Source organism: Argopecten irradians, chromosome 3 (assembly GCF_041381155.1).
Source record: "Argopecten irradians isolate NY chromosome 3, Ai_NY, whole genome shotgun sequence".
Lineage (NCBI taxonomy): Eukaryota > Metazoa > Mollusca > Bivalvia > Pectinida > Pectinidae > Argopecten > Argopecten irradians.
Genome location: NC_091136.1, coordinates 6,873,080 through 6,982,625, shown reverse-complemented (window position 1 = coordinate 6,982,625; position 109,546 = coordinate 6,873,080). Strand labels below are relative to the sequence as shown.

General features: G+C 34.4%; 5 protein-coding genes and 1 pseudogene across 10 annotated transcripts; 2 read left to right on the top strand and 4 right to left on the bottom strand.

Moving 5' to 3' along the window:
* Window positions 1-9,825: 9,825 nt before the first annotated feature.
* On the bottom strand, window positions 9,826-21,951 carry LOC138317431 (carcinoembryonic antigen-related cell adhesion molecule 1-like). Of its 4 annotated transcripts, none has more exons than XM_069259094.1 (13): window positions 21,789-21,951; window positions 19,872-20,135; window positions 18,927-19,193; window positions 17,297-17,545; window positions 16,406-16,513; window positions 15,797-15,818; window positions 13,915-13,964; window positions 12,516-12,540; window positions 12,251-12,318; window positions 11,807-11,840; window positions 11,068-11,133; window positions 10,803-10,868; window positions 9,826-10,603 (listed from the first exon to the last, which is right to left on the bottom strand). In XM_069259094.1, exons 1-13 carry the CDS (start codon window positions 21,835-21,837, stop codon window positions 10,534-10,536), a joined length of 1,338 nt encoding a protein of 445 aa, XP_069115195.1. In that variant the 5' UTR covers window positions 21,838-21,951; the 3' UTR covers window positions 9,826-10,533. The 4 variants fall into 4 exon arrangements, with proteins under 4 accessions (XP_069115195.1, XP_069115198.1, XP_069115196.1 ...); XM_069259097.1 differs by lacking the exon at window positions 21,789-21,951 and adding an exon at window positions 21,497-21,739; XM_069259095.1 differs by lacking the exon at window positions 10,803-10,868.
* Window positions 21,952-25,750: 3,799 nt separating this feature from the next.
* Window positions 25,751-29,669, bottom strand: LOC138319887 (transmembrane protein 79-like; annotated as a pseudogene).
* Window positions 29,670-36,927: 7,258 nt separating this feature from the next.
* On the bottom strand, window positions 36,928-69,498 carry LOC138317430 (cell adhesion molecule 3-like). 2 transcript variants are annotated; one of them, XM_069259093.1, is made up of 9 exons: window positions 69,324-69,498; window positions 50,163-50,564; window positions 49,500-49,847; window positions 48,927-49,190; window positions 45,106-45,156; window positions 43,101-43,226; window positions 42,835-42,856; window positions 41,864-41,942; window positions 36,928-41,455 (listed from the first exon to the last, which is right to left on the bottom strand). In XM_069259093.1, the coding sequence occupies exons 1-9, from the start codon at window positions 69,403-69,405 to the stop codon at window positions 41,315-41,317; spliced, it is 1,515 nt and encodes a 504-aa protein (XP_069115194.1). In that variant the 5' UTR covers window positions 69,406-69,498; the 3' UTR covers window positions 36,928-41,314. The 2 variants fall into 2 exon arrangements, with proteins under 2 accessions (XP_069115194.1, XP_069115193.1); XM_069259092.1 differs by having other exon boundaries at window positions 45,106-45,207; window positions 69,324-69,497.
* Window positions 69,499-76,575: 7,077 nt separating this feature from the next.
* Window positions 76,576-83,213, top strand: LOC138317428 (thyrotroph embryonic factor-like). The gene is made up of 5 exons (XM_069259090.1): window positions 76,576-77,034; window positions 78,492-78,860; window positions 79,234-79,359; window positions 79,578-79,657; window positions 80,243-83,213. The coding sequence occupies exons 1-5, from the start codon at window positions 76,947-76,949 to the stop codon at window positions 80,477-80,479; spliced, it is 900 nt and encodes a 299-aa protein (XP_069115191.1). The 5' UTR covers window positions 76,576-76,946; the 3' UTR covers window positions 80,480-83,213.
* A 1,085-nt stretch (window positions 83,214-84,298) lies between these two features.
* Window positions 84,299-94,915, bottom strand: LOC138317427 (intraflagellar transport protein 57 homolog). Of its 2 annotated transcripts, XM_069259087.1 has the most exons (12): window positions 94,786-94,915; window positions 93,453-93,640; window positions 92,943-93,051; window positions 92,553-92,606; window positions 91,295-91,413; window positions 90,653-90,746; window positions 89,966-89,980; window positions 88,346-88,429; window positions 88,016-88,138; window positions 87,350-87,616; window positions 86,706-86,772; window positions 84,299-85,876 (listed from the first exon to the last, which is right to left on the bottom strand). In XM_069259087.1, exons 2-12 carry the CDS (start codon window positions 93,608-93,610, stop codon window positions 85,689-85,691), a joined length of 1,278 nt encoding a protein of 425 aa, XP_069115188.1. In that variant the 5' UTR covers window positions 93,611-93,640; window positions 94,786-94,915; the 3' UTR covers window positions 84,299-85,688. The 2 variants fall into 2 exon arrangements, with proteins under 2 accessions (XP_069115188.1, XP_069115190.1); XM_069259089.1 differs by lacking the exon at window positions 89,966-89,980.
* A 13-nt stretch (window positions 94,916-94,928) lies between these two features.
* LOC138317429 (tetratricopeptide repeat protein 12-like) lies at window positions 94,929-108,366 on the top strand. Its single transcript, XM_069259091.1, has 17 exons — window positions 94,929-95,226; window positions 98,459-98,623; window positions 99,146-99,235; window positions 99,653-99,801; window positions 100,042-100,152; window positions 100,567-100,699; window positions 101,491-101,679; window positions 101,831-101,900; window positions 102,395-102,489; window positions 102,994-103,174; window positions 103,558-103,650; window positions 103,974-104,037; window positions 105,005-105,139; window positions 105,360-105,641; window positions 105,850-105,949; window positions 106,712-106,934; window positions 107,269-108,366. Exons 1-17 carry the CDS (start codon window positions 95,163-95,165, stop codon window positions 107,336-107,338), a joined length of 2,214 nt encoding a protein of 737 aa, XP_069115192.1. The 5' UTR covers window positions 94,929-95,162; the 3' UTR covers window positions 107,339-108,366.
* The last annotated feature ends 1,180 nt before the right edge of the window (window positions 108,367-109,546 follow it).

Genomic DNA, 109,546 nt, shown 5'->3' with positions numbered 1-109,546 from the left:
CATGAAGCAAAATGCGTAAGTAATTATATTTGAACATAGGGTTAAAAACTATTTCCCGCACCTTTGCCGGTTTGAGAGTAAAACTATGATTTATCAAACATACATAGTTAAACATTTTTATGAAGAATTTAAGTAATTTATGATTATATGTCCTTGCTTTTATTATGACCCATCATGATTTCCTTTTTAATCAGATATTTTGCCGTTCAAAAATATCTCTTGGGCAGACGATCTGCCCAACACTGAAATTCTTTACTCCAACGTCAAGGTTCATTCATTTTATGTGTTCGAAAAATATTCATCTACGTCCGTGGTTTCTAACTATACCAAAGTAAAGATTTATTAGATAATAGGTCAATGTTTAATATTATATATCCCTAGTGCAATGCGCGGCATGAACTATCCATTGATGAGTACCATAAAAACCAGTACGTGGGGGGACATTGTGTAATCTATTCAAAGAAACATTACAGTTCCGAATACATACCGTTGCTACATACCGCTATTCGTTATTCGTACTAAGTCCATGTGGTACATACCGTACTATACTTATATTACAATTATTTTTTCAAGATTTCATTTTTTTTTGAATCACGAAAAATACCAGTTACGTAATTTAAAAGCCAAAAAGGTCACAGTACAGATACGCAATACCCATTTGGAAACCAGCTTTACTTGTTAGCTTGCCCTGTCCATATATATACATAAATATTTACATCCCTCGATACACTTATATAAAGGCACAACGAATTTTTGTTACGGTCTTAATGGCCAGATTCAACCTTTGGGCTAAAAATCCTCCCGCGGGACGCGGTTTTAGCTCCAAACTCGGGATATATCTGCATCTATTTTTTTGTAGTAAAAACGTAGTAAAAAAAGTCACGTGCTTATACCTCATTCATGCCATTGGCCGGAATATACAATTGTATTATGGGTAACTAGTGATCACGTGATTGTGTGTTTACTTCCAAATATGGTGATAGTTTGCTTGCCATTTCTTCGGAGAAATTGATTTATTTGAAAATATTTAGACTCCAAAATGTTATTAATATTGCATGCATATCATTTTGACTTGCACATATGTATTATTTTACTATAAATAATGATCTGAAATGAGTTATAAAACTGTCATTTTCACGTTTTGTAAATAAATGATATAATACGAATTGACCAATTCAATAGGTCTAACCGTCTAATCTAGGATCAGCGAAGATCGGCTACTCCCGGCTAAATTCGTAGAATTCTAAATTTATATTTATATATATTATTACCTGCTTTAGGTTTCAGAACATATACATGTACGTATAACACAGAGAAAATAAGATCTTCTTCAAAAGGCCTAATTATGTATAAATACCAGGTCAGAGAAATCACTCTATTTGGAAGTAAACACACACTCATGTGACCACTAGTTACCCACTAATACAATTCCATATTTATTTCGGCCAATGGCATGAATGAGGTATAATCACGTGACTTGTTTTACTACGTTTGACTACAAAGAACGCGTGTTTTGTGCCATTATTGGGAAAATCCCCCGCGGATCGTGGTTTCATTTCCACCATTTGAAACAGAAGGCTTAGAGTAGACACTTAGCGGATCGTGGTTTCATTTCCACCATTTGAAACAGAAGGCTTAGAGTAGACTTTGATTGTGAAACATTGATAAATTGAAGATTACATGTTGTGCCATGGCAGATGTCAAAGTTCATGTATATATACTCGACAATTACTTGAAACATCATCTAATAAATTTGTGTTGAAATTATAATTGATGTTGACCAGGAAATGTACCAGTCTAAATTTTGGTTGAATAATGCATGGAAAGTGAATTATTCAAACACTCTGGATATCGAATTTTTAATCATTAATTTCTTTTGAACTCGGGACTTTTTGGGTGTGTAATTAGGGGAAAGTTGATAACTTTTTATAATATATGTACCCTAATTTTCTTTTGTTGATTTACGGACCCTGAAAGATACGGATTATGCGGCTTTAACTTTTCCACTTTGTGGAAAATCCTTCAAATCGGATTTATCTCCCTTGATTAAAATGACAAACCATGTACCTTTGCTATGTTATAAAGGTTTTTTTAATTGTTTTTTTTTTAATTCAATAATGAATGCAGATCAAATATATTAACCAAATATGTGTATTAATTTAATTTGAAACATGTTTGTTTTGCTGAAAATTTGCAAAAAAAAAATAATATCAATACAAAATATTCATGATTGTAATTTGATTGTTGTTGTTTTTGTAGTTGCTGTAAAATGAGAAAAACCGTGTTGTGGAGAAGAAGTTTGTTAAAATTTGAATTTTTTTACAAATGGATGAGAGTTGAGAATGTCTAACAGTCACCTGAATTCCGATATGCACAGTTATGAATAATGTTTTGCTTTTAAACAAACAAATAAATATGTCTCCTATATAAACTATGGTAAAGACCCTATCCCCTGGGGAAAATTCCGAGACCCCAGGGCCATGAAATTCACAATATTGGTAGAGGGCCTTGAGACCTGCCATGTAAGCACATAAGCCCGTGTTTCTTAGTATACATGTATGTGTACATATGTATTAGATTCCCAAAAAGCTAAATATAAGTTGGCTATGCGGAAGCTTATAACTATTTGTTTGGAAATAATATGGAAAATAAACTATGATATGATAGTATTGCTAACAATTTCAAATGGTGGAAATGAAACCACGATCCGCGGAGGATTTTCCCCATAATTGTACAAAACACGCGTTCTTTGTAGTAAAACGTAGTAAAACAAGTCACGTGATTATACCTCATTCATGCCATTGGCCGAAATAAATATGGAATTGTATTAGTGGATAACTAGTGATCACATGAGTGTGTGTTTACTTCCAAATAGAGTGATTTCTCTGACCTGGTATTTATACATACTTTGGCCTTATTTTCTCTGTGTTATATGTATATGTTCTGAGCCCTAAAGCAGGTAATAATATATATAAATATAAATTTAGAATTCTACGAATTTAGCCGGGAGTAGCCGATCTTCGCTGATTTTAGATTAGACGGTTAGACCTATTGAATTGGTCAATTCGTATTATATCATTTATTTACAAAACGTGAAAATGGCAGTTTTACAACTCATTTCAGTTCATTATTTATAGTAAAACAGTGCATATGTGCAAGTCAAATGATAAGCATGCAATATTAATAATATTTTGGAGTCTAATTATTTTCAAATAAATCAATTTCTCCGAAGAAATGGCAAGCAAACTATCACCATATTTGGAAGTAAACACAAAATCACGTGATCACTAGTTACCCATAATACAATTGTATATTCCGGCCAATGGCATGAATGAGGTATAAGCACGTGACTTTTTTTTTACTACGTTTGACTACAAAGAACGCATGTTTTTACTACGAAAAATAGATGCAGTAGTATAGCGAGTTGGGAGTTTAAAACCGCGTCCCTGGAGGATTTTTAGCCCAAAGTTTGAATCTGACCATTAAAACCGTAACAAAAATTCGTTGTGCCTTTATATAAGTGTATCGAGGCAGAGATTTACATCTCTGATCGAGGGATGTAAATATTTATGTAGGCCAAGCTAACAAGTAAAGCTGGTTTCCCAACGTGTATTGTGTACCTGTACTGTGACCTTTATGGCTTTTAAATTACGTAACTGGTTTTTTTCGGGATTCACAAGAAAATACAACATAAAAAAATCTTTTTTTTTATTTTATTTTTTTATTTTTATTTTCATTCATTCTTTTAATATATAGTATAGTACGGTATGTACTACATGGATTTGGTACGAATGCCAATCAACAAAACACACACACAGCTTTGAAACGAATTTTCAACCCACGGTTATATATATTAATAATTCGTTGTACACTTCCTTAGCTCGGGCTAACAGCTACGTACACGCAGGCTACAGTTTCATGGCCGGGATGTGCAGGATCACATTTTTTTTTTGAAATCAAATGAATAAAAACTTGAATTAACAAAATCAACGTCGATCTCTGCTGTATGGCTTTTGCTGCATATACACAGTGCTCTATGAAAGGGTGGCCTTTGATTTCCACTTTCAAGACCAGATGTCGACATCTTTTAGTTTAGATGTCGACATCAATAACTGACAAGTCGGTGTCACACCCGAGCATAAACACATTAATCGCCGAGTTACCGACTGTCTACATAAATATCTTGGATTCATTATGTTGGCATGTACATGTGGTAAGTCGACATATTCTTCTGTTTATGTCGACATATTCCGATATGATTTCGACTTAATGCCTTAACGATGTCGACATTATTAAGTCGTAAGTCGGCAAATCGATGGCAGAAATATGCCACCATAAAATTGCAATATTTTCTAATTTTCGGATTAACGGGCCTTCGAACTATTAGGCCTTAGCGGTTCAAGTGACCTTAAAATTAACAGATGACGATTACTGCGTACTAATCAGACGGCGTGACCAGACCATTATTACACGATTATCATATAATAAACAAATTATTGAAATTCATAGTTCAGAGAAAAATACTTTGACAACTCTCGGTAAAGAAATTGCTATCAAATTTCTTCATCTAGGTACAAACACATGCACACAATTATTTTCATTAGCAATCCAATATGGCGAGTGTTATCCATTGTTTGCGCATGTGTACAGGAAGGTGACAAGTCGACAACTCGACAACACGACAAGTCGACAACACGACAAGGCGACAACACGACAAGTCGACAACTCGACAACACGACAAGTCGACATTTTACCGCGACAACACGAGATTCTGTACGCGCTAATTAGCGTGTTTGAAATGTCGACTTGTCGTGTTGTCTGACTTGTCGTGTTGTCGACTTGTCGCGGTTCGAAAACTCGACTAGTCGACATTTTAACTGTTAAATCTCGGGTTGTCGCAGTTTGAGACCGCGACAACTCGACAAGGCGACAACACGACAAGGCGACAACACAACAACACGAGATGGCCTAATCAGCCACCATATATACATACATGGACATAGTTCTACTACATGTGTTCTCGTTAATGAATGTATGGCCATGTAAAGATCGATATTTAAAACACTGTTTACAGGTAACGGATATTTCCAGATTTAGAAAAATCGAGTTATTATAATGTTGTGACTCACAACTGGATAAATATTGCGTTTGCAGTAATGATATCACATTCTAGTTTAGTACGAATATACGTACCCGGCCTACTAAGCTTATACCTTTCGGCAGGGTACGAATTGGTCCCTATGTGTCGTAGTGGAGCATCACTCGGGCACAGTTTTCTATACTTTTTTTTGTAGGTTTCCAATTATTTCATGCGTATACATGCATTTACATATTATTTTTGTCCAAAACAAGCATAACTAACATATCTACCGTACCGCTCACAAGACGTGAAATTCACAATTTGTGGACTTGCCGTATAAATTCGTTTCAGAAGGGCCTTCATGTGTATTATGTAAAAAAAATAATGCCTCGATGAGAATTCTATATTTAATGTGGTTCAGTTTTATTTCCTAGTAGGTAAGCGATATCAAACAAGTACGATAAAATGCAAAGAAACGTTTTATAACGGTTTGCATAATCATTTCTTTGCTCCATTAGCAGTAATAGGCACCAATTGTAGCTCTAAAGACGACATCATTTTCTGTCAAAAAGTCTTTTGAGCTACAATATTGCAGCTAATTCTAGTTATATTTGTTGTATATTTGGTTATTCATATACTACGTTTCGAGATTTATACACATGTACATATTACTCTTTTCTTGCCATTTACATTTTATTTTGTAATTCACATTCTATCTTTCAATATTCATATTGTATATTCGTCATTAATAAGATAGAATTTGTTATCGTCGTTCACATAGTGTCATTATCATATAATTGCACCTTAAACTTTACCCTGTTTTAGATTAGATCATGCGGTAAGAATAATGAACGATAGAATATAAAAACAATGATGCAATGTAAACGACTATGATACAATATGAATAGCAAATCTTTCAAAAAGAATGATATTTTGTTAATAACAAAAAGCAATGGGGACAACCTACGTCACCGGAAGTGATATCGGGCACACCAAAACGATGAAAAAACGCCCGCTTCAAGATGAAAATCGACTGAAATTATGACATAAAAGCAATGCATCTTCTTAACCTATCGTTCGTCAAAGACAGCGTATTGTTAGAGATTCTATGAAGCTATTAAATATCGTCAAACTAGCTCAGATTATGCAAACACCTCGACACAATATTTTTCGACAGCAGGGATATCGGTCACATTTTATTCAATAAAACGTTAAAAGTTGTAAATAAATAAATTTTGCTGTCACAAAACCGTCCCGTTTACTCATATGTAATATATGACTGTTAAAAGAAAATATTTCATTCATTATATTTGCTAGTGGAGAATCATATACGGTGCTTAATTAGAAATTATGAAAGTGATATCGGTCACACTTAGAACTTTAGGGGTTACGGTCACATCCAAACTTACTATTCATTATTCATTATTTTGTAATCTTATCTGTCCCAAAAATGAGCATTAATAAATACAATCCTATGTTAAAAATGATTATCAAAATATCTATATCGAACAAGATATTTGATAATTGTATGTCTAAATGGTAACGAACTTCAGGTTGTCGACTACCGCGTTTTCCCATTGATGCATTATGCACAACAAGAGTAAAGATAGAGATACATGTAGTACTTAAACAATTCCAGAAAGGTCCATTAAGTATTGAGCTCACATGTGGAATTTGAACCATAGCAACAAGTCCATCTATTAGAATCAAGAAAGAGGACTTTCTAAACATGAAATTTAAAAAAAAAAAACCTTAATACTCTCTGGCAAATACATGTAGCGGTATCGAAATAAATCGATTTCGAATTGATTCCGAAATATGTTATAAATAGCGCTAGCTGGTTCCACCTATGAAACCCCTCCAATACTTTCAGAGAATAACAGAAATAAAAGACGGACGGATGACGAGCAATGGGGGGAAGGCTATTTTTATAGCTCGCCAACTATTTGCTGATGGTGGGTTAAAAAGATCAATTCATTTAAAGTATTTTGGCGGGGTATCCATTGGAGTTGCATGAATGCGTAAACAACGACTACATGTACAATGCTGTAATATGCAGTTTTCGTAACTTTGGATGTGACCGTTACCCCTGAAGTTCTAAGTGTGACCGATATCACTTTCATAATTTCTAATTAAGCACCGTCTATGTTTCTCCACTAGCAAATATAATGAATGGAATATTTTCTTTTAACAGTCATATATTACATATGAGTAAACGGGACGGTTTTGTGACAGCAAAATTTATTTATTTACATCTTTTAACGTTTTATTGGATAAAATGTGACCGATATCCCTGCTGTCGAAAAATATTGTGTCGAGGTGTTTGCATTATCTGAGCTAGTTTGGCGATATCTTATAGCGTCATAGAATCTCTAACAATACACTGTCTTTGACGCACGATGGGTTTAGACGATGTTTTGCTTTTATGTCATAATTTCAGCCGATTTTCATCTTGAAGCGGGCGTTTTTTCATTGTTTTTGTGTGCCCGATATCACTTCCGGTGACGTAGGTTGTCCCCATTGAAAAAGAATACAGTATAATAATTCAATTTTGCTTGTTACGAGCATTTTCATTGGCTTGAAAATTTACTTAATCAGCCCATAAAGGACAAAATGGCGTCGCCGTTTGTAACGTTGCTTCTGATTGGCTGAGATGACGGCGTAATGATTTCATAGACAAAGGAGTCCCAAAATGAATTTTGAATATTGAAGAGATTATCTTTTGTAAATTGAATTATAAGGATTAATTTAAATAGATTTTTTATGTTATGGAGATATAACACAAAAATCCGAGTGTACTCTCATCATAAACCGTTTATTTAGAGTACACTCAGGTTTTTGTGTTATATCTCTGTAACATAAAAATCTATTCAAGGTAAACCTTAATTAAAATCACACATACATATTATTCAAAACGGCGTTATTCAGGGTGGTGTCATACGACCATCTTTTTTTCTAGTTATTGGATACCAAATTATGTTATTGGCATTTTAAACAAATATACCACCTTGGAGGAGTCGAAAATGGTGGCATCGCAAATGAAGCCCGGGAAGTCAATTTTCTTTTTGATGACAACAAATTGAAAAACCCTTCCGTCAAAATGTAGGTCACGGCGACGTAAGTTTGTAAAACGCCAAGAGTAGGTATGCGTTTTTCTCCATCAATAGGCGATATATGACTAATATATATATGGATATTTTGATTGGTTTTCTGCTTTTATACATTCATATTGTTTTTAAAAAATCTTCTAGTAGATGTTGTCCAGATTGTGATCATTCAATTATTGAATATATCTTCATAGGGTATTTGCACAGCTTTGAGCAGCACTAGTGCCAATGAACGATATGCAATTAATCAGCTCATCTTGGAATTGGTGGACAGTTTCGTTCAAATACAGAAATGGATACCACAAGAATACCACATGAAAAAATATGTGAAGGACGGCGGTATATGAGAACAAGTTCAGTAATCATTCAGGATAAAGAACTTGTGCCACATCACTTTATCCATCAGGTAAATCAATAACTATTGTTTATGACAATTGTGCAAACTTAATAAATACGTATGCGACCCAATAAGCGCCCCATCCCTATATGCGCCCCATCCCTATAAGCGCCCCTTCCCTTTTTAGGCTTCAATTTCACTTACCTAGAAGTATGTTAATCACATTGGAGTACGGGTGAGGGATAAAGAAGGCGAAGACAAGAAGACGGAGACAAAGACCACACCAATGATGATTGCCTAAGACGGGACGCGCTTAGTATCAGTTTAATCTGCTTAAAACACACAGACCATTATTGTCACACTCCGCAAAATGCATTAAATCTGTGAAACAAGTGGTAAAAGGTCACTTGAACGTGACCCCTTACGGGGTGTTGCCAGATCCTCAATCAAACGGAGTGCTTGTAAGGATCCTTATTTTGATAAGATTGGAATCAGTTAAATACCTACCGAGTGAATTTCTACACGATGGGATTTTCGAAGACGCGTTCAATACTAACGAGACTTCATGTGGCGAAATTGAAATTGTGTTCTCGTTTCCTTGGGAAGAACAACTGTTCTTGCGTTAAATCTCATGAAAAAAGTTTGACCTGCCTACTTTATCACGCCTGCGTTTGAAATTCGTTTCGGTTCTAATAGTACCTGCTGCCCCCATTGCACGATCACAAAAGAGGTCATGAGGTCATTATCGCCCTCCTAGGTTGCCAAAACCTCGTACAACTCCCATTATCTCGATCTTTTTGAAGATGTACTATACCGATGCCTGTTGTACAACGACGACATAACTAAGTTATTTGATCAGAGCTTACTCCATTATCAATGGTTTTACGAATGTCTGATAGTGACCAACTCTTTTATTTCATACAAGTTTCCAAAATCTGTTTCAATATTTCAAATAAGAGACGATCAATTTTGAATAAGTAAAATATATTTTTATTCACTCTCTGTGTGTAAAATATTTTGTGTGTAAAATATTTTTTTTCGTAACATCTGTATATTGCTAATTCCATAAAGTATATTTTATAATGTTAATAAATAAGACACAATACATATCAGTTAATGTAACAAAATAGATTCCTTTTGCTTAATACATTAAAGCAGATAAGTAATGATTTTTCATATACATTTATCGATCTCTTATTTGGATAAAATGTAGGTCTATATTGAATGACTCTTATTGAAATTATGTGATCAATGTGCATGGTTTATAAGGAAGAAATGGCGAAAGTACTAAAGAAAGGTCGTTGATTCTTATTTTTTATATTTTCAACTCTACATGGACACGTGCTTTTTCCTGACCTAAGTGTATAGACATGTATATACAATTTTAATGTGCCCCATCACAAAGCATAGGAATGTTGCCAGTTCAATGCTTCATCAATGCATCTTTGATGGAATCAGACAAATTGACCCCCTGTATTGGCCCCGTACCTCAGGCCCCGGTATCAGCCTCACCATTTGTAAAACTTTGAATCTTCATCCCATAAGAATGCTACTAATACAAGAGGAGTGCTATCCATAATTTGAAATAAAGTGAAAATAAAAATCCAGATCTGTAGGTCACCTGATATGAAGTCAGGGGTCTCAGATTTTCCTCTGGTGAGGGGTCATATTTACCAAAGTTATAGGGAAAACACGTTTTTGGGCATTATTTGCTCAATTTCCAAAGGGAATGTGTCAAACTTGGTTAGAAGCATTAGCCATAGAACTGTAGCATCTTAACATAGCCAAGAAGGTCATGACTGACCCTCAGGGGCCTAAGGAGCGGGCCAAAAGATGACAAAATGACTGAAATTTCAAATTTTAACGTAGACTTATTTTCCACATTCAAATAGAAGTCTGAATGTTCAGAGAAGTTTCTTAAAAAATTTAAGTGGACACCAGCTGTTGTAAGAACGTTCATATGCACTGAATAATCGAAAACCCGGACCCTAAAATCTATTTTCTAAGAACTACACAGATCCTTCAGCATGGAGCGCGTCGTATGTCGGCCCCGACCTCCCCTGCAATCTTTCGTATTGTCTGTAACAAGAAAAATGTGTTGATACGGAATGGAGATAAAAATGATAGATAAATGACACTATTTCATTTGCATCTAAGACAACGAAGAAACACACTAAGCGAATATGAAGATTTGAATGGAAGGATCCATTTAATCCTCGATTAAAACAAATGGATAATTAAAATTTTAAAGCAAAGAATATATTTTCAGATGTACTACCCAGGTCCGTCAGCATGGAGCACTTCGTATGTCGGCCCCGATCTCCCCTTCAGGCTTTCGTATTGTCTGTAACAAGAAAAATGTGTTGATACGGAATGAAGATAAAAATGATAGATAAATGACACTATTTCATTTGCATCTAAGACAACGAAGAAACACACTAAGCGAATATGAAGATTTGAATGGAAGGATCCATTTAATCCTCGATTAAAACAAATGGATAATTAAAATTTTAAAGCAAAGAATATATTTTCAGATGTACTACCCAGGTCCGTCAGCATGGAGCACTTCGTATGTCGGCCCCGATCTCCCCTGCAGGCTTTCGTATTGTCTGTAACAAAAAGTTGTTTTAACACGTAATGAAGGTAACTATAAAACTACTTGAGATAAAACGATAGATAAATATCAATATTTCATTCCATTTGCATCTAGGACAACAGGAAAGAAACGGACTAAAAAATGATAATGACAATTTCAAAGGGAAGAACATATTTTCAGTCCTCAATTCGACCCTGATGGATAATGAGTTGGCTAACTTTCCGTCTGTTAATAGATATTTCAGAACAGTCTGATTGGGATATGTTGGATTGTCTTTGTTATTTGGGACTGGTATGTACGTTTATTCTCCTTGGAAACCAGATCAATGCTATTGATAGTGCTATTTCACTGATACATACTGCTAAAAGACAACGAATAACACACCCACTAGCTGCAATGGCGTAGCTCTGAACGACGGACGGAAGATTTCTGACAGATGGTCACCAGGTCACATTGAGATAAAAACGACAAAACCAGTGAATGTTTCTCTAATGATTAACAATAACCATCTACTGACTTGCGCGTTCTTTACTTGGAAGTTAGGTTTAAGATTAACTTTACAGATTTTTGCATACTAATGAAATGTTTTCCCATAATGCATCTCTAATGTTTTTACCAATCTGAAACCTGTTCTTTTTGGGACTATTAATGACTTCCAAATGTGTGAGCAGCCAAATGTTACGTACCCTTCTGCTGCCAAAATGCTGTTTTGGAGGTTTCCTGAAACGGTGAGCAAAATACGTTTTTCAATATACAGGTGCACGTGATGCATAAAGTAGCAAATAAATGTAACGCTGGTACTGTAAACCGAATTTCTTTCGCGGCTACTAATTCGCGCGATTTCCATTTTCAAAACAAGTTCCCGAAGCTTTTAACATTCGCGTATTTAAATGAATTCCATATCAATTGATACAGATGCGGACATCAACTTTCGCAAATTTACTTGGATCGCAAAATTAAATCGCATGCGACTGTTGATTGATATGCAGTATTGATTGATTGATGGGGCCTAACATCATTGTTCCATTTATAACCGAGACTAGGACATTCACAATGTTAAGGGCAGGCTCAGTACATTTTTTTATCTCAAATGGCAATGAAGAAAATTGCATCGGCCCAATTTAACTTACCGTTTGGATTCCCGATTAAATCGTACTCGGACGGTCCGAATACGGCATACGTGTCTAGCTGGTCATAGCTGGAAAATGTATGGTGTGAAACAAAGTCAGTGATATATATAATATGCAAGTAGTTCAGGAATATATTTCGTTTATAATAATGAACACTCGATGTTTCGGTTTTGTGTTTCAATTTTTATTGTGGCGCGTCTCATCAACAGATTACTTATAGTCTATCATATTAGTTTGATCTGAATAAACTGTTAAGGATACATACTCTCTGATTTCCTCAGGCCTTGAGACTGAAGAGTAAAACAAAAGTCAAATAAAAATGAAAATAGAAAGAAAGTCTCGGAGAAACCTAGACTAATGAACCACGCAAGCATTCAATCTGTATAATAAACAGATCCGTAATATCACTCTATTTGATAAAGGATCTAAAACATTCCTCGTTCTGGTGACCTTTAAACTATCTGTACTGTAGTTCAAATGCATGTTCTTCATCTAGCTGAATCAACTGAAAACGATATGTCGTCCCAGTATAAATATACATGTTACTTTTTGTGTTCATTGAGGAGAGATGACTTCACACACGAAAATAATTCACAGCTCTTTCAAACTATATCGTTCCCTAAAATTCACTTCCAAGATTCGAGTTTACATTGACCATATTCAAATGGTCACTAGAACGCGATCCCCAATGGGATGCTGTCAGATCAAACAAAGTAAAAAAAAAGGTCAACTGTATTTTAATCGAATTGTATATCATTATACAGCAAAATTATTTTTGTGTTTTCACAAGACGTCAATCTAACCAAAACATATATCATATACATGTATATTCAAAGTAATGATACTGGACGGAACTTAAGTGTACAATAGGAATCATGCTAAATTATGACGTGAAAGCCTAGCAACAAGAAACAATTGACTGTTTAAACATTTTCTGATCTGAAATAAAGCTTGCATTGTAAACTGTTGGTGCCATTAATCTTGAAGATAAAAAGTACAACCTATACCCATCATATGCTTTCGATACTTTTTAAAGTGTCCATCCAAAGATAAAATCAAAATAGCTGACAATTACCAATAAGTGTGTAAAATGCTTGAATAACCCATCAATACATAAGATCAGGTATGTTCAATAAATAAGAGGCTCACGGGCCTTAACGGTCATCTGAGATCAGATACAAAAGATTTTCAGTGATATGATTCCGAATCAATGTGATTCTTTAATCTATGGCAAATGTTTGATTCCATCCCATATGTGAATTTAGAGGGATTTGTTTTTTATTTTAGCTAATTTGCCCTTTTTTAAACCCCAGGGACATGAAATTCAATTTTTAAAAGGAAGAACTTTCAATCTATGAAATCTATTTTATTCTATCAAATCTGCGAGATGAGATTTTTTTTTAGAAAATTTAGTCAATTTTTATAGGATTTATGCCGTAGAAGGTTTGTGAAAAAAATCATTGAATTGCTTCAGCAGGTTTGGAGAAGAAGTCGAAAATGTATTTTTTTTTCGAACACACAACGGACGACAGACGACGACGGACAAAAGGCTATTAGAATAGGTCAGTTGAGACTTGGTATTAGGTGACCTAAAATGGCAAAATATATAGAATATATAGGTAAACATAATCTAGATTTCGAGTAAGAATAACTCATAAACTTACCTTCCGTGGTTATGGGATGATCCACACTTGCGTCTGGTAGTTTTTTATGACTGAAAAACCAAAACAATGACCATCCATCTGTTTCCTGTATATCCATAGAAGGATTCGCTTGGTAGAAAGTTCTTATTTATTGTTGTTTGATTTATGTTAACGCCTACTGGAACCCTAGCAGTAACCATGATTCGGAAAATAATCGTTTGCAACTCACGAAACACATTATTTCCACATAATGCTAGGTTTACACTATGTTCCCGGCGGCCACGGCAGCCCCGTTTCGGGCCACCGTGGACAAAACGCGGTGACCGCGAGACAACTTGAGACAACGCAGAAGGACGTGATAGACAAACGTGAGCGGTCGTGATTACCGTGGATGCCGTGCCAGATTTTTAAACTGTCAAAAATTTGCCACGGCAGTCACGGTACAGATGGTAAACGCCACAGGACGTCATAAAACAGGATTGACGTAACAAAACGTAACAATGCGTGCGAGGCCGTAACAAAACTTCCAGACGGTCCGTGGTGGAACGGGCAGCAAGCACGTTTCCCGGAATCTAACGGTGATTTCAAGTTTTGTGACGTTCTGTTGCGTTTTTTTCCACGTTTTTATCACGGTTGATGCAGATTGGGCTGCACGTTTTGTGCCGTTTTGTCAAGGTTTTGACGGCAAGCTAAGGTGGATGATAACCGTTTCGATACGTTCTGTGAAGGCACATCACGGCTTGTAGCGATTGAAAGCCCGACGTGATACGGCGTGTTACGTCTTATTACGGTCTTACGTTGCAACCAATATCTGATGAAGTATCATTGCCTGGCCTGGTACATATTTGCTACTTCATGGACTATTTGTATTATTAAACAGAAATAGTCATTATCAAACACATTAAAACCATCAAATTATACAAAAGCTATTATTGCAAAAGACAGATTAAGTGATTAACAATTACAGAAAACAATGGCGTAAAAACACTTGGCTATAATATTTATATATATTCATACCAAATATAATTTGTAATTAAAATGTGTTTGAAATGACATTTTCGGCAAAAAATGTTGTTTCATTTGCTTAAAAAAAATCCCGGTATCAGACTTTCATTCCTAGTAAGCCTTGGCGGACCGTGAAAAACGTATCGGAGCTTGATCAAAACGTGTAAAACGTAGCAGACCTCATCAGATCGTAACAGGCCTAGTGAGAACGTAGTGGTATCCTTGATAGACCGTGCTAAAGCCGTAGTGTACCTTTAATCTCCCGGAACAGCACTTTCCCGTATATCCACGGTCCATGACGTAATCCGTAAAAGACCGTGGCAAAACTTCACAAGACCTAGCTCAACTTGAATACAGAGACAAAAATAGCCAAAAATTCCACGGCGCACCACGTTTCGGGCAAACGGGGCTACCGTGATCGCCGGGAACATAGTGTAAACCTAGCATAAACAAAACAACAAAATCATGAAATATCAGTAAACAGCTCCAGACGTTCGGAAATCTGGACGCACAGCAGACAATCACGACTCCTAGTTGGGTCCCAGTATCATTATGACTTATGGTTATTAAAACTACATTTAACTAGTATACTTGTGTAATAAGAGATGGGCAAATTTTTCACAACCATTTATTTAAAACTCGCCACCTAGACATTAAAGTGATATTAAAGTGTGAAAACCATCAAACTGTTGCAACATTTTTTGTTGATGTCCCAGTACACGTCATATCAGATTTGAATGTCACTTAAATGACACTGTTAAACCATATTCTTATATTGTCATACAATTGGGTATAAACCTTGTCCTAATGGGATAAATTGAAAAGTAATCTTTCATACCACCGCCTTTCTATTCTACATTAAAACAAACGCATAAACATGCATGATTAAATTACTTACAACCACGGCAGTCTTTTGTAACCTGAAACATAGTATGTTAGTTATATTATCAATACGTGTACATTTCTATACGCAACTATCTACTATACGTATAAATGTCGAAGTACGCAATAATACCTTTCTTTAAAACATTACTTATTCTAATTTATCACAACCAATAACTTATTGAAAAAGGAATTTAATAGAATCAGGAAAGTGTTCATTTACAATCATTTCGAAATCTTATGAAAGTCATTGGTTTGTATTTTGACAAGCTATTTTTTCCTCATTAATCTATTGAAACCCATAAGACCTGTTGAAAATACAGCTGTGAAAATAATTCAAAGGCATAGACAAAACTGTATGATCCCTTATAGATATTAGTTATAATACAATGGTTTTGCATTTTTCTTGTCTGTATGCTCGATATATGTTTAGATGAAATCATCTACATAACTCACTTTACAAAAACTAATCACCTATGCATTGTAGTATTGTATTGTACTTCTCAAAATACAGGTAAGTTTTGGTGGTAAACAACATTATTCGTTGGCATGAAATTAACAGCACATATAGCTTTAAGAAGAATCATTTGAACTATCAAATAAGTAAATATTTATCTATACATACGGGTTATGAATATTCCAAGTCCAATGGTCACAACAAACAGGAAAATTGATATGCATATGAGAACTGCACCGGTTATGTAGATTCCATCATTTGGAACTGGTGCCGTTTCTGTACATCAGAGAAGTGGGCGTTTTCATATTTAAAGGCGAAACCACAACAAGTAATAAACCAGGTAAGCTTTGAATATGCATCAAAATTCATATAACTATGCAGCGTTTACAACAGTTTATGTTACATAATTTGATATTATGTTGCGTGCTAAGTGGAAATTTTCTGAATTACTGAGTGATCACTTTGTGCCCTGCAGGTAGAGCGTTAGAATTGTGCCTACTGCTCCCTTGGATGTAGGACGTTAAAATGATACCTGCTGCCCCTATTGCATGATAGTAGAAAGCGACTAAATTTAGAATACGTATCTTTAAAGAGACAAACATGAATATACCGCAGTATCCAAAAATATAAATACATTCTCGTAAACACACTTCATACAAGTGGACCGTCCTTAATTGGCCCTGTCAGTTAATAGGACGTAAGGACAATAATCAACTAACCAATGTATGTTTGTTTGATTAATTAACGTCCTATTAACAGCCATGGTCACACAAGGAGAGCCTCCCATGTATGTAATGTGAGTTTTGGAAAACTGCGGTATATTCGCGTTGTGTCTCGCATAATGGAATTGTTGTCCTTTTACTAGTGCTACATCACTGTATAAATAATGATATAGCTCTCAACAGAAGGCGAAACATTTTCAAATCAACGGAAGGACAACGCTAAAGCTAAAAGCAACAACCGATCACAATTAAGGAAACCAACCGGCAGCGATAATTCCAAATGTGGATGGTAAACTAGAATGTATTAGTGAATATTAAAGATAACTAATAAGCTTACCAAAAGTAACACCGATAGACCTGTTTCCATGGACGAATCTTCTCCCGCTAATGACAGTGGCTATGCACACGTATGTTCCCGATGCCTTGCTGATGTCCAGCTCTGGTGAAGTGCTGACTTGTACACCGTCTAATAGCCATATATAGTCTGGATCATCGTCTGCAGAACAGGTCAAGGTCGCCTTGTTGTTCATGAGACGGATATTCACCATTGGATCAATGGGTATTCTTGGCCTTTCTTGTATTTGATCTTTTGAAAAAAAAAAGTACATTCAATGAGTATCCGAACGTCTTCCAAATCATACACGTTATTTGTTGTTACGCGAATCGACTATTACAAAACACATATACAGCAGAATCCCCTTTACAGGTCACAACCGTTTCAAAACTGCATTATATATTTTCAAAGACCATGGCCAATGAAACTATAATATCAAAATGCCAACTCATGCTAATAGTTGTTACAAAGCTTTACTAATTTCTTAGACAACTAGACAAATTAAATAAATATTATAAATGTGTATATTGACTCCTAAAAGGAGTAGATATGATAAGACTAGTATTTGGCCTTAATTTTGCAGGCCGAAAAATATTAACTCTGATTCTAACGCTAGAAATTCATCATCTTTAGGTTAGAAAAGGCTTGAAATGGATTTGGTCGCCACCTTGGATATGCGTAAATACACGATACACAACGTGTGAAAATCCCTTTCTGCTCCACGAAGGCGGCTACATTCATTTTTAGAGAAAACCACTCAAAAAGTATGATTTTTCAAGGATTTTTGTGAAAAATGGCGGGAAACTGCATGTTGATGACGTCCTAAGGAACATAATTGGCACATGCGGGATATTTACGGGATGTAATGTGTTAGCAAATGTATTCAACTGTTATATGGCAAAATATGTTGTTCTTTACTGGAGAATTAATTTCGGGCCATATTCGAGTCTTAACATACCTTCTCCTTTTTTGTAAATGCTACGACACTTATAAATAGTAAATATATCAAGTGTACTTGGTTCCACCATACCTATGGGTTGAAAATAATATTTTGAAATTATAGTCATTGATAACCCAACGTCTTGAATCCATGGGGTCAATTGGAACCAATCTGGCTACAATGGTATAAATGCTATTTCAGACTGATAAATCCTACCACGGTCGTCTGATTTTCTGAGGAAATTGAACAAATATTTCTCAAAAATATGTTTCCCTATATAAACAATGTAGGCTTGCCTCGAAATACTATAAGTCAATAAGACATCGCAAAACATTGACCATATGGGTGACCGTGGCTGTTAATGGGACGTTAATATAATAATAATGTTAACATTTTTTAATAAAACGTAAACTTGACCCTATCCGCTTGGGAGGATAAGGAATTTCAGGGCCATTCAAAATTTGTGTATTACATCATATAAATAAGTTAAGAGGAACTTTTTTTTTTTTTGAAGTTTTAGTTAATGTTAGCTCTTATGGCCCCCGAGTGATGAACCATATAGTTAGAAAATTTGATTGGCCATTCTCATGTGACGCAAAACCAAGTCTAGCACTTTTCAATCACGTTTCTTATAACATTTTCCAATGAATATGATAACACTAAAGGTTATTATAACACTAATAATTACGTTACCTATTATCGTGATGTTAACTGATCGTGACTGTCTATTGATGTTACCGTTAAAGGTATTCATAACCTCACAAATATAAGTTCCAGATTGTTCAGAGTCAACATCTGGCAGCTGGAGTTCAGGGCCTTGGCTGAATAATACGCCATTCCACATCCATTCGTACGTCACTGGAGGGTAACCTTCAGCAGCACAGGTTAAGGTCACAGTGCTGCCAACATAGTGAACAGTCTGGGCTGGCATTATCGCAATTGTTGGTGCTTGAGCTTTTACTGAAAAATCGAATGATTTAATGTTTAGTGTTTTTGTTCAACTTGCAATCAAAAGACATGAGTCTTGAAAATAATGTTAACTAGGTTTGCTTTCGTGAAAATAGATAAACTTAAAATTTTGAAACTGCGCTTCCCACAGAATACTCAATATTCACAATGCATTTCTTTGTGGTTTTATTATTTATTAACTTCACAGCAGTTAATGTGAATAGTTGGGCAAAGAAAACTAGTCTAAATGCGTCCATTGGCCTTCCAAAAGTCCAGTTCTGCTTACGTTGTCCAGGTTTGATAATTGGAATTATGAAAAAGCCCCGTGTAAATTTAGCACATTTCAAAATTTAAATCTTTAAAAGCGAGGCGGCTGCTTGGATATAGCCAGCCGGGAGGACATTTTAGGATTTCTATAATATAAATTAACTTCTTCACTTGCAGAGCGATTTTGACAGGATATCTTTTATGTTTTTTTTTTTATTTATTAAGATATTACACTGGATATATCAACAACATTTTACCGACTTTAGCCTTACTTTGCCTTACTATTCATTTTAAATGTTAAAATAAAACAATCTGAATTGGATACAGATCGATTTATATTGGTCTCGCTCCGTGTCATAGATAGGGTAAGAATACAAAATTGAATACAACATACGCTTTGTGTTAGGGAGACCAATCACTTACGGTTAACAACAAGTAAGAGAGGAATAACTGACTCTCCGTCAATATTCCTGGCGTTACAGCTGTATACTCCAGTCTGTGATCTGTCCACTGTTCCCAGTGATAAGACAGAGGATTCTGTCAAAATCGTTTTGTCGGGTTTGGTCCAAACAAAGGAGCACGTGGGTTCACATTCGGCTGTGCAGTTGATATTTTGTAACATTTCACCCTCTTCCCTCAAGACTATTCTTTCCGGAGGAGATAAGCGAAGTGATGTACCAGGACCCACTGAATGGTAATAGTAAACATAGTATAAACCATAAATATCTGTAATATCCTGTGCTTAATTTCTGATAAAAGTCGTTCAGATGGAAATAGCCAAACTGGCCCCGTTTGTCCCGCCTCTGAAACCGCTTTGGGTCAGCCCAACCGTTTGTAAAATTTTGAATCCGCACTCACCGTAGGGATGCTCCTACTACAATATGAGTGCTTCCAAATGCTTCGATTTAAAGAAGACGTCGTTTATAAAGAAATAACCAAATTGGCCTCTTTGGCTGCCCTTCAGACCCCCTGGGGATCGACACACCCATTTGTACAATGTTGAATCCCCACCACATAGGGATACTTCCACTCCATATATGAGTGTGGACCTATGTTTGATTTTCGAAGTTTGTAAGTCGATTGTTGACGAACGGACGCCAATGTGTGACATAAGCTAAAAGTCATTTCAATGATGATTTATTCAATAATGATAATAAATAATTTGGAATCGTAATAGCAAACGCTAATTCAGCATATATGTACTGTTACATTGATTTGTAATGAATTATATTTACATTTTCACTAATATCAGATTCCGCAAAAGATTCCACTTGATAAATGATAAACTAATTTACATATGCATATTGGTCCTTACGAAGACCCCGCATCTCATGCTGGGCTTCCATGATAATTTCCTGTCCGGTTCTCTGTTCATTTGTTCTTCCTCATTTGGTATCCAGTCATTTATTCGGAAAAAAACCCAGCGGGCCTATTGTTCATTTCAGATTAAATGCATATATATTTATCAAAATGGTCACCATGGACAGTGAAGTGGTCACGACTTTAAGAACCACTTAAAAACGCCTCATCCCTCCCAAGATGAAACATCCGGTGACAACGACATAAGTGTAATGTATATATCAAATAATGAATGTTTAGTCCGGTAATTAAATACGCAAAGTTTAGTTTACTCGGCAGAGTGCTGGACTATAACTTTAATAATTACTTGTAGAATACGAAACATGGTTTTAGACAGCAGTTGAAATACCGGAAGGCGATGTTCACAAAGCATTGACAATAATGAGTAAATGACACGAGTTTTGATATTGGTTTTTATAATACAGATTGATTTACTGTGCGTTATATGCTGTTGTCGACTTAGTACCGGGACGTATGAATCTCACAGGCTTGGTTGACATACTATATAAAAAGAATGAATACTATCAGTAAAACCAACTTACTACCGATAATTAGATACTTGTAAAATTGAAACTAGAAATTATCACGATCAATTTGCTATATATATCGCTTATATTCTTAGCTTTATGGCGAATAAAAACATCAATATAATCGTCATAGTTGCTTCTAAATTATATCCTCTACCTTACCATAAAAGTCGTAGTTTCTGTTCCTGCTTAGCGCTCAGCATAAAGTGAGCGAGACTGGTGTGACTGAGCGTTTTGTGTTTTTCGGTATCCTCGGCGGCATGTTTCAGTAACACAGCTATACAAAAAGGACGATGGTTCCAGCATTGCAAGGAGACACAACACAAATATATACCATAGCCTCCAAAAACATATTGACTTCATTCATCGGAACACATTGTACACACAAAATGACCCTGGCTGGTAATAGGACGTTAGACGAACGTTAGACCTATTAACCAAGCCGAGCACTTACCTGAATGAGCATCTACTACCAAACTAGCTAAAATCCACAAAATCAGCATATCTCTAGTTATACGAGTTTTTGTCAAACTTTAGCTGAAATGTTTAATGTTCATATAACATAAGGATAGTGATGTATCAAATATATCCTGCTACAGTCATAGTCTAGCACGAGAGGAAACAGGAAGATGACTTTAGGGGAAAGGAGGTAACACTTGGTTGGTTGATTATGTTCTATTTACATCTGTAACATCATCCAATGGTTGGTTGCGCGGCGTTTCATACACCGTATAGTGAAACTAAAGTGTGATCGAACTTACTTACTTTAGTTTCATGTTGTGCACATGTGCACAGAAACAAAAAAATTGTAATGCGCATGTCTTATCGACCAGAACTCAACCACCGATTTCCTTTAGTCGTTCAACGTTAACTAAACTTCTTTTGCGCATGCGTCATTTTTTGAAAACATGGCAGTGATTGGTTGTGGCTTACACGCATGTTTAATCTCAATAAATAGAACAGCATGGCCATAGTCATTAGTCAGTGATCGAACTCGCTCATGGTGTGTAGTGTGTGATTGATAATAGTAAAACAAATCTCCCTTTAATAATTGTACCTGCAGTCCTTATTGAATAATTCGTAAAAGGCGACTAAATTTGAGATTGATGATTATATTAATTTTTGTTTTAATTCCTAACTCACTTTGTATAATATGACCAGTGACATAATTCAGTAGAACAACACTATAAAAACGGCAATAGTTCTTCTATTAGACATCGATGTTGCTAGAACTGGTTCAATTAGCTTAATTTTCCAGGAGATCACTGTACCTTGGTGTTTAGCAATAAACTCTCTCCGAATGATCGGTAATATTGTGGCTTTAACGAACATTTTGCATATATTTTGCCAATTGACTGCATCGTGGTGGTTCCCTATAGAACGATGTACGGATGGAAGGAAAATACGGACTACTGATCATAAACGACTAATTATTTCATAATTACTCACAAACAAATTGCCGTTTGATAGCAACGTGTGCACTGCGTTTCGAACCGGATGTTTGTTAAAAGGGTATTCCCCTTTTCGTCACGTGGTCATGTCGTTAATTGAAACACAATTAGAATTTTCCGGATTCTTTTTCGCTGTCATAGAGTGTAGTGCGCAGAAATTTTTTAACCTGATTCTTTGGTCAGTTTTCTTTGGTGACAGGTAATCTCTTCATTTAAATTTATATTTCATAACATTTATAGCCTCGAAAATATGTCTTTATCATATGTTTATCATAATTTTCACTGAAATAACAATATCTTCAACGTATCAATGAGATTAAAAAGTGTCCGTATTTATCTGCCCAAGTATTTCGTGTTGGAAGGTAAATACGGACTTTTATAATTTGAGAAAACATGCATTGTATGTTATTTGATGTTCTGAGTGTTATATTTTCTTTCTAAAAAACAAAAAACTCAATGGCTATATCATATACCATATTTAAATTTCTTAATGATATAATCCATAATTTTTATAATTGCTGAGTAATTAATAATACAAAGCAATTTTCTCTTGCAAGATGCCTTAAAAGTACGATTGTAAGGACAATTATGAAGATAAGGAAAAAGCTGTCCAAGATGGAACCCTTTCCGTGCGGGCGGCTGCCGAAAAATTCGGTGTAGAAAGGTCTACATTGGGGGATAGGGTGTCGGGGAAAACATTCATGCCAAAGGTGGTCGCAACAGTGTCCTCCCTATCGACATCGAAGAAAAGATTTTTCAACACTATAAAACAAAAAGTGCTGAAAAGGGCTTTGGAGTTTCCCGTCGTCAGCTTCATAAAAAATGTGAATTTTATGTAAAAGGGCAAAATCACGGGTTTTAAGAACGCCAAGTCCGTCAAAGCATGTGTGGGACAGTTTGCGTCTAAGACATCCGAAGCTTAACCTAAGGAAGCCAGAACGGCTAGGAAGCGTCAGGGCCCTGGTGCTTAACCCCACAGTGGTTCAGAACTACTTCGGAGATCTTGTAAAGTTTGTAAGAGATCTTAATTTGGAAATTTTCCAAAACGTATCTGGAACTGCGATGAAACTGATGGTGATCGTAAAAGTTGCGCGAAAGGGATTAAAAATGTCGTTGGCAGAGCGGGCAATGATCGATCCAACATACCATCATGACACGTGTCAACGCCTCCGGAGAGAGAATGCCGCCCATGCTCATAGTACAGAGAAAGACAACCAAGTCTCTCTACAGCTTCAATTGTGCCGAGGCTCCGCCAAACACTGTTTGGACATACCAAGAACGTGTTTGGATGAACGATGAAGTCGCAGAACATTGGTTTGAAAATGTGCTCCTGAAAGGCCATAGTTACTTCTTCTTGACGGCCATGGTTCCCACGAGTCTATTGCCCTTCAAGAGCTGGCGCAGAGAGAAAACATTGCAATATTATCATATTCGCCACACACGACCCACTTTGTGCAGACGCTAGATAGAGCAGTCTTCAGACCATTTAATAAGCAACACAATCGCATTTGCTCAGAGTTTCTTAGCTCTGCAGCTTGCAACATTGTGACCAATGGACATTCCCTGGCTGATTTCGTCAGGCATGGGATCTTGGCGTAACCAAGGAAACATTGAAAGTGGCTTCAGAGGTTGTGGGATTTACCCATTGAACCATGAAGCCGTCCCTGTATCTGCGTACCTTCCGTCTGACCCTTTGGAAAAGCCGTTCCCTGACAGAAGTGCTTCCTCCAATGACAACGACAGCTCTGATAATGAATCTGTGTGGTCATAATTTTTGTTTGATTAAATTAGTAAAGTCTTATTAACGACAAAGGTCATGTAAGGACGGCCTTACACGGGCTTACATGTATGCGGTTTGTTGCTTTATGACCACGATTGGCCCTGCAGGTAGGGCATTATAATTGTACCTGCTGCGCCTATGGCATGTGATCGTAAAAGGCGACTAAATTTAGGATATTACCTCACTTTCTTCTTCGTAATGTCTCCCTTGATACCACCTCACATTTGGCCTTTGGTTCAGCGTTTACTCCAATGAGGAAATCTTTAGGTTCTGTCCCCTGACCGATACAACATAGTCCATAAAAGTTGTAGTTTCTGTTCCTGCTTATCGCTCAGCATAAAGGAAGTGGGACGACTGGTGCGCCCGTTGTAAGTATAATGTTACCGAGTGGGATGTGTTGTTTGGTGTCTTCGGCGGCATGCTTCAGTGATATATAGCACTATAGTATACAATAAGCACAACACGAATATACCGCATTCTCCCAAAACACGCACCACGCATTTAATACCTGCAGAACACAACATATAAGGCAGGTCGTCCTTACATAACCCTGGCTGTTAATATGACGTGAATTTAAACAACAAGTTTATCTGTTGCTTTCGACGCTATGCCTCACAAAAAAGCATTATCAAAAGGGCGAGAGATCCACCATTGGAGACACAACACGAATCTACCACAGCCTCTCAGACATTCAAACACTTTGAACAGATGGGAGACCGTCCTTGAATGACCTTCGCTGTTCATAAGACGTTATTCCTAATAAAGCAAACCACAGAGAGCAGTATATCTCGCCTCTGGTAGCTTTTGATAAAGACCTTAGAGCTTAATGTGATGACATTGTTGCTAAATCCCCAACATTACGAATGTTCTCCTAAAATGATTGCCGAGATACATAATTATTAAACTATTTGATCCTATATTAAGGTAGACTTCAATGCCAGTTTTAAAGAAAAGTTACAAGCATTTTCTTTCATTGACATATTTGTCAATCTCATCACCACATTCATAAAGCGATATTAATCCATAAATCCATGTTCGTTGTTGCCCCTACACCATCGCCAAAGCTGACGCCATGGTGATTATATACTTAACAAACACCATATGACCTTCTCTCCTCGACAGAAGAGGTAAAATCAGAATAATAAAGGAAATAAGGGATTAGATATTTAAAGGCACACAAACAAGTAAATTTCATATTTGAAAATTTATTTGACATCGATTGCGAAACAAGTTATATATAACATTATCTACCGGATGTAAGCCCACGTGGCCGGGCAGGTGACCCCAACACCTTTTCACATCCGTACCACTTTTGGTTTTATTTCATCAAGGATATTTCTTAATTTATCTACATCATTAATTTTATAATTCCCTGCATCCAAACATATCGTGTCCTGCAATAATTGGTGTGCTTGTTGGTTGAAGCATAATCCCACTTAATATCTATTACCAAAGTAATAAAATATGTAATGAAGCTATGTCCAAACTTAAATAAAGCAATGGAGAGTACAATAACAATGTAGTCGCCAAAACATACTATGCTTTAATTCTATTGATTATTCAAGTTTCGTTTAAACCAAATGCGGGACCTGAATTACAGAAGCAAAATGCACAGTATAACAATGACATAATACTTGGAAAGAACGTCATAAAGAATCCAAATGCTCTTTTTATCGGCGATTTTACGTAGCCATACCAAAACGTCACTCTACCAAGGACAAAAAGCAAAACATGTATAGGGATGATTGTCATTGAATCCGGTGAAAGAAACGATGCGAGCAGAATTGAAGATGAAACGTGTAAAACCAGTTGTTCCAAAGTGTTCTGTATATAACGTTTGTGGACGTCGATTAGATGTTCTCCTCTGCCTTCTATAGGGTCAATCGCGCTGGTGAGAAACCGCTTGTGGGCAACCATCACTACACCTGTAATTGAAATCAACAGAAATTACATGAAATCACAATTAGTACGAGAAGACACAACACGAATATACCGCAGTCTCCCAAAACACACACCTTGCACTAAATACACGCAACACAACGCATATATGGGAGGCCGTCCTAACATGACCATGGCTGTTAATAGGACGTTAATTAATCAAACAAACAAACAAACAATTGGTGTGTAACTGAGGAGATAATAAATAGTGAAATTTTGGTTTGGTCCCACGGTACCAACAATATCAATACCGAGCATATAAAAATATCCACTGTTGTTTTGTATCTCGCATGTAAATATATGTACAGTTAAACCTTGTCTAAACCGGATTTGAATTGGTCCGTCGTCGTCCGTCGTCCGTCGTCCGTCGTATGTCCGTAAAACAATTTACATTTTCGACTTCTTCTCCAAAAACTGCTGAGACCAATTTTAACGAAATTTTGGCAGAAACCTTCTTAGGCATAAGGCCAATCAAAATTGTGAATTATAGGGTCCCCACCCCCCAGGGGGCTTGTGGGAGGGGCCAAAAAGGGTAAAATTGAGTAAAAATTTCAAAAATCTTCTTCTCTACTCACAGATGTGGTAGAATCAAATACTCTTCATAGATAGAAAGGTCTTAAGGTCCTTTACAAAAATTGTGAATTATATGACCTGGGGTCTCTAGTTTCCGCCTGGGGAGGGGGTTAAGTTTACTATTTAAGTTTATATTGGGAAAACACATTTTTGCGCATTATTTGGTCATTTGTAATAGGAAATGAGTCAAATGTTGTCAGAATTATCAGTATGAGATGGCCATTTAATACTATTAACAAATTTTCTATGACTGACCCCCAGGGGCCTTAGGGGCGGGGTCAAAAGAGGTCAAATAGGCTAAAACTTCAAAAATCTTCTTCTGAAGTTCTGGAAATGGTAGAATCAAATACTTTTCATAAATAGAAAGGTCTTAAGGTCCTTTACAAAAATTGTGAATTATATGACCCTGGGGTCTCACGTTTCCCCCTGGGGAGGGGGTCAAGTTTACTATAGTTTATATAGGAAAAACACATTTATGAGCATGTTTTGCTCAATTTTCATTGGAAATGAGTCAAACTTGGTTAGAATTATTAGCCTGAGATAGCATTTTAATATCATATCCATATTGGTCCAGGCCGACCCCCTGGGGGCAGTGGGGCGGGGCCAAAAAAGGTCAAATAGGCTAAAACTTCAAAAATATTCTTTTAAAATTCTGGAAATGGTATAAACAAATACACTTTATAGATGAAAAGGTCTTAAAGTTTTTTATAAAAATTGTAAATTATATGACCCTGGGGTCTCCTGTTTCCCCTTGGGGAGGGGGTCAAGTTTACTATAGTTTATATAGGAAAAACACATTTATGAGTATGTTTTGTTCAATTTTCATTGGAAACGAGTCAAACTTGGTTAGAATTATTAGCCTGAGATAGCATTTAAATATCATATCCACATTGGTCCTGGCCGACCCCCTGGGGGCAGAGGGGCGGGGCTAAAAAAGGGTCAAATAGGCTAAAACTTCAAATATCTTCTAAAATTCTGGATATAGTAGAATCAAATAATTATAGATGGAAAGGTCTAAGGTCTCACTTTACCCCCTGGGGAGGGGTCAAGTTTACTTTAGTTTATATAGGAAAAACATATTTGTGAACATTATTTGCCCAATTTTCGTAGGAAATGAGTCATACTTGATTAGAATTATTAGCCTAAGTAATAGCATTTTAACAACCATATCCGTCCTCGATGACCCCCTGGGGGACCAGAGGGGCAGGACCAAACAGGGTCAAAATGATTAAAATTTTTAAAAAATACCTCTAAATTCACAGGTTTGATGGAAGCAAATACTCTTCATTGTCTAAAAAGTCAAATTTATAATCACTGACCAACTTCAAGGCCCAGCATATAGTGTTTATATGTCTTTAATTTGTTTCATTATTTGTTTAATTATATATTCTAACTCAGGTGACCGTTAAGGCCCATGGGCCTCTTGTTTTATTTTTTACTGCCTTCCGGATTCTTTAGATACAAATCTTTTGCAGAGTCTGTTCCATCATTTGTGTCTGAGGTTATATTGTCCTATGATGAATGCAAATTTAATACATTTATTTTTCATTTTTAAGAAAAATGGCCACTAACGGTGGTGTATCGCCTAATAACCTTCATAAGAATAATAAGGAAGAACATCAGAATATGTCACTATAAACGAGTTTCACATCGTAAACTGTTTATATAACGTAATTAAGCAAAATTTTAAAATCAAACTTACGTTGATTTTCTAAAGTTTATGTCATATAACCTTGATTTTACTATATAAATCATGAAAGTATCGCCATAAATATTTTGTGCAGTTACTTATCAACACAATTATTGACGAAAAGGCTAAATATACATGTACAATATAATTACTTTTTAACTAATTATAGAATGTTGAATGACTTTCTATGAAATAAAATACTGTACATGTATATTTTCAATTTTAAATATATCTTTCTTGTATATACAATGTATTCATATCGCCTCTCCCTAAAATAAAACTTCATCGTTATATACTAGTAACTAGCATGTAACGAAATATTTTATTGTTATTTATGTACAGGTAGTTTATTTGTATCATGTACATGTGTATGCGCTTCTTCACGACATTCCTCATTTGCCGAGTGTAATATGGTTTGCTTGTTTTACCTGTAATTACTATACTAAAATATATCTAGCAATGTTGAAAAGTCAAGCGTACATCTCAATTTTAGACAAGTTTTAACGTGTATCTCAAGAAGACCAATGGTTAAAAGTACTGTCATAGTTTTAGCTGCTTACCTGCACATAGAGAAATAACGGGGCCAAACCTGCCAGCGTAAACAGTATATAATCCTCATTGACACCGTCTCAAAGTCGCGGCGTGGGTGCTGGAAGTATGCTAAACCCCAATATGCATGATGATATACAGCATATAGCAGCAACTATGATGTTGTTGCGTACGTACTTTCGATCGTCAGGATAGGACTTCATTGCCAACTCCTTTATAAGTTGATGACAATGTGTATAATATGTTAACTGACATGTAAACAATTGCTTAAGCTACGCCACATAATCTCAGTATATATTGTCTTCAAGTCGCTCGGTTCGGGGCAAGTAAAACACCCTTGTCAAATATACACCTGTAAGGTAGTGTTCATGGCCCATTGACCTCGACCAAACGCTTCACAGGTATGTGAGTGAAGATATGTATTATGGGATTATCTTTGAACGCTCTGGGCCCGCACGCGATAATTGGTCAAACTGCCTTGTAGCATTTATGTCCCAGGTGTTATTATCCAGTAAAAAGCTTTTGAGTTAAATAATCTTCCGAACCAATGAATCAAGACTGATGGTCAAGTGGCTGCAGATAATGTGTGGAATGGGGAGGAAGCGCTAAAATATGGATGTTTTCTTCTTCCGCCAACTTCACTATACCCAAAAGACTCCTGGGACCAATGTCCGTCTAAAAGGAGAAGTCGGGCGTCACCATAGTTTATGAGAAAAAACTTCCATCTACCAGGTTATCAATCAACCTCCTTTCTCGAAACCATTGATCAGATATCATTGTTCATCCATGCTTTTTTCCTGAACACTACAAATGGCCCCCTCCGGTGTATCACTGGTGTTCTTACGCAAATATAAATTTGGAGGTGTTACCTATGATTAATACCACGGGAGGCATGCGGTCTCCGCTTGCATTGACCCAGGCCATTATGGTCATGTTTGACCGGTTGTTACTAGTACACGCCCAACGACATTATGTCATAGCGCGACTCTTTCGCTGGTATCACCTGTACTAGTGTATTTTTCAGTTGTTTCCCTGTTTCGTCCGCATTCCAGATTGCATTCACCCGATCACATTATACTGAACGGTCGAACCAGTCGTCCCACTCCCTGTATGCTGAGCGCTAAGCAGGTGCAGAAACTACCGCTTTTATAGACTTTGGTGTGTCTCGGCCAGGGGACAGGACCCACAGCCGCTCAACTCAAGGCCAAAAGTGAGGCCAGGATAAACGATAAAAGGTGGAAGATAGTCACCATCTGTGTTAAAGCACGCCATGACTGTGATTTGTTGTTTGTAACAATCTGATGGACATGTTCTGAGCAAGTTTGTGCAAGGACTTTCCCTGACTTCACGCATAGAGGAACCCTCCATTTGTCTGTGATAAACTTCTTCCTATATTTGTGACCATAGCCTCCCAATTCTCCACTTCATTCTGCAAGAACCTAAAACGTTTATCATACCACGATTCTAACATTTGCATGCATATGTTAGCTCTCATGGCCAAGAGCGCTTATGGCGTACGTTCCGAGATGGTAGGATGCAGTTCAGCCCTGCAGGTATGGCGTTATAAGTCTATCTGCTGCCCCTTATTGAATGATTTTAAAAGGCGACTAAATTTGGGATATTATATTTTCTTTCTTCCTCAAATACTTTATTCTGCCTAACGTCTCCCTTGATATCACCTCACTTTTGGTCTTTGGTTGAGCGCTCGCCCCTGTGAGGAAGGCTCTGGGTTCTGTCTCCAGGTCGAGACACACCAAAGTCTATAAAAGTGGTAGTTTCTGCTCCTGCTTAGCGCTCAGCATACAGGGAGTGGGACGACTGGTTCGCCCGTTGTCAATATAATGTGACCGGTTGGAGTGTGTTGCTTCGACTGCATGCTTCAGTGATATAGCACTAGAAAATGGGCAACAGCTCCACTATACAAGAAGACACAACATGAATATACCGCAGTCTCCCAAAAACACGCACCTCGCTTAACATATACACAGTACACCGCATACATGGGAGGCCGTCCTGACATGACCATAGCTGTTAATAGGACATTAATTAATCAAACAAACAAACAAAAAAATATATATCAATGAGATCTCGGATGAGTTCGATAATGGTCAATATCTGTCAATATTTGCAAGAGTTACGGGACTTCAAAATTGTCAAAACACATTAATCCATGGTTTCCGCTCGATGCTCCACCGTTAGGAAATTGTAATTAGGGCCCCCGCATCGAGATGCGGGTGCCCTATAGTAATCAGGTTGTCCGTCTGTCCGTCCGTCCGTCTGTCCGGTTTTTTTTTCTTTTGCACATTAATGATGGAAGGGAGTGGAGTATTTTCCCCATATTTTACATGATGATTCCCCATCCATCCTAGATCTGCTTGGTAATTTTTCAGGCTGAAATTAAATTAAAAAATCGGCCATCTTGGATTTTAACATTTAAAAAAATCACAATGTTGTTGCTCTTAACTGATAAACATTTTGTTATAACATTATGATGCAAAGTTGTTCAGAATTAAACAAGGAGTTGACTGTCCAAAGGTAAGGTCATGGGCCAAGGTTACTAAGTCAAAGGTCAAGGTCAAATTTATTTGAGTTAATTGCTCTTAATGTAATGTTAGCTTGGAATCAGGATTCAAGTTAAATACTTGGAAGACTTTTTCCAAAGAATTATAATAATGTACCATCATCGGTTTCCCAATTAATGTTGACATTAATTATTTATTAGCAACATATAGCTAACACGGAAGAATTCGTTGTCAAAATACTACTTTTCCACTTAAGCACGTCAGACACATAGCGGGGCCTTTCTGACGTGTCAGTGTTCTAGTTACAGGAGCAAACGAATTAGTGTTTTTCTTCAGTTACAAAAGTGACTTTACACTATTATCACCATTGAAAAGTTTGAGCTTCTAAATTTACGTCAAGAAAAAATATCAAAAATAATTAATTGCATCTCGAAAATTTCCGTGGCACTGTGTCCTATATGGAATGAAGTACCGATTGCGGGCCCTGCAGGTAGGGCGTTAGAATTGTACCTGCTGCCCTATTGCATGATCGTAAAAGGCGACTAAATTTAGGACCTTATCTTTTCTCTTCTTCCTAACTGACTTTATCTTTCCTTATGCCTCCCTTGGCACCGCCTCACTTTTGGCCTTGAGTTGAGCGTTCGCCCCTGTGAGGAAGGCTCTGGGTTCTGTCCCCTGGCCGAGACACACCAAAGTCTATAAAAGTGGTAGTTTCTACTCCTGCTTAGCGCTCAGCATAACGGGAGTGGGAACGATCTGGTTCACCCGTTGGCATATTAAACCGGGTGTGAGGTTGTTGCTTGGTTCTTCGCGGCTATGCTTCTGTGTTATAGCAATATATAAAAGGGGCATTGATATACAAAAGGACACATACATAACTATACCCACAGTCTCCCAAGGACACGCACCTCGCCACAACATAAAACACACACATACATGGGAGGCCGTCCTTATGTCCATGAGCTTTGTTCGTTTATTAATCTAACACAAAAACAAACATGATGCCCCAAAAACAAGAATTGATTTTATATGTATATATATCCTTGATTCGACCTTGATTAAACAACTTTCATTGTTCAAAATGGACGGGTATCGTTGATTTTGTCGGACGGCTGCATCTTTAAATATTAAATTGTCCGATTCAACCAAAGGACCTCTTTCACGAACAATGAATTTTGCCCACGAACCAATTTAACTAAAACCAGATGTCATTTGTAGCACTACTTGCGACAACCTTTAAACTAGCTTTAAAAACCAAAAATTCCAAGGGGCCTGTATTACGGCAAAAATAAAAAAAAAATTCAAAGGTGTAAGACAGGGGTCACTTTTTCATCCAAGCCTCCACCAAAATATTATTGATTTTTGCCGAAGGTTTTTTTTCAATATAGTATAAATTACTTCAAATTATGACCACAAGCGTTACAGCGTATAGTTATATATTACAAAAATATATATGTAGCACCAGTTTAAAGATGAAAATTGTCCCAAATTTTAGCTTTAAATTCATCAGTGATGATATTTCGTCTAAGCTATACACCCACCTCCGGTTAAGGTGCACCAAAATGTTTTGTAGGTTTTTTGCCTATAATATTTGCTTAAAGTACTAACAATTTCAAGAAATTTAATTACAAGTACATTTGTAGTTTAAACATCATATGACAGGAACCCTACAATCTCAAAATTTTCACCGTTCGACACATACAGTGTATTTGATATTTTAAATATCTTATTAATTGTCTTGATTTTTCAAAAAGAAAATGTACATATTAGGAATGTAAACATGATATTATACTTAGAAAACATCCCATCATATGCATTTTCATTGTAATCTCATCTTAATCGGGAAGGTGTCCTGATGATATCAGGCTCATCAAGATGGAAACTGTATTTACCTATCATAATTAGAGTACAGAATCAACGAATTTGCGACTGTATGACTGTGGAGAGGTTTGGGATTTGGTTGATGCATGAAATTCATGATGCCCAGGTAATACAAAATTAGGTAACATGAACACACATTCCAGTTGTTCTTTTTCCAGCCGGGCAGAGGCAGTTATTTGATGAATGAATCTGACCCCATATGATGTATTCGGCGCGCTGGTATACCCAGATCACATAATTGCAATCATTTGACTGATGTTCAACAATGTAGCCTGGGGACAGTTTGATTTGGTAAATACCGCAAGCCAAGGTTAAGATATAGATAAAACAAGTTCTTTCGCTTTCTAAAGAAGATGGTATTCAAAATACATGGTTGCATTACATAAGTGTCAAGTTTGAGGTCTCCAGCTCATGTTAGGGTCATCTGCGATCTGCTTTGCAAGGGTTATTTTCTTTTTGCAAAAGAGGGATATTATTTTTCTCAATTTAAGTGATATATTAAGCGGATTTTACTAAAAGGACATTTCTTTCTCAATGTCTGATGTGACATATGAAATAGACTTGCAATTTGTTTGAAAGCATCTAGCTAAAATGAATGCATATAAAAGCGATTTCCAGGCCAGTTAAAAAAATCGGTGCCCCCAGAACTTTCATTGAATTCAGGGGATTTGAAATTTCGACCTCTCTATGGACAGTTTTGGATTTATTTATACCATGGATGCAATTTCATTCAACAAGTAAACGGGATTTACATGAAATTCTGAAATATTGTTCAAACAATATCAAAATAAACATGGTTTCAGAATGTGGAAATTGTAGTTAATGTTGTAGATAAGTGTTAAATGGTGATTCATAATAAGGAGGAAAACTCTATCTGGGATATACATGTATACAGAAATTCTGTGGATGTGTTTAATACCGCATCAATAGAGGATTAAATTCTCTTCATATTCATTGTGTGGGATTTTTAGCCCATCATCAGATGGTGGGCTATTCAAATCGCCCTGCGTCCCTGGTCTGTCGTCCGCCGTCCGTTCGTAAACAATGCTTGTTATCACTATTTCTTAAAAACTGCTGCTGGGATTTTGTTCAAACTTCACATGGAGGGTCCCCTTGGTCCAAATTTGTGCCATACAGATTTTGTGGCTGATCGGAAAAACAAGATGGCCGCCAGGCAGCCATCTTTGATTTTGGCAGTTGAAGTTTGTTATCGATATTTCTTGAGAACTACTGGAGGGATTTTGTTCAAACATCACATGGAGGTTACCCTTGGTCCCTAGTTGTGCCATACAGATTTTGGGACGGCTGGTTCGCCCGTTGTCAGTACAATGTGACCGGGTGGGGTATGTTGCTTGGTGCCTTTGGCGGCATGCTTCAGTGATATAGCACTATAAAAAGGGCAACAGTTCCACTATAACAAGAAGACACAACACGAACATACCGCAGTCTCCCAGTACACTCACCTCGCACAACATACACGCAGCACACCGCATACATGGGAGGCCGTCCTTACATGACCATAGCTGTTAATAGGACGTTAATAAATCAAACAAACAAACAAACAAACTGATCGGAAAAACAAGATGGCCGCCAGGCAGCCATCTTTGATTTTGGCAGTTGAAGTTTGTTATCGATATTTCTTGAGAACTACTGAAGGAGTTTTGTTCAAACTTCACATGGAGGGAAACCTTGGTCCCTAGTTGTGCCATACAGATTTTGAGGCTGATCGGAAAAACAAGATGGCCGCCAGGCGGCCATCTTGGATTTTGATATTTAAGGTTTGATATCCCTATTTCTCAAAAAGTGCTGAAGGGATCTTTCTCAAATTTCATATGTAGGTTCCCCTATGGCCCTTGTTGTGCATATTGCATTTTTGTACCAATTGGTGAACAAGATGGCCGCCAGGCCGCCATCTTGGATTTTGATAGTTAAAGATTGTTATCGCTATTTCTCAGATAGTACTGAAGGGATCTGTTCTCAAATTTAATATGTAGGTTCCCCTAGGGACCTAGTTGTGCATATTGCATTTTGGGACTGATCGGTCAACAACATGGCCGCCAGGCAGCCATCTTGGATATGGTTATTCAAAGTTTGTTATCGCTATTTCTCAGAAAGTACTGAAGGGATCTGTCTCAAAATTCATATGTAGGTTCCCCTAGGGCCCTAGTTGTGCATATTGTGATTTGGGACCGATCGGTCAACAAGATTGCTGCCAGGCAGCCATCTTGGATTTTGATATTCAAAGTTTGTTATCGCTATTTCTCAGAAAGTACTTGATGGATCTTTCTCAAATTTAACATGTAGGTTCCCCTAGGGCCCTAGTTGTGCAAATTGTGATTTGGGACCGATTGATCAACAAGATGGCAGCCAAGGAGTCATCTTGGATTTTGATAGTTGAAGTTTTTTACCGCTATATCTTAAAAGGTACTGAAGCAATCTGTCTCAAATTTTACATGTAGTATGTTTGAAAAAGTTTAAAAGGTAGAGAAAATATCCATCTTTCCTTTGTCAGATATAGATCATTCTTTGGTGGGCGCCAATATCCCTGTGGGATCTCTTGTTTTTCTTAATTTGGATTTTAAAATAATGGAATATTCCGGCAGGTTGTGTTTAACATTATTATGGGATTATGCCTGGAGACATGTACTCACCCGTATTATGTAACTCTCCCAAATGCTACCTTTTATTAGAGTCACAAATAAGACAGTAAAAGGTAACATATAATAATAGGACAGTTATATATATAGGAAATGGTCCAATAATCCGCGAGTTAAAATACGGAAACAACAATAGATGACATCACAACTATGTTTTAATAACCGGATAGATTTGGATTATATTGGTGTTCACAGGACAAATATGAAAATAATTGTATCAAGCCTGATCAACAACAGTAAAAATTGTTTATTAGTTCAGACAAAGTAAAACTATTTCCCTATCACCTCGGGCACGGTTTACATGAGCGGCACACACATTGGGAAAAAAAATTTGGTTGATACGACATGAAACAATTGTCAACTGTTTTGTTTAATTTGCAAAAGTGTTCTTTGTAATGAAAATAATGCTGAAATATCATTGTGTATGCCATTTGACACATTGTTGCATTATTTCCTCGGATGTTTCTATCAATGGTTTGCATGGAGATCTATCTGGAATCACTTTGTCATGTAAACAACAAGTCAACAGTAGTAATAAAGAAGACAACACAATTTGTAATCTTGAATATATGTACAAATTTATTATGTTCTAATGGAATTCATCATATTTGTACATAGTTGGATCCTGTTAACAATGATATATGCAATATATTATATGTACAACTGTAAAAACTATCTTTTCGTATACAAAAATAACCAGTTAATAAAATGTCCTTATGAATAATCAGCTGCAGATTATAGTCGATTTGCAACTAAGTATCATCGTTAATACATAATAAACCATGTGTGAAGTTTTAATAAAATGTATGTCAAACATGACAGACTTAGCAATTCTTTGATTCCTGATTCAAGACGAATTTTTTTTATTAAAAGATGGTGTTATTTTTTGTGAATAAATTATTTTGCCAGGTTGACAATGATAAAATTTCAATTCTTTGACAACAACTATCAATACAGAAGATTTTTATGTTTATATTTTGTTCGATGGTGACATTTAAGTTAAAATGCTAGAAAGGAAACGATCAAATTAGGCACACCTAATTGGAACATATTTATTATTGCCATTTTGTCATGTATCCATAAGACCGAATTTGAAGTATTTCCTAAAGATTAAAATACTGTGATAAATACTATCTACTGTTAGCTGTATACACTAAATAACACTTCGGTAAACATATATAACATATGACTTATCACAATGTCCTATTAAATATTGTCTAGTGGAAATAATCTCCATTCCGAAAGGGAGATAATTATATAAATGTGGGTGATTAGGGAGCGTACAAATCATACCTCCCTAATTATCTACCTTGTGTCTTATGAAATATGCACCAGTGTCTCAATCAATTCTCAGAAAAAAAATATTTCTATTTCATGATTTGCTTGATAATTTCAATATATATGCATGGAATTATACTTTTGATTATATTTATCGAGTAACTTGACCAACCACATGAAGGGTGCTGAAGTTTACTTCCTGAGTAATCGCCATCATATCTTCTGATAATAATGGTTTCAAAAATGTTGAAAGAATTACTTTTTCTTTTCATTATTTGCACTGATAAAATTTCGTTAAATGTAAGTAATTCACATGTTATCTAATGTCATATATGTTAACATTGAATTAATTTCAAGAATCAAACAATATTCATACGAACATGTGAATGAATTTAAGTAGGAAGATTTATAACCATGCAAACAGGAAACAAAAGATGATCTTACTATAAACAAATAAGTAAAAGCTTGTTTGAGGGTATGATCATTTAAATGATAATTAGGCCAATTGATATGATATGTTAATTTGTAATAACTTCAGTATAACTGGTCCCACTCTACAATAACTTAATGAACAAAAAAAAAAATTCTCTCAAAATATTCGACAAGGTTTAATCAGATTCTTCACAAAATATGTTTTTATTGGTCCCACATGAACAAAAGCGTGAATCGACTCCCAGGAAAAATATCAAAAACCTGAAATGTAACAATTAAGAGTGATCTCGTGTACAAGGACTTTTATTAATTTGTCACAAAAGAACAATGTTGATATACTTATCACCGGAAATTAAGATTATTAAACTGTTTTCAGTATTTATTCATCAACCTGTCAATAAAAACTATATCTGATTATGTAATTGATAGAAAGTTAAAAAATTTGTAACTTCCTTCACGGACCAGATGTCATATTGCAGACAACATTTGTAGCACTCAGTGACACAACATAACAGATGTACCTATCCACAAATAAACCCATTAATTCTTGCAGAATCATTTATTATAAATAAATATAAATTCAAACCATGTTTTGTGATACCTTCCTGTATAGTACACATGTACAAGAATAGCCTTGTGTTGAGTTTTTACTCCTAAGCTGGGGGAATTTTGTGGATAAAAACAGTATTTAATAATGAACACCTATTTCCAAATAAGTTTAATGTAATGACAATTGATAACATCATGATTAGAAAAATATATTAACTCTTAGAATAACTCATTTCCTTCATTACAAAAGTTCTTGATAATATACATTTATCTATCTCACATACATAAACACAATGGAGGGAAATGATGCTTAAAGCAATATGTGTGACAAAACATGCGTTAGATAAGACAAGCACACCGAATAACAACTAATTAAGGAATTTTTACTTGTAATAGTAGAATGTCACTAGGAATGAGAGGGAGCACATGGAGCGTGAAATCCATTGTATTGATGCAGCACTGGTTTCGTCGAAAGAAATAACAGTTACACCATAATTACACATTATTTAAATCAACTATACCAACACTGCACAGAATTCAATTACTGGTAGGTAATACTTAGGATTTATGTACATTAACAAAAAAATCTAACAAATTCCCATAGCTATATTTTGTTGTTACCTGTATTGAATGTTGTTACCTGTGTATTTACCTGTATTACCTAAGCACCACATAGCACATTCACTGTGTGTCCCTAACTTGACCCTTCCCAAATGGCTAGTTACCATGCATTACTGATGAGTAACTATCCTTGATAACAACCCTTCTCTTAGAGACTGCATGCTCTGAGGGCATATTACAAACTTGGTTTTTACCCAATTAACATAAATTTTCATTACCAATTATTTCAACTTTCTCCTAAATAAATAATTAAAATCTGAAAAAATAAAGCATGCATTTAATACCATTTTTATCAATCTTGAATTTTTCATCAAAACAGCTGGAACTATTTTGAATACAAAAGTTCTTCCTCGGAGAAAACACACAAACATCCCTTCCTCACAAAAACTCAAAAACATTAAAAAATATATAGACTGATTTATAAACAAACCATTTTGATTATCAAAATGAATCACATGAAACATATATATAAATCCACTGATCCCAGTAACCTTGGACTTAAGACCCCTGTAATAACTAGCTGTAAATGATGTTAAATGTAAAAGGAAACACATCAATTTCCAAATATCTGACTCCGGAATTGATAAGCGAAATGTAACATATAATTAATAGTACTCAGTTTCCTAATGTGTGACTCAAGAATTAATAATCAATATGTAGTGATTTATAAATAGTACTTTTGAGTCTGTTTGTTGATATGTCATGTGATCAATCAATGTAATCAGTTTCACAATTGCGCAGATATAGTGCATCATGTTCAATATTGAATGTGAAATAATGAATTGATCAAAAGTTTTACGTAGAAAACGAGTTTGAACGAAATTTTGAAAATGACGAAATAGTGAAAGGGTTCAAAATTTCAGTTTAACACTACACCCCTGAAGACACATTTATGCTCTTCTCAATCAAAGACTAGACCAGTCCATTATGATATTCAGGAATAAATGTGTTAAAAACATGTGACCAAACTTAATTTTTGTGTCCTGACAGGTATAACAATTACCATATTCGACACAATTAGTGCCCATGTCCCTATAAACGCCCCTCCCGCTTTTTGTGGCCTCGATTTCAATTGCCAACCCATAAATAAAGACCAAAACTACACAAAACTGTCTAAATTTGCAATAATTATGTCTTATTAGCACCTTTTCAATTTTTTAAAGGCCCTGGGCGCTTATTGGGTCAAATACGGTATACATTAAGAAATTTCATTAAAGAAGATAATTAATAACTGGAATGATGATTTTAAAATATCTGTAAAAATATATCTTCATGTATATATGGAAATGGTACTGAACATGAACCAATGAGATGACATACACATACCATGGTTGTCAATTTAGAAATTCAAACTGATATTCAATAACTGAATTACAGCAATTTATACTTATTTTGCGCAATATCTATGTCATCATTTTCAGAAATTACAGCACTTGAATCTTATATGTCATTTCTAAGTGATGACAATGTCGTTCACTGGTCAAGAAGCTCACATGATTATATCCTACAAACTTTAGGCACCAATACATTTGCTGCAGAGAATATTGGTGATAAATGAATGATATGGATATGTCACATATATTTTTACTGATGACTGCGAAGTTGAAGATGATCAGATGAAATGGAAGCTGTCTAATACAGGTGGGCATACAAATGATTCCTCGCTAGCAATGGAGATCCTTACATTTTAAGGTTTGTTTATGGTTACCTTTACAAGGCAGGGTCTTTTTGAATACGGAAAAAGTATTGAAATCTTCACAGGCATTTCAAACGTCCTTTTTTAAAAAGTCATTTCAATATTATTTTCCATTCATTTGAAACCATTATATCCCACACAGGGATGGCAAACCACCATTACCTAAGGTCATGACTTCTTGTATTTGTAGTTACCTGAACAACAACCTATTTTAATTACTCGCAGTTGCCCTAACAACGCACTTTGACATAGTCATGACCTTTTGTAGTTGCCATAGTAACAAAGTTGTGACATCACAGATTAGCACTAGAGCACTCCCGGGATGTCCTTGGCACAAATGTCCTTGTCTCCCTAGGTCAAAGGTCACACACTGGGCATTGTGACCTCGGAGTATGTCGTTGGTCCGAGGTCGGTGTCCAGAATCTGTATGGGTTTCCGACTTCTTGGCCGGTCATCAAATGTTAAGTCTGCATATTGTAGATCTCCCTTACCTCTGTTATCAAACTGTCAACAGAAACAACCATGCCAGTTAACTAAAATGTTTAATTCATAGGACAGGACTATAGTTTTCTATTTAATGAGAACTTGGGTACTGATCAGGCCCCAATTTCTCCAAGCAAAATTAACAACTTAAGTCAAAAATTAAGTTATTTCTATTATATAATCTCTGTTGATAATTTAACTTAAGTTCATTTTTTACTCAAGTTTGTTTCAAGAAATCGCGGCCTAACCTCTTAACATTAAACTATTTACGGAATAAATTATCAAGAATTACAAAAACATGGATGAGGTAAATTATTCAGTATGCAAATCACAGAATCACAGTGGTAGTATTAATAGTTAACCCCAATAATCTGACTTCAAACTTTCTGACAATTTTATAAAGATACTACCATATCCTTTAGTACTTACATTATTATAACCAATATTCCGCTTTTCATCATTACGAATCACATCTGGGGGCTTGTTAACAAAACTCAGATCGGAGTTGCTGTTGAAACAAAACAAAACATGGATATTAAAGATGCTCCACCAATGACAAATGGTATATTTTCACTATCGAAAACAGGAGCAGACCATTTAGTATTTTTCTTCAGTTACAAAAGTTACTTACTTTACACCATAACCACCATTGAAAAGTTTGAGCTTCTAATTTTACTTCAAGTTAAAAATATGAAAAATAATTAATTGCCTCCCGAAAAAATTCCGAAGCACTATACCCTATATGGAATGAAGTAATGATTGCGCATGCAAAAAGGAGAAATGATTTTTTTTATGTTATTCTTTGTGTTAATTAGACACATAAATACACGATTAAACACCAATTATTGTTCAAATGATAAATATCAGTCATGCTTTGTCGGCGGTGGAGCCTCTTTAAGTATTTACAGATTATCAGAGCAACTTATAGTGCTAAGGCTATGATAAACACTGACTGTAATATTTTTTTACAATTCCATACTAAATATTTATGCACCTATGTAGTGCAAATCATGAACAAATATTCAAGAAATCAGGAATCTATTAAATGAGTTATCTCCCTTCCCCCAAGTTAATGGCTAACATGTACAAGTCTTATCACAAGCAATCTCCCCGTGAAAATAATACAATTAATCTTCCAAAGTTAAAAATATATCATTCAGATTAACAAAAGACTTTGAAAGAAATGACAACTGTCCTTGCCACCTTTGCCAGGTTTCAGAGATGCTTGCCATGTGTTGTACTATCATGGTGATAAGATGGTGGACTGGCGGATATTGGTCCCCATGTTATACATATTTTCGTGGAATAATATTTTAAAACATTTTCTTTATATATAAAAATATTATCTCATCACCACTTATTATGTAGAATTCTCTAAATATGACCTAAAATGTACTTACTTTCTTGGTTTCTCTGGAGGTTCTGAAACAAACAAAAAATGTTTTAAATACTGGGTATATTTAGATCTCCCCCACCCCAACAACAAGAGATTTTATCCAACATATTAGAGCTAAAACTTAATAGTAACAAATTATGCAAGATACGTAATACAGATACTATATATACAAGTACCTAGTAGGTAAATAATTTATTGAAGTTGGTCGTTTGGATTGAAAAGTATGTATGACAGAATACATCAGTCTCAGTTGAATTTCATTGTTCTTACCTTCAATACTCTTGTTGGCATTCCTACGTTTTAGACAAATAAACACGATGACAGCAACCACGACAATGACGACAACAACGACGACTACGATGACGATGATGATGGTTGTGCTCATTCCGTCTGAAGCTGAAGTGGTAAAAACAACCAGTATAATATCTGTCACAGAATGTCAATAAAACAATACCATAAGGCTATAGATATCAGGTGTTTTTAGTTATTCAAGATTAAAGTCACTCTATCCCAAAGAATTGATCATATATCCTTCATTTTAATTGTCTGAAGAATTCACACTAATGATATTATTCTATAAACTAGGTTTAGTTTTAACCTAAGTTAATTATGTCATGGCACAAATTTCATTCTTACCTTCTTATCACTTAATATCAAGAATAAAACATTAGTTCTGTCCAATATGAATTAATATTATTATTGTTTAATAATATTAACGTTGCATTTAGACCTACAGCCTATCAGACAACTATCAAGTTACTATATACAAAGTATCTATAGAAAGTATTTGATAATAAAATGGCATCATTTTTCAGTTTGATTAGTTTAGCCAGGGTCATTTAAGGATGTGCCAGGTTTAAATGGTAGAGGAAAACAGGAGTACCTGGAGAAAAACCACCGCCAGTGGTCAGTATACCTGGCAACTGCCCCACATAGGTTTCAAACTCACAACCCAAAGGTTGAGGGTGTGTTGTGGTACTATGTCGGAACATCTTAACCACTCGGCCACCACATACCCAAATCACTGATAAATCAACGAGTTTCCCCACCAACAGTAATGCGTTTCTGTTTACTTTGTTTCCATAAACTTACCGTAAATTTAAAGTTAAAACAATTTTTTACATAGATGTTACAATAAACAATGGTGTTAAATGGCTATATGTTGTGATTTAATTTTTTAAGTTGACTTAATTTGTAAATTAGCATTCTTTCTTAATTACACTTTTACTAAACACTTGTGGCTTATTTGAAAATTTGTCACAACTATCCAATAGAGAAACAATGCTTTGTTCACAGCCCTCTTTCCTTATCATACAATCAATGACACCTGCCTGATATCTATAATTAATAACCCTGCGCTATGAACAAATCTATCCCGGCTATTGCTGACATCTTTAAAAATTGAATTCTCCATTAAAACCATGTAATTATGCAAGAGTGAATCAATTTCATGAAAAATAAAGTAAAAATCATATTGATATTTCATCAGAGTTGGACCATTTAAATAATCTCTTTTGAATATCAAACTCTCCACACGGGCTGCTGTGGGAGTATGAACAATCATTGCTTCACCTTTCCTTATTAGCTATGCACACACTAATAATTTACCAGTCCAATCAGCCATATTCTGGTTTTCCTCAACAAAAGGTGCTGATCTCTTGGGGCAAAAATTAATTGCAGTAAACTTGATGATGAAAAGAGCAAAGTGTGTATTGTAATTAGAAACAACATAAAGACAGAAGAGAGTTTTATCAATTTTAACATAACATCTTTGACAATAATTATATTTCTGTAATAGTATCAATGATTTTTGCTTTCTTATAACTACTCTGTTCTTTGTCAATAGTGTCCAATGTAGAGATAGCTGCCAGAGGGCGATTTGTTTATGTTAGCCCCTGGGGCGACTTGGTTTCCCCACCCCATAACACTGTAATAAGAGTCACTTTCCGACGTCTTTGCCCTGGGACAACTTGGTACCCCTGCCCCCTAACATTGTTACCGTACTTACTGATGTTCAGGTTCTAGGGTGACTTGGTACTCTCCCCCAAACCTGTCTCCCTAACATTGAAATAAGAGTTACTGACGTCCTGGTCCTGGGGTGACTTTGGTAACCCCTCCCCCTAACATTGTAATAAGAGTTACTTACTGACGTCCTGGTCCTGGGGTGACTTGGTCCCCCGCCCCCTAACATTGTAATAAGAGTTACTAACTGTCGCCCTCTCCCTGGGTTGACTTGGTACCCCCGCCCCCTAACATTGTAATAAGAGTTACTTACTGTCGTCCTGGTCCTGGGGTGACTTGGTTCCGTCTCCTCCTGGCGATGTCCCTGTAGTACGAGCAGGAGTTGTAGTAGGGGTAGTAGTAGGTGGTGGTGTTTCTGTAGAGAAGGGAGGTAATAGATGTTCGAGAATCATGCAGAAAACTCACCTTGCTCAGCCATGTTAAATCACAACTAGTTCTCAGGTCAAGTCAACAAATATACTGTTTCCTAATTTCCATAATTATGATTCTCCGGAATGAAACACAATTTATTTTGATTTTAATATTTTTGCTTGGAATTCAATCACAAATCAATATATTTTTTTCGTTTTTTTTTCCAGTCAATATGTGGTGTGTAATGTCATTCTGTCTGAATTCTATCATTACTGAATTTTTTTCAATAATTACTAATATTGGAGTAATACAATTAGTTTTCAGCGGAGAACTTTGACAGAAGAAACTAGTCGGAAAACAGTACCTTTGTATCAGTTCTTGACCTTGTGTATGCAATGTGGAATCTCTTGAGTCTTTTAAATGTGGATAAATTATTGATTACCCCCCCCAAAAAAAAAATTAAAAAAAATGCTATGCTCTTATAATCAATGTCAGACCAAGAATTTATTGTAATGATACACTTTTGTTTTGTAGGTGATATTATATGCCAAAAAAAACGAACAAATTTTCAGCAGAATCCTGGAATTGTTTTCCTTATTTCAACAGCCATCTAAAGATTGGGATTCAAGAGATTCCATTTCTCACTGAAAGTCGTCATACCAAGTTCACCCTTTCTATCATTAAACAATTTCAGAGTTTTACATTTTACCAATCAATGTCTTGGTGGTGAATCTTTATCATTATTCTGATTTTGAAGTTAAAAAAAAAATCTTTCAAGAAAAAATTGCTTTTTGTTTATCAAAAGGCCCATGACAGACAACTTACTGTAATTCCAAAAATCAACTCTTTCATGAAAGTGTTATCCCCAATACTATACCAAACTTGATATGACACTCATCAGTTATTCATACATTCATCTGTTTACTAGCCCAGATTACAGAACATTTTTGAAGCATGCAAATCATTAATTGTACATTCCAGCTAGGTGCAAGCCTTTGCCAACTGCATTTGCAACCATGACACACGAAAAAATTTCAAATGTTCCCAAGTTAAAATTCATACAACGGTCATATATAAACCAGTTACAACTGTTATCACATTATAACCCTAATGCTATCAACACATAACTTAAATTCATATTAAAACAAATCTAGTTAACCTGAAGAACCAGCATGTATACATGTAATAATGGGACTAATTCATGTACCACTTGATGCCTAAACGGATAACGATTGTGCGGGACTGTTGTTTCTGTTGGCGATGAAATGCTGTCAAAAGATGACATCCCGCGCTAACGTTACTTCAGCGGAAAGACTGCAAACAGTTTTATTCCATCTCCACTGGAGATACTAGTCCAGTATCAGGTAACATATCAGGTATCAGGCATCCTCGATACTCCAGGGCTTCCGATCACTTACGATCTCTACACCCCTGGACTATCAGGTGGTACATAAATAAGTTCCATTCAGCAACTGGTATCTGTTTTTTAAAACAGATTTGATTTAAATCAATATAATCAACCTTGTCTATAAAGACCACCGATTAGAGACCCCCAACAATGGTCTTTAGAGCTAAGTGGTCTTGATACACAGGTCTTTGAAAATGACCATTTGGGGCCCTGAGAAGGCGGTCTTATTCAGGTGCTCGCTAAGGCTGGTTTGATTCTATCATTATTTTCTAAGTTAAGTTGCATGACAAAAAAGAAAAGAAAAGTTAGAACCATTACCTAGACATGTTTAATGAAAATCAAAAGCCAGTACCAAGATAAGAAACGTTAGCAAAATAAACAAAAATAAACCAAATGTTGTGTTGGGGTTTTATTAATTACCATCATAACTTTTACTTTGTGATTTTAGTGGGATTTAGGATGGTAAGTCTGATCAAAATGATGTTATACAATTACATTAAACTTACTCTAATTGACAAGAAAATGTATTTGAATTTAAGAAGTTAACTAGGAGGAAATTTCTTCAGAACAATACAAAGTGAAAACAAGATTTCTACTGCACCCCTAAAATTTAATGTTAAATTGTTTACATATGCGGGGTAATTAGGTTTTATTAATTAAGGCATATTGGAGGAGTAAAATGGCAACACATTGATGAAAAGAATCAACTGCTAAAACTAAAACCAAAGCAACCAAGCTAAACTAACAGATGATAAATATAGTAGAATGGGATATAATTTGATGTATTTATGTCTTTGGACAATTAAAATCCTGAAGAGGTATTGTCTAGGAGAGCTATGGTGTAGAGATTATCGTTAGTTGATGAAATGGAAACCAAATTGTAAACACCCTCACATATTCTGAGTTGGTGTTTATTATAAATGGCTTTAAAAACTAAGTCATACTTTACTCGATTATATTTAAAGCCTGAGATTTTACTCCCCGTTCTGTTTTTACCATAGCTGTACGTGTCAATATTCTTTAATTGATCTAATCACATTCATTTCTACGTCAGATCTATTTTATAGTCATGCAAAGTTGCATAAATACCTAACCGAAGTACAAAATGTTCAATCATACTATATAAGTTTCCTTTGACCTTATATAATGCCAAAATATACATATCTATATGTACATATTAGCAATTACTTACAGCGCTTTATTTCATCTAATCAAAACAGCGACAACGAAATATGAATACAGGAGATCATTTACCAATGGATTTGAAATTAAGAACTTGTGACTAATATTGTTTTACTTTATAAAGAATTTTCATGAATTAAAGCGCCATGAGTGTATGCAAACTTTCCAATGTAAAAATATATGAATATGACTATATTGTTTACATATTTTTTTCTGTCATATATTTCATACCTGTATATATATATAAGTATATTTGAGTATATGTTTACAATGTATAATCACCTAGATTGACTGTTTATAGATGTATTATATATTCATTATGTATGTAGTTTTTTTGTCTTGTGATTACACTGTTATGTTTTATCCCATTTAATAAAAGATATATATAAAGATATTAGCCAAGGGAGTCAATACCAAACTAATGCAAAGTGCAAGCAAGAAAAAAGGAAATGAAACTAGGATCATCAAAAGTACAAATCAATGGAAACAGATCACTGAGTTTTTTTGTTTTTGTTTAAACTTATTTTTTCCCTTAAATTTTTTCCCACAAGACTCTTGTTGATCAAAGTGGAATGATTGATTATTTCCAGGAAATCACATTTCATTAATGAGGTCTGTTTCCGGTGATTTTAATAAGTGTTAATGGAAGAAAAGACAAAAGAAGGGAGATAACTAAGAGTGGACAATGGGAAAGGAGAGAGCTGATGGGGTAGTGTGTTGGTGGGTGTATACAAAATCAGAAATCATAATAACAAAAATAATACAACAACGTAATTAGAATAGAAATGAAAATGAAAACATAGGCATAGCAAATACTATGTTACAACTTAGCCATAAGGAAATGACCCAACTTTACCATCATATTATTCAGCAATATGGATGCAAGTCCCTTTGAATTGAAAGCATTCATTTTCTTTTTCAAACATTTTTACATTTATTTGAATTATTTGAAAACCCACCAAAGTCTGAATAAATGACATTTAAATTGAGTCAAAAAGTAAAGGTTATGGAAAGACAAGATAACAACACCAAAACAGACTAGCTGATGATGGGAAATAAAAAACTTATTCCTCCTTAATTGTATTTTTAGATTTACGTTCTTTTGTCTCCCTATCACTACCCAGTACACTAACCTATAGTAATGCTGAGCATCTGGGACAGATTGTAGGTATTCCCGGTAAAATTGTTTTTCGCCTCACAGCTGTAGTCTCCTGATTGGTCAATCTGAATGTTGGTCAACGGTAATTGTGCCGCTGTGCCAACCTGTGTTCCGTTTAGTTTCCAGATATAGGTCGGTGCTGGATTGCCCTCTGCTGCACAGGTCAATAATAAATTCTCTCCTTCATAATAAATATCCTTCATAGGATTTCTTGTAATGGTAGGTTGTCTCACCTCGTCTATTGAAGGGAAAAAAAGGTCCAACCGTAAGTAAGTATTAAAGAAATTAAATAAACTTTCACTGTTAGATTCTAAAATATATCAAAATTCAGTTCTTGTTTGCCATATACTGGCTATTTTTTTTTTTTTTTTTTATATTTTCACCTATACACCAATTGAATTAAACTTAAAATGATTTCAGATGAAATAATATGTTATTTTACACCATGGTTTCCTTTTATCTATTGAAACTTCCAAAAGAAAGTATTTCAACTTAAATAATAAGGGTTTTTTAATGCTTTTTTTTTTCAGAATCTGTCACTGCTTACAATAAACTTTGATAGGATCCGTCTGTTTATAGTACATGTTGTTGGACGGGTCACTGATCGTGTTCTGTTGTAGCGTACATCTTAGGATGACCCCGTCGTCGTCCTTGGTCATCGCGATATTGATGGTACTACTTCCTGTGTAGGTACAGTCGGTACTCGGGGAGGTCTGTGTGGTAGAGGATACGGTACTACCCACAGAATCTGAAACCCCCCTGTACTTGGTCCACAGGAAGGTTCCGGCCGGTAGACCCACGTTACTAGTACAGGTGAACTGGACTGTCTGTCCCTCCACAATATTGGTGGCTGGGACTACTTCCACTTCCCCAAATGTTGTAACGTTTGGCATAGCTTTTATTAGAAAAAAAAAACCCAGTTTCTTTGATTAAAATCAACTTCTTTGATAAATTTTAAGGTTTGAGGTTTAATTTATAAAAGAAAGATTATTGGAATTTCACCAATCTATTTAAAAAAAAAGAAATAGTGAAAATTTAAAAGAACTATTTATTCATGAAATTTTGTGATTATAGCTCTAGAAAATTTCAACTGCACTCTTTTATAAAAGTATTCATTCTAATTGGCAATATTGATAAACTGCACCATATACAGGTTTAGATTTCTGACGAAGGTAAATCAATTTTTTTTTTTAATGTACATCATACATACCTGTAATGGTCAGAGTCGTTTCACTGGATGGATTGGCTTGGATATTGTTACTTAATCCAAGTACACTACATTGGTATTTTCTCTCATCTTCACAAACCACACTGGTAAACTTCAACCTTGCTGTAAGTGAGGACTCTGTAGGGTTTGTCAAAGTCACTCGTCCAAACACAGTAGGATTGGTTAGATTGGCTAATGAGGCTGGGCTCTGAGTTGGTCCAGGTGGATAAAACAAAGCTAATTGTTCAAAGATTCCAGAATCTTTTGCTGTCTCCCTGTCCCATCCTATGGTAAATACTGTATCAGTTGATGCTAGACTATAAGTACACACAAGTTCTAATTCATTATTCCCCACAAGTCCAACTGGGTCCACTGTTGTTGTCACCGAGATATCTGCCTGCAAATCTGCAAAAAAAAACCAGGAGACAAATTGTTATTAAATCTATTATTTACCGTTCAATTTCACAGTGTTTATTTGTAACTACACCAAAATCAACCAACAATTTTTTGATAGTTGGTGGTTATTTCAATGATACATTTAACTGTATTCAGAGCAGGCATTGTACAAATTTGAAAATAAATGTTTCAAATTCTGGATGTAAGCTCATCAATCTATGATGGTTAATTTATCATAATGATTTGATTTGGTTGAAACATACTGTTTTCAAATGAAAACAAAATAAATCAATTTCCCTGGGTTCTTTATGTAGCCAAAATATCACCTTGTTTTATGGATCAAACACATGTTGGGTTTTTCTTTGTTATTATCTTATGTTTTTTTTCAGTTAGCTTTTAATTTTCAGAGGTGGGAGTATATATCAAAGACGGAGAGATCTCTTATTGTCATCTTGATTAAATCATAACGACGGAGAGATCTCTTATTGTCATCTTGGTTAAATCATAACGACGGAGAGATCTCTTATTGTCATCTTGGTTAAATCATAACGACGGAGAGATCTCTTATTGTCATCTTGGTTAAATCATAACGACGGAGAGATCTCTTATTGTCATCTTGGTTAAATCATAACGACGGAGAGATCTCTTATTGTCATCTTGGTTAAATCATAACGACGGAGAGATCTCTTATTGTCATCTTGGTTAAATCATAACGACGGAGAGATCTCTTATTGTCATCTTGGTTAAATCATAAAGATATCAAAACACAGGACTTTTTCTCACTGCTTTGGGAATGGGGCCTGTGGCTTTGAATTTGATAAAATGTGCGACAAAACCAGGATTTTGTAAAAAATTATGAAATATGAAATAAAGCATAACAAATAATATTTTATATTTCCAATGTGGTTGAAATGTTCTTTTCTGAAGCTAATTCACAAATATTTAAAGTCTTAACCAACTAAGTTCATGCAATATTTTTGGATAGTTTTCAAGAAATTTTGATTTTGGGAAATTTAAGGCTTGAATTGGGGAAAATTTAGAGGTTTTGCCATGGGGAATGGGGCCGATTTTCGGCCCAAAATCATGTTGAAGAAGCCTTGAAACAAGTTTTCATTTTCCATTTAATCATATGCATGATTTTTTTTTTTACATTTACAATGTATAGATATATCATATATGTAATATGAGTTGTCTGTAGCTAAATCATCAAAGATTTTAACAAAATGTATTCCGTTTTTTGTTTTTTTTGTATTTCCCCCATTTTCTGTATTTTCTCCAATTAACGTCCCTACAGACTATTTCTGTCCTATTATAAGCCTATAGCCAGAATCCTGCTGTGTCCTTGGTAGTCATCAGATATGACATCCATTGTCCTCAGTGTCATTTTGACTTTGACAACAAAGGGAGGCAACCCACCAAGGTGGAAGGGTAGTGAAATAGGACGTTTAGTATCTGATAATATCACTCATCACCCATTTCACAACTCTTTCAATATTACTCTTCATAATCTCAAAAATTGTTTAGCTACATTTAGTTGTTAGAGTCCACCATAAAAGTTCAGTTAAATAAAACTCAAAAAGCACATGTAAATAGAAGTTATATGTTTTAAGTTTTAAATTTTGTATATGGCAGGATAGAATAACAAACTGTTTGATCTATAATTTCAAAAGTAATGCTTAAGCATATATGTTTATGGCATTAAAACGAATATAATTACAATTTATATAACTGTAAGCAGAAACGTTTTTCGCTTTTTTGAATTTCCGCTTTTATTATTAATAATGAGTGGTTGTTATAAAGTTTAGTTTCATTAAATATTCAATCAATGATGGAAAGGTTTCATGGGCATTTGTATCTTTATCATAAAAAGATTATGATTCAATGGTAATTCATACAAATACAAGCCTATTTAATCAGAAGTATAGACTATAACTTTCCGCATTTTCTTACATCAATTCTGAGTGTGTTTATGTTTATACAAACTAAACTTTTTTTTAATAATGACAGCCAAAAGTAAAAACAAAATTATAAATTTCTACTTGCTATACCAACACACTTCTTTATACTATCATAAAACTGTATCTGCAAAGTCAAAGATTATTGGAGCAAATATAATCTGTCCATTAGTTTCATTCCCGAGGCCAAGTCATAATACCTGATAATGGAATGCTACATATGTGTAGTATGTATAGCAGGTATGTACTCCAACATTTGACCAATACACTTAACCCCAGGTCTACAGAACTATAAAGTATCGGTATGTTACTAAGTCATGCAGATCACAGCAGTCGCATGGTTAGCTTATATCTTTATACTCATATGAAATCTTGGGGTTCAGGACAAGAGCTGTATAATATTTAGCTTAGGTTATACATGTATTATAAAGCAAAACTTTTTTCACCTTGATGTCAATTAATGAATATAATTCACAAAGAAGGAATATCATGATGATAAAAAAATCTTCATTTTTTTTCACCCAAAAGACAAAATAAGAATTTACATGCATTAAACAAGAGCTTAAGATTACAAATTTAAGAGATAAATAACATTGATTATATGGCTGATTTCTACAGGTTGCTATCTAAATTACAGAAATAAATTCATTCAATCGTATTATTTTGATTGTCGACCTTTTACTCAAAACATTATTTGGTGAAGTTATTTATAAATATATGACTGTATTTGTACGTTCAGTAAAACACTGAGTGATACACATGACATACACACCTACAGTACTATATACATTCCACATATTTGTGGTTTATTATACCTTAGTCTACCCACACAGGTTACAATAAGTTAATTGGTTATAATGCTCTTTGTGTTATTATTGTGACAATTTCTTACAATTTGTCTCAGTACAATTGTTAAAGAACATTTCAGAATTACATGTATTGTTTGTTAAACTAAAAGTTGTCATTTTTTCTCCTAATGATAATAGAAGATCATAAATGCTTTGTGATTGTCTGTAACCCCATATTTCATGTCTATTTGGTTGGTAATATAATTGGTAGATATTGTTTTGTTTTGTTTTTACAAAAAAAAATGTTATATGTGAGGCACACCCTGATATAAATACACAACCACAGAGACATACACAGAACATATATATACATGTATATATATGCATCTATGGATGGATCGCTTGTCCTGAGGGACTGTGAAGATGTGTCTAACTATGTGGTCAAAATATAATCTTGATGATCTGATCGTTACCATGTGGGATAAAAAAAATAATCGCCAGCACTTTTACATTTCCCCCTGTGACCCTAAATAAGGGTTTTTCTCCATTGCATATGAGGTTCCAGGAACTGATGTAAAACCAAAGACACATCAGAGTACATATTGAAAGTACAGGGTACCTGCTTTAATATTGTTTCATTTTATTCTCTCACCATTCATTGTTTTGAAATATACATCAACTAGCAACAATTACGTATCAATAACATTTATAACATACAACTACCATTATGACGAAAACTTGAAAACGCAAAGAGTACGAGAGTAGGTACTAGCACACCTTGTTATCATGAACTCTTGTAAAATATTTACATGCATTTCATTTTCTTCTTCCTCCATTAATATATTTCACTTGCAATAAAATGCTAAACATGTAAGAATGCCTGTCATAAAAATTCACTTAGGAATTCAAGCAAAAATTTTAATCATTCTGTGAAAACAAACCCCTAACAATACACCAATAATACGATTTTAACACCTGTGTGATCATCCACCACGACGATAAACGAGACCATTATCCTATTACACCTGGGGCCTACACCTGAAAAACTCCAGCGACAATTATCACAGATTTCTGACAAGCTAATGATAGGCATCAGAGCAAGAGCATAAAACCATGGGAGCTTTAACCAGCCCGAAGAAACGAATTGGTAGTTTGTGTTAACGTTTATACTGAAATCATTGGCTTATCACTATAGCCTGCAACACAGTGTGATGCAATTTTTGAAAATTTTGATATTCAATGTACTAAGAATTTGATCTTAAAAAGCTTATATTCTGTAATAAAAGCCCTAAATTCAAAGCATTGAAACATTAAATATTAACTTAATTGCGATTGAAACCAAGATTCTTGAGGATAAAAAAAAATGATAACTATGTTGCATTCCTTTTATTTGTGTCCAATAAGTAGATCAATCCCATCTGTTTATGACAAATAAATAAATATGACCCTCTGAAATTATTCTAATCTAAAATCACAACATAAAGCTAACAAGACTTTTACATAGCCACATCAATTGCAGCCATTTTAACACATATAGAAGAGAAAAATAAATACCCATACAATTACCAACATAACAAGAAAATATTACATTTTGCACATTCATTTTTATATTTGTTTTATTCTGACAAGAAATAATGCCAGAATCATGAGCCCAAAACATGGTACAATTAAACCTATTATCGGCATCAAAAGATCAATTGGCGCCCCCATGAGGAAGGTTAGAATAACATTAGGACAAATCCCTATATAGCGTGTAATTGTAAATGATTGGGTATAGGAATGTGCTACATTACCCCAAGTACAAACTAGGTCTATATACCCAAGACGGTAATACCCGGCATTCCAACACAGAGTTTAAATCAGGATAAATACAAACCAACATGGGCACTCTTCCGGAACCCTGAAAGCTTTTTGTGTATAGTTTTCAAAGATGATCCACATCAAAAGATAGTAGGACTTTTAAAAGTCTCGCTAGATACTGAGAAATGTGGTTCAACTTCAACTCCAGGGTAAAGATTGATGACTCAAAACTCCCCTATTTGATACTGAATGGGCCTTTATTTCAAAGATTAGGATCTGCCATTGTAAGTTTGGAGGGGTGATAGGGATGATATATAGGATATGATGCAGTGAGAATGACCACAAATGTCTGACCTTTAATGACATTCCCTGGCCAGGTGAGGTTATTACTCACTCTTCCCAAAGAAAACTGCATGTGTGGAAGCATACTAAACACAGATTAAAATGTGATTCTATTTGTAAAACATAATTTCCCGATTCCTGACCCAGAGACCTGAGTTTTACATTCAGACAACAAGGATAGCTGTAACCAGATATGTTCTCTCAACAAAACCTCTGATAAAACAGTACACTATTCAATGGTTTGTCTTCCCTGTAACACAAAACGATTTTCTGATAATGGGTGACGCCTTAACTGAACTTTTCATCATTTATCTTCCTTGGTTTTTTTTCTGAAACCTGATCTTTAGAAGTAACAAACAACACTGAGGGTGGTTTGTTTTCTAAGAACTTGACAGTAAACTAATGTCTGTTAACTGGTTTACTGTTGGATCAGCTGATTACCAGGTATACCAGACAGAACATTTCTTTCTGCCTTGTCATAACTGGAGAGTAATATCAACTATACTTCCAGTTTACTAGTAATCGTCTGGAGTCGAGAATGCAATGGCACACTGGTCATATTTACTTGGACCAAGGACAACCAAATGCATATATGTGTACCTTACTATTGCACAATACCACAATCATGTTTACTTTTCTTACTTTACCTGTGTATTTTGATATATCTAAAGTAAATCGACAACCATGTATAAAACCTGTGTCAGGTTGGCTGCAATCCAGGATTATAAAAATACATTTTTTGATATCAAACAAGTAAACAGTCTGGTCCTTGTACATTTATCAGTGGAAGGGAATTAAGTTACAAGAATTGCCACATCAACCATACAAAGAAGCAGAAAAATATTGAAGGTTCGCTCAGGAGAAAGAGTTAATGTAAATAATATAAATATAGGTCACCTGTCTCTGATATTGTCAATTATTCTAGGATCTACACTAAGATGGCAGTCTTTTGCAGGCAGACTTAACAGTAATATTTTTATATGTGTATATATATAGATCTAAAATGTGGATCTTAAGTCTCCTTTCACAAGAGTCCATTCATCTAACTTGACAGTTTAAAGCCTGTGTCTGCATGCAGACGTTTTACACACATAATATTATTGACAAGAAAATCTGCTTCCATTGTATAGGCTTTCAAGGTGTCTAATACCGTCCCAGTCCCAACATATAGCTTCTAGATGGTGTGGATTAATTGCAGGAATCAATGACAAGAAGTTGCTGGTCCCACTGGCAACCATTACCCGACTTGGTATGATCGCAAAAGATCGTTATGGTGCCTCAAACACATTTACCACCACCACCCCCACCACCCCCTTTACTATATCATAGCTTCAAAAGCAGCAAAATAGAGAGTATTAAGATATATTTCCATTGAGATAGCTGTTATACATATATTATGCAGTATTTTTTGTTATTGAATTTCAAATTCTCTCAGGAAATAAGAAGCTTGTATGGTTCAGGTGTTCTCCGATGGTATCTCTGAGGTACAATCTCGTAATGAATAATTCAAACGCCTAATTCAAAGCCCGACAAATCACACTTTCACATGTAGATATGCAGAAACAAATTAGTTTTTGTTTTTCAATACAGAGGCAAGCTTGTTCCTCCATGTTAACATGCACAAGCCTAACTTCCTTGTTCTATGTGGTGCAGACATTTTGTGTATTGCAATCATTTTATCATTTTACTCTAGCCCCTACTCCTACTTCTGATCGTGTGATTAATGTAAAAAGCCTCGGTAGTTAGATTACCATATGTCACTAAGAACCTTCCAGGTACATTCTTCTGTTTTATAATGAAATCATTTTGACATACATAATAAATGTAATTTACTATTTAGCTATAATAACCATAGTAATTTAAGTATATATAATGCAATGTGTTACTGAGATTGTTAAACTGATTTAGAACAAATGTTACTTCAGAGCAAACTCTTTGATGCAGATTTTGAAATATAAGGCACTACATTTCAGATATTTTGTCCGTGTTAAATCTAATAGCAGTATAATTATAAATCTACATTCTACAATAATCATCTACTACTTGTATATGAAGACTATAACCACTAGCATGGTGTGTTACAGTAATTGTAACATCATAAAGCTTTAATAATACATTAAACCCATAGTACTTCAAGGAGAGCTGCAATCATGCACAAAATAGCTGACAAACTACGCGCCTGCTTTGATGCAGGCAGATAATTACTTCTCCTTTGTATTGACAGCTATAGACTTGATATCTTGACTAAAGAATTTAAAAAAGTTCTTTACAAAACATCAGTTTTTAGAATGGAGGAAGATTATCCTCAGGTGATAATTTTTAATACTACCAAAATTTTAAAAATATTTTCAGGTAACTTTAATATGATATATCTTTGTCTTATACTGTTAATCTAACCTGACACTGGTTACAGGTAAACCAGTGATTAACATCCACTATACACATTCCATAATATACATATTTCATAATCCAACACCTATAGTATATTAATTTTATACACATAATCAAGAATAAATTCCACACATATTATTTAACTTTGTTGCAGACCATTGGTTTTATCAAAGCTTAAATTCCTGATATATGGCTTCTTGGCTTTTGAACAAAACTGCATTGCAATATGACCTTACTGGTAAGACGGTTGATCCCCAGAACAATGAGATATTATATCCATTTTAATTCTGAATACTTAAAGACTGTTTAAGTCAATTTATACATGTTTGTACGTCAATCAGCCAGGTATACCTGCAATATTCCATGTTAAACATGCTTGTTTTACATAATATTTGAGTGTTAAGATAAGATAAGGATATGGGTTCTTAAATTGATACTTTAAAACTATTTACTTATTTTTAATTTCCATTGCCTGTTAACTACAAAATCTCCATTTATATATATTTTCTTAAAAAAAAAAAAAAAAAGATCCTTTTCTACAAATTAGGATGGACCTTCTATAAGAAAGTTCATCCGACAATGCCTACAATCTAGAGGTCAAACTTTCATAATGTATCATCAGGGGGAGGTAATTCAGATGTCAGGTTTTCCTAAACACCATTAACGCCATAATGTAAACAACTACATCTCCTGTCCTCTACACACACTGATAACATGGCCTCTTAATGGTGTGGGGACATTAATTATTCTGCATGACTAATGAAGGACTGTCAGTCACAACAATAACAAAGACCAAAGTATCATGCATTGTCAATCATAATAAAATTATATCAAAATTTAGTTTAGAAAATCGTATATCCCATGGTTCTAACTTGATGTTTATACCAAAGATGTCCTTCATACCTGATGTTTTTAGTGACACCTGTGAATTTCCCTTGTGGCACCCCTGCCATTCTAACCTTGCATCCAAATCCCCCAGACAACATAATTGATTCTATTTTCCCTGTCGCTGTAGACAACAATGAGTTATTTGAGGTAATGATTTCCCCCTGTGGAGCCCCAGATAACGAGAGTGTCAAGTTTTAATTTACTGTCTGGGGTGTATTGGAGGGTTGAGAACAGGACCAGTAAACAATGGATGTGTGGACTGAGATTTAACAGGTGCCCTCAGTCCTGGGATAACAACCACTAGTCATCTACAACTAAGCCAGCTTCAACTCTTTTCTATATAATTATGATATGCTTTTGTTGTACCTCTTTGGTGTTACCTTATAAAGGTGTACAAGTTATTTTGACAACTATAAATGACACTTATATAGACACTCTAAACACATCAATAAAACATGTAGTCTCCTATATATCTATATTTATACACGTTGATCATGTGGACAAAATAACTCATTTAATAACATGATTTTTTCTCTATCTCTCTATATATATAGGTAGAAGCCTCTGAGGATCCAGCTGCATGTGCCTGCTAGGACAATTATAATATAAAAGTTTAGCTTCTCTACAGAATGGACTCAGACATTCAATAATAAAATTATCCACGGCTAGAGTAAATGCTAACTCAACTGGAAATTCCCCTCAATTTCTAAAACTCACATTCACTTTGAAACCAAGACAGACCAGCTAGCTCTCTATAATCTATGTATTGTGTATCCTGTATAAGTTAACCCAAGGACAAAAAATTGTCCCTCCACCAAGGGCAAACCCAAAAGGACACTGCCACATACTACAACCAATATCTTTCTCAAGACTTATCAATTGATGCATAACAGTCAGCTAGAAATACTTCTAATGGAAACAATTATATTTCTAAGTTGAGGGAAATTATTAATTATTAAAAGGAAAATGATAAAAAATACATTAAGTCCCTTATCAATGTGATTTGATCAACCTTTTCCATTTCATAAATGTATTTAATGCAAAAACTTTCACAAATTCACTGATATTGAATGATAATATCCATGGGAAAAATTTACTATTAATATAAATGCCAGTACTGGTATTTGATATAGGAATGTCCTTTCAGTTCTGCTTCATTTCAAAATTAATTTTTCAATTACATATATCACAGTGAACTGCTATCGTGGTCATAACAATACAAAATCATATATTTTTCTTATAATTTTTTGTATAGGGGTCATTCAACTGGCACTAACCAGCTCCATTCTGTCTTTGCATATTTCTGAGTTATCTTCCCTTACAGGTAGGCATTGAATAATGTCATCTGTTTGCGAGCACATCTTCACACTTTTCAGAGAAAACAATGTGAATTTCGCTCACAAAATGATGATGTCACAATTGCAATTTGAAACTTACCCACAAGGAAAGTAACTCTGTTATGCAAAGTAGACCATATATAATCACTCCATGTTGTCTACAAAAAGGTACCACATGGTATATGGTCACAGAATTGTGTGTATCTTTTTATTGTACATGTTCAACAGTAAGCTACATAGAAACTGTCGCATACATGAATGTCTTCAAATTAAACCTTTTTTTCTTGGGGTGTGGATTGGGAGATGGTGTGTGCAGGCAGGGGAGATAACTTTGAAAGTGAACATTTCAGCATTAAATTGTATACCTGTAAAACAGATATTTTCTATTATCTGTTAAATTTTTTTATGGATACAGACAACCACCTTAGGTCTTTTTTGACACACAAGATTATCTTTTAATCAGAAAGGCTTCAAGAAGTTTAACATGAGCTGTCTCGAGGACGACACCTATATAAAAACATCAACATTTCTTTTCAACCCAGCATAAAAATCAATTCCATTAACCCAGTTCAAAACTGCCGTGTCATACTGTAGAACATACCTACACAAAATGTGTTTTACTTGTAATGGAATATGTTGTGTCTGGTGTACACTACTACCTTCACAATCACTGACCTTCAGGTAAAGATTTCTAACTTTTGGTACCGCTATAGGAGGGATTTAATATAGACACTTATAGATTTAAATACCAGCTATATCACAACAGTCTTAAAGTTCTAGATTCGTATCACAACCCTCTCAGTTCTAAATTCAAAGAAAACTCCCATTTACTTTTTATTTGCGTCAAAGTGATTCACAGATACCAATCAGAATTTCATAAATATTTAGCAAGTTCATTAACAAGGTAATTAAATTAATAATCAAACTTGCACATGCAAATTAATTTCTTTATTTAAATACCATGACATAAAGAAATAATAGAAAAATTACTTTCAAGATATTTGCATATCCATGTACAGCTGATCATGAATAAGGTAATTTCAAATTCAGAAATATATTAAGATGTAAAAGAAAATTTATCCAAACAAAATATAGCCTATAGCCCAACAGGCAACAGTCATATATATAAGTCAACCATACAGCAGAGTTAGGGTTAAACTTGTAAATTTGTGAAATATCACCCTAGTTTTTTGACAAGAGAATTGATAAAGCTTCAGATCTAGACTTGTAGTAGTATTGTAAATTGTTTGTAGATGCCACGCTCTGATTGATGGCTAATGTACTTTTGTTTACAAGTGGTATTGTTGCCAGTTAGATATCTCTACCAGTATGTATATGTTATTGTGTCTCTACCACTATACATGTACATGTTAAAGTGAATCAACAATATATGTTTATAAAATATCAGCCTAAAATGTTAAATAATTCTGAACCATTCCATTCATGGAAATTCAGTTTAAAACAAATAACATTTCCATGAACTACATCCATATGTACATAATACATATCTGTATACAGTATTATATTTAAGAAAAATATGAAATAATACATTTCCTTTTGAGATGTAACTATTGTTTTGTCTCCCCTATATAGATGGACAGAGTAAGGAGGGTTTGTAATTATAACATTACCATAATAATTATATACTGGTAAATCTGAATAATCTACCATATTTAGTACCACATTACCATAAGTTATAATGAAAGGGTCATGATTTCAAATTTGTGTACTGCTATACGAGGCATTTCGACTTCATATTTACACAATGATAAATCAAGTTACCGAGCCAGACATGTGATATCACAAAACAGACAAAGTCTTGGACATCCGTTTACATGCAATCATGATCAAGAAACTTTTTTTAACTTGGGATCTGTTTGAAGACTTTTATAATAATATAGACAAAGGTATATACTGTTATATAGCTATAGGTGTTCGTGATGTAGAATAACTGAACAATTAACGCATCTCAAACATCAATACCGATCCCAATAACGGCCGAAATACACAAGACATTCACCTAATTTCTCTACATTTCCTATATAAATGTATACCATACTTCTAGCGTGACACATAAACCTCTGTACCTAGCTCGTGTACCTATAAAATCAGCTAATTAGGGTAATATGTCACAATCCATTCACTTAGAACACTAGATTGACATTCCACAAATAGGTTCCTGTGTGTATACCTATTTACTTATAGATGTAGGACAACAACAGCCAACCATTGTTGTTCAGTAGATAATGTAGTACTAAGTTTTGGCCATAGAAGATAATAATGCAGGATAGGACAATTCTAGTACAGCTTACCATATTCTCCGAGATACATCTCCGTCCATACAAATAATACAGGGTTGTGTACATATAATGATCTTATCAATACTGATATGTGTTTTTCTCCTTTTCCAAGAAACATCATATAAATGTGTCCAAGTTCATCTAAATAGTCTTAAAAATAAGGTAGACAATGAATTCCAAGATTTAATTTTATGAAAATTATACATGTAACTTATTTAAAGGTCAACAATATTGTAATTTGCATCATGAATACGGCTCTGAGGCCTTCAGAAAGGTTAGAATAATGTGATTTTCTTTTTTTTCTCTGGTTCCACAATATACATGACGAATCGGACATGATCTTTATCTTGTGGGACATGTATCTGCACAAATGCCTTGATATTATAGCTGTGTATATCAGAGCCACAGGGATCTAAGCTTTATCTTCATATGATGTCAGAGCCAGGAAAAAAAATATTACATCTATATGGACAAGTCCGTACATCAATTTGTAAATGACACATCCAAAAACAAATTAAATATTGGTAACTACATATCTAGTAACAACCATAAAAACAATGATTGGCAGGGATGTGTATTAAAAATGATGGATATGTGTATCAGGTGAGCAGGTATATACCTGTAGATTGAATTACAGGTGATTATTACCTGTCCATCTGTGACAGTGATGGAACAGGTATATATGTAGGTAATTTGTGGGAGGCAGATCTAGATCTGGAATAGGGGAGGGGGTTGCAAATATCTGGTACTGGCTCACCTGTACATACCTATATGTAGCTATATACAATGTATATATATAGTACCAGGTATAGTAATCTTCATGTAAGCAGGACCCTAGCTAGCAAACCTTTGAGAATTCAAGTATTAGTGTGAATATGGAGTGGACACCAATAAAACACTTCTTATTTAACAGGGTTTTCAATACAAGTTGAAGGAGGTCCAAACTGTATAGCGAAGTATTGTAGTGTATTGTAACTCCCTACAATAGTAAGCCAGCAGGAAACTGTTCACAGATCTCCGTGCAACCATGGCAGGGCCACATCCATAGATATATGGTACTTATACATACATGCGCAGATATAAATGGTAATAAACACACTTTCACATTTTTCCAGTGTGGAAAAGTTAAAATTCATGAAGAAATATATTTGGGATAATGTGACTGATATACTGTCATAAAGATACATTCGACTTGCATTGTAAATATGTTCTCATTTCAGTCTTATGCACACACACACACAAACACGCCTATACTTCTGAAATTCAATCCTAATCAATATACATTTAATATATTTAATTCAGAAATTGATGTGATCAGTGGAAATAATAAGAGAGATTTCGACATCATGGAACTGGGGACTCATCCTAAAAGATGTGTTTGTAACCATGGAAACACAATAATCAACAGGTGTAGTGTCCTGAGTCACTGGGTGGAGTCTGTGGTGTAGGAGTGTCTGTAAAATCAATGTCCGCCTGGTGACTGTGTGAACCTTTATCAATGATTGTATGTACAACAGATGATCAGCACGCAGGTTTTACTATTTACCTTTACAGGGCTATGACAGAAGAGAAAAAGAACCGGAAACATAATTCAGATCACACAGCTGGAAGCTGATATATTTCAATACCCATTTACACATTTAGCTGTTATTATAAACAATTTGTGTCCCATTAAAAATATGGTAGATATATACATATTTACAAAAAATATCATTATGGATACCGGTGTGCACATTGCCGAGTATATCCTGTTTGTAAAATATAAAATCGCATCCTTTTTTTTGAAAAGTATTTGGAATTTCCTTTCTTGACATTAGAAGGGTTTGTTTTTTGTTCAGAATTCTATAACATCAAGAAGGTCATTTATATGTTTTAATGGTGGAGGAAAAGCAGAAACAAGCAAGAAACACTCACTAATGTTCTTTTCAAGTTTTATCAACAATGCCTTAATTATCTATAAACTGCACATCAGATGTGTGCCTCTACTTTGTATGCTTTCAAACAAGCTACCATTCAGATCTAGACCATGAGATGCTGGGCCAATTCTTGGATGATAAATCAATTTCTTAGGCAAACTGCAGTCCCCAATCAACATTTTAACCCAGGTGTATTATTTTCTAGAGACAGCAAGCTTCAAAAGCACATACCTATAATAATACAGCCATGACAATCTATATTTCAAGGTCACATTGAATCAAGACTGTTTAAAGCAATTGGCCGCTACATAAATTAAAATATGACGGGTAATATCAAATATGACAATGGACATGTGTGTATCACGTTACAACTATAATCTCCGACATAATGGGGTATCTTGTGTTCTGTACACTGATTAAGAGCCCGCTAAATTAACCGCTGATATTGATAGTTGATATACCATTATCATGTTTTTATATCTGTATTGACATTTTATATGTGTACATTACCTAACAACATATAGGGTAAAGTCTCCATCCTGAACAATCCACCTATATATATATATAAATATTGATCCATTTCTCTTAATGGATATGTTTACATTTATGGAAGAGGATAAACTTTGTTATTGAAAAACTTTTCGAAAATCAATCTGGTTTAATATAGACAAATAGTATACAACATTATTTTATTTTGATCTGCAATACTCTAAGAATATCAAAATTCTTTACTTTTTATCAATTTTATGCTTTTAATATAAACAATTGTGTTAATTAGATATGCATATATATATACAATGATTTGATTTTAAAGAAATATCTGTTTTAAATAGATAGCATATCTTGACTGAGACTAAGTATCAAAATTAGTATTGAAGGTATATGAATGTGTAGCATCTTTGAACTTTGTTTTATCCCTATATTACTAACTCATTATATGTTGTAGTGATTTTAAAACAAACACAAATTCATATCAACTGTTCTACACATTTATATTAAAAGTTGGCATTTTTGAGATATCTTTAATTTTCATATATCCATAATGAGTAACTGATCATGAACATTGATCAGAGGTGAAATTATGGATAATGGTACCAACATCTTCAAATTTAGAATGAAATATAGAAGCAGTACATCTTCGATCTTTTCCAGGCACATGCTGTCACATGATAAGCTGTGTATCTATTGGGTTTAGCTGTGAATACCTGCGATACATATCCCCAGGGATACACAGCAACTGATTAATGATGATAAACTGGAAACACAAACATTCCCCTGTCGCATACCCACTGTACAGAGCATCACCAACTACCAGGTATCTGATGGAAAATCATGTCTTAGAGTACTAAAAGTAATGAAATTAAGCATTATTTCATTTTCATTTTAGTTGCATATAATAATTTGATATAATCATAGACATGGAAATGATACAGATGACTAAAAGCCATATAGTATATTATGCCAGTTATCAGGGAATTGCTACCTTCAAATAATGAAAAGTCTATTTAGCTGTACCTGTAGCTTTAAACTTGATATCACATGCATTGCGCACTGTATATATGTATACATGCTAGCTTTCACCAGAATATTGTTATTGAAACATGATATTATATTCTATCAATAAAAGTTAACCACAATTTCAAGGTGTGTACATTTGACCTACTTCAGCCAGGTATAGTAGATTATACCTTATATAGACATGTAAGTTGCCAGATGTTGGACAGGTAACTAATGGCCTAGTAGTATCCCTACAGGGGAGAGGCCTGGTACCTATGTCACAATATCATAACAATAGTGATATAATCGGTCTGACGTATATATACCCTCTAGCTCCTATATTTCATCAATATGAATACATGACACTGCTCTAACTTCAAAAGGTATCGCTCAGAATATATGTGATTATTATATTTCTATAACTAAAAACCAGGTGGGGGGGGGGGGGGGGGGCTTATTTGGGAATCAAAATTAACTCTTTCTGTATTAATTAATATGTCATTGTAAATATGCCTTTTTAATCTTTGAGATGCACTATTATGCATGATTCGCATGTAAAAGATTTGCTCATTAAGCAAAGTAATATATCAGAAAAATCTGAGGGGGTGTTTATATCACAAACTCCTTCTTGAAAAAAGGGGAAGGGTTCTTTTATATTATTGGGCACGGGACATTAATAATCAAACACAACTTGTCAACTGGGTACCATATGTCAGGAAACAATGAGGGTATATAATGGTAAATACGGTACTATGATTTTGAAATTTTTTGTGCTTGGAATGCCCCAGGTGACAGTCATGACTAAGTTTACAACACAGTTTGGACTGAGTAACAGCCAGGACATGGGTATCATTGAACTGGCTGGAGAAGTTTAATCACCTGTTTATGACCCCCCTATATTCTGGGTATATAAAACTTATTGATACTGGAAAGGCTAGCAGTGGGCTGAAAGTTAGCAACCTTAAATTACTTAGCAATTTAAAGATAAACTTGGAATTAATTGGTGTGGAATTTTCTAACAAAATAACTGCTAGAATATATATATATAACTACAGCCACATATCATGATACAAATAGTTTGCACATTTTTTCTAAGTGCAATTGTTTGGATAGATGGGAAAATGAAATGTGCTTGATGGTATTTATAAAAACTAACAAGAAACAATTTGGATTAATATGTAACGTACATGTATGTTGTTAGAATCTGTATAGAGGATTAAAGCAATTAATGAGATTTCTTTAATGAACAAAACTTTAATAAAAAAAAAAGTTTCTAGAATTATGTGGCCCTGCATGTGGATCATGGGTGAAAATCCCTAAATGTCCCCTCAATGATCCCTGTCTAATAAATTGTAAGTGGGAGGTAAAGAAGGAAGTGTGCATGGTGCCAGCGGTGGGATGATATATTTCACACATGCAAATGTGGTCACTTTATCGCTGTATGGACATAATGACCATTTGGAACAACTCTATCAATACAGAGAGTACCATTAAATGGAATTGAGGTTATATGCATGTCAACATAGTTCAAAGCTCAATAGTGGACCAGGTTCAGGCTTGTAATTTAATCAGCTGAAATATGCCTGAAATGCATACTATATCCATAAAATGTTCAAGTACCAATTGCAATAAGGACCAAATATTCAGTATAAGAATTTGTGAAATTGATCACTAGATATACTCTTATTAATGTACAGTTAAGTTTGTTTCTAAATAGAAACATTAATTCAATTAAATCATTTTAAAACGTCCTGATTGGTTTGTAGAATTTTTCACTTAATGCCTGTTTACACATTCATATGTGAACAAGTGATTCCTGTCAGAAATTTTACAACTTTCGTTAAGAAGAATTACAAAACAACTCAATGTCAACCAATATATCTATAATAAGATCTCAATGTCAAACTATGATTATAAGATTAAATAATGCTATATATCCAACCACAGCATTTTTTTTACTCATTTCTGATATACAACCAATTGCTAGACATCTTATTTCGAAGTCAATTCTAATAGAAGAATGCACAAAATACTTGTTATAACTGTAAACATTTATCCTTAAAGTTCTGAGTTTTAAAGTAGTGAAATTGTCGAGTGCTTGTTTTTGAGGGTCAGAGTTTTCCAGACTGACATATATACAATCTTTGTCACTTCAGGTTTAAATCTCTGACATTTTTCAGACAATGAAGTGTGTTGCTTCACATTGGACAACTTGCCAAGTCTTAAACATTTAAATCACCACCATAATATAGACATAAGATTTCTTTTCTATAGACCTCTATAATCGCTCTCATTTTGAACCTGTAATATTATGTTTCTGTGTATATATAATTAATTATACAAAAAAATAAATAATTTTTTTTTCTGGACAATATATTTTTTTACAAATTCAGTATTACATGTTATTTTTATGGAGTGGAGAAATATGTTTTGTTCTTTTTCTATTGAAATGCACTCAAATCATGCATTTTTGTATGGAAATTTGAGTGACCTATACGTACAATATATTAATATAATTTATCAATTTCAGATAAATACGAAGTTTGTTTGCCTACATACATCTTATACCTTAGTTATATACAACATTCCAAGGTAAGGACCTTACTTCCCCAGATGAACTCTCCTTACAGTCAGAACAATCATTTATCTTCACAGCTAGGGGAGATTACAAACCAGAGTAGGAGATAAGTAAACGTAGACTTTTCCAATACACATTTATATAAACTCCCTTAAAGTCAATGTGACTTTTATGGTGACAAATGGAATTCATGGAAATTAAAACAAAGTCAAAGAATGTTTTTATCTGCATCAAGACAACCTAGGAATTTTTACATAGATGAAACTTGAAAGCTTTATGCACAGGCGTCTGCTTCTGGTTTTGGAAAAATACACAAGGGGTGCTATTACATTATTTTCCAAACCAGACACAAACGCCTTTACCTGCTTATGTCACATGATCTGCATCATTTCAACATCTTCAACCAAAGGTGCTTGTATTTTTCAATGTGATGTTGTAGTAATATATGTGAGATATTAATTGGCTGAAAGGGTCATTTATATCCCAATGTCTGAGTTGGCATTTTGTACAAGGTACAATGTACATGTACTTATTTATAACTTTGTTGTACTGAATATCGAATGTTAATTATATATTATATACCAAATAGGTAACCCTGATCATTCAGCGATATTGCGAAACATGTTTTACAGACATATATAGCTTCAGACGTCGACATCCTACATTTATCTTTTTCAGTTCAGCAGTTCCATTCAGCCCGTTACAATCTATGGTGTAGTATCAAGCTAACAGGTGCCCGTTTCTCGGGAAGCGAGATATATATTTTACGGTTCGTATCAAGTTCTCACTTTTAGATAAAGTCCTTTTACAAACACCTAGTATAAGGTGACATTAACACGTTCTGGTTTAATCTCGAGAAAGAATAACATTTAGTGAAGTGAGGGTTTAGCCAAGCGAGACACTCCCAAACAGACGCTATTTTTATCGTGACAGTGACCGGTTGTATATATACACTTAATTATTAAGCGTCACTTACCTTTGACAAACGCCAATACTATGAGAGTCGAATAAAGAAAATATTTCAATAAATCCATGATTCTGGTCTGTTTAAGATCCATGTCGAAAGTCTTGTTTTAAAGTTCTGTACGGCTCAATTCAAATTCGACACATCCGCCATGGTTTGAGTCACTTCCCGAAATGCCCATAATGCAGTTCGGCTCAGGTAAAACTATCCACCTGAGATTGTCTGGGGCGCCTTTGGGAAATCTTTGTGCAATATCTCTCGCGATATTTTACAGGTAGAAGAACAAAAATCTTTAACGTTTTTCATTTGTTACAATTGTCATAAAAATATACCATTTTATAGTATACCAACGAGAAATAAATGATTTGGAAATTATGTAGACCAATGACGTATATGAGGCCTAATTCACATAATTGATAAAAATTGAAAAGGCAAGGCAAATCAATCAATTACCCCACTCTGGCCTCCGGAAGGTACGACCCAGGAAGCTATAATGAGTAACATTCAACAAAATTGAGTGATGACTGTCAACTTCACTATTTAAATAGTTAGATATAGCTTGTCATTCGTGTTTGTATACAGTATACACTGCTGAAATTGATACTTGGACTTAACCCTCGATCTTTCACTTTCTATCTTACGTTGGGTTTTTTTTTTATCTTTTGATCTCTGTTAGGTATCGATCATTACTTTGATATGTAAAGATATGTATATAAAATTTATAACAAACTGCTTGCTTACAACGGACTATATTTTTTTTAGATATTTTTTTTTTTTTAACTATTCAAAGATTTTCCCTAGTGTGCTAAATTTAAAAGTGTCTGCTTTTGGGCTCTCGGTTTCTCTATAACAATAAAATTGATAACGCAATGTGTTTTTTTTTTAATTTATTGGACGATTGGATGGAACACTTTTAGTAGTCAATCGCTAAATATCTAAACAGTTAAGTTGACAATAATAAAACGCCTTTCCCTGATAGTCGAGGATTACCCTTTCATAGAAACCCTTCGATCCTTGTACAATTTCCCTGGTATTCATAAACATTTTGCACAACCTACTAGATAGTCTTATATTGCACACATTTCTGTACAAATATGTACATTGTTTGAGTTATTAAAACAAAAAATCACCTGAATAATTAAAAAAAAAAAAAAAAAAAAAAAACAGTTTATGATTTTAATGATAGACCTCTCACGAGAACGTATGTTATACATGTATGTGGAACAGTGATATCAAAGGAAATTTTAGATTAAAAAATGATTTGTATTGAATAGACTTGAGGAAGTACGTCGTCATTCATGGGAATGGGCTCTGTTTCATCAACATTCAATTAGTTTTTAAAATCTCTACAAAAAACATTAATGAAGTAAAAGGGGTAGATATGATTTCATCTTCCATGGCGACCACAGGGATCTGAGAAAAGTAAATAGACCATTTTCGACGTTTTATGGGTGTAGTCAATTTATAGTACTTAATATAATATTATTTTTATAGTACTACAGAGAATAAGATTTTACCGGTATTTTTTTCTTTATCTAGAAGCCTAAAACGTCTAAAGGTCTAATTCATATAAACTGTGACTAATTTTTAGATGGTGATTTGAACTATCGTCTTTTCTCTACGTACTACTCATTGTACTCATCAACTGTACAGACCATACGTCTTACTATATCTATAAAAATATAGCTTCCAACGTGTTCTAGACAGTAGTGATGTCGTCATCTTCAGAAGCATAGTGGACAGGGTATGTGTATTTTCCACATTGCACAAGAAAGACAGAGTTATGGTTCTTTACTGCTAAGTACAGCATACAAAACAACGTCGGCACTCATGTGATTTTGTATATGTCATATCAGAGATTTAAATAGTAATTTAAATCTCTGGTCATATGGTATTGTTTCAAGAAAATAAGATAATAAATCTTAAATTCAATTATAGATTGATTCACTGTGGATTTATTTTTTCGGATGTCAAATGCTAATGATTTTTTTCTATATTCTATGAATTTGTTTTATTAAGTTATCCGTTTATCTATACATATAAATTAGATTAAAGGCGGAGTGTCTCGGCTATCTCTCCTAAAACAACAATCAACATTATTAATATATTGGTCCTTAAATTTTGGAAAACTGAATGGATTTCGTTTGGAGAATATCAGAATTGTATGATCATTGAGATAATGACGTTCTTCTTATTATCAAGCAGGATATTTTGTGTGTTCTTTAATGAATACTTGAATGTCTGATCAGAATTATGTACAACATAAGCGAATACAAGTTTCTGGTATGATATAGCAAATTATGTAGTTTGTTTCCAAATAATCTTTTTGTCGTAGTCACCAGCTTGTGATATTCAACCCATACGGATAGGTATTGAACTGAGATCGATTTTATTTCACAAACTTATAAAATGTGTGTTAATTTCTTCAGTACTTGATGGTTCAGGAGAATAAATTCGAAGATCGATGTCTAGATTAAAATTTGCAAAATTGGCCCAGAACATTGTGCCCAAAATCTCAAAGTACCGGTGCGTATGGCAAGGGAATTTGGCATTTATTGAAGGAGCAAGGTATTTCCCGTGCATTTTTCATCACAAATTTTAGTCTACAATCCGTAAAATGTAACTGTAATAGCTTCCTGTGATTGGGACACCTAAAGTATCGATGACAGTGCTCCTTTTCTGATAAGTATTTATCGACATTTCCCAGCAGATAAGAAGAAATTAACACAATGATATTTTCTGTCAATCTCTAAATGCATGTTCTTTTACAGAAGTTACTATTTCGGTATATCGGAAAGTATTCCTTGAAGTTGATTTTACCCCGCGGCCTACCTGGTGATTTACCACCTGGATCTGTCTATAGTTTAGTAAGGATGAAAGACGCCGCCACAATGGTCGAGGCATTAATTCATGTAGTATCACTTCCTTATATGGTGTTGTACGTCACAGTGGATCAATACCTGACGGGCTTTATAGATAAAGTTAAATATTTATACGGGTAATTACGGTGTGGAGAGATTCATATTGTAAAAACTTCCTGAATGGTCAGTATATCATCAAATATCACGATAAACTACACAATATGCTCATGGTGAACTAATACATACGTACCCGGCCTTCTTCGGTAAAGTCAAAGATTTATAAGTGAGAAATTCTTGGGTAAAGACAAGGACGTACATGAGAAGACGACACCATTTTTTGTCTTTACGTCCTTTGAACTACAATATAGCAGCTGAAAAATAAAAAATAAATCCCTGTCTTAATGTCATATATTGGTCGTTACAGACTTAATCCTTAGTTTTTATCACCACAGAATGTATTCTGATTACGCTAGACGTCACATTAGTATGTATGTAGAAAGATCTTACATGTAATAACTGTCTCCAAAGAATTAGATACTGTCACGACTGTCTATAGCAACCTTACTCAACTCATTTTAGATAGATAATTCATATCTGGGCCCAGTTTCACCAACATTCCATTAATCCTATTGAATGTCCTATCATGCACTTATATTCTATACAGGTTCATAAACCGAAGAAACATATATACATGTATATTAAAAAACACAAAAATAAAACAATTTTTGTATCGCCCTTCAGAGGATTTGAAATCATGTCATTTATATATATATATATTTTTTGGGTTTTGTATTGAGAGATATAATACGTGTATCATCATAATTTCCAAACAGTTTTAACAAACATTCCACAAAATGCATTATATTGTACAACGAATAGACATGAATTATACATGTAAAAAGAATTATACATTTTAACGTTAATCTGAAATACATATTGACACATTATATTGTTCTAAGTTTATCGGATAATCAGACACATACATATGCATTATTTAAGGCCCTTAGCGCGTTTCACTTTGCTAATCCCACGGAGCAATGTCCAATCTACCTGGACTACACACTGGACGTTAACTGACCGAACTGACCGGTAGTCAGGTATGGCCTTGATGGAGGCCGTGTTGATTACCAATGACAGGTCTGACCCCCCCGGGGCCACGATTTAAATCAATATTTCTCTAACTAGATAACATAGCAGCAGGTAGATACAGATATAGCCGCGGTGATTAAATGACCATTGGCTACTGGCTGTAGTTTAGACAGGATGGGCTGAAGCTCTTCTCATCTTAGGGTGTCTTGGGGAGAATGATTGACAGGATACACGTTTTACCTGAACAGGTGGGGGCAGTATACTGACATCACCTGTATATTTTTATGTTTATATTCCTATTTTAAAGATTTTATTTTTAACACTCAGACACCACACGTGTTACATGAGGAGGCATACAAATATAATTGACAGCATGGACAGATAAATTTGGTAATTAACAGTTATATATACATACATATGTGTATAATAACACCAGCCACACACATACATACGATGTATACGTTCAACTGTAATATTCTCATACATTTACGTGTGTACATGTATAACCTGCCACACACACACAATTCATACGATCAGAAACCTAATGTTCTCACACATGTAAATGAGCATGTAGTTATACAATTTAGTCACGCGCTCGAACACGCACCTTGTAAATCCACATTAACTTAATATTTCAATCAGAACAAACAGATAAACAGCTGCACAGCAATTAATTACAAAAGAGGGGACATTTTGGTTAGGAAAATAGATAGACCTGTTACGAAATATTTTTCCATACAAAATTATGTTTTAAATACAGAATATAATTGTCCACGAGATGAGTTAGCACAGTCGGAAAACCATCTTTGTATAAACTGATCAATCAGACGTTGTTTCAAAACATCTTTGTAGAAATTATCAGGCATCAGTATTTTATTATCGAATATAAAAGAAAATCCAGTTTCGTTAAAAATACTTTGTAAACATTTAATCCATTTAAAAGAAAAATTAGCATCATATTGCAATGGTAAGACCAATTGTAATAAAATGTTACATAGTTTGTTATCATTACATAGCAATCTATTACAAAAACCTACTAATCTTAACTTAACATTTATTTCTAACGGCACATGACCTAGCTCACCATAAATCATAAAATTTGGAGTAGTAGACCTCACTTTCAGGATTCTTTTGCAAAACTTAAGATGTATGTGTTCAATTATTTTCAAATTTTCGAATCCCCATACCTCTGATCCATACAATAGGATAGGCTCTTCCAAAGAATCAAAAAGTTTTAGTTGTATATCTTTTATATATAGAAAATATTGACTTTTGTGCCTGATCGATTACGTCTCTCTACGTAATTCCTAAATAAGTTCCCGAGGCGGTTATAATAGGGACACATCTCGCTTATAAATCCTTGATTGCAACCTAGAAAATAAGAAAATAATATTGTTGATTAAAACACGTTGCTAATTAGCAAATCTCCAGAATGCCAATCAATGTAACCACGGATATGTATATATCTATCCTTATTACTGGATGTAACTATAAATTAATAGCTAGAAAATGAAATATACAGTGTGGACTTATTCTTTTGTTTGTTTGTTTAATTAGTTTAACGTCCTATTAACAGCTAGGATCATGTAAGGACGGCCTCCCATGTATGCAGTGTGTAGCGTGTGTGAAGTGCGTGGTGCGTGTTTTGGGAGACTGCAGTATGTTCGTGTTGTGTCTTCTTGTATAGTGGAACTATTGCCCTTTTTATAGACTTATTCTTATTATCACCCAAAATCAGAGATTTAGATAACATTGTATACAAGAAAAGAATTTGACCGTGTTTGGCATGATAATGTGTTGATAAATAAATTGAAAATTCAAAAACAAAAATGCCGGAATACTACAAAGGTCAATACTCGTGCTATCACTTTTTTTCTTATTTATATCAATGGCATAGTTGTTAATTTATGTCGTTACGAGCATCTTTTTATAAAATCTTTTAGACCTAATTATCTTATTGTGCCTGTGGACTTATGACAGAAGATACTTTTCATCGTTTATTCAATTGTATCAACTATGCGGACATCAGACAACAATATGTTTCTGGTATATTTACAAAATAAAATATCGTATAAAATTTAAATATCCTTTTATGGGGATATCCTGCACTTGAAAATAGCATGAACGAACATTTTTGTTATTTAGACACAGAAGTTCATTTTTTACAGTAAAATATTTTAACGATTCATACCTTGGTTAGTTTTCTTATTTCTACCACTGGGTTTCAATCAATATTAATTGTTTAACTACTTTAGGATGTATTCTTCCGAGGTTTCAGTCCCGTTGAAGTCTCGTTTCGACAAAGATCAAAGAAGTTATAAGATTTATTCAAATACAACCTACCAATATATAGCAAATTTGCCAGTTGCAAATTTTGTAAAAATTAAACCCACATTTTTAGGGTTAGAAGATTTTTTTTATTATACAGGGGTTTTAAGAAATGGCCCATTTTGAGGCCATTTTGAAATTAGTTTCTTTTTAGCTTTGAGAAGAGCAACAATTTTACCATTTTTACTGAAACAGTTTTTACTAAATCATCACTGCGCTAGCATTTTAGCTGTACTGAGTATCGAACTAATTTCTGCTGTAAATCTGTAATAGGTTCGTGGTAATTAAAATATTGAGCATTAATGTGTGAAATAATACACTTTTGTCACTTTATTTTTACATTTAATGGTAATTTGAGCACTTTAGTTTTTAAATATTGAAAAATAACAAATATTCAAATGGGGCAAAAAAGTAAGCACATGGCCCCCCCCCCCCCCATTTTTTCTGCCTGATTTAGAAAGAACAACCCTTTCCCTATTGATATGCAAAATATTAACAAAAAGTTTAATACCAGAACTTTTCCTATATCGGGTTGAATTTGGCAAAAATGGCTGAAAATGGTGCATTTTGTAGCACAAAATTAAGGGTTAGGGGTAGCATATGTTGTTATTCTGAGACAAAATATAAGTCTTATTAATCAAAACTGGTAGGCTATATTTTTAAAGAAGACTACCGGGAAATAAATTCACCTCAATAGGAAATTATGGTTTTAAATTCTTGTGTACATGGTCAAAATGGTCAAATTCCCATAAAATCCAACATTTTCTCAACTTAGTATATTTAATGACAATAGCGCAAAAACAAGCACACGTACATATTTTTTTCTTCCGATTTCTTTCATGGTATGAACTCATTTTTCTAAAATTTATGAGAAAAAAAGTTTAATAGAAGAAAATTTTTACTTCTCAGAGGAGTAGTTGCTCTATACGCAAATCCAAGGACTATAAATCCTTGGAAATTGATATCAATTTATTGAACTGAAGAGTAATGCAGAAAAACTAGAGATACTTGTCTGTACCCCGGCATGTGTGGCTAAAATTTCTTATTTAAAACACGCGCGCATTCCTAAATAGTGTAGTGTAGGTGAAGGTCGTCCTGCGCTACTGGTTATGAAACGCGAGCAAAACACGTTTTATAACAGCAAAGATTGTATGTGCCTATTCGGGGCCGACAGACATACACGCTCATAGTCATCGCTATATTACATGTATTAGACGGCGGACTACATTGGGGCCTAACGTATACTCGTGTGTATCAACGTGATCTCAAATCCTCCATTGTTTTGGTTGACCACTGTCCAGTGTTATCGACGGCTTGGGTACATAGCTTCCATTTGACTGCTAGGACCTGTTTAAAAATGTCTTTCTTCGGAGTCGGCCAGCAGGGCATTACTTTAAAGGAGCTTTTGGAGAACCCAGAACTACAGACAGCGCCTAATCTACAGGGTCAGTCAAATTTGTTTATTTCTAATGTTTTGACTGTAGGCCTATAAATATATATGTTGATGCCGCGAACAGTTAGCAGACAAGTAAAAGTTTTATTGATTTTCGTTCATTTCTCTTGCTTTTAATACACATCAAAGACCTTGAGCTATGAATTTCGACAGTAACTTGGAATTTCTGTTTTGATGTTTTATGTTGCAATCCGATTCATCAACATTGTACATAATGTGAAGGTCGTCTATGCCTTGTTAAGCACACGTGAGTTCACGCGTACTCTGACCAGGCGTGTGAACTCGTGCTTACTCCGACCAGGCGTGTGAACTAACAGATTATGTACATTTGTAAATGGGTTTGATAAGTGTATCTAAATTAAACTGCACGGTAGTTTTAACATAAAACACCTCTAGTAAAGGGCGTTTATACCAGTATTTTATGTTGATACTTATTTTTCCTATCTTACACCAGAGCATAAATATATATAGACTATATATAGTTCGTATACAGGTAAATTTAACATAACTATTATAATCTATTATATATAAAAATGTATATAGTCATAATTAAACTGTGCAGTATAAGCATGTTAAGACATCCGTTGGCATTGAACCAGAAACATACAATAAATATAATCTAATATATAACCTAGGCTAAATGTTTCTGGTTGAACATAGAAAATGTTAATGAACATTCCAACTCCTTAGGAATTATATTCAGTGTGCTATGGTAATTTTGTTGTTGTTGTTAAATACATTGATAAGGCCAAACAAAAATATACATGTCTTTTTAGGGTTACCTGACTGACCTTAATTTTTTACCCCCTTCCCTAATTTTTTTACCACTTTTCTACGAAAAAAAAATAAAAGTTGGGATTTCGATCTCAGACTCTGGTTCTAGCCATTATTTTAGAGAGAAAGACACTACAAAAAAAAAAAAAAAAAAAATTCTTCCGACCTACCGACCCTATTTTTTTGCCAATGTAACCCTATACAGACATATTTTTTTGTTTGGCCCAACTGTGGAAACTAGAGATTTCTCTCTATAGACACATGTACATACTAGGCTAAATGTCTTAACCACATTTAACTTGGAAGGGCAAGAAATATCCCAGGTCCAATGGCCCAAGACCAGTAAAATATGCTCTCGGGCAAGTGAAAATTGGGGTAAACTTGCCCTGATTTAATTCATGTTAATTACCCTGTTTTGGGTAAAATTATATATAGACTTCAATCTTAAATTCGGGTAAGTGGTTTTCAAAAAAGTTTCTTGCCCTGCTTGGAATTCTTCTGGTGAACCTCTATGGTACCTGGATTGACAAAAAGTAGTTGAAATGTTTGCTGTGTTATACACGTGTAATTTGATATTTCAATACATTGATCAATTCTGAAGGCTGGTTGTAAATATTATATGATTTTCCTTTATTATTGGTATATATGTTTATGATATTCAATTATTTAAAACAGATGGAAGCCGCAAAGATAAAGGAGGAAGCGGTGGGATTGATCCAACCTCAGCATTTCTCGGTCCAAACTTGTGGAACAACAGTAACCTAATGGATGACAATTTCCAGTTGGAATTCATGGGCTTGGATGAGTTCCTGTCCGAGAGTGGAATCGCCGTCGACCTAAACGACGACCTGCCTGGTTCTGAATCACAGAAATCACCCTCACAATCAACTCAGATTTCCAGTCAGCCATCCTCGCCAGGAAACAAAGCAGACACATTGGAAACTCTTCCAGTTGACCCTATTGAGGCATTATTATCAAACAAAGACGTTGAATCTTCAGAAGTGGAGCCAAGGGGTTCTAGATTAAAATCCCTTCTCACAGGCAGTAAGTATATCTTCTACCATAAACTGTTGTATGAATATCCCTTGAATGATTATAACTGATACTACAAGTCTGTTCCCGCCACTCATTATGATGAGGTATTAGATATAAGTGATGGGCTGATGATCGAAAAAAAATCGAAAATTAATCAGAAAATGAAAACTCAAACTGATCATCGATTTAGAATGTGTAAAACCAATTAATCAGAATTTTTTGAAAGTGGTCCTAATTGTTTAGTTTACGTCACAAAAGATTTGTATCTCACTTATGTGAAATAAATTCCATATCCAATAATCACTCGTTGTGAATCTCTATGTATTTCACAGAAAGTTGTGTGGTTTAAAATTCTGATAATTTTGATGTTGCATTATTTTAGATTCCATTGCTCCTGCTGATGAAGATGCCTCAGATACTCCTAGTAGCCCTGGATCTGTAAGCCCCCCTCATGTACCTGTAGAGTTTGAAGTGGATGATCAAGATCTTGCCCTAGCGTCAGTTCCAGGTAATATACTCAACATCTGTTATTCTTATAGGTACCAGATATACCTATTGGTATTTAGAATTTAGTTTAGTGTGATCTTTAAAAACTTGCTAAAATTCTATATAATTACGTTTGTGTAATTGTAGGTAAATTTCTGTGCTTTATAAATTCAGATTTCTAAAAATAATATGATAGATACATATTAGTGAAAACTTTCATTGTGATATGTTATCTTACAGGCCATGACTTTGACCCAAAGAAGCGGAAGTTTACAGTTGAAGAACTGAAACCACAGCCTATAATCAAGAAATCTCGTAAGGTAGGCATCAGAGATTTGTTGAGTATAATTATGTATAGATGGGAATGATAAAATATTAGACAAATATTCTGCTCCTAAAATTAGAATTTAATGCATAATGCATAAGAAAATATTAACATTTCATCTTGCATATTGCAGAGTTATCTGCCCCTAAGGTTAGACTGCTACGTTGTTTTATGTGCACAAACGGATGATGTAACTATTACTATCAAAACCTATACCAACTCTAATATGCAAATGCTGTAACCATCAATACCCATTCTCATTCTTATATGCAAATACACTAAATACAGAGTAGTTTCTCAAGAGAAATTTCATCTGAGTTGGTTCATGTGTAAAACATGTTATCACAAGTCTTACACACTGAGATCATTAGTTCTAGACCTTTTGTTTTCATTCTTAGGTTCTCTGCCTTTACCCTCTCAAAAAAACTGACACATTTATAAATGTCTGTCCCTCACTTCAGTGTTGTGTAGTAAAAAACTAACTTTTACAGAACAGTATTCATAGGTTAGTGTAGCTCATACACGTTGACATTGAGTTGAAATTGTAATTGCATATTATTCTGTTTGTTTTCTGATTTAGATATATGTTCCTGATGACTGCAAAGATGACAAATACTGGAATCGCCGCAACAAGAATAATGTTGCTGCCAAGCGCTCCAGAGAGGCCAGGCGCATTAAAGAAAATCAAATCTCCATGAGAGCATCCTTCCTGGAAAAAGAAAATGATACTTTGAAAAGAGAACTTGAAAAGATGAAGAAAGAAAATTCAAAACTGAAGACGAAGTTGTCTAAATATGAGAGTACAGATGGAGATTAGACTTTGATGTTGTTTTGGGGTGGGGACAGAAGGTGTGTGTGTGAGTGGGTGTGTGTGTGAGGGTGGGGAGAGTTGGGGGGAGGGAAGGCTTCGAGGGTGAGGGGTAAATTGTTAGATTAGATGTTTTATATTCTCAGTTTAAATGTCACCTTTGTCTAACCTAACCTACCTCTTTAATGACAAACGATATTACTGATATAGTTTAAAACATCAAAATTACCAGTAGTCCAGGCAAATGTTACAAAAATCTTGCCCAGGGGTGAGAACTGATAAAGATGCAAGTTTTTTGACAATTTGACAATGACTTAAATTTATTAGAGTTACAAATTGTGTACTTCCCCCATGTCTGTACACAAGATTTCATTTCATATGAAGCATCTTAAGAAATTTTAAGTCTTGCATTTAAAATTTTACCTTTTTAGCAATAAAATTTGGAATAAATTTACAAAACAATGTCTGATAAAACAAATATACATGTTTATCATATTACACAAATCTACATTTTTATAAGGTTTTGTTGTTGAAATGCATACTTACAGCCATTTCTTCTTATCTCCATCAATATTCCTATGGATATTTGTGTTCATATTGAATCTTGGGCATTATGATCTAACAGTGTTACTTCCCGTTGTTTGTACTGATGGAATCAAATGAAGGGAAGTAACTCTAATAGATATGTGAATCTGGTTGAAATCTGATTGCACTCTAATACTCCATCTTCCAGTCATTGTTGAACATATTTTACCAGACAAAAGTTTTAAGAGACATTATTTTGATCAGATTGCTCCCTATTAAAACATCATCATCAACTTCCTGTACAAACTAGTCATATATCTTACATTTCCTGTTTTCTTTTGAGAAGGAGTGTCTTTTAACTGTAGGTTATATGTGATGGTATTACGGTCGTGTCTTCCATTGAATTTAATTGTATTCATTTTGGTAGACAGTGTCTCTAAGTATTATATTGCCTTGGATGTGTTGAACCAGACATAGTGCTGGAATATCATAAGGCTGCTAAAAAAAATGTCTGTTTAGGGTAACACCTGCAAAAAAAATAAGGTCGGTAGGTCAGTGTTTTTAAGTGTCTTTCACTTTAAAATAATGGCTGGAACTGGAGTCTGAGATCAAGATCCTGATTTTAATTTATTTATTTTTTTTTTTTCATAGAAAAAAGAACAAAAATTAGGGTCAAGCCGTTAAAAATGATGGTCAGTTGGGTAACCCTTAACAAACATAAATTTTTTTGGCCTAATATTGAAAGGCAATCTCATCATTTACAGTATATTGTAGACTTTCTCATATTGAGAGCTAATTCTGCTGTTATGTATATAAATTCTGCATTATTCTTTTCATATGACTTTACGAAGAAAAGAACAAAGAGATGTGTTTGGAAAAGACCACATCTACCTGCACCTGGTACATGTAAATAGAGTAGACCAAATTCCTATGCGTAGTATATGTTACGCCTTGCTGTAGCCTCATTATTCAACTCTTCTTGTTAGCTCCTCTAGATATGAGATATGTGAGCATATGCATAACAATAATATTGCCGCTATTTATCGTTTGTCCTATATATTAACTACCATTATTGAAGTTAAAGAATGTGACAAGCAGTATCCCATTTTGGAACTTTAGCAAAAGTAACAGATGGGGCCAAAAACCGTTCAGTTGGTAATATTTGTATATCTATATTGATAGTATTATCTCAATGAAAGCCTTTTAGAACTAGGTTCTACAATTGAACAAATTATCAGTTTTATGGTAATAATGATACTATCAAATGTATTATATTGAAGTTGCTTATTTAGTGCTGATATTGAAGTTGTACAGAATAAGAATGTTACAAGGGTTGTAACAGTGCCCCATCCCACGTACACTTAGGCACGTGAGGGGGCAATGATAAACAATGCAATAATGCACAACTTACATGGAAAGTCAGCAACATTTTTTTTAATTTGATAAGAATGTCAAAATTATGCAAATCATTTGACTGTCCTTTTAATTTTGTGGAAACACAATTAAATTGATTTATTACAAAGTCGATATCTTTTTAATTTACAAAGTTTGAAGTCTTCTTAGGATCAGTACTTTTGACAGTATATAGGAATTAAAAAATTATTTACTAAGTTTTGTGGTTTCAGTAGATCACAAACTTTTTGTTTGTTTGAATGCTTTTGTTTTCACTAATTTTAAAAGAACAGTCATATATCTGATGGGTTAACAAGGCAAGAGCCTCATGTTAAGATGGGAAAATGACAAGGTTTGACTTTTAAGTGTAAACTTAATCTCATTTTATTTTCTGTTATTGAAATAATGCATTAGCATTGGTCATTGATCTCAAACATTAAAACTTACTTAAAGCATGAAGTTTATTTTATCTTGTGTAGATAGTGATAACCTGTATATATATATATATATATATATATATAAAGCTGAACAATTCTATGTAAATATCTTAACTCGGTCAACAGCCTCGGGAAATTGAATCTGAGACATTCGAGCCAGACATCCAAATTCTATTCTTGTTGACCCAACGAGTAGGAATTAATTAAGTACTTCTATTTAAATGATGTTGTAGAAAGTAAAATAAGAAGTGCTAACATTCTAGCACACATTACATGTTCGATTGTACTGGACAACTTAAGTTCTGGCTTTATAAACAAAACTGCATTTACTCATTTAAATTGTTTACATTTGTTATAGTTGAATAAAATATAATGATTTTTTTAATATATATTTTGAGTTTGCATTATTTTTTCATTATTCCTGTTCATCAATTTATAAGTCCTCTAATGTCCTATTGCAAAGTAACTGTTGTAAAAACAACGATGCTTAGCTCATATTAATGAGGTGATAGGCTTACAGAATATATTTGCTTTTTGATCTCTCGAAAGAATCTTCCTTATTTTTCAGAAAGTACTGAGTATAGACCGCTCATTTGGTCACTTGTTGTGCTTCCTACATTTGGGGACAAATCTGAATCCAAAATGGCTGATGGCAGCCATTTTGGACTCTGAACAAGTATTGTCACAGTCTGGAAACAGAGCCTACATGTGAAATTTGAAAATTATCTGTCAATACTTTATGAATAATAGCTATAATAAACTTTAACTATCAACGATCAGTCCCAAGATGCAGTATGCACAACAAAGGCCCTAGGGGAACCTACAAATAAAATGAGACCGATCCCTTTAGTACTTTCTGAGAAATAGCGATAACAAACTTTAACTATCAAAATCCAAGATGGCTGCCTGGTGGCCATCTTGTTGACCGATCAGTCCCAAAACGCAATAAGCACAACAAGGTCCCTAGGGGAACCTACATATGATATTTGAGAAAGATCCCTTCAGTACTTTTGAGAAATAGCGATAACAAACTTTAAGTATCAAAATCCAAGATGGCCGCCTGGTGGCCATCTTGTTGACAGATTGGTCCAAAATGCAATATGCATAACAAGGTCCCTAGGGGACCTACATATGAAATTTGAGACCGATCCTTTTAGTACTATGTGATAAAATAGCGATAACAAATTTAACTATCAAAATCAAAGATGGCTGCCTGGTGGCCATCTTGTTGACTGATCCGTCCCAAAATGCAATATGCAAAACGAAGGCTCTAGGGGAACCTACATATGAATTTTGAGAATGATCTCTTCAGTACTTTCTGAGAAATAGCGATAACAAAAAATGTTAACGGACAGACGGATGGACGAACCACGGACAAAAAGCGATTTGAATAGCCCACCATCTGATGATGGTGGGCAAAAAATATCCACCAAAATGTTGAGAATTTATTCATACAAATCAAACGTAAGACTGGTCACTTCCATCCTTCATTTTATTGAAAGATGTTACAGATCATTTGATGGCATAAAATAGACAATCTTAAATACATTTTATAAAATAAATTCAATAAATTAACAATGAGCCAAGGGCACAATTTAGAGTAATGGACATATGCTACCCAGGATATTTACCAATAATGTTTGTGGAAGTAACTTGCTTGAATCCCAACATTATGAGATGACAACGTTTTGCTTCCTTTACAGGAGAATGTAACCAGTCACAAGATTTATAATAGAATTTGAGATTCTATGCTGGACACCAGTTCATCTCATTGACCGGATATGATCATAAAATCTAATTTAGTAGTTTTGCATTTTTTAAAGGACATTATTGTTAGGTAAGGAAGCTGGAGATCTTGGAGAAAAGCTCTCCAATTATAACCAAACCAAACAACCCACAACCAAACAATAGCCCCACATACAGGTCTTGAATGTCTAATCCCTAGCGGGAGTGCTGGTGGTAGCAAAATGTCAGAAACCTAACAATAATCAGTTCACTTGAGGCCTTAATGAGTTTGGTTACCAGATAACAGTAATTCATATTGGGACATTGAATAGAGCGTATTACATTTTTATATATGATGCATGTAAAAAAGCTGTTTAAATTGTAACAACCACATATTGGAATGTTGGACGGATTCAAGAATTCTTTCAACACACACTAACTTACTACATACATTGTATCTCACTTTCATACCACAGGGATTTGGCACAAATACTCTGGTACCTAACTATAAACAGTTCAAAAAACATCTTAATCAGATTCTGGCCAGAAATATTGGGAGAAAATAATGTAGTTTTTTTTCAGAATTAAATTTGATTGTTCACAAATACTATTACAAAGTATATCTTATGTGATGATAAAAATAACGACAACAGCAGATATCTATAAATAAAGTGACAAGGAAAGGAATTATGTCATGCCCCTGTGTAACATACGGAAGGGAATTTGTGCCATGCCCCTGTGCAACAAACAATCTCCACACTGACATCCATTCACAGAGAGCATTCTTCACTGGACAAGAACAGTAACTGTACAGTATTACTATCTCAGATGACCTGGACAAGATTCTTTGGTATGATGTATCGATCAAAAAAATTCCTCATATTATGATGATAAAATCAAGCAATTTTCATTGTCAAGTTAGTTAAGCTCAGACTCTAAGCTGTAAACAAATGTAATATGAAGGTTCTGATTTTAATTTGACTTGCTGTTATCTATCTTAACTTTAACTTTTGGGTTGCATTTATCTAAAAGCAGAGTCTTAAAGAATAATATTACTAGAATAGCCAATGATTTAGGAAAATATTCACTAGCTATGTATTATCACATAACAATGTCAATGTAACAAGTGTCCTGATTGGTTAGTAGGTGCTGTAGTCAAACTTGTCCTGATTGGCTGCAGCGTTGCTATGGACCTGTTTATTCTGTGAGGCCTTGTCCTTGAGTTTAGCGTTCAGTAACACATGTTCCACAACACCTATCCGGATCTCCATCTGCATGTTCTCTTTCTTCAGCTGCTGTATGGCCTGTTTGATCTTCACCAGAGGGGCTGTCGGGGTGAACAAGAAGCACATGTCAAAATCCTCAGAACAAATCAGTTTAAAAACACATGGTTATTTAACAGCTCAAGAGATATGGTCTGGACAAGCTACTGTTAAATTTGCACTTATTTTTGACCTTGAAGTAAAGGTCACACTGATCTAATGGTAGTTCTCTACATATTTTAGTCCACGGAAGTATCCTGAAAGTTTCATCTCCATGTCATTCACATTTCACATCTATGCATGAACCCAATAAATCTTACAGTTGACCTTTGACCTTAAAACAGTCCAGTATCCAATCCTTTACATTTATATACTTGCAGGTAAGTTGAGTATATTGAGTAATTTATTGCTTTCCTGAGAAAAAATGTTAATTTTGCTCACAAAATAATGGCATAACAATGCATTATTACATGTAAGGGAGATAACTGTTCATGCAATGATAAAAGGTATCAACTGTAGCAATCATAACTAAATCTAGTTGTTTGTTTGTTTGTTTGATTTATTAACGTCCTATTAGCAGCTATGGTCATGTAAGGACGGCCTCCCATGTATGCGGTATGCTGTGTGCATGTTGTGCGAGGTGCTTTTTTGGGAGACTGCAGTATATTCATGTTGTGTCTTGTATAGTGGAACTGTTGCCCTTTTTATAGTGCTATAACACTGAAGCATGCCGCCGAAGACACCAAGCAACACACCCCACCCGGTCACATTATACTGACAACGGGCGAACCAGTCGTCCCACTCCCTGTATGCTGAGCGCTAAGCAGGAGCAGTAACTACCACTTTTATAGACTTAGGTGTGTCTAGATATTGTGCCTGGTTATAAAGCTTTACCTCCATCTGTCATACTACTGCCTCTCTCTTCCATATCCTGTTTGATCTGCTCCAACTCTTCAGACACCTACAGGGTAATTAAAATACAAAGAAAGTTTGTTAATTAATTAACCTAAACCAGTCTAAAGGTATTGATCCTGAAAAAGTGGGTGTAGACTGAATACCTTCTAAAAACTAAAAGGAACCAAAATGTTTGTGCAGATTGTCTCTTCTTGATATAAATGTAAAATATGTACCCTGTGGAAATGCCTCATATAAATTAACATCCTTACAGTGGAGTAAGACCAGAACTATTCTTTCTGAATCTTAAGTAAGGATTGGTGAGAGATATTTCCGATTTTACAGACCTATGTCTAATTAGTTTTCTTCTATAACTTCAAACACATAAATTAGCTCCATTGTTTTTAAAAGAAGTATTTTAGCATGCAATCTTTGCTGGCCCGTCAAGTATGTATCAAAATTGTTGGAACATTATTGCAACAATGAAACCATGATTATACTGAACTATTATGAAACTATCGTAAAAATGGTTTGATATTATGTTTAAGCTGTTTTCCACTCCCTTGCCCTTGGATGGTATGGCAGTAAAACAGCTACGTTAACAGGCCAAGAGTGTAGTATTAATCAAGGGAAATAACTCTCACCTCAGCCAACATCCTTGACCTTTCTGTAACACCACCACTGGCTTGCTTGTAACGTTCCCTTGTTTCAGACAACTGTTCTTGCTCGGCCCGGAATTGAGCCAATAGGTGTTCTAGCTGGTTGTTGATATATTTTTCTCGACTGCCTATTTTTTCCATGGTCCGTGTGATTTCATCGTGGAGTTTGTCTAAATATGTTTTGGTCTCCACCAGTGATGCCTCTATGCCGTCTTTGTGCTGGTGCATTTGTTCAACATGTACTCGCCAGTCCTGTATTAGAAATTGAAAATGATAAACTGAATACATGGAAATTTTCAGTTGTAAAATTGGACTAGTTGGAGCTAGTTGTTTGTTTGTGAATTAATGATAGATCTGAGGATTTTATATTATTTTCAGACAAGCCTTGAAAAAGCCCTCATAGGCCTGTATCAATATCTGCAAATCTGCCAAGATTTAAACTTGATATGATTATTTTTACAAATGGTCAAACTGATTGTTCCGCATAAAAGAAAACACATATGATAAGCTGAGAGAGCTAACACCTTGTTTGTATTGAATATACACACTGCTACTTGGCTCGGTTTTTGTATTGGAGTATCATATCTATGGCAAATTAACAATCTTAGCAACTGTTCCAACCAATCAGAAAACAATTCCAAACACACTAACCTTGTTGTCTGTACGTATCGTGACTTTAAGTTGAGGTTGTACACGTTCTACCTCCAGCTTCCAGTCAGCTGCATCTGTTGTAGATTCTAGAATATCGTCTGGTTTGGTGCTCTCGCTAGTTTGCTGTATAAAAAATTCCAATATTTATGTTAAACTGTAGTACATGTACATTTTTCCTTCTGTTTAAGTTATGGAGAATTATAGTCAGCTATTTTTGGGTACATAATTTCACAATAAAATCTTAAAATTAGCCAGTTATTTTGAGAGTTAAATTTAGACAGTTTACTGGTCAGATTTGTGAGATGAAGGTATACATGTATACATACGTACCTTACTTTGGCCAAGACGTTTTAAACCTTCTAAATCCATTATCTGTTCCTCCTCTTCAAACTCATCTTCATCTTCACCATGTTGCTACAAAGTAAACAAACAATATTCTGATTGTGTATATCATTACTACATATGTATAAGAATATGGGGTATCTGTAATTGTACTATAATATACTCACATAATATACTCAACTCAGTAAACTCACAACCCTGATATTCACAATTAGATGGTTTAAGGACATTGTTACCAATGTCTTTGCTTATAATATACCATTTTAACAAGTAATCCACTTGCACCACTTTAAAATAATTCTTTATCAAAATTTTAACTATATTATCAAAGACTTGTCAAATGATAATCTTGAGTAGATGATATAGCCATAGAGTAATTTAAAAATCACATTTAATCTAAGTATAAATCAATTTTGTTGAAATAGATGTTTTGAAAATGAAATCTCAGAAATGTTGGGTATTTATATAAACAAATTTATGAAAGCGTTTTATAAAGAAAAGCTAATAATATTTACACACACAAAAATGATATATACAATAAAATTTTAGATTATACTGAGGTCAAATTTTGTAGTTGTGCTGTAAGAGACAAATAGTTAAAAAAATAGATACAAAAAGGACACAAAACATGTATATGATAAGCAATCGTATATATGTATGAACTAAAACACTATCAATTGATATTATATTTATTGTTAATAGTCTATTTCACTAAATTCTACTATTATTCAACTAGATACAACAGAACAAAAGTTATACAAAAATAAAGGAAAGAAAAATTACATATAATTTTTTAACTAAAACACTGGTAACTGATATATAGATATATATGTATCATTTCATCTAACTTACAGAATGGCATTGGGATATTTTCATTTCTTTTTCACCTTTTTAACTTCATAGTCAGCATTGACTAAAAAGTGTTTTTTAAGGTTTCGAAACATTGATAGGAAATATCACAATTTTCAAGTTTTTATTTTCTATACTTATCTAACAGTTGAAGGTCTATAACTGCAAGGTTTACAGAATGGTAAGTAGATATATATGTGTAAAAGCATGAATTTATATATATATTTGTACAACACAAAGTACATCAGATCTAATTTCACTAATTGTTAAATATGGGAAACAAAACTAATTAATACTAAATATTATATCATATAACTGAGGGAAGACATTAGTCCATAGAATTATACCGACATAATTATTATCTATCATTGATACATGCCAAAAAGGCGAAACAAAGAAGTATGTAAAAAGATATTAATATCTACACATAATTTATAAAGCTATGTTATAGTTATTGTTTTTTCTATTTGTCCATCCCTTATCTTCTTTTATTATCATTTAGCTACAGATTACATGTTTACAAAACCAAAAGAAAAAACAAAACCCTAACTCAAAGATAAGGTAATAAAAAGAGGGGAAAATTGCAATATTGTTAAAAATAGTCTGAATATTGTGCAACCTTTTAATCAAATTTTTCAGTTATTGTGTAGGTATGTATTTTCAAGAATTTTCACCAGAATGTCAAAAGATCTGAAACAATTTGAAAAGGTTAATGAATGAACTCTACAGGAAGGGTCATAGGTCAGTGTTTATACCCACCGATCGCTGCATATACTGTAACAATATGTTAAATCAAACAACAACAAATTATTGACGGATACAGTGGTGTCAAAAATGTCAAGTTATGTTGTAAAATAAAGATGTACAGGAGGTACAAGATTTATTTACAAAACACATTTAGGACACAATAAAAGTACACACAAATGTTAGTTTTTCACAGAACCAAATTACCACACAAGGTATAAAAACAACATGGTGATAATGGCGTAGACAACGTTAGAAAATACCTTAATGGCATTGGCGTAGACAACGTTAGAAAATACCTTAATGGCATTGGCGTAGACAACGTTAGAAAATACCTTAATGGCATTGGCGTAGACAACGTTAGAAAATACCTTAATGGCATTGGCGTAGACAACGTTAGAAAATACCTTAATGGCATTGATTAAAAAGATTTTTTGTTTCTATTAATTAGCTTGGAGATTTTGCTAGGTATATATACCCTTAGTTACCAAAGTTTGAATTCTATGTACATATATACCTATTATCAAATAGGCTTTCTATTCATATCTGTATAACATGTGTAATAATTGGTATCACCAAGACTTTTTTGTTTGGAAATATTTTTAGGTACGTTCCTGTAACTACGTATATGATTTGGTTGTTTTTGATGACATTAATGAACATTTCTGTGATTTTGATCACCAATTGGTTGTTAGTACATACCTGGAAGAAGTTTTTCTCCACCTCTCCCAGAGTCAGTTCAGCATCATCCTCTATCACAGTCTCTTCTTCTGTTTCTTCTGTCGGGTATTCTGGTCTATAACAATGTTATTTCAAGAAATTAAAAACAAATTAACCTCTAAAATTATTAAATCTAAAATCAGGTGCATGGCTGTGCTTTAAAGAAAATATCATAATCTCAAACAACGTATTTCGTAACAGATTTGGGTGAAATAATTTGAAAACATAAGCCAGAATATTAATGTCCAAAAATTAAGATTAAGTATTTAGGCCTTGGATTTTCTTGGCACGTGGTGACAGTAAATCGTCTAGATTATTGCGGGAATTTATTAATGAAAACAACATTCCGTTCCCAAAATGGAGTTCTGGAATCTGAATTTGAGGACTAGTGAGTAGTGAGTATGAATAACGTCACAGAAATCTGTTCCCTGACATTTCCATCTGGATTGTGAGTTTTCTGGACTGTCAGTTTCAGGTTTATCGTGGGTCCACTGTACAATAATTATGCAAAACATCAACAATTAACTTAATTTAAAGCCGAAGTCCAATCAACTTTATTAAAATTGTGTACTTTTTTTTCTTTGTAACGTTATCATATCCGGTCATTTTTCAGTTCTAGCTCACCTTCCCCAGTTGAAGTTTGTGGATTTGAGGGCCTCATCAGCTAGATGTGTTAATACATATATGGCATGTTCCCCACATCCCTGCTTCAGTTTTGATGGAGGAAAGTCAATTTGATGGCCCTGTACAAATATGAATTGATTATATATTATGTGGTAAAAGACAAACTCTGAAAGTTGTACATCTTCTACAATTACGGAAGTAGGACTCTGCATTTTCATTGTCTTTGGATGTACCACAATCCGCTATTCAGAAAATCAATTTTGATACAAATACAGATATTAATATCTGACAATAACAAAACAATGCTGTCTTTTTCCAATTTTGTATCCATTTTAATTACTCTATCAAATGTAAAACCCTGTCTTAAATGAAAGCTCAATTTTGAGGTTTTTTTTTTTTTTGTTTGTTTTCAATAACAACATGTACTGAATTTAACAAATTACCTTAAAAAATGCCACAAGTCTTCTCTAAATTATAGTTTTATATAACATGTACCAGCTGGTAGCACATCATAATAAACATTGTACTTAGGAATATTGTTGTGTACCTTGCATAGCGTGGATGGTAAAACTTAAATATAACCCAAGTATATTCAACCAGGGAAGCCAAAACAACACACTAATATACTTCTGGTTGAAGGATGCTTTAAAGTTACATTAAAGGTATTTGAAGACTTTAGATGTGTGAAAGCATTTTACTATTTGGTAAGTTACGTGGGTTTTGTGTTACAATACTTTAACAGGTAAACAATTTCCTGGTTTACATCTGCCAATTGATAACAAATGATATACCGTTTACGATAAGGTAGTTTACACTGCTTATTGGTAACATTACTTTACAGTAAAATTCCTGCCACAATCTGCTTTTGAATTAACAGTGATATAACATGTACATATTCCTGGTTTACACATCTAATAAAACTTTGTCATACCAGGACATATTCCTGGTTTACATCTGCTTAGCGTGGATGGTAACATTAAATATAACCCAAGTATATTCAACCAGGAAGCCAAAACAACACACTATTGATATACTTCTGGTTTGAAGGATGCTGCTAAAGTTACATTAAAGGTATTTGAACAGTGTATACCATGTGTGAAAGCATTTTACTGTTTACATCTGCTAAGTTAACAGGGTTTGTGTTACAATACTTTACCAGGTACATATCCCTGGTTTACAACTGCTAATTGATAACAGTGATATACCAGGTACATATTCCTGGTTTACATCTGCTAATTGATAACAGTGATATACTTACAAGTTTTCTTACTTCTTCCAAGATACTAGATATAGTGGCATTGGGATCATCATACTGTAAATAAATAAAAAGTTAAACATTGAACTTCAACGCTATGATAAAAACCATTCTTCTTGCCATTCAAAAATATCAGTAAAATCATAAATACAAATGTGTACACTGTTCTACAAAATATTTGCAAGTATGGTATTGAAAAATATATGTCAACAAGTTATCAATTTGAAATTATAAAGGTTTTGTAGTATTAGTAGAAGTTAAATGAAATCTGTACTTAAGTTGATTTATCACAACATGAACATATGTCAATTAACATACATCAACAATTTTATCTTGAAAATTCTAAACATGCTAATGCTTTGTGTTAAATCAAACAGCATACATTTTACTTACTTCCTGTGGTTGTTCAAAGTTCTTGCCTGCTTTCCTTAGTAGCCAAGCTGACAATGATGTAAACATGAAGAACTGTTCTCCTGGGTTTGTTGGTATTGCAAAGTAATGTCTGAAAGAAAACATGATACTAATATTGAAAAAGAAATAATAAATTCCATGTTTATATCACTTATTTAACATTGTCAAAAAAGACCTCTTTGGAGTTTTTAGATGTCAATGAAGACAGATCAATGGAATCTTGGAATATGTTGTCAAACAAATTGAATTATCTATTAATTTTAGATAATTCCATAAGATATCTTGAAAAAATATGTATAGATACAAAGGAGGCTTTAAATAGATGAAATATGAAAATTATTTATGTTCCTGACTCCCTAAACAGAGCGATTACACAATATAAGATGAAATTTAATAATATTATGGGGTGTAGATATTTTTCACTTCATCCCAAAATTTGGGACAATGCTTTATGTACAATGTCTACTAAATTAATCACAATATTTCTAATACCTAGATATTGGTTTCATATTAAGTGTTCGTGAAAACTCCTTTTCATAATCCAGTAGTCTCAGCTTGTCAAGAAATTCTTCCATGACAACAAAAGGCATGTAGACGAGACCAGGCCCGCCATCTTCTACGTCCTCTCCTCGTCGTTTGTCCTCCGACATCTTGTTGGTCAGCAGTAGCAGCAGCTAGCCCTTGTAAAATTAATAAAAATTTTACAATAATAATTTAAATGAAAATTTGAAATTGTGACTTAAATTGTCAATGGAGAAACTTAAAATGGAAAGTGGTAACAGGAATATGGACCTGATAGTCAAATCTGGCTAGCTATTTTAATGTGGAGGTCATGGGTTCTTGGTTTCAGCCACAGTCTTATCCAGTACAATTTTCCACCCTCTTACATTTTAGTTTCTGTCAAAATACAATATTGTCAGTTGTTATATATATTCAATCTATTAAATTAAAGTTTCTCGTATCTTGTAGACCACCACATAATATGTTTTCACTAACGTGTTCTGGCTTCATAGTATACATTTACTAGTAATTAACCTTTGACCAGCAAATTAAACTATAGCTAGACTGGCCTCTAGCATGTCAATATTTCTTTTACTCAATATTCTTTTCATTTTCCTCTTTCATGAGAGGCTGAGTTCACTTTGCAAACAGGTCTTTGGTTCGTTCGAGCTGCGCTCCCTAACATTATTAATTTATGCTCAATCTTATCTACACTGTAATAACACGAGAGTTCAATTAATATCAACAAATTTAATATCAACAAATTTAATATCAATTAAATAACATAAAAGAGTCTCTTGTTCTATCAATATGATTTGCACTCTAACGTGTCTTGTTTTTCCATACAAAGATAGACTACATAAAATGTCAAAATGTCAGGGGTTAAATTTGGAATTAATCATAACTTGACCTAGGGATAGATAATAAAGATAAATTAATCTAATAAATAAAACCTGCTTAACAGATGCACATAGTTTGATTGTCTCCGTCAGAACTATACATACAGTAACTTCATACAATCCATAAGAGTCGACTACAGTAAGTAAGTCAAGACATCTAAATGAAAGCAGAAACATATCCCCCATTATTTGTACAGTATATGACTATCATCCTGTATCGTGTTTCTGTTGAAAGTGTACAACACTGTCTGTCAACAGATCTAGAACGGGGAATGAAGAGACTGAACACACATACATTAAAACTGGAAACATGTCAATATCTTGCAATTTATGTTCAGCACTCAATAACTTCACTAATCAAAAAGACAAATGACAGTAATCTAAGCAACAACGACGTGATATTGTGTATAATTAACATTATTTACCTGCTGTCACAAGTTTAGTTTGCCTTGGTTTTCGTCTGAAAAGAATGTCATCAGCGTTGCCTCAGTCTTAAACATTCGACTTTGTTGGTCGTTACAGTAAAACGTTTGAAAGATCACAATTTCTTGTTTGCTCAACGCATGCGCCGGTGTTTCGAGCACTTTGGACTTCCGTTGTAAACAAATTTCTTTAATTTCCTGATAGGAGCACGTAGAATTTATCGAATGCAGTAATAAGGCGTATGCTATTTATCTATGTAGCTCAAAATGCACATGTAACAAAGAAGTAAGAACATAACGGTCGTTTTATAGCATACTGCTTTGTTGGTTGCAGACGAATTTCTAGTAGCCTCATTCTGAGGTTGCCATCAACAAGCAACATGGCGTCAAAAGGCAAAGCGGATCCACAGTTGGACGACTTTTTGAGTAAAGTCGATCAGATAGGTAAGAATTCCAAAATTATTCGGCACTAATCTGTAAGTTTTGATAGGCAGAGAAATGTTGCTTCACATACTGTTATGGAAGTACACGGTGTTGTTGCCTTACACGACCAAAACATAATCGGGACACTTCAACAGTCAAAGACTGATCATGACAAAAACGTGTTTACTCATGACTGTGATGTTGACGTTTTTGATACCGCGTTTATACGATGTTTGGCATCAAAATATAATCAGAATGGATATTTCAAAACCTAGTTGATGATAAGCACTTTTTGTTGAACATTATGGAAACAGTGCTTCAATAAACTGAAAAAATAACTGCATACAGTAGTAGACTAGCTAGAGTCTAAATATTCTTTATTATTTCAAGAACAGGGAAAATACTGGTTACTGTTGTTGCAGAAAAGAGATCACCTTCTGACAGAAAAGTCAGTCAAAAGGTGATATATCTTTTCCGCTACAACAGTAGCTAGGAAAATACACACATGACCAGGAATCGAACCTAGGTTTCCATGTGTGAAAAACTAACGACTATAATGACTGAGCCAAAGAAGTATGCTCCGTCAGCTCAGTGGCAGAGACCATATGTAATACAATGTACAAATCATACCGACTCGCTTCTTTTACACTACTCGATCCCCCTGTTTTTCTTCAGATTTCTTAAATCTCAACCCGTGCAGAGACACACTAACCACCTACCATGGGTTATTTAGTTGGGCGCCAAAGTAGAAGAACAGGGAAAATACTCATATGATTCCTATCAAGTGCCCTGCCCAGGAATCAATCCTAGCATGCCATCTACTGGACCAAAGAAGCATGCTCTGTCAGTTGAGTGACAGAAACCATGCATGTTAAACACTATATGTACAAACCACACAGACCCACTCCTTTTACACATTGCATAGACTAGTGATAAGCTTATTTTCATTTTGAACTTGCATTGATGTAGCCATTGTAAATATTGCCTTTAGACCTTTTAAATTTTTGAACATAATGGGAAAAATATTTACATATAGTTATACATTCCTGTAAAGACTTAAGTGTCCAAACCAGGGATAGAACTTGGGACTTCAGTGTGATAAACTTATTGACTGAGCCACGAAGCATGCTTCATAAGCTGAGTGACAGAGACTGTAATTTACACTATAGTACAAGTCACAGTAACTGACCCCATTCCTTTTATGTTTGTCTGGTTTTGGGCCAGAATGCACTAGATGCTATGCGAATTAAAATATGAAAAATGGAAAAAATTAAAATGGTTTCATACAAAAATAATTTGGCGTGATACAAAATCTATCATAATAACATTCTTATAATATATATATTGAGACAAATTCTTGTTGAAACATATTCTAGTAGATCTTCCAAACTTCTTAATATCTATGGTTAAAGGGAGGTTATTTCAAAGGGCCTAGAGGGGTGATCCAATTGTCCATCCTGTTATATGTTTAAGCCCCAAATTGTGATAGTATAATATTTCTTTGAGTATAGCAGAGTCCACAGTCATTACAAACACAATTCCTCTTCAGACCCCTAGACTCTGAGGTTACAGGCCTGAATATCACAACAGGGGCATTCACTAGAATGCAGCGGAAGAGATACTAAAATAAATCCAATAGTAATTATTAATTTGTTAAATAAAAGCAAGTTATGAAGTATGACGAAGAATATTTACAATACTAAGTGTTGTAGACAACTTACCGTAAGAGAAATAAGGTTACAGTTCCTGTACATGTAGCCTTGCAAACGCTAACTAATTACTATAGCTATTGAACTATAAAGTCATGTGTTCCCACGCACAGCCCAACAACACCTAACAGAGACAATCAGCCTGCCAAGTGTTATAACTCTAGAAAACTGTATTTAAAGATGCTCCACCGCTGACAAGTGGTATTTTTTGACTATCAAAAACAGGAGCAGACGATTTAGTATTTTTCTTCGGTTACAAAAGTTACTTACTTAACACCATTACCACCATTGAAAAGTTTGAGCTTCTAATTTTACTAAAAGTTTAAAATATGAAAAATAATTAATTGCATCCAGAAAAAATGCTGTGGCACAATATTCTATATGGAATGAAGTACTGATTGCGCATGCACCAAAGGCGAAATAAATTATTTCATATTATTAACACAAAGGCATGTATATGCCTTGTGTTTATCCCAAAATGCAATATGCACAACTGGGGTCCTAGGGGAACCTACATATGAAATTAGAGAAAGATCCCTTCAGTGCTTTCTGAGAAATAGCGGTAACAAACTTTAAACTATCAAAATCCAAGATGGCTACCTGCGGCCATCTTGTTGACCGATCAGTCCCAAAATACAATATGCACAACTAGGGTCCTAGGGGAACCTACATATGAAATTTGAGAAAGATCCTTCAGTGCTTTCTGAGAAATAGCGGTAACAAACTTTAAAACTATCAAAATCCAAGATGGCTACCTGGCGGCCATCTTGTTGACCGATCAGTCCCAAAATGCAATAATGCACTACTAGGGTCCTAGGGGAACCTACATATGAAAATTTGAGAAAGATCCCTTCAGTACTAGGGTCCTAGGGGAACTTGAATTAGAAAGATAGTACTAGTCTGAGAAATAGCCGTTTTTTTTCACTTTCAAAATGCTGTGGCACAATATTCAAAAGTATATGGAATTGAAAAAGTTTGTACTGATTGCGCATGCACCAAAGGCGACAATATTCTATATGGAATAATTGCGCATGCACCATTTCATATTACTTTTTGTGTTAATTAGGCGTATATATACATAATTAAACACCAATTATTGCTCAAATGATGAATATCATTTATGCTCTGTCCGCGATGGAGCATTTTTAAATAGGTTTCCTATGGATGTCTTAGCCCTAAGCTCTTGACAATTCCCTATACTACACAAATCCTTGTTAGCTACAAGTGTAACTCAAATCCACATGGTATTTCAGAGATCCCTTAAGTGTTGTTACAGCACATATTCATGTTACAGTGCATGACCCTAATCCATCCTCCCTGGTCAAGACTAAGGTTCCATGTAAAAGACATTATTGAATAACTTCAGAACTAAATATGAATAGGTAGCTGAAAGAATTCACTTTCTTGATCATATATTTTTCTTGATAATTTGATATTAGATGGCTCAAGCTCTGCATGCTTTTGTTTCGCTGACTTATAAACTAGTGACTACAATGTAACGTGCAGTGTGCATATGTCACCATACCTTAAACTTATCTTTTAAGAATCCATTGTGAAAACCTTGAAGTATGGAGATGACACTCAAGTCAAGACTGCTATGCAGGAAGCAGATACTATGCTGGCCCATGCAAAAACTCAAAAGGGTCATTTTCCAGAGGATCTGGGGCCAATGGAACCCGGGGACGAAGATCTCCCCAAAACAAAAACTGGTAAGTGGTAAACACTTTCATTTCTGATATCAAAATGATATTTTAGAAAATCATGAAAAGAGAAAAGTATTTATCATTGAAGGATATGCCAATTGCTGGGATGAAGGAATACTAAAGGAATACTAATTTTTTTTTTCAAATAAAAGACCTTGACCTGGTCATAGGGGGTCAAAAAGGCTAACATCAATAATTGACTTTATTGTCAATAACTAAGTGCCCTCGATACCTTATATTGAGCCTGTAGCATGCTGAGATGAACGGCTACCATATCTGTTCATATACATGACTTTGACCTTCATTAAAGGTCACAACGGTCAAATTGTCTAAACTCTTTAATGTCTTACTGTGTACTTCAGTTCTACTACATGTTGTATTGTTTAACATGTAATAGGCAGATGACCATGAAGGCCCATTGGGCCTCTTGTTCATTTTCATTTTATTATATTTTGATAACATTCAAGCAAGTTTCATTTGTAAATAAATACACATCTTAATTTTATTTTTCAATTAATTTGAATTCAGGCTTTAGCAAGACTATGATCAACACAGCACCGACTTCTAACACAGAGCGGCCTGGAGCTGATAATCCTCAGTTTGATAACACCAGTCAAGGTAAGGATTCGATAAAGAGATTGGTAAACATTTTGGTTCTGAAATACATAGTTGCAAATGTGATTCAAACATGCATGGACAAATTAGGTTGATAGTTGTTAATAATTAATATGACGGTTCTGTTTTCTACTTTTTTGGTTGTTGCATGTTTGTAAGAGGTGACTAAATTTTAGATATTGCTATTCTTTCTTGTCTTTCTTAAACATTCAAATTGCTTAATGCCTCCCTTGAAAACACATCACTCCTGGTTTTGACATGAGCTCTTCACCATGTGAAGAATGCTCTGGGTTGTCTCTCCTGTGACACACTAGAACTATAAACAATGACTGGGGCTTTGGCAATATGAAATTAAATTGCTATGTGTGTATAGATTTACTTAGAAGAAACAAACAAAGCTTTAGAAATTTTTTCTTGCAGAATCGTTTATGGCTGCAATGGAAGCAGATGCAAATGAAAGAGCAGAAAGGCGGAAAAAAAGGCAGAAGGAGGCTAATGTTATAAAAGAGAAAGGGAATGAAGAATTCAGACAAGGAAAATTTGAAAAAGCATTAGAATATTATTCAGAGGTAATTTTAATGTTTACAGAATACATAAATTATGTAATATATTTTTTTCTCTTTTTACAATAATGAAAGTTTGAAGAAAAATCTTATTTGCTTATTTAAATCCTGAAAAAATGAGTACCGTAACAATTCTGATTTAAACTTTCAGCATGAAACTATCTTTTGTGTACAGTCTCTTTTGAAAAGTGAGTCATATTTGGTACTAACAATGGAAAGTGACATTACTTTGATATTTAATTACAGGCTTTACAGAAAGTAAAAGACAACACAGTATTATATACAAATAGAGCCCAGACCTTGATCAAACTGCAAAGATATGAAGAGGCTCTTACAGACTGTGACTGGGCTCTCAGGGTGAGTGTCTGTTGCCTTGGAAACTATAACGAATATGACAACAATTATACTGACTAATGATTCACTGACCTTTATTTATGATCAATGACTTTTCATGCAGTTTAATTCAATTAACCTCTTATGACCAAAAAAAAAGACATGTTCATTTGTTAGGCAATGTTTGGAGATTAGCTACAAGTGTTAAATCATGTTTTCTTTTATTTGCAATAGCATGTGTATGACACAGTTATGTTAAACATTTAGCTCAAATACTGTATTCCTAACCCAGTTTTATACCGCCCAGGGCGTTTATAAAAAATTAAAAAAATGAAAAGGTGCTATTTGTATAAGACGAAATTGTTGCAAATTTTTTTTTGAGTTTGACCTTGATCTATTTCTCATGAACTTTTATAATGATATACTTTTCCTGTGTAGGTATTTCCCAACTGTATAAAGGCCCACATCCACATGGGTCGTGCACATATGGGACTCGGGCAGTATGAGAAGGCTAGAGAATGTCTACACAAAGCACAGGAGTGTGATCCTAAACGGGAAAACGCCATAAAAGGTATTTAGGGCAATCAAATTAAAATTACACTTGACAGTGTATGATTCTATGGGGCACCTCAGCATGACCCCTATGGTTAGCCAATCAGCGTGTCGCCTACGGAATCTTCGGTGTGAATGATTCATTCGGAAGTGTAAACTGATAATAATATGTCACGAGATGTTCCGATTCTAGGCCAGAGGTCATGCTGAGGTGACCTCGAACGGGGCATCGTTAGATCTTGTATTGGAGCGTAACGTAGAGTATCGTAGTGGAGCGGAATTACAAGTCTAACATGGTTTTATACATATGGTATTGTTGAATTGTTTTATATCGTCTTTATGTTTTTAATCTCCACCAGTTATTTTTATGATTTTCTTTTTGTTTGAGTTTGACCTTGATCTATTTCTCATGAACTTTTATAATGATATACTTTTCCTGTGTAGGTATTTCCCAACTGTATAAAGGCCCACATCCACATGGGTCGTGCACATATGGGACTCGGGCAGTATGAGAAGGCTAGAGAATGTCTACACAAAGCACAGGAGTGTGATCCTAAACGGGAAAACGCCATAAAAGGTATTTAGGGGTTCCTTTATTTATTACCGAAAAAGGTATTCACGTGAAGTTCCTTTATCTGTTACAACAATGTCACAGTGAAAAGCAACAACTTCTTAAGTTGAAATGAAGCTGTGTTAAAATACTTTGGGTTTATTAAAGCTTCATTTCAAGTGGAGAAGTTGTTGTTTTTCACTGATAAGTTATTTTACCTGTTCTGCCATCCACTGATCACTCATTGTCACTTCCTTTAGAATATTTATCCGAGGTCGACCGTCTGGAACAGAAGGACTCACAGGAAGCTCAGGCGAAACAGCTGTTTGATTCAGGAGATGAAGCCGCCCAAACAGTGGTCCAGTTACTGGAGAAAGTGTGTAAACCTGATCAGCTACCTCTATATTACAGTGGAGGGTTCAATCTCATCTGTAGTCGACTCCAGACCAGTGAGTATAAGTGTGGTAAACCTCCACCTCAGATAAGTTCACCTTCCTGCTTCCTTGGTACCTAAAGTGATTCTATCCAGCTGTCCTATATTTCTAATACACATGAGTACAATGTATATATTTTGATTGATACATGTTGTTGTATTTACAGTGGAAGACAAGACCTTATTCAGAACAAATGGAGGAATCAATATGTTTTCTAGCCATCCATGTTTCTCAAAGTAAGTCTCAATGTATATATATATATATGCTAGATGAATTTATCGGTTTTAGATTTTGTGTCCATTTTCTTCTGGAGTAGTTTGTCAGGTAAAATAATGTAATGAATATAAAGAAGTTGTATTAGTCGACCTGCTGGGAACTGGCGTGGGGGGATGCTATAGGTTTGTGTTTATGTCTGTTCGTCCATTTGACCAATCTTGCCCATGCTATTTTCCATACGTTATACTATAATGCTTTTGTATGTCATATTTGGTGTATGGGTTCACTTAGGTGAGATGAAGAGCAGCATTTGCAAACTATGTCATTGTGACCAATACTTTGACTTTTGTTCTTAATTTAAAAAAAAAAGAAAAAAAACCCAAACTTGACAGTGTATGATTCTATGAGGCACCTGGCAGGAACTTGTATCTGTTGAATTAGCTTGTTGAACATTGTTATGAATTTTCAATTATTTGACTTGATTTTTTTTCTAGTTTTGTCCATGATGTTTCAGGTGTATAGGTTCCCAGCCTAGAAGTTTGTCTCAGGAACAGCTCACCATGCTGACAGGAGGCATTGAGATGTTCGCAATGGCGTGTACAGAAAATGGTAAAGTTACATCAATTACTAAGTGGTAATTAACAACTGTAAGTGGCAAGTGGTGTTTTAATTGATGAGGGCTTCACGGACAAGGGGACATGTGTTGTAGTGTCTTTTAAATTGCAATAGAATTAGATATGAAACATATAGAAACACCAAATACAAATGCTTAAAAAGTCAAAAAAATATTTCCGGGGACCAAAGTCTGCCAGTTTTAACACATGTGGTGTTACTAAATAGTTACTTGTAGCCATTAATATTCAGGCATGGATAGGTACGTAGTATAAGGTATATATGATGGCAAAAAAGGTCTGGTTTAAAAAATTACTTGTCCAAAAATAGTTTAATAAAAATATGGTTCATATGATTTTCAAATATTTGAAGTACAGATATCCAGTCCTAACAGTTTTATTATGTAAAATGAAATAATAGAAATAAAGAATATTCCTTGATGATGTACATGTTTTCTACGATATTTATTCCTATATCTTTTGTGTTGTTTTTTTTCCCCAGAATCCAACCAGCAGCAATTATTAGGAGTAAACAGTTTCTCAGAACACATTCTACAGTTTCTTGAAGTGAAAATTAAAGGTCAAGGTCGTCTTATGAAATCCGCTTGTGTAACGTTACTTCATCGACTGACTTTGTCAGAGTCAGGACGATCAATGGTGATTCGTGTGTTCAACCTGACGAGGTAAATATACATTGTTTGAACATCAAGAAATAGTCCTGTACAGAGATATGTGGTTTAACACTTATACCAGGGATTGCCAGGATATAGTTCTACTTAAAATTACAGGGTTTTCTATACACATTACTAAATCAGAGAAATTTGTTCTGATTTTGAAATGATAACCGTAAAAATGGTATAACTGTAAGTTAGGATAGTAATTCTACAGTTTTAGCTTTTGTTATGCTTTACTACCGGTAAATAGTGTTACCCTTGTATCAACCTAACTGTACATGTACTGTCAAACATGGGTCATATCCTATACATAAACTAAACTTCATATGGAGGTGGAGAGGTGAATTAACTAATCGACAGGTGCCGCTACTATTTCTATTATTAATTTGTAGATTAATTACGGTGCTGTTTGAGCTGATAAGAACCAATGTTACTATAGCCATTACTGCAGGCAGTGTCTTAAACAACTTGGCACTAGATAAAATGTAAGTATATTCTCATTGTTTTTCTTTAATGATAGTCTAAATAGCAGTCAACATAGAATTGACATTTACATCCCTAATACATTTCTTTGTCTAACACTGCAAAGCATTATAAATAAGTCTAATGATGCAGTGACTTGTAAAACATTTAGATTACACAATGTAATGGTAATAATGACAATTTTTTATTGAGATTTTTTGATTGAAATTGATTGAATTTTATTTAAATTATATCGTTATAGGTCTTAAAAATTATTAGTTTAGTTTATTTGCACTTTATTTTGATAGTTCTTAGTAATACTGACAAATAAAATTATGTTTTAAAGGTTTAAATCCAAGTTAAGAGACAAGATTGATGTAGATGTTCTACCTGCGTTTGAATCTCTGTTGGTAAGTCTTTCTTTGATCTACAATATATTCATTACCAGTTGAAATTCCCTTAGCTGTCACATTGCAATCTAAATGCTTACCTCCTGAACTACCAAATAAATACATCTCTCACCAAATCCATTTCATCTTCATGTCAACAATGGTTGGAGTTTTGCTGTTTTCCAGGAATATTCTAGGCTTTTACTATTACCCCGGTATATGTATCCATAATTTATTTAAGGATTAACCTCTTACTTTGCTTAGTTTATGAGATGATAAACCCAATGGGAGCACGAGATAAATTGCGTAAACGCGAATACGAAATTTACCGACTGTTCTATTGGGTTTATCATCTCATAAACTAAGCAAAGTAAGAGGTTAATCCTTACATTAACAATATTTTATTCAAACAATAAAATCAACAAAAACGTCAGATACAATCATTTACCTGTGTTATTCGCCATCAAAATTATACTGCCGTCATTCAAAAAAGCGCGCCGTTGACCGACAGCTTAATCCTGCCCTTTTTTCCATGACATCAAAAAAATAGTTATGATATTTCAGTTATTTCATTCATGTCAAATAGCGATAATGCATTAAAAAAATATATGCGTTTTATTGAATGTCTCTGATTTTGTCGTACATTAATAAAGATTGGCATGTGATTTTGTGGAATGTCAAAGGAAGTCCGCCAATGTTTACATGTATCTATGCACACCGAATTGGGTCATGTTCTGCACTAACGACTACGAGGGGTGGAGGCGCAACGTCCTGGGTTATGGAAAATGTAGAAATTCTTGATGGAACCGGCACTAAAGTTATTGGGAAATAAACCGATCTGCCTCAACAAAGTTTATCGATACAGAAACAGTGGCAATTGTAAATATTTTTTAATATTACATGACGTATTAAATACACAAAAATACTTGTGACTTTTTGTCATTAAGTTAATGATTTGGGTATACATGATGTGACTTTATATCAACAGAAGGACGGTTGTTCTGGCCAAGCCTGTGTGCTACCCACATGTGTGACAACTATGATGAACCTAGCGACAGACACAATCATACGAGACAAGTTATGTGCACGTCAGGACCTCTGGAAGGCAGTGATGGACCTTATGGTATCAATATTCATTACACTTGGAAACAAATTCATCAATTAAATATCCTTTTAATAAATACACTAGTTTACTTCACCCGCAAAGGGATTTTTTTTTAATAAATAACAATTCCTTTGTTAAAATGATCTATTAAAATTGTACTTTAAAAATTTGGTTAAATTATGAAAAATGGTCTCTAATTTGAAATTCTACTTAAATTTTACTGTAATATGTCTTTTAGGCACAGCACAAAGAGAGACTGGAGCAGCCAATCAGTGTAGAGCTTGTCGAGTCGTTACTTGGCCTGCTCTCAAACTTGACCTTCACAATATCGCCTCAACACAAGGAGCATGCTGTCTCCATCTGTAAACAGTGTCTAGAATTCTGTAAAAAGTTCAAACACTACAAACTTATTGTATCACGTAGTCTGGGTGTATTGAGTCACGTCCTGCCTAAATCTATACCGTCTGTGGACTGGCTGTGTACAGAGAACGGTGCTGAGGTCCTCATGTATCACGTCAAGGTAAACATCCCTAGGGGATGAAATACTCAATTACGAAACATTCCAATTTGTGGTATTTTTTTCTTGAATCATCCTGTTGATTTTAAGAAATATAGAACACCAAATTTCTTAAAATAGATGCAGAAATAAAATGCTCAATTATACAATATATTACTACTAAAACCAGATTTGATATGCTGAATCACATGTTGTTATGTGTTTGCTTTAGAGTGAAGATGACGCAGAGAATAGAAAACATGCCTTAAAGGGTCTGACGGCCTGTACACAGATTAACGAACTTGCCCGCATATTTATAGTAGACCACAAAGGTAATTTTGCTAGAAATAATAACATACTGAAGGAAGTAAAATGTTGGGCGTCCTACATCTAGGTTGGATCAGTTACAGGCAGTAATTCCATTCACAATTGTAAAATATTACTACCAGTATCTATTCATAGAATATGCAGATTATATGAATTTCATTCCTGAAATAGATTTTCATCATAATGTACTCATAATATAAAGAGACTTCAAAAGAAAATAAGTATATTTGGTAAGTATTTGTATCCATCTGTTGCAATTTATGTTTATGAGCAGTGGGTGATAACTATGGTGTATCCATTCTCTCTAGCATGGAATGGGGTTTGTTTCAAGATGTGAAATGCTATTATCTGTATTATATAAACATTGATTTCAACCATAATATAGGTTTATATGTGATGTGTATGAACAATTGTTTTGAGAGAGAAAACACAGGATTTTGAGAATTTGAAGTCTAATGGGCCAGATGTATTTTGTTGAACTCAACTTTGGTATCGGCTGCCTGAGGCGAGCTTTGCGATTCTCCAGAAGTTCTTGTTCACCTTAATACTTACACAGTGACAGAGTCATAGAACATGAAATTTTAAATTCAAAGAGATGGCGAAACAGATCTAAAGTCAGAATGTAAATTCATGTGATACTTGAAAGAGAAAATCAGTAGCAGCCTGTATTCAAAATTTCCAATCATACTGTTTGTGATTTCTCCCTTAATTTCCATTTTATGAGTATTACAGTTACAAAAATCAATCAATATATCCCAATGTTATAGGTCTTGGCACGCTGATGAGACTTCTGAAGGCTGATGATGAAATTCTGATTGGAAATTCAGCATTAAGTCTGGGTCACTGTACACAGGTACCCAAAGTGTGTGCAGCTTTAGCTAAAACAGACGTTATCAAAGACTTATTAGTGTTAGCGCGAGATGGTAAACGTCCAGCTGTACAACAGAACTGTGCCATCCTCATCGCCAAACTAGCTCAGGGAGACTCCAGGTAAAGCACAAAAAGTATCGGTTAAAGATCAAACACACAACTTATTTAACTTATTTTAATACTTTAAGGCAAAAAAGCATAATTGCGGTCTTAATGATGAAAATGGTAACAAATTGTGTCATTTTAACAAAATAATTAATTTCATTGGTTTGAATTAACATATGAGTATTTTATTGGATAGAAGTATTTGACGTGAGAATGATAGCTCCAACTTTAATGGGAAATCAGGAAAGTCATCACAGATAAATGTAATTTATTTGATTGATTGTAATCTGTCAGATATAAACCATATTCTACTTATATCATTGGTATAAACGGTTTCTTGCTGTTTCAGACACTTAGAGAGATTACGGGAGCTCCACGGTGTTGATATTCTCCACAACTGTATGAAACACCTCAAGTGATCACTGCTAATGTTGCCTCTGTATAAACACCTTGTGTTTGTGTTCATTATATATACCGACACCAACAAAATATCTCGACTTTTCAGCCTCAGGATCAGAGAATTCCTCCATGGTTTTGTTATCACCTGTCAACTGATGTCAGCCATCCGTCCATTAACATTTTTTTTTGTGCCCAATTACTCAAAAGTACTGAATTGGTATTTCTACAAAGTTTTAATTTGAGGACTTGTCAGAAATTACACTAAATATTTTGACAATCAACATTTTACTTTAGTCTATTATAAGGTTAATGTTCATGACGATTTTTCAATTTTGATTAAATGTTACAAAAATAGCAGGAAGGTGGACCAATCTGCAATTTGAAGTTATTTTGAAATTTTATCCCAACCACTGTATCCTTTGAAATTATTTAAAGAAATAGAAAATTTAATTAAGGACAAGTCTTCTTCACATCTTCTTTTTTTTCGTAGGCCCCTTTTTGATCATTCACTTTCAGGCAATAAGATCTTTGTGTTCTCTGTGGCAAATGTGATGCAATTATAATAATTTTGCTGTAACATGTAATGTTTTTAAAGGGTATTTAACAATTTGGTTCTATAAACTTATTATGGAAAAATTGTGATATTGAAATGGCCAGTCCCTAGATACAAAACAGTATTAGTTCTATACAAATTGGGCGTCTTTCCTTTTTCTCCTGAACAGTTCTGAAAAAGTTGTAATTATTCTACATTTGTGAAAAGTATACAGAAGATGGTTTGAATTGTTTCAGTTTTGATTTAATGTTTACGAAATATTCTTCCAAATTTCTGTGAGTTCATGTTACTGTTACTTATTTTAGCCCAATCAAATTTTAAAGTTATATGTGCCGTAACTGGCTAAAAATTTGGACATGTTACTCTTTCTTCAATTATCTATTTAAAACCATAAGTTTTAATGAATAAAGCTGTGAAAATCATTCAAACGGACAGACAAACATATGTAATGCCTTTAAGACGTTAGTTAAGAACCAATAGGTTATGCACTCTAAAATTCTTAGTAGGTTATGCACTCTAAAATATTTAGATGGAAACATACCTTCAGAAATCACTTATAATACTGTAAAAATGTGCAATGAAATTGGGGACAACAATATGGCTTCATGGTCTGACCGTATGTACTCATTTCACTACACTGAAGATGTTAATATAATGATTTTTGGCACTACTGCCAAAAATCAATTTCAGCTCTTTTTTGTAGTTGTAAAATTGAAACCAATGCATTGAAAATATTGTAATTCTCAAAATGTTGGTAACTTTTGGAGTTGAATAACATATTATAAGCTCTTCTTGATTCGTGACTATGAAACATACGGCACATATAGCTTTAGCATTAACTTGATTTTGGACAAGTTAACACAGTGATGTATTCAAATACCGTATTCACCTTAATTAGCACCCAGGGCACTTTAAAAAATTGTAACAAAGGGGATCGCTTATTAATGAATCAAAAGATAAGTTGTGGTTAAAAAAGTAGTTTTTTTTTAAACATTTTCTGTACTCATGGCACATTAATCTGTTAAAGTACAGATACACATACAATTATACATGCCTTTTAACCTTAGAGACGCATTATTATGTTGTGATTCACATGTAAAAGACTCACAAGTTCATGTAATATGGGATACAATGCTGATGTTAGAGGCATCACATATTGTAAAACATTGTTAGATATATTTGTATTTATGCTCCTAAATTTCTCCAGAAAAGAGGAGGGGCATTTATAGGAGGAGGGACGCTAATTACGACGAATACGGTATTTGTTATTAAAGCTATGCTAAAATATTACAGATAATACTATTAGCACAAACGTAATTTAACACAAAATATCTGGAGCAAAAGTGCTGAAATATGATAGCCGCAGAAATATGTACAGTATTTCTTGTTTTTGTGAATGAATTGAAATATTTATTACTGGTAAATTAACTTAAATTAATATATTCATGACAACATTTAAAAAATGTTTAGTACAGAATGTAAATATCTTTGTTATAATATATATATATAATATTTTTACATATGACTATAAAGGATCACATTTCATCATCATGTACATTTATAGATATTACAGAATTAAGTTTTACGTATGAGTAAATTTGTAATATACTACAGGTATGGCTTTGTTGTAATTTTTAGGTGTGTGTTGCAAAATGGTCAAGTTGTCTTGCCCACT

Bases quoted from the DNA above. Each gene is read 5' to 3' on its own strand.
- LOC138317431 (XM_069259094.1), bottom strand. From the start codon at position 21,837: ATGCTGATTTTGTGGATTTTAGCTAGTTTGGTAGTAGATGCTCATTCA. The intron at 16,514-17,296 runs GTAAGCTTATTA...TCTGATGTACAG, and splicing joins GTCTATCGGTGTTACTTTTG to AAACGGCACCAGTTCCAAAT. The intron at 12,541-13,914 runs GTAAGTTTATGA...TTTACTCTTCAG, and splicing joins TCATCCCATAACCACGGAAG to TCTCAAGGCCTGAGGAAATC.
- LOC138317428 (XM_069259090.1), top strand. From the start codon at position 76,947: ATGTCTTTCTTCGGAGTCGGCCAGCAGGGCATTACTTTAAAGGAGCTT. The intron at 77,035-78,491 runs GTCAGTCAAATT...TATTTAAAACAG, and splicing joins GACAGCGCCTAATCTACAGG to ATGGAAGCCGCAAAGATAAA. The intron at 79,658-80,242 runs GTAGGCATCAGA...TTTCTGATTTAG, and splicing joins TAATCAAGAAATCTCGTAAG to ATATATGTTCCTGATGACTG.
- LOC138317429 (XM_069259091.1), top strand. From the start codon at position 95,163: ATGGCGTCAAAAGGCAAAGCGGATCCACAGTTGGACGACTTTTTGAGT. The intron at 101,901-102,394 runs GTAAGTCTCAAT...ATGATGTTTCAG, and splicing joins AGCCATCCATGTTTCTCAAA to GTGTATAGGTTCCCAGCCTA. The intron at 105,642-105,849 runs GTAAACATCCCT...TGTTTGCTTTAG, and splicing joins TCCTCATGTATCACGTCAAG to AGTGAAGATGACGCAGAGAA.
- LOC138317427 (XM_069259087.1), bottom strand. From the start codon at position 93,610: ATGTCGGAGGACAAACGACGAGGAGAGGACGTAGAAGATGGCGGGCCT. The intron at 92,607-92,942 runs GTAAGTAAAATG...ATTTATTTACAG, and splicing joins ACTTTGAACAACCACAGGAA to TATGATGATCCCAATGCCAC. The intron at 90,747-91,294 runs GTGAGCTAGAAC...ACATTGTTATAG, and splicing joins ACAAACTTCAACTGGGGAAG to ACCAGAATACCCGACAGAAG.
- LOC138317430 (XM_069259092.1), bottom strand. From the start codon at position 69,405: ATGGATCTTAAACAGACCAGAATCATGGATTTATTGAAATATTTTCTT. The intron at 45,208-48,926 runs GTTAGTGTACTG...CCTTCTCTACAG, and splicing joins GATGCTCAGCATTACTATAG to AAACACCACCACCTACTACT. The intron at 41,456-41,863 runs GTAAGTACTAAA...TTCTGTTGACAG, and splicing joins GGAATATTGGTTATAATAAT to TTTGATAACAGAGGTAAGGG.